This window comes from Nyctereutes procyonoides, unplaced genomic scaffold, assembly GCF_905146905.1.
Source record: "Nyctereutes procyonoides isolate TBG_1078 unplaced genomic scaffold, NYPRO_anot_genome, whole genome shotgun sequence".
Taxonomy (NCBI): Eukaryota; Metazoa; Chordata; class Mammalia; order Carnivora; family Canidae; genus Nyctereutes; species Nyctereutes procyonoides.
In genome coordinates, this window is record NW_026575051.1 from 6,575,431 (window position 1) to 6,704,066 (window position 128,636).

General features: G+C 50.8%; 1 protein-coding gene across 2 annotated transcripts; it reads right to left on the reverse strand.

Annotated features, from left to right (window-relative positions):
* Positions 1-65,366: 65,366 nt before the first annotated feature.
* Positions 65,367-121,456, reverse strand: MDGA1 (MAM domain containing glycosylphosphatidylinositol anchor 1). 2 transcript variants are annotated; one of them, XM_055330653.1, is made up of 17 exons: positions 121,237-121,455; positions 91,491-91,630; positions 86,592-86,766; positions 84,739-84,935; positions 83,620-83,752; positions 83,111-83,380; positions 80,572-80,901; positions 77,914-78,210; positions 76,799-77,083; positions 74,981-75,132; positions 73,982-74,159; positions 73,703-73,726; positions 72,525-72,677; positions 71,953-72,087; positions 67,370-67,500; positions 67,066-67,174; positions 65,368-66,330 (listed from the first exon to the last, which is right to left on the reverse strand). In XM_055330653.1, exons 1-17 carry the CDS (start codon positions 121,301-121,303, stop codon positions 66,239-66,241), a joined length of 2,868 nt encoding a protein of 955 aa, XP_055186628.1. In that variant the 5' UTR covers positions 121,304-121,455; the 3' UTR covers positions 65,368-66,238. The 2 variants fall into 2 exon arrangements, with proteins under 2 accessions (XP_055186629.1, XP_055186628.1); XM_055330654.1 differs by lacking the exon at positions 73,703-73,726 and having other exon boundaries at positions 65,367-66,330; positions 121,237-121,456.
* Between the last annotated feature and the right edge of the window lie 7,180 nt (positions 121,457-128,636).

The following is a 128,636-nucleotide window of genomic DNA, read 5'->3' on the forward strand; positions in this document are numbered from 1 at the left end:
CTTTCATGGAACAAGGTGCCATATTGGCTAATGACCCTGGGGCACAGCTGAGAATACTAGAGTCCAGTTCAGAAGAATCTGGGTTGGATGTGGGGCCATGAAGGTCAAAACTGCTCCCCCTGTACATGTGTGTGAAGGTGTATAGGAGTGTATGTGTGAGTGTGTATGAGCGGGTAGGAAATGTATGTGTATGTGGGGCAAATGTGTGAGTATGTGAGTATATGGTGACCATGTGCCTGTGCATGCATGTAACATGGTGGTACACGAATGTGCTTGTGGGTGTGTATGTGTGTCAGTGTATGAATTGTGTGGGTGGGTAAGTGGTAGAAGGGTGTGCAAGTGAGAGTACATGTGTGTGTGGGTGTGTATGTGTGTGATGTGTCCGTGTGAGAGAGTGTGTGTGTGTATATGCACGTGCGTGCCCCTGGGGCCTGTCCTTAGTTGGAGGTGGATGGGCCCTGGCTCTTGTCTGACCACAGCAGCCCTCGTTCCTGCAGCTCCTGCCCTTTATTCCCTGTGCAAGACAAGCCTGAAATTATCCTCAGGTCACACGCTTATGCACGCACACGGGCACCAGTGCCTCGTCTCTCACTCCCAGTCCACTAATTAGCTCTCCTAATTAAATTCATGCTGGGATGAAAGGAGGGGCCTTCTCTTTCCCTGATTCTTAGGGGACCAGATCATGCTGACCTAGAAGGCCCCCCCATACCTCCTTCCCCATCCCACAGCCCTTGCTCCTGCTCCAAGGGGCCTGAGTCTGAGAAGAGGGCGAGGCAGAGGGTGCCCCATGTGCAGGACCCTATTTGGGGAACCCTTACAAGCCACCTGCTCTGTGCCCAGCACCATGCCAGGTGTAGGGGGAGGAGGTAGGATGATGATGAATAAGACAAGTGGACTTCCCAATTTTTTTTTTCCTTTAGTAAGAGAGAGTGCACACACGAGCAGGGATGGGGGCAGAGGGAGAAGGAGAGAGAGAATCCTATGCAGGCTCAACGGTCAGCGCAGAGCCACCATGGAGCTCCGTCTTATGACGCCCAGATCGTGACCTGAGTCAACATCGAGAGTCGGACGCCTAACGGCCCAGGCACCCCTGGACTTCCCTATTTTGAGCCTCCTTCTCTTGATCACCTTGACTCTCAAGGCGGTCTCATGTGGCATCCTGTCCTTCCTGCTACCCCCAGGTGGCAACCTGCCTCTCCCATCTTATCTCTTTTGCTTCCTTGTAGAGAGCTCCACTTTGCCATATGGCCTGTGCATTGGGCCACCCGAGCCCTTGGGCTTCCTTTCTGCTTATGGAAGTTTTAAATTGACTAGCACCTCCTCCAGGGAGCCCCTCCTGACTGCAGCACCATCTCCCTTCTCTGCACACCTGTTGGTCTCTCCAGCATTGGGTGTTGGCATAGCTGCTTGCTATGACTGTTTCCCTTTTGACAGGTATATTCTCTCTCACTAGAATTTTAAACCCTTTGAAATCAGAGACCTTGTTTTGTGCCTCTTAACTTCTCACAGAGCCCAGCAGTGTGTATAGCACATAGTGGGGCACTCTAAGAATTTCTGTGCAGGCTCCAAAATTAAAACTCAGAAATCTGTGGTGTTTCTATACACTAATAATGTTGTAGCAGAAAGAGGAATTAAGAAAACAGTTCAATTTACAATTGCACTAAAAAGAATAAAATACCTAGGAATAAATTTAACCAAGGAGATAAAACACCTATACTCTGAAAACTTTAAAACACTGATGAAAGAAATTGAAGGCGACACAAACAAATGGAAAGACATTCCGTGCTCATGAGCTGGAAGAATTAATATTGTTAAAATGTCCATGCTTCCCAAAGCAATCTACAGGTTCAGTGCAATCGGTTTCAAAACACCAATAGTATTTGTTGCCAAACTAGAACAAATAATACTAAAATTTGTATGGACCCACAAAAGACCCCAAATAGCCAAGGCAATCTTGAGAAAGAAAAGCAAAGCTGGAGGCATCACAATTCCAGACTTCAAGATACACTACAAGCTGCAGCAATCAAAACAGTATGGTATTGGCACAAAAATAGACACATATAAATTTACATGCTTATGGTTAACGAATCTATGAAAAAGGAGGCAAGAATTCACAATGGAAAAAGATAGTGGCTTGTGTGGGAAATGTGCTGGAAAAACTGGCCAGCCACATGTAAAAGAATGAAACTGGACTACTTTCTAACACCACACACAAAAACAAACTCAAGATGGATTAAAGACCTAAACGTGAGACATGAACCATAAAAATCCTAGAAGAGAGCACAGGCACTAATTTCTCTGACATTGGCAGTAGCAACATTTCTCTAGATATGTCTCCTGAGGCAAGGGAAACAAAAGCAAAAATAAACTATTGGGACTACATCAAAATAAAAAGCTTTGGCACAGGAAAGGAAACCATCAACAAAACTGAAATCCCAGGACCCTGACCCTGATATCATGATCTGAACCGAAGGCAGATGCCCAACCAACTGAGCTACCCAGGTGCCCTGTTGTTTTGCCTTTTGAGCATGTGCATGTCTTACCTATTCAAAATAAGCAAATACAAATATTTTCACTTATTCTTCAGTAATGTATAGCTAGTATAATTTTTTTCTGAGGCAGTTCGTTTTGATAACTAGTTTAGTTCCTTATGTTAAACCAAAACCTACCTTTTTATAACTTACATGTGTCACCCTTGTTTCATCACTAAAGAAGGGCATGCTCAAGTTTACTCAACTTTCCATATGACAATTATAGGGCTCCCGCTTATATTTTATATGTTCCAGCTAAATACGCTCAGATATTTTTGTTTTTCTCATCTCATATGATTTCCAGGCTTTTCCATTTCTGAACAATTTATTCTGGACTGGTCAATGTTTGCCAGTGTACTTATTTTTTTATTTTATTTTTTTTAAATTTTTTTTTAAGATTTTATTTATTGATTCATGAGAGACACAGAGAGGAGAGAGGCAGAGACACCGGCAGAGGGAGAGGCGGGCTCCATGCAGGGAGCCCTATGCAGGACTTGATCCCAGGATCTGGGATCACGCCATGAGCCAAAGGCAGACACTCAACCACTGAGCCACCCAGGCATCCCACCAGTGTACTTCTTACATGATGCCCAAAACAGAACGGGTGAGTTGGGTTCTCACCACACTGGGATTATCATCTTCCTTTGATCCTGTGATTTTATTTATTTTGATGTCATCTAAGATGGAGCAAACTTTTATGGCTATCACATCAAATGGCTGGCAAATGTGGGACTTACTGTCAAGCTAAAACCAGGTCTTTTTCACACAAACTTCTGTTGGATTGAACACCTCCGCCCTCTTCAGAATTTATGCAGATGTTAAAGACCAGATTACCTTTTTCCCCAGTCTTTTCCATCTTTTTATATTTCAGCCTGTCAAGGCCTTTCCAAAGCTGGGTTTTGGCAGCTCTCAGGCATGGACAGTTTGGATAAGCTCCTTACCAAGATAGTGTGTATCTAACAGGTATGATGAACAAACACTTCAACTTTAAAAAAATGTGTTCCACAGTCTCTTTCAAATTTATTCAGTGGAGGTTATCTTCCCCGGACACAAATGGAAACACTGGTGGGCCTGTGATTTTTCTATTCTCTTAGGTGAGTGATGGTTCTGCAGCCACCTTTTTTTTTTTTTTAAATAACAGCTTTATTGAGATATAATTCACACATCATAAAATTCACCCTTTTAAAGTATACAACTCAATAGTTTTTAGTATATTCGAAGAGTTATGGAACCATCACCACGATCAATTTTGGAACATTTTCATCATTCCCAAAAGAAACTCTTTACCCATTAACAGTTATTCTCCTCTCCCCTCCCTCCACCCCATCCTCTCAGCCCTGGGCAGTTATTTCTCTACTTCTTGTCTTTATGGATTTGCCTCCTCTGGACCTTTTATAGAAATGGATTTATACCATATGGTGACTTTTGTGGCTGACTTCTTTCACTTAGCATAATGTTTTCAAGGTTCATCTGTGTTGTAGCATGGGTCACAGTACTTTCCTTTTGATGGCGGAATAATATTCCATTGTAGGTATGTTCTACATGTTAAAATCTATTCATTAGCGGGGCCATTTGGCTTGTTTCTATTTTTTAGCCATTTTTAATAAAGATGCTATGAACACTCACATCCAGGTTTTTGTGTGGATGTTTGTGCAGAATATATACCCAGGACTGGAATCACTAGGTCAAATGGTAACTCTAACTTTTTTTTTTAACTCTAACTTTTTTGAGGGGCTTTCAGACTGTTTTCCAAAGAAGTGCACCATTTTGCATTCACATCAGTGGTATATGAGGGTTCCAATTTCTCCACACCCTTGTCAATACTTGTTATTATGTCTTTCTGATTATGACCATCCTAGGTATGTGAGATGGGGTCTACAGCATACAAGAGCTCTCTTCGAGGTGATCTCTTCATCAAATCCTCTTTTCTACTATGTGTCCCCTTTTTCTACTTTGTGTCCTTGACTTGGCTGAGGGTGCTATGAGTTATGAAACTGGTTCTGGAACATTTCCTTGGCCAATTCTGTATATAAGATCTGACTTTGGAATTTCACCTCTATGGTGACTCCACTGAACATTCAATTTTAATATCTTTTTTTTTATTTTTTTATTTAGTTATGATAGTCACAGAGAGAGAGAGAGGCAGAGACACAGGCAGAGGGAGAAGCAGGCTCCATGCACCGGAAGCCCGACGTGGGATTCGATCCCGGGTCTCCAGGATCGCGCCCTGGGCCAAAGGCAGGCGCCAAACCGCTGTGCCACCCAGGGATCCCTCAATTTTAATATCTTGGCATGTGTGCAGTGCCCAATGCATGTATCTCTTCTCTCCCTTCTTAAGGTCTCCTCCAGCTGCTGCTAGAAACTGTAAGCAGGATGGAGGACAGCTCCATGTGGCCACTCCCTCCCATCTCAGTAGAAGGTACCCCATAAAGGGCTGTGTCAGAGGCCTTGTCACAGGCAGACCGTGTGTCCCTGTTGCCAGCTTTTAACAGATATCTCTATGCTGGCAAAATAAAATAGAATGACATTAAGGACTCCATTCTGGTTCTGTCACTAACTCACTGTGGGACCCTGAGAAAGCCACTCTTCCTCTCTCTGTGGTTCTATTGTCATATTTACAAATATGGGGGGGGTTGGATTTGATGAGTGATAACATTTTAGCTCTAAAATATAATCCATTATACTCAGACTCTAAAAGAAAAAAAAAAGATGAACTTGACCCTTGCTTTTGGGGAGCAACCAGGCATCTAAGAAAGCCCAGATGCTGATATGAGGTATGAGTGGGGTTGTGGGGACAGGGCTGCAGATATAATCCCAGACAGGGAGTGAAAGAGTGATGCATGGAGGTCAGCCTGGGAGCAGTCCAGCATGTGGAAAAGAGGTGGGCAGCAGTAGAGGGACCTCCTAGGGTCCCATAGTCACATAGCTGTCCTTGACCTTGGGTCCTCTAGGGTTTCTAAAGCTCCTGATTCTCCACTGTCCATTGTTGGTGCCACTGTCACCCCAAGGCAGGGTGCCTACCCAGCTGAGGACTGGTTTTTACAACCTGGAGCTGATTGTCAATGTTTCCTTGTCTGATGGAACTACTTGGCTGTTGGTAGAATGGGAACTCGGCGGGAGGGGAGAGTTTTGCTTCCGCCATTCATCTCAGATAGTCTTATTCACCCTGGACCTCACCTTATTACTCTTTGGGAGATGTCCCCGTGGCCTTAGGATACCTCTTCTTTATGTCCCCGGGACCCCTTGAAGAAGTGATAAGTTTCTAAGTTTCAGCACACTCAAAGCTATGCTGTGTCTGCTCAGGCACAGGAGGAGACTCTTAGGGCCCAAACTGTATCCAGACAGGCCATTCCTATCACAACAGATGCCAATGGGAGACAGGGAAGGAACTCATGTTTATTGCACAACCACTATGCGCTAGCCACCACACAAAGAGCTTCTCCTATTTGATCTCATTTAATCCCACAGCAGCTACATAGAAAGATATAATTGATGCCATTCTCCAGTAGGGAAATTGAACTCCAAGAACTCAGGATTTTCCCTGAGTTCTTGTGCTAGGTCAGGGGCTTGGCTTAGCTTTGAAACTGGGACTCTAGAGCTTGTGGTCTATCTCCTACACCTCCACCGGTACATGAGTCTACCCCAGATTAACAGAGAAGCCCTTACCTTAAATTGGGTTCTTCTAGAAGCTGACCCTGCTAGGAGGATTCATGCACAGGTGAGATATTACGAGAGTGCTCACTTGAGAATCTGGCGAGGGAGTGGTGAAGCAGGATGGAAAAAATAAAGAAGCCAAGCACTGGGAGATTTCAGGCAAGGTTCTAACCTCAGTGTGGTCCTGCAGGGAACTCTGGGGTGTAAGTCACCCCTTAGGATGGTCCTGCTTCAAGGCAAGGTTGCCGGCCTTTTTACTCTCCCACCAGTAGCTGGCATCAGGCTGCCTGCCTGTGTGTGTGTGTGTGTGTGTGTGTGTGTGTGTGTTTGGGGGGAAGGAATGCAGGCTCCAAGACACTTTCAGCTCTCCTTACAGGTGAGACGCTCTGACAGCCCAAGGGAAACCGCTAGAAAAGGTCAAAGTGCCACAAATTCTGCAAAGCATACAGAACTTGGAGATGGACACACAGACCAGTTAAAGGGATCTGAGGAGATCACCACAGAGACCCGAGTGGTGTCTGCCATACTTAGCATTACCCAGTCTGGGGCAGGAGATGGGGGCAGAAGGAGCACTGGACTGCGAGTCTGGAGGTATTTGGTCTGGTCCTGGTTCCTGCTACTGATTTTCTTTGTGACTCAGGGCCACTGTCCCTCATTCTGAGCCTTTGTTTCCTCATCTGTGAAATGAGGGGCTGGATTATATCTGTTCATTCTTTTAAGGAGTATGTCCTGTGTGCCTAGTGTGTACCAGTTATCATCCTGGAGGCTGGGGAGACATCAGTGAGCATGATAGACAAACATCCCTGCCTTGTGGAGCTCACATTTCATGGAGAAAAACAGATAGGGATAAAAGAAATAATTCATCATATATTAAAAAGTATGAGTGCTATAAAAAAGAAAACGGTAAAAGGGATAAGAAATTCTGGATTGGGATGGAATTACAATTTTAAATAGGTTCATAGGGATGACATTGGAGCAAAGACCTGGAAAAAGTGAGGGAGTGAGCTCTCCAGATATCTGACGGAAGAATTTTTCAGGCAGAGGAAACAGCCAGTGCAAAGGCCCTATGGTAGGAAGCTGCCCATATATTTGAGGAACCATCAGGGAGACCAGGGCAGCTGGAGAGGAAATGAATGGGGGAAAGATGGTAAGCTGTAAAGTCAGAGAGGTAATTAAAAGTCAGAAAGCATAGAGCTCCTAGACCACTGTGAGGGCTTGCACTGTTAATTCAGAGTGAAGTGAACAGCCCTTCTGAGCACAGAAGTGATGTGAGCTAACTTGTTGTTGGTTGCTTTTTATTTTTTATTTATTTATTTATTTATTTATTTATTTATTTATTTATTTATTTATTTTAGAGAAAGAGAAGGAGTGCAGGGCAGGAAAGGACAGAAGGAGAGGGAGAGAGAGAATCTCAAGCTGACTGCCAGCTGAGCAGGGAGACTGATGTGGGGCTCAATCTCAGGACCCTGAGATCATGACCTGAGCTGAAATCAAGAGTCAGATGCTTAACCAATTGAGCCATCTAGGCACTCTGTGAGCTAGCTTATTTTTAAAGAATGTTTCTAGCTGCTGCATTGAGAGTAGACCCATGGAGGCCAAGAGCAGAAGCAGGGAGAGCAGTGAGGAGGTTTCTGGAGTACTCCAGGGCAGATGTGGTGGGGTGACAGTAAAGGTGTGAGAAGTGGGAGGATTCCAGATGGATGTGGAAGGTAGAGCCTTTATGATTTGCTGATGGGTTAACAGGGGTATAAGAGACAGAGTGGAGTCAAGATGATTCCAGCTCTTTCCGTGAGCAATGGGAAGGATTCTGCTGCCATTTACTGTGTAGAGAAAGACTCTGGGTGTAACAGGTTTGTGGAGGAGAGGCAAAGGCTCAGTTTGGGATAGGTTGAGTCAGAAATCCCCATTAGACACCCTAAGAGACATCCAGTAGGCAGACACACAGGAGCCTGGACTTCAGGAGACAGGTATGAACAGAGCTGGTAAATTCATGAGTTGTTGACAAACAGGTGGATTTATGCAGGAGACTGCTGGGGGTAAGTGCAGATTGAGCTGGGGAAGGCACCAGCAACTGAACCCAGCACTGAGTGTTCAGAGGTCCAGAAGATGGGGAGAGGTGGCCAGGGAGGCAGGAGGAGAAGCCAGGAGAAGGGAAGGACACTCTCTGGGCCCCTGGTAACTCCGACCCTCGGTTGCTACAGGGCGTGGGCCTCTCTCTTTGGCTGGGCTTCTGACCTGGCCTCCAGAGTCTGGTCAGAACTGTCTTTCTTCAAATTCCAGCTGGTGTCTGAGACCCTTTGGTTTGGGAAGAGCTTTGTCCTCAGCTCTCTGTTCTGGCTCCCTGCTCCCTTGGAGCTGCTAACCCATCCCATCCTCCAAAAGAGTTTGCATGAAGTTTTCTGGTCACGCCGTCTCAGTCCCAGAATGAGGGGGATTGATTCCTCAAGGCCTGAAAGCAGAATAGCCAGGCTGGAAAGCTGGGCCCAGCACCTTCATGCTAAGTGAGGGTCACTTAACCCCTCACCTTAGCTGTGCAGCTGGGAGGAAGACAAGACTGCCCCACCACCACAGGGTGGTGGAATCAAACGGAATCAGTCAGCTGGGAGGGTCTTGTAAACCAGACCACAGTGGGAAGAAGTTGGCCAGGGAGCCTGGGGTCCCATGGGCACCCAGCACCACTTTTCCAAGGCTATCGCCTCAGTGATCTGGAGCATCTCAAAACACTCCCTCCAGTGAGAACACCAAGGGCTAGAGCTGAACAACAGGCCAGAGGGTTCTAGCCTTCAGGTCATGCCAGGACCCCAGTAACAGGCCTGTCTGCCACCCCTCCCTCAGGCCCCAGATTCCACCCCTAGCCCTCACCCGTGTCCAAGGGTGGCAGTGCCGGGCCTCTAGTCCTCACCTGCGCCTCCAAAATAGAATTGGGCCTGTTTCCCTCAGCCCCGGACTCAAGACAACGCTGTGACAGCACAGTGCACACCACGGGGCTGACCAGACTCGCTCCAGTCTGCCCTTCCCCCCCGAGGTCTTCCCTACCTTCCCATGCCCCCAGGAGTCAGTGCTCCCCCTTCCCCACCCCACTCCACCCTCCTAAACTGTCCCAGTGTGGATTATTGCACTTTCTAGCCAAGCGCCCAGAGAAGCTTTTGAGGGGTCTGCTTTGACTTTCTACTCTGCTTGTGGGGAAACTGAGGTCCAGGGAGAGAAGGCAGCATGTATGAAACCACTAGTCACATTAAACCTCATCCAGGGAGGCCCCTCAATCTGCCAACCAGTGGCTTCCCTGCTGTACCTCAGCCTCTGTCGAATTCCTGCTTTATAATTTACACAGGTCCTGGTTATAGGAGCACTGAGCTGGGAATCAAAACTGGGATCCAGTCCTGGCTCTGCCAAACCTGGTGCAACCCCAGCTTCAAGGCTTGTTTTCTCAGCTCTAAAAGGGACATTAAAAATTTCCCTTGCAGGGGGTCCTGGGTGGTTCTGTTGGTTAAGTGTCTGCCTTCAGCTCATGTCATGATCTCTGTCTGGGTCCTGAGATCGAGTCCCATGTCAGGCTCCCTGCTCAACAAAGGGCCTGCCTCTCCCTCTGTCTCTGTCCGCCATTCTGCCTACTTGTGGGCTCTCTCTCTCTCAAATAATTAAAGTCTTAAAAAAAATTCCCTTGTGGGGGCGCCTGAGTGGTTCAGTCAGTTAAAGCATCCAACTTTTGATTTTGGCTCAGGTCATAATCTCAGGGTCTTGAGATCAAGCCCCAAGTGGGGTTCTCCACCAGCCATGGAGCCTGCTTAAGATTCTTTCTTTCCCTCTCCCTCTGCCCCTACCCCCACAAAACTCATTTCTCTTGCAGTTGGAAAAAAAAACAGTTGCTATTTGAGAAAATATAGATTATAAAACCAAACCTCAGCTGGCTGCTAATGAATGACACGAAAATGAAAACATCCTTAAACAACACACCTATTAAATCAGTAAGAACAAATTAAAATGGTGCAAGCTGATGTTGGTTGGGCTGGGAGGAAACAGGGTTATTGGCTCATAAATCCTGCCTGGCTCTATTGTTGGGGCTGGTGTTTGGGAGCCCAGTCCAGCAAAATGTAACAGCAGTGACTGCAGGAGAGAACGAGCCACACCCTCCAGCCTGGGAGGTTATCAAACATTTGGAAAGAAATCTCAAGGAAATAACACAAATGGAGAAAAACAATTTGTGCTAATATGGCTATCTGGAATGTGAAAAAAAAATTAGAAAAAGTCCACACTGATCATTACACTTTGGAACTTCTATGTGAAAGAACCGCCCTATTATGGGCAGCAACCACTGGTTGCCTCCCTAGAGCCATCTCTTTCCACTTTAGAAAAAAAAAATTTGCAAGGTGCATGGCTGCCCAGAATGAGTATTTCATTTCTCAACCTCGCTTGCAACTAGATGTGGCTTTGTGACCAAGTTATGGACAGAACAGTCAGGACGCCTGGGTGGTTCAATCAGTCAGGCAACCAACTCTCGGCTTTGGCTCAGGTGATGATCTCAGTGTGGTAAGATTGTCCTTGTCAGGATCCATGCTAAGCAGGGAGTCTGCTTGAGAATCTTTCTCTCCCTCTCCCCTTGCCCCTCGCCCTGCTCTCTCTCTGTCAAATAAATAAATAAATAAACAAATAAATAAATCTTAAAAAAACAAACAAAACAGTCATCGGTGATCCATTGTTACAGAGTTACCCCTCCCCCACCTCTTTCATGTCCCACTTGCAGGAGCACAAATGGCATAGTTTGAGTTTCAACAGCCATCTTAAGCTATTTGGGAGAAATCATCTGTTTAGAATGGCAGGGTAACAAGAAAGAAGAAGCCCAGGTTCCTCATTATCATGGGGTCACAGTATCAGCCCCAGATTGCCTACTTCTGGAATTTGAGGAATTGAAGTAAATTTAGGCATACAAGTCATTGTCAGTTCTGTCATTATCAGCCAAACTGAATTCTCACTGATGCATACATATAGGAAGAAAATATTAGGTGGAAAAGTAGAATGTAAGAGTGGACTTTGGTCTTAGCGATGATTTTATGGATTTGACACCAACAGCAAAGGCAACAAAAGCAAAAATTTAAAAATGGGATGATAAACTAAAAAGCTTCTGCACAGCAAAGGAAACTAACAACAAAACAAAAAGGCAACCTACTGAATGGGAAAAATATATTTGCAAATCATAACTGATAAGGGGTTAATATCCAAAATCTATAAATAACTCATATGACTCAATAGAAAAACAAACAAAACAATCCAATTAAAAAATGGGCAGAGGATCTGACATTTTCCCAAAGAAGACATACACATGCCAAGAGGTACATGAAAAGGTGCTCAACATCATTTATAATCAGAGAAATGCAAATCAAAACCACAGTGAGACATCAACTCATACCTGAAAGAATGGCTATTACCAAAAAGGCAAGAAATAAGTGTTGGCAAAGATGGAGAGAAAAGCGACGCATGGGTGGCTCAGCAGTTTGACGCCTGCCTTCCGTCCGGGGTGTGATCCTGGGGTCCCGGGATGGAGTCCCACATTGGGCTCCCTGCATGGAGCCTGCTTCTCTCTCTGCCTGTATCTCTGCCTCTCTGTCTCTGTGTCTCTCATTAAAAAATAGGTAAGATCTTTAAAAAAAAAAAAAAAGGATGGAGAGAAAAGAGAACCCTTGTGCACTGTTGGTAGGAATGTAAACTGGTGCAGCCACTATGGAAAACAGTGTGGAGTGTCCTCAAAAAATTAAAAGTAGAACTGTCTATATATGATCTAGCTATTCCACTTCTGAGTGTTTATCCAAAGAAAATAAAAACACTAACTCAAAAAGGTATCTGCACTCCCATGTTCATTGCGGTATTATATACAATAGCCAAGGCATGGAAACAACCTAAGTGTCCATTGATAAATGGATGGGTGGGTGGATGGATGGACAGATGAATAAAGGAAATGCAGTATACGTATACAATGGAATATTATTCAGGCACAAAAAAGAAGGAAATCTTGCCATTTGCAACAAGATGGACTTCAAAGACATTATGCTAAGTGAAATGTCAGAGAAAGACAAATACCTTATAATCTTACTTATATGTGGGGTCTAAAAAAACAAAAACAAAAAAAAACCCCACCAAACACCCTGAATTTATACAAATGAAGAACAGATTGGTGGCTGCCAGAGGTAGGTGGTGGGGAATAGGTTAGATGGAAGAAGGGGATCAAAAGGTACAAACTTCCAGTTCTAATAAATAAGTCATGGGGGTTGTAATGTACTGCATGGTGACTGTAGCTAATAACACTGTATTGCATATTTGTAAGTTGCTAACAGAGTACGTCTTAAAAGTTTTCATCACAAGAAAATTTTTTTTCTATTTATTTCTAATTAGTTTTTCTAATTAAATTTTTTTCTAATTATTAAATTTTTTAGAAAAAAATTTCTATTTTTTTCTAAAATTTTTTTTTTACAAGTTTTCTAACTATGGTGACAGATGTTAACTAGACTTACTATAGCGGTCATTTTGCAATATATACACATATTGGGTCATTATGCTGTACACCTGAAACTCATATAATGTTATATGCCAGTTAGACCTTGATAAAACTGTTTTTTTAAAAAATAGATATTCTTCACGGCTTATAACTGTGTAAATTACGCATTGGTGCAGACAACATGAGTGAGTGGGAAACCACCAATAGCAGTGTGATGGGCTTTTCTCTGTAAACCGGTTTAGTTGTTCAATCAGTCAGGAGGAGTGGGTGGTGCTGAGGTGACCAGTAACTCCTAAATCAGAAGGGCTGAAGCAATCACTTTAACTCTGACTTGCATTGCATGTCAGCAGGAAGCTCTGCTCATTGTAGTCCTGGGGGAATCAGGCTGAAGCCAAGCTACGCCAGAGCTCTGGAGGGTGTTGCACCAGTGATTAAATGGCCAGGTCTATAGCGCACTTCCACTCCTGCTCACCCCTCATTGGCCAGGACCAGACCTGGGAACCCATGGACCCACCCACTCACCCACTCACCCACTTACCCACAATGAAATCTGCAAGTGCCAATTCAGCCATAAGCCCAAAAGGCAGAGAGCTGGAAAAACTTGGCAAATCGCATTAATGACTATCACAGATGCATAATGAAGAAACTTTAACAGAATAAACATTTGTGAAATAATTTTTAGAAGCTGTCCTTCCAGAAACAAAGATTCTGCGTTTCTACAAGCCTTTGTATTTCCAATTGGTTAAATTCCTGGAGGATGAGCTGTGTCCCTTCCTTCCTGCGGAGCTCCCACCTGCCTATCCCAGGGCTGGGCCCATCAGAAGCACAATAGCAAGAATTGTAATAATAATGCTGACAGCTGACAGGGTCACCATGTGCTAGGCACATTCTGTTCAAAGCACTTATTAATGCACCAGGAACATTCTCTGCAACCTATATGGATTAATGCGTTGCATCCTCACAAAGAGACATTTGAGGCGAGTACTATTATTATTCCCATTTTACAGATAAAGACACTGAGGCACAGAGAGGTTAAGTGACTTGCTCAGGATCACCACAAGGAAGAGGCAGAGCCAGGGGCCCTTGGGACTCTGTGCTCCTGTACCAACTCTGGAGGGCAGGAACAGCAGAAGGAAACGACAGTCTCAGAGGCCTCCATCTAGTGCCTGCAGCAGGATTCCCTCTGTGGGACCCCAGGCTGAATGATGGTGCCCAAAGATGTCCATGTCCCAATCTCTGGAACCTGGCAGTGTGATCTTATTTGGCCAAAGGGACTTTGCAGGCATGATTAAATTTAGGATCTTGAGTGGGAGATTATCCTGCATTCCTAAGGTGGGCCCAGAGCAATCACAGGGTCCTCACAAATGAAAGAGGCAGGAGGGTGAGCGATGTGATGACAGAAGCAGAGGTGGGAGCAATGTGGCCACAAGCCAAGGAGTGTTGGCAGCCTCCAGAAGCTGCAGGAGGCAAGAACAGATTCTCCCCTGGAGCCTCTAGAAGGAAGCAGCCCTGCGGTCACCTCGATTTTAGTCTCTTAAGACTCATCTTGGACTCTTGACCTCTAGAACCATATGCTGTCTCAAGCCACTACATTGTGGCCATTTGTTAAGCAGCAGCAAGAAAACCAATCACCCTGCCTAGAAACTCCTGCACTTGCTCCACCCCGAAGCCCAGCCTCCTTTGTTTCCTTGGAGTGGAGGCTGAGAAAGAGCTGGGAAAGAGCTGGGAAGCATTGTCCAATTCCAGTTACCCTGTTCCAAGGAGCCTGGGTGAACGCTGGCTGTGTCTCTAGAACAGTACTCTCCACCCACAGCCTTTCCCACCACCCTTCCCCAGGTGCTGGCATGGCCCTTCCATGCACCCAGGCTGGGCGCTCCATCACACCACAGGCTGGTGCACTGCCCACCCCCCTGGCCCAGTTGTCTCCACCGAACCATCCTGGGAAAGGGAAGGTGTGCTGAGCAGAAGGGCACAGCCATAGAGAGGCCTGTCAGACACCAGCCGAGAGGCAGGCAAAAGCAGGGAGCAAGGGACAGGAAATAGGGGAGGGCAAGGGCTCCTAGGGGGTCAGTTCAGTTAAGCAGTGTCTGCCTTGGGTCCCAGAGTCCTAGGATCAAGCCCCGCATCTGCGGGGAGCATCTGCAGGAGCATCTCCCTGCTCAGCGGGGAGTCTGCTTCTCCCTCTGCTCCATGCCCCCGACTCATGCTCTCTCTCCCTCTCAAATAAATAGCTAACATCATTGTTTTGTAAGTGTCAACAATAGGAGAGGGCAGAGTCTCCGAGCCAGAGGCTGGGGAGCTGAGACACGCGTCCAGCACGTCCAGCACGTCTGTTTCCTTCATCCACAGCAAAAACGGTGGCCGGGAGCAGGAGGAGATGAGCGGGGCGCCGGACCCAATTCCTGCTCCAATCGGCTGTGGCGATGCGAGCGCACCACGTCACAGGGTAAAACCCACGCTCCTTCCTGCGCCCGGGCAGCTCAGACCTCATCTCCCAGCTCCCAATCCGCCCCACCCCCACCCCGGGCTGCACCCCATCTCCCGGTGGCGTCTGCAGCTTCTGGTCCCTGTGTCGGGCATGCCCTTCCCCAGGCGCCCCTGGCGCCCCGCCTTCTCCCACTCGCGTCTCTGCACAGGTCGGGCCTTGGAGGGTTCTTTCCTGACCCCCTTTCCAGAACAACGGGCCCACCGCACCACTCTGTAACTCCGTTTTTCTCCAGAGCGTTGACTGCAGCCTGACACTAGACCACAGAGGTATTTGTTTCCTGTCCCCCAGCCGGAACACCTGTCACTGGGATCCCCAGGGTCCGGCTGCCGCAAGGCCTAATCCAGGAGCCGGGAGGCCCAGGTGGCTAGTTAACTTTACATCTACCTTAATTAAAATTCAATGGAACCGAAAGCCGGGCTCCTCCATCTCAGTGGCCACTGTTTCCAGGGCTCAGGGGCCCGACGTGGCCAGTGGCAACCAGACTGAACGTGCAGGTACAGAGTATTTCCATCATCCTAACTTTGCATCGAGAATCCACCAACACAAAGCGGGTGGAAGCGCTGTGTCAGGTGCTGTGTCAACACCAGGTGGTTTCATCCAGAGCAGGTCTCATTGTGACTCTCTCCCCCTCCCCTCCTCCCTGTGCTCCTCCCTCTCCCTTCCTGCCCCCCAACACCCCTGCATCTTCCCGGGGCTCCCGTCTCTGCCCCCTGGGCGCCCTCAGTGTGGCAGGTGTCCCTCCTGGATGCCCCCACCCCTACCCCCACCCCTTACCTTCCCTGACTGCATTGACCGGATTCTAATTACTTCTCTGTGAGCCTTCCCACCAGCCAGGAGCTTCTGAGGAACTGGGAGGTGCCTTTTATCTCAATTGCTAGAGATGGCACAAAAGCCTCAGTAAATGTTGGCTCCCAGTAGGGTTTTCATCTTTTTCCATTCTCCATTGCTCTGGTGTCCTCGGTTTCAGATTCCCCATCTCCACACCAGGTCAGAGGAGCCTCACCCCCTCCCTGAGCGAGTGGAGCCAGGTGGCTAAGCCCTAGGGTTATGGGAGGGGGAAGGGGGAGCAGGCCAGGAAAAGGCTGGCCCCCTTTGACAATGGGCTTTGTGTCTCTGGGTCTTATTGTCACATAGTTTTCTCATGCAGTCTTAACAACATGACAAGTCAACACGTAACCTTTAAAATTGCAGAAAAGGCTCTGCTTTTTTGGTGCATGTGTTCAGGGGAAGCCCTATGCTGCCCCATGGCACACTCCTCCACCTGTGCCATTTAGGACAGGACCCTGGGAGAGCCCTTACTGCCCCTCCCTCCCCCCTCCCTCCTTGGGATCCTGGCCCAGGTAGCAGGGTTCCAGGTTGGGCAGGGGAGCAGGGAGAGAGCAGGTCCCAGGGCCATGTGAAGGTAGGAGAGGGCACCAGGTGGGCTAGGTATCTCCTACACCCCCCACCTCTCCCACCCTACCCCCACCCTAGCCTGCTGTATGAGGATTCTAGGCCATCTGGTCCAGCCTCAGACTGTGCAGGAAGCCCCTCTGTAGCTGTTCCCCTTGCCTCTAACCTCTCTAGACACTTTCCATTCTGAGCTAGATGGGGGCTCCTACTCGCATATGATGCCAGAAGGGGAGCCAGTCCCTCAAAAAGCTCAAGGGCTGGGGGAGGGGCGAGGAACTTGGATGCACACTCATGACGTCCAAGCTTGAGAACCCCCACCCTTCCCACTGCTCCATGCTTGAGCTTAGGCAGCTGGGAATAGCCTTTGTCTGGGGAGGGAGTAGTCCATAAGCCTTCAGCAAGCTCCTGATTGGAAACCAGGTATAATTGGTGGGGGTTAGCGTGGGCCACGGGAGCACTGCTGGGGGAGTCTTTGAGGGGGGCTGCCCTCCTTGATTCCCTGAGATACTGAGAATTGGAGGGTGTGAAGCCCAGCGCTAGGCTGTCCTAAGCTTCTTAATAAAGACCCTTCATTACCCTCCACTACCCTTGAATGCTGGATCTCAAGGGACACAGGCTCCTGGGAAAGGCACTGCAATCACCGCCCCCTCCCAGTCTCCTGGAGAAGCATCAGAGCACAGGCTCATAGAACAGGTGCTGGTGGGGGGAGGGTGTCTTCCCTTTTACTGGCCTCCTTCTTTGGCAGAAAAATGTGCCAACTCAGGTGGGACCTGGGTGGGGGGCTGTTTCTCTATGACATGCATCATTCACTCCACCCCATTGTCTTCCAGGACAGTGGCAGGGGAGGGGGCCACCCAGAAACACAGGCTTCCTAGGTCCAGTTCCATTAATTCTGGGGCCTCGTCACTCAGCATTCGAGAGCTGAGGAGAAATCTGCATTCTGCAGAGGAAGTAATTTAGCCTAGAGGGGAGAATAATTTATCCAAGATCATGTAGTAAGTAAGGGCCAAAGTCTCCTGCTGACCAAACTAGTGATCTGAGGGCTTACAAACAGGTGTCGAAGCCTGAGTGTGTGTTCTTGCTCTGGCATTTGCATGCGGGGTGTGTGTGCTTGTTCCAGTGGGTGACTAGGTTCCCTCTCGTCCTTTGGGTCAGAAACTTGCTGTCTCCCCTCTTTCAGACCTGTGGCTCTGACTAAAATGGGAGGCCCTTCTTGGTGGTCACATTCCCTCGTAAGCTTCCAAATCCCAAATGGTCCTCTGGGAAATGGGACATCTGTCCAACTGCTGGCTGCCCAAGCACCCAAACTCCCTACTTCTTCCTTGAGTCTCCCAGTGTGTGACTCTGGCTGGCAGCAAAACCCCAGTTCAGCCTGTTCTGGAAGCCATAGAGCTACAGACAGACCCCCCTCTCCCGGCCCCAGCAGCTGGCCTGGGGGTGTACAAGTCACCTTTGTCAAGGAATTTTTAAATTTTAAGTTCAAATTAATTAACATATGGTATATTATGGGTTTTTTGAGTTGTTTCTTCTCTCTCTCTTTTTTAAGATTTTTTTTTTATTTATTCATGAGAGACACACACAGAGAGAGAGAGAGAGAGAGAGAGAGAGAGAGAGAGGCAGAGACACAGGCAGAGGGAGAAGCAGGCTCCATGCAGGGAGCCCGCCATGGGGCTCGATCCTGGGTCTCCAGGATCAGGCCCTGGGCTGAAGGCAGCGCTAAACCGCTGAGCCACCCGGGCTGCCCCACTCTCTCTCTCTGTTTTGTTTTTGTTTTACCTAGGATCTTGTTTGTCTATTGACAAACAGTAATACTCTTTTTTTTTTTTTTGGTATAGTTTTCTGAATTTTAGTACACACATAGAGACCACCACAATCAGGATACTGAACTGTCCAATTATCCAAACAACTCCCTCATACTATCTGTTTACCTGGGGTCTTGACCCGGAGAGAGCGGTGAGAAGTGGGGACCATTAAAATTGTTCACCGTGTGCCAGTGTCTACAGGTGGCCAGTGTCCAGAGGCAGCAGTGTCCCCTGCCCTGGCTGGGCTGTCTCTGGGTGAGACTCTGGCTGCCTTGCTTTACCAGCCTTTCCCATCCAGTGGTTTCCTGAGCCTGCCCCTCCAGGCTTCTCATCAATTCAAGGAGCTATACATTCCTTCCTTACTTGAGTTGGACAGAGTTTTGGCTTGTTGTTGTTGTTGTGGGTTTTTTAAATTTTTGTTTTGTTTTATTTACAGTTTGCAATGTGATCCCTGATGAATTCACACGGGACTGGGATCCGGGAAAGGAAATTCCTTAGAGATGTGCAGAGACAGAGAGAAATGGGATATTTTGGGATTTCTAGGGAAGGAGAGGTCCTCCTCTTGGGCCCTTCCCTGAGGACTAGTCCCCTGGCCAGTCATTTCGGGGGATGATAACAGAAGATAGAGCTTGCCCATGCCACCATGAACTCCCCACCCTCCAGCAACCCCATTTCTCTCTTGCCTGGGCCTTAGGGTCCCCCTAGCTCAGCCTGAGCCGGGAGACAAAACCAGCAGCCTTCCCTCACTGAAGAAGTGGAGCCCCTGCTGAGAAAATCTGGAGGAGGGGGATTATTTTCAACCTGGGGCCCCCCTGCAGGCTGGAGCAGGGGCGGTGTGGGGGTGATGGGGGTGGAGGCGGCTGCCCAGCTCCTCCTTCCTGAGGTTGGCGGGGAAGGTTTCCATGGAAACAGCAGCTCTGGTATCTCCAGAGATTTGGGGGAAAACTGGTTCTAAAAAATCACCATCTTCGTTTCTAGGGGGGATGTCAGCATAGCTCGGTGATGGAGAAGAGAGGAGCTTCAGGGCAAACAGGTCCTGGAAAAAGAGTTTGTGTCCTCATGGGGCCCTTGGGGCACCCTGTCTGTACCTCTCCCCTAGTCCACCCCCCCAGTCCACTCCCTCTGCATCTTCTGGCCCAGAGAGAGGTCAGCTCCTTCCCTACCTGCTGCCTCCTCACACCACCTCCCCATTACCTCTCCATGCTTTCTCCCTCCACCTCCTCACCTTCTGCTGGGGGAGCAGATCCTATTCCCCGCTCCACCCTGCTCCTCAATGCCCCTCACTTGCAGTCCTCCTCCCCTCCCCACCATTGTGGAGATGTCCCTGCCCAGCCCCCAGCACCCTGCCCCCCATCACAGCCTTGGGCAGACAACAAGACACATGTGTGGGGACTCTTGCTGGGGAGTTAATCAAGTGTCCACAGCTACTCCTGTTCCTGTCCCCTCCCTGGGAAGAGTTGGGAGGTGGGGACCAGTCTGAGTGTGACCAATGGAGGGGCAGCATCAAACATACCAGCCTCCAGACGTGTACAGACATGAAATCAACTGGAACACTTGTTTTTAAAATGACTTTTCCTGCGGTTTCCTCCCTGGGCAGGGTCCCTATCTCTGCCAAGAATCTCCCCCAATTAATATGAATAATAGTGAAGGGGAATATAAGGGAAGGGAGAAGAAATGTGTGGGAGATATCAGAAAGGGACACAGAACATAAAGACTTCTAACTCTGGGAAATGAACTAGGGGTGGTGGAAGGGGAGGAGGGCGGAGGGTGGGGGTGAATGGGTGACGGCACGGAGGGGGACACTTGACGGGATGAGCACTGGGTGTTATTCTGTATGTTGGTAAATTGAACACCAATAAAAATTAATTTATATAAAAAAAAATCTCCCCCAATTCCTGGTGCTGCAATAGCCCTTGCAAACCTGTTCCTGGAAAAGAAACTCACCCCTATCTTTTCCACATTCAGGCCGCATCCCACACAAATGGTCATTCATTCATTCATTCATTCATTGGTGAGTAACTCTGCACTTATTTTGTGCTAGGCATTGTTATAGGTACAGAAGATACAGATAGGGGGATATGGGGAAGAGGGGGCAGGGGAAGAAACAGACAAAAAAACCCTAGTCCTTAGGGAGCCTATACTTTGGGGAGGGAGGGAGGGTGAGAGAGAGAGAATAAACAAATAAGTAAGCACATTATATGTCAAGCATGATGAAATGCTCTGGAAAAAAAATAGAGCAGGAAGAGAAAGAATGTTTGTATCATGGTAATTTTGTGGGGGCAGGTGGCAATTTACAACAAGGTGCTCAGGGAGGGTCTTATTGAGAGGTCATGAGTAGATAATGACCAGCAGAGGGTGAGAGGGATGCAGATTGCTGGGGAAAGAGTACTGCAAGCAGAAGGAGCAGCTCGCACAAAGGCCCTGGGGCAGTGTGTGCTGGGCATTTGCAGGGTGACCAGTGTGGCTGCAGTGGAGTCAGCACAGTGGGATGAGGTGAAATGTTATGAGGCAGGGTGGGTGGAACAGATATTCTGAGCTTTTCAGAGTACTTGTAGGGGCTTTTAGCTAAAGAATCAAAGACCCTCTACTGTGCAACCATATTTTGTGCATCTCATGGGACTCCCAGGTTCAGATGGGAAGGACTATAAAGCCAGTCTCGGCTTTCCCATGTTCTGATCATCCTAGAGGCAGCCACAGGGGCCAGGCCCCATGGTTAATTCCCTGTATCCCCCACCCCATGTGGAATTGGACTCTGAAAGATTAACATGGGTATGTCTGTTGATGACAAGCAGAGAGGCCCAGGGGCTGCTGGTAGACCTCACAGCCAGGCCTCCTGCCCACTAGGGGCCTGTGCCCTCTGTTCTCTCCCTGCCCCCACTGGCACCTGGGGCCGCTGTGATGTCGGGTGCGGCAGCAGAGTCTGTATAATTACGGAGACAATTTCACAACACGCGGCTTTCCCTTCTCTTATCACCTCCCAGTGCGAAATAAACCGTTCAATAATTAATTGACAAAGATGAACTTGTTGTCCTCAGCCGGGCTGGGAGGGGTGGCCACAGCCTCCGCAGACAAATGATGTGAGAAGTAATTGCCCTAGGAGAGGAGGCGAGAGGTATTAAGATCAGATTTGCAAGGTCCCTTCCAAGAGCCTGTGGGCACCAGGCACCGGCAACTGCTGGGATTTACGTTGCTAATTCATCACTAATTAATGTTCCAAATTGCACCTGACAGGAGGGGGAATAAACGCCAAAGCATCTGCAGAGATAGAGAGACAGAGGCTGGGAACAGGGAGAGACAAAATGCGGTGGAGGAAAACACACAATAAAGCATTGGAGAGCTGGGGAGAGATGTCGGAGCAGGGTGGGGAGACCTGACTCCAGGTCTGAGGTCCCCATCGTGGGTGGACCGAGCTGGGCCACCTGTCCTCTCTGGGCCTCACTTTTACAGTCTATAAAAGGGGGCTGGGCAGTGATCTCTGAAATTCCTTCTAGAAGTGATAATGCTATCAGTCCCAGCTTCAGGATAGATCCAAAATGATTCAGAATGTGAGAGCGTGTGCGTGTGCATCTGTGCGTGTGTGTGTGTGTGTGTGTGTGTGTGTACACGTGCTCCACTGCCACCACTCTGGTCCAGGGCCCCAATATCTCTTGCCTGCATCCCTGCATCTTCTTCTACCCTGGTCCCCGCTATGGTCTTCTCTCCACATAGCAGCCGGACAGATCTTTTAAGACAAGCCAGTTCAAGCCTCTTGTCTGTGCCTTTTCATCTCACTTAGTGTAAAAGCTAAAGCTGTGAGGAAGGCCCAAAAGCCACGTACCTTGTGGCCAGTGTTACCTCCTCACCCGCTCCAGCCACACCAGCCTCTTGTTTCCAGAACATGTCAGCATCTGCTTCAGGTCCTTGGCACTTACCGTTCTTGTGGCCTGGAAAGTTCTTCCTCCACACGTCCTCTTTGTTTAGGTGTCTGCTCATCTCCTCAGAGAGGTCTTCCTGGGCCACCCCGTGTGAATGATCAGCCCTTCTCCTCCCAGTTCTTATAGTGCTTAGCACCCAGTGTGTCACTTCTCTGTTTCTTTTTTAAAAAGACATGATTTGGGATCCCTGGGTGGCGCAGCGGTTTGGCGCCTGCCTTTGACCCAGGGCGTGATCCTGGAGACCCGGGATCAAATCCCACGTTGGGCTCCCGGTGCATGGAGCCTGCTTCTCCCTCTGCCTGTGTCTCTGCCTCTCTCTCTCTCTCTCTCTCTCTGTGTGACTATCATAAATAAATAAAAATTTATAAAAAATAAAAAAAATAAAAAGACGTGATTTATTTATTTGAGACACAGAGAGAGGGATGAGCAGGGGGAGGTGGAGGGGCAGAGGGAGAGGGAGAAGCAGGCTCCCCACTGAGCAGGAACCCTCCCCCTCCACCCCCCCAGCACAGGGCTCGATCCCAGGACCCTGAGATTTGACCTGAGCCGAAGGCAGACCTTAACCCACTGAGCCAGCCAGGCGCCGTCACGTCTCTGCTTGCCATCTGTCTCTCTGCGCTGGAATGTCAGCTCGCGAGCTGGGATGTGGTCTCTGGTTGGCGGCTGAATGAATCCCCAGCACCTGGATCAGCTCTGGGCACCAGGTAGGTGCTCAGCAACCGTGACGGAAAGAATGGCAGGATTCTGTTTCAGAGAAGGGTAGGAAGATGTAAGACATGGAAAGGACAAGAGAGTGGGGGCTTAGAGCAGGATGGGATGGCGGTGGGGGTGGGGCAGGAGGCCGCCTGGGAGCTCTGTGCTTTGTGGCCATGAAGGGCCAGCAAAGGTGAGCAGGGATTGAGGACAGGACTCCAGGGCAACTGGGGACAGGGGGATGCCCACTGAGCCTCAGGGAGGCCCCATCCCGTCTCCAGGCCTCTCCCCAGCTTGGTGGCTGCTGCTAGCATCACAGGAATGTTCTTCCTAGGGTGGCTCCTTCAGAAGGCACCACTGCCGAAGCTCGGGCATCCCTCCTAAACTAGGGGATGAGAGACCATCCAATTGCTACACAGTAGGGGCCAGTTAAGTAAAATGGAGCCTGTCAATCGAGTGGAAAATTAGGCCAGCATTTCGCAAGCTGAGATGAGAATTCTGTCGATACTTGAGGTGTGTATGAAACGTTGTCATGAGGCCCAAGGAGGCGCCGCATCAGAGCCACACGTGGGTTCACTCTTCCCACCGCATTTTCTGGAGCACCTGCTGCACCCTCAGCATGCTGCTGGCTGGGCCCTGGCACCCTTGGAGCCCAGGTGACCAGGACTGGCCCAGGCAGGGCACACACAGCTGGGCAGGGAGGCAGATGTGCTCACTGGTGTGGAACAGGGATGTGGTGTCTATTTGTAGGAGACAGCAGGTCCTACATCAGATCCTGGGCCTGCATCTTACTGGTCAGGAGCCTGGGCAAGTGCCTGGGACTGCTGGAAGATTCCCTCCTCCCTCGTGGTACTTGGGAGCTATCAGCGCTGAGTCCACAGCCTGTGGTGCTACTGTGGGTCTTCCTTCAGTACTCTCACTGATAACCACTGCTATAAAACGGATAAACTAGTGGTTCAAAACACAGGCTCTGGAGGCAGACAGCCTGAGCCCCTCTCCTCACTCTGCCATTTAAATGAGGGTGATAGCATCCCAGGAATGCCTTAGCTCATCGTCACAAGAGCCCAGTGAGTGCCGTAGTGTCCTAGGGCTGCCATGACACCTGTACCACCATGCCACCAGCTGGGTGGCTTGAACAGCAGAAATGCACTGTCCCACAGTTCTAGGGGCTTGGAGTCAAGTGAAGGTATCACCAGGATGAATTCCTCCTGAGGGCTGTGAGGGAGATCCATTCCAGGCCTCTCTCTACTGGGGGTTTGCTGGCCATCTTTGGCTTTCCTCATAGCCAGAATTTTCTTTTCTTTCTGTTTTTGTTTAAAGACTTGGTTTTTAAGTAATCTCTACTCCCACTGTGGGCTCGAACTCATAACTCTGAGATCAAGAGTCGAATGCTCTACTGACTGAGCCGACCAGGCTCCTCTGTCGATGGTATTTTCACATCGTCCTTCCTTTGTACATGTCTCTCTTCTCATGGCATCTTTAATAAGGACACTAGATACGCTGGATTTGGGGTCCATTTGTCCAGTGTTACCATATCTTTTAACTCTATCTGCCATGACCCTATTTCCAAATAAGGTCATATTCTCAGGTACTAGGATTAGGATTTCAACATGGGAATTTGGGGGAGACATGATTCAACCCGCAGCACAGAGTGTCAGTGGTGGTTATGGAGGTCTGTGAGAGGGGGAGCACACCCCCCCTGGGAAGGTAGGGACAGGCTTCCTAAGGGAGACAGTGTCCGGGGGCTGGAGAATGAGAAGGATGAATGAAGGTGGAAGAGTAGAGGAGATGGGAAGGGCATTCGGGGCTGAAGACACAGATCAAAATCCAGCTGTCAGGGTCCAGATGTAAGCCAGAGCTGTTGTAAATGGTTGTAAAGGTGATTTGAGTGCACGAAGTTATTTTTGTGCAATCTAAAACTCAGGCAGCCATTCGAGTAGTTTGGGGAGAGGTTGCACATGGCTCTCATGTTAGTCTGAATTAGTTTCTCTCAGGCATCTGACAGCTTACAGAGCTCAAGGGGCAGGGGAAGGTCAGGCGAGAAGAGGGAGGCAGAGTCACATCAGGCCATCTGTGCCATCAGAGAAGGGCAGGGCCCTAACTGAGAGGTCTTGCAAACTCTGCCTTCCTCACAACCCCAGCTGCACCTCTGTGATCCGTATTTGTCCTCCAGTCCCTGGGTTGAGCCAGCATCTCAGCGTCCCTATGTCGGGCACAAACCAGGATGACCCTGCCTCTTGCTGTGCCAGCTATGCCATCTGGGGCAAGCAGACTCCTTACAGCCCAGCCTCCTTAGCTGCAAAGTGTCAGATTGTCCTGACTGCTGCAGAGGGATGCTGGAAAATCCTACCTGACCATCGACACATCTACTGTCTTCTCATCTGGGTCAGGTGGAAGGGACAGTTACTGCACGCCAGCTGCGTACATATTCTTTTGTTCTGTCCTTTGCAAATACATTGACATCTCCCCAAATTACAAGCACATTGGTCCTTCTATTCCCTAACTTGGAATTTCTCCTGCAAACAGACTTTCTATCTTTGATTGGGTTTCCTGGAAATAGTCTCTGAGGCAGAGATTCACACACAGGACATTAGCTGGGGAAAGTTCTTGGGCACCACACCTGCAAGTGAGTGAGGAAGTCATTCACTGCTGATGGGCAGTGGAAGGAGTTGAAAGGCCATGCAGATCCCATGGCAGCTATGGGAGCAGAGATGTCCCAAACTGAGGCAGAGAGGGTCCCTTGAGGACCAGGGAGTAGATGTTTGTGCCTCCCGGAGGGGTGTAGCCCTGGGTGAGGGCCAGCAGACGGCTGTGCCCGAAGAGGTTGGTGAGCTGAGGGCAGCCAATGCTCCAGCAGCTGGAGGAATTAGTGCCCCATCCTAAAGGAGTCTGCAATGCATCGGAATATCCACTTCACTCACCCACAGGAGAATGACATTTGCATGGGGACGTTCCTAGCAGAAGATTAGACAATGTCCATGAAGAGGGACCTAGTTGGATAAGTAATGGTGGAATTGTGGAATTTTATGGAATAATATGGAATCTTATGCGGCCATAAAGGAAGCAGAAGAAGTACTCTACTAATAGAGTACTGATGTGGAACAATCCCCAAGATGCAGTCTGAAGTGACGGAAGAGACAAAATAAGGTATAGAGCAGTAGGAGGAGTATGCTAGCGGGGCACCTGGGGGGCTCAGTCGGCTAAGCATCTGGCCTTCGGCTCAGGTCGTGATCCCAGGGTCCTCCCGCCTGAGCGGGGAGCCTGCTTCTCCCTCTCCTCCTGCTCTTGCTCTCTCTCTATCTCTGTTGCCGTCTCTATCTCTGTCTTTCTCTCTCTCTCTCTCTCAAATAAATATACTCTTTAAAAACAGAGAGAGTATGCTAGCATTTCCATAAAAATGGGAGGTGGGAAAACCATGGAAACATATTTTTGTGTAAGGATAAAATATCTCTGGGGAGAATCATAAACACTGGTAACAGGGAGGATTTCCAGGTTGGGGAACTACGTGGTGGGGTCAGCAGAGAGCGAGACCCAAATTGTGTTCCCTTTCTTGTCATCTGAATATTGAAATATGGCAATTGTATTACCTGTTTAAAGAAATGTAATTATATTACCTAATTAGATATGCTCAATTAAATACTATAAGAGAAATCCACTGAAGAGATTTAGAAGAAGGAGGGATGGGGCCTTTCAGAACCCAGGAGCTGTTTTAGAGGCCAGTGGAGGTGTTTGGGGGTATTTAGGAGGCCAGCGGAAGCTCTGTGGGGGAACTTTCCCTTGCAGGGAAGCAGGTAGGTCAGGGGGCCCAGTAAGAAGAGGATGAGCGCCTCTCTCTAAATCTGTGAAGGGAGAGATGCCTACTGTGAAGGTTCTGACCAAAGCCAGCCCCTTACTGGCTGTGTGACCTTGGGCAAGATCATCTAGGCTCTTTGAGCCTCCAGTACCTCACCTGTGAAGCGGGGACACCATGGAATGCCAAACTGTGGTGAGAAACAACAGGCAGACACCAGGATGTTAAAAGTGTTGGGGCACCTGGGTGGCTCAGTTGGTTGGGGATTTGCCTTCAGCTCAGGTCACGATCCCAGGGTCCAGGGTCCCAGGATCAAGCTCTACATTGGGCTCCCTGCTCAGTGGGGAGTCTGCTTCTCCTTCTGCTGCTTGTGCTCTCTCTCCCTCTTCCTCTCTCTCTTTCAAATAAATAAAATGTTTCTTTTTTTTTTATTTTTGAGTGTACTGTTGAGTTGGGGAAAAAACCCAGAATTCAGGTCCACAGCACAATATCATTTATGGAAATTAGAAACACGCTCTCAGGAAAACCAACACTACATATTTAACAGGAATAGACATCCATATTCAAGGACACATATTAAGTGCATCAGAATGTGTGCAGGTGTCAGAGAGAGAATGAGGGTGGGGGGGCGGGGGTGAGACAAAAAGTACACTGTGAGCTGTTGGGGGCAGGGTTGGTTTTCTCATGTCTTGGCCCCGGAGGTCCCTCCTCAGATTTTGAACGCTTCACAGGGAAGTCACAAGGGCTCCCTGAGGGAATGTATGAGGAATATCTGAGCACAGGGTCAGAACTTTAGTAAATCTTTTAAAAATCAGAATCCTCAGGCACCTGGGTGGCTCGGTGGTTGAGTGTCTGCCTTCGGTTCAGGGCATGATCCTGGGGTCCTGGGATCCCACAGGGAGCCTGCTTCTCCTCTGCCTGTGTCTCTGCCTCTCTCTCTCTCTCTCTCTCTCTCTCTCTCTCTGTGTGTGTCTCACATGAATAAATAAAATCTTTAAAAGAAAATCTGAATCCTCACCTGGGTGTTTTTGTTATCTGGCTCCTCATTTTTTTGAACTTCAAGAGCGGTGCACAAGCCAATGACTTAGGCGTGTGCATCAGCCCCAGGAAGAGAAAAGTGAGGCAGTGAGTAGCCGAGCTAGAGTTTATCACGGGTCCACGTGACTCCAAAGCCAGGACTCTTCCCCGCCATATGCAGCACATCCCTCAGCCTTTTACCAACGAAAAACCGGAGACTCAGAGGTTAATAATGTATCTGAGGGCTCGCAGATGACAGAGGCTTGGGCCTTAGGGGGTTTCTATCTGTCTGGAGTGCTTGGACATGCTCATCTGCAGGGAACTGACATTAGAAGGGGGCCTAAGAGGAGATCTGTCTTTTTTCTCTGGCTGCTTTTAGAATATTTTTCTGTCTGATGTTCTGCACAGTGAGTTTCTCTTAATAGCCAAGACCCTTCTTCACGAAGCTAGTTAGGGCCTGCTGGGCCCCGAACCCACAAAATTCAGGCAGCCTGGCCAGGTGGTCCGGATGAAGCCTTTTTTTTTATTTATCCTGCTCTATGAGTCTCTATGAGTTCACGTGTTTAATCAAAAATGAGAAATTTTCAGCCCTTATAGTTTCAAACATTTCCTTTGCTCCATTTCCTCTCTTCTTCCAAGACCCCAATTAGTCTTCTTTCCACATCTTGCAAGCACTCTCTCATCTGCCGTTTCTTTGACTTGCTGTGCTGCCATCAAAGCAAGGTTTCCAGTGCTAGTCCTCACTTCACAAATTCTTCCTTCAGCTACGTCTCATCTCCTCTTTGACCTATCCCCTGAGTTTGCTTCAGTATGAGGTCTATTCAGTCCTTTAAAAAAAATCTGCCTTGTCATGGCTCAGACTTTCATTGCACAATTGTCTTTGCCTTTCTATTTTGTTTCTATAAACATTTTTTTAAGTTTATTTACTTTTCTTTTAGTAATCTCTACACCCAATGTGGGGCTCAAACTCACGACCCTGAGATCAAGAGTCACATGCTCTCCTGGCTGAGCCAGTCCGGTGCCCCTTTGCCATTCTATTTTTATTTTTTTTTATTTTTATTTTTTTTTAATTTTTTATTTATGATAGTCACAGAGACAGAGAGAGAGGCAGAGACACAGGCAGAGGGAGAAGCAGGCTCCATGCACCAGGAGCCCGATGTGGGATTCGATCCCGGGTCTCCAGGATCGCGCCCTGGGCCAAAGGCAGGCGCCAAACCGCTGCGCCACCCAGGGATCCCCCCATTCTATTTTTAATGCAAAATATTTTATGCATAGTTATTTTGTAGCCAGTGTCTAATTATCCTAGCATCTGAATTCCTTGGCAATTTAAATCTATTGCTCATGATTTCTGCTGGTTCTCACTCATGGTGGCTCATTTTCATAAGTGGTGAACTGTGACCATGAGGGTTTTGTTTTCTTTTTTTTGTTTTTCTCTTTTGCTTACCCCTAATCTTTGGGTATCTCAGGACTAAGTTGGGATGATTTCCTCCAAAGAAGATTTGGAATAGCTTTTGCTGGAAGCCAGAGGACATTGGCCATCTGAGTCTCTGCTTAAAGCAAGAGGGTCAGGGGAGTTTCTCTGCCTTTCCTGCAGCAACTCTACCATAGAACTGCTACCAGCATGTGCCTCAGAGCAGTCTTAAAGATGCCCCTTACATATGGCTTCTTACAATTTGTCCCCTTAACATCTCCCAAACTCCATGTCATTATATATGGCTTATTACGATGTGGGTGTTTTATAGTCAGAGGGCCCTTTGGAGTGTCTAGTCTATCATGTTCCTGCATGTGATATTTCTAGACAAGAGGTCCGTGTCCAAGTACTACAGTTTCAGAACAGGACAGCTAGTTACCAAGGGCTGGGGCAGTGAAGCATGATAGAGTAGGGTTGGGGATTGTTAAATAAGCAAAGTTTCAGACATCATCTCCCATCAGGGAGCCTGGTCCACTAGATCTGGGGCAGGGCCTATGAATCAGCATTTTAACTCTCCCACCTCCATCTCCCATACATTTCATGTGATCTGATGCTAATGAGTCCCCTTCAAGAAACTCTGGATACAGCAATCAAAGAAGTCTTTATGGGGGAAGCTGAATTTGACTAGTCTTAAATGAGGCTCAGTTGAAGGAGGCAGAGACAAGGACAGGGAATAGCCTGGTTTGTCCAAAGTTTAGAGTCTTGTCAGTGAGGCAGGGATGCAGAAAGGGCTCAGATAGTGGAGGTCCCAAAATCACAGACCTAGGATTTGGGGCTTTATCTTATATAATCTTGGGAGGAGAGGCAAGTCCTTGGGGGAGGAGATGCAGTGACAAGAGCAAAGGGGGATTTCGGGAAACCCAGTCAGGCAGCAGGGAGCTGGATGAACTGTATTCCTACAGTTACCCACTCACTATGGAGAATAATTAACTAAATCATGCTGTTATTTTAATAGAGTTGTGTTTTTTTAGAAAGAAAAACTGTGACTAGCTAATGCTCAGTGTTCTGGGCTGTTAGCTCCTGGGGCATGGGGGAGGGGGCACGACAGGCAGATTGACATGGCTTCCACAGGCCCTGCATTTACCTGGCAGGGCTGCCTGAATTTTATGGGTATGGGGCCCAGCAGGTCCTAACTGGCTTCCTGAAGATGGGCTTTGGCTATTAAGAGGAATCCATACATTAAGGTCCGTGTTCTGCCTTAGATTCCGCAAACCCAGAGGGTAGTAGGCTGTCCCATGCCACCGTGGGACCCAGGATGCTATCTCCACAGTAAGGTGCAAGATAACAGTTAACTGGGGTAACAGTCCATTGTGCTTATGGGATGATTCACCATCTGCCAACTGCTTTCACCAACGGCATCACTACCACAATCCCAGGTGGTGGGCTCTCTTCTCTCTGTGATGGATGAGACTCAGAGAGGTTCGCTGACTTGCCAGAGGCCATGCAGCAAACCAGAACAGAGCTGGGACTGGAACCCAGGCCTCCTTGTGACAGCCAGAGTTCTGGACATTGTGCTAGTGGTGGTGGAGGAAAATGAGGAGGGGGCTTCTCAGTTAGGGTGCTGTTGCAGTCTCTGGAGCTGCTGGAGCAGTGTTCCTGCTGAGGGAGCTCCTCCCAGGGTGTGGGAGGAGGTCTGTAGGTCTGTTCCTCTTGATCACCTGGGCAGGGTTTTTTGCAAGGCCGTGTTTACTTTCAAGGACAGGTCTATCCCAGAGTAAAGAAGCTTGGAAGATGGCCATGGCCATGCCCATGTGTCCATGCTGGATGGTGCCTGAGCCTCAGAGGATAAGTGTCCAACCAGGAGAGAGACCTGCCGCATGGGTGACAGAGAGGATGCAGATCCCTCCCTGAACCAAAGCCCACCTGTGCTAGTGACTTCCTTTCCCGTGGGTGGGAAGGTCCTCCCTGCTGTCTGCCTGCCTCCAATTCTCCTGCTGTTTCAGTCTGTTGCCAGCAAAAGCAGAAATCAATGACTTCTCACTTGCTACAATAATCTCCATAGACTCTAGGTCTAGAATCAGAAATCTTTCATATCCTAGCATCTTCTGTCCTTACCTTGTGCAGAACTGACAGGCAACCAAACAGGGAACTCTCGGGCTAATAGCAAGAGCTGTGCCTCCTTGCCTGGACCAGGAACTCCCCAATAGTAGGGACTCTGCTTCCCCACCTTAAACCAGTGACTCCTTGAGAGCAGGGGTAGTGCCTCCTCCCTCAGACTGAGGGCTCCTCAGCATTCTCTCTTCAGTCCAGTCCACAAGAGCTGGGCAGACCCCAAATGCACTTGAGGCAGAAAACCCTCTTGGTACTGTTCTCAGCCCTGGGGGCCTGGGCTCTGTGAGTTTTTCCTATCTAAGCATTTGGGTTGTGACAGGGAAGCTGGGACAAGAGTGAGTAGTGGGAGGTTGCTCTTGTCCACAGGAGGCTGCTGGATGGTACCTATGGAGGTGTGTGTGTGCCTGCAACAGGCGGGCTGGGACTGGGATGGGACAGGCCTGTGGGGGCCAAGAGGCCACTTCTAGGACATTTCATCCCCCACTCCCTGCCTCAGATGGGGGCTCCAGACACAGTGTCCTCTGTGCAGACAGATCTCCCTCTCCCTGGAGGCCAGGAAGTGTTCCCCAGCCCCAGTAATCACCCACCATTGGTCTGCACAACCAGCAAGTGGTCGCCTGCATTCTCAGCTCTACTGTCCACGGGCACTCTCAGCCTGTCTTCCTTGGTGAGGGCTGCTGGAAGGGAGTGTGGTGCCTGGCCTGGACTGTGTAGAGTGGGGGGTCACAACAAAGGCCTATGTTGTGATTCCTTGTGATGGGCTTTGAGCTATCGATTTGCCTCCCTGGCAATGACTAAGGGAGGGAGGCTTTTCTCCCTTCTCCCCTCCTGCTCCCTAATATCTTCTCTTGAGTTCTTGATAAAGTGGCAGGATCTGGACTGGGAAAGTGAATGGGAAAGGAGCTATGGGGGCAAGGCAAGAGTTTTGAGAGAGACGGAGATTCCCAGGAAGTATGACAAATATATCTAAAAGCTCCTTCCTATGGAGACAGATGGGAAGTACAAATGCTTATTTCAGTTACACAGACAAGGCTTTGTGACTCATGATCATTGTTGTTTGTTGTTAGGTTATGATTCTTCCTCCCCAACCCTAAGAAACACAGACACACACAGACACACACACAGACACACAGACACACACACACACACACACACACACTATACTCAGCTTGAATTGTGAGCGACTACTTCATTATGGACTCTGGGAAAAAAGAATCCAGAACCAGGATTAAACCAAACTTCTCCCTCAAGAAATTCCGAGCCATTTACACACAGAAACGTGTATAGGAAGGTTCCCAGTGACACTCGGAAAGCACAAAAACAAAACAAACAAAACAAAAACAATAGATGTCACAAATGTAAGAATGGATAAATCAATTGTGGCAGGATCCTACAGTAGAATACATGACAGTAAGGATGAATGAACAAGATCTATACTATAACATGGATGAGTTGCAGTACAATATTAAGAGAAGAGTTAGTATGGGGATCCCTGGGTGGCGCAGCGGTTTGGCGCCTGCCTTTGGCCCAGGGCGCGATCCTGGAGACCCGGGATCGAGTCCCACGTCGGGCTCCTGGTGCATGGAGCCTGCTTCTCCCTCTGCCTCTCTCTCTCTCTCTCTCTCTCTCTGAGTATCATAAATAAATAAAAAAAAAAATTAAAAAAAAAAAAGAGAAGAGTTAGTAGCAGAATATAATGTAGCATCACTTATATAAAATTTTAAGACATTTATATAATGGTTTGGTATGCATGTATCTGTATTTCACTTATTAAGTGAAAGCATAAAGAAAAAAGAGGGGCACCTGGGTGGCTCAGTCAGTTGGGCATCTGACTTTGACTCAGGTCATGATCTCAAGGTGCTGGAGTCAGGCCTCATGTCTGGTTCCCTGCTCACCGGGGAGTCTGCTTCTTCCTTTCCCTCTGCCCCTCCCTCCCATTCATGTTCTCTCTCTCCCTCTCTCACCCTATTAAAAAAAATCATCTTTAAAAGTGTGAAAGTATAAAGAAAAGCATAGGACAGATAAATTAGACATTCAAGTTAGTGGTTACCTAGTGGTTACCAAAGTATTTTCCCTGTGGGGGCGGGCTGTGTGAGATGAGTGGGAGAAGAGATACAGGAGGAACAGAGAACTTGCTAAGATTAATTATCTATTGCTGAGTTTCAAATTATCACAAACCTCAGCAGCTTAAAACAGCATACATTGATTATCTCAGTTTGATATAATCATGTGGATTTTCTTCTTTGGTCTGTTAATATGATGGATTACATTGATTGATTTTTGAGTATTGAACCAGTCTGGAATTCTTGGGATAAATTCCACTTGGTTATGATGTGTTATTCTTTTCATATCCATTGTTGTATTCAATTTTCTAGTATCTTCTTTAAGATTTTTGTTTATATGTTCACGAGAACTATAGGTCAGTAGTTTTCTTTTATTCTGTCTTCATCTGGTTTGGACATTAGGGTAATGCTAGCCTCCTAAAATGAGTTGTCAAGTCTTCTCTTCTGTCCTCTGGAAGAGATTGTGTAGAATTGGTGTTATTTCTTCTCTCAGTGTTTATTAGCATTCACTAGAGAAATCATCCAGACCAGAAGACTTTGTTTTTTCTTTCTCTTTTCTTTCTTTCTTTATCTTTAAAGATTTATTTATTTATTTGAGGGGGAGGAGAGCATGCATATGCTCGAGCAGGAGGAGGGGGAGAGGGAGAGGGAGAGAGAATCCTCAGGTGGACTCCTCACTGAGCCCAGAGCCAGAAGTGGGGCTTGATAGGGGACTCAATGCAGGGCTCTGTCCCAGGACTTTGAGATCATGACCTGAGCTGAAATCAAGAGTCTGTCACTTAACAAACTGAGCCACCCAGGTGCCCCCTCTTTTTTCTTTTCAACAGAAGAAAACCAAACAAAAGTTTAATAATATATATGTAATGTGTATATGGCTCTGTGTGTGTGTGTGTGTGTGTGTGAGAGAGAGAGAGAGAGAGAGAGAGAGAGATCCAGGAAAACTCAATAACTTCCAGCCAATTTTTTGTTTTGCAAGGTTTTAAATTACAAATTCAAGCTGTTTAATAGATATAGGATAAATCTGGTTATCTTCATTGGGTACATGTTGGTAGTTTGTGACTTTTTTTTTTTTAAAGATTTTATTTAGGGATCCCTGGGTGGCGCAGCAGTTTGGCGCCTGCCTTTGGCCCAGGGCGCGGTCCTGGAGACCTGGGATCGAATCCCACGTCAGGCTCCCGGTGCATGGAGCTTGCTTCTCCCTCTGCCTATGTCTCTTCCTCTCTCTCTCTCTCTGTGTGTGACTATCATAAATCAATAAAAATTTAAAAAAAGATTTTATTTATTTATTCATGAGAGACACACACACACACACACACACACAGAGGCAGAGACACAGGCAGAAGGAGAAGCAGGCTCCATGCGGGGAGCCCACATGGGACTCGATTCCGGGTCTCCAGGATCAGGTCCTAGGCTGAAGGCGGCGCTAAACTGCTGAGCCACCAGGGCTGCCCTAGTTTGTGACTTTTAAGGGCTTCATCTATTTCATCTATGTCCAGGGTCATTAAACTTTTTTTTTTTTTTTTTGTAAAGGAACAGATAGAAAACAATGTAGACTTTTAGGGCCACACAGTCTTTGTTACAACTATTCAACTTTGCCATTTTAGTGTAAAAGCAGCCATAGACAGTAAATGAACAAGTAGGCATGTCTGTTGTGTTAGTTTTCTGGGGCTGCCACAACAAAATAGACAAATTGGGTGATTTAAAACAACAGAAATGTATTCTCTCAGTTCAGGAGGCTAGAAGCGCAAGAGCAAAATGTTAGCAGGGCGTTGCTCCTTGTGAAGGCTCGAGGGCAGAACGCTCTCATGCTTCCTCTGGCTCCAAGCATTCCTTGGCTTGTGGCACCATAACTCCAATCTGTAGCTCAGTTTTCACATGGCCTCTCCTGTCTCCATCTCTCTGTATACTAATCTTCCACTCCTTTCCTTATAAAGACAACAGTCACTTTTGATTTAGGGCCCATCCTAATCCAATATAACTCATCTTAACTAGTTACACCTGCAAAAAACCTAAACGAATTCTGAGGTTCTAGGTAGACATGAATTTGGCAGGGGGATTATGCAAACCAGTACAGCCATGATCCCCAAAAACATCAGGGACAAAAATGGGTGGTGGGCCAGATTTGGTTCATGGGTCATAATTTGCCAACCTTTGAATCTAAATTGTTAAAAGTATGGACATAGAGGTATTTGCAGTATTCCCTTATTATCTTAATATCTGCATGTTGGTAGTGACATTACCTCATTCATTCCTGATACTAGTAATGTGTGCCTTTTCTCTTTTTTTCTTTGTCAGTCTGCCTATAGGTTTGTCAATTTTATGGATTTTTTTGCAATGAACCAGATTTTAATTCAATTGATTCTTTTTTTAAAAGATATTATGTATTTATTCATGAGAGACAGAGAGAGAGAGGCAGAGACACAGACAGAGGGAGAAGCAGGCTCCATGTAGGGAGCCCAATGCAGGACTCGATCCCTGGATCCAGGATCACACCCTGAGCCAAAGGCAGACACTCAACCACTGAGCCACCCAGGAGTCCCTCACTTACTTCTCCTTTATGGTTTTCTTGGTTTCAATTGCATTGACTTCTGCTCTGATCTTTATTATTTACTTCTTCTGCCTACTTTGAGTTTATTTTGCACTGTTTTTCTTGTTCCTTAAAGAAGAAGCTTAGATTGTTAATTTGAGAACTTTCTTCTTTTTTAATATAAGCAATTAATATTATAAATTTTCCTCTAAGCACTGCTTTAACTGCACACCATACATTTTGCTATATTTTGTTTTCATTTTCATTTAGTTCCAAGCATTTTCTCTTTGAGACTCCTCTTTGTCCATGATTTATTTAGAAGTGTGCTGTTCAATTTCCAAATGTTTGGAAGCTTTCCAATTATCTTCCCATTATGGACTTTTAGTGTAATTCACTGTGGTCAGAAAATATCCTTTGAATTCCATTTTTAAAAATTTGTTAGTGCAAATGTTCAACTTTTGGTATTGCCCCACAGATCCCTGAATTTCTGTTCAACTTTTCTAAGAAATCTTTTTTTCTGTCTGTTGTTCAAACTGAGTAACTATTAAGCATCCAAGTTCACTCACTTTTCACTTTTCCTCTGTTATCTTCACTCTGCTATTGAGCCCATACAGTTTCTTTCTTTCTTTCTTTCTTTCTTTCTTTCTTTCTTTCTTTCTTTCTTTCTTTAGATTTTATTTATCTGAGGGAGAGAGCACAAGCAGGGGCAAAGGGAGAGGGAGAAGCAAGCTCCCTGCTGAGCAGGGAGCCCAACTCCAGGCTCAATCCTAGCACTCCGAAATCATGATCTGAGCTGATGGCAGAGGCTTAACTGACTAAGCCACCCAGACACCCCCATCCAGTGAATTTCTAACTCAGTCATTGTATTTCTCTAAATTTTTGTTTGCTTCTTCTTTATATATTTTATTTCTTTGCTGAGACTAACTTTCCATTCATTTTAAGAGTGCTCACCCTAACTTCTTGAGGCATGGTTATAATAGCTGCTTTAAAGTCTCTGTCTGATAATCCAACACCTGTGTTATCTTGGGGTTGGTATCTGTTGCCTTTCTTTTTCTCTTGTGAGTTTAGAGTTTCTTCATTCTTCACATACCAAGAAATTTTGGATTTAATCCCAGATATTTTGGGTCATGTTTAAATCTTAAGAAGTATATTTGAGTCTTTTTGTTAGCCGGTAACCAATCAAGTTAGGTTTAGGTTGCAAGTTCTGATCTGCCTTCTATGGGTTGTAGGCCCAATGTCAGTTTAGTTTTCAAAGCATTTGTAGTTCTTTGAGGGACAGTCCCATGTGTGTAACACTCAGTGGTCAGTCTGGGGCCTGGTGGCAATCTGTGCTATAGTTCAGTCCTTAAAGCCTGGGATAAGGGGGAATCCCTGGGTGGTGCAGTGGTTTGGCGCCTGCCTTTGGCCCAGGGTGCGATCCTGGAGACCCGGGATCGAATCCCATGTCGGGCTCCTGGTGCATGGAGCCTGCTTCTCCCTCTGCCTATGTCTCTGCCTCTCTTTCTCTCTCTGTGTGTGACTATCATAAATAACTAAAAAAAATTAAAAAAAATAAAGCCTGGGATAAGCTGTTTGGGATCAGATCCAGACATATGTAGCTCAGAGGTAAGGCCTGGAATCTACACATAACTTTATGGGATTACTCTCTTGACCTCCTTCTTCTCCATGATCCACCTGACAATTTCCAGATCCCTGGAGCCTCCCTTCTCAGACCTCCAGAGAAAAACTTGGGGTTTTAGCTTTCCCTTCGGCTGCATTCTTTCCTCTACTGCCTCTGTCCTGGACCAAATAGTGGGAAGACAAAGAGAAAGAAAATAATAATGGGGATTCACCTTGTGCTCTTGAGGTCACAGCTACTTTGGTAAAAGATGAGAATTTTGCTCTCTCAGAGATTTAGGCACCTGCACTGCTAACTAAATCTGCCATCACTGTGCAGCCATCATCCCTGCTACCACAGTAGTACCTGGGAGCTGGGGCCAGGAGAAAGGATGAAAATTTTTTTAAAAACCCAGGGAATTTCTGGATTTCTCCTACTTTTGATAACCCATAGGGGTCCCATTTTCCACTCCTTTGTCCAGAAATAGAAAGCTTCTCATGGAGCTCTTTCTGTCCACACCCAACATGCATTTCTGAGTTTTCAGCTGCCTTTAAGTCCAGGGCAGGCAATTAGAGATAAAATTTCCAATTCTTCTTTAATCCACTGGCTACCATTTATTTTTCAGAATCCTCTGGTACCTGCTTCCTGAATTCAGAATTGATCGTTTCATGCCATGGAAGAGACAAGGTAAGATATGCTTACTCCATCTCCTCAGGACCAGAACCCAGATTTCTATAAAGGAAGAAAAATACAACTCCTTTTGCTGGTGTCTGAAATTGCACCCCTAGGGAACTGATCACAATGGCAACCATCTTGTCAGTCTACATCTAAGGACCACGTTGCCTATAAACTCACCCGACAACCACTCAAGGGACAAGCTGCCACAAACACATGCTGATACAAACACTCATGCCTCTCCCCTTCCCCACTCAGCCCCTTACTCATCTTCTCATGTATTCAGAGGGAAAGTTTCCTTTTCCTTGAGACAGAAAGGGAGAACTCTCCCCTGCTACTGATTCTCTATCAACCTGGATGATGGCTGGCAGGGCCCTAATGGCAGGAGTGGCGGATCCAAGTCAGCACCGTGGAGAGCTCCCAACACTCTCCTGGGGAGGAGGAAGCAGAGGGCGCTTGTACACCTGGCTGACCCACCAGGGCAGGGCTTTCCACCCTGTCATGATTTTATCGCCTGTTTACCTGATTGTCTCTATGGCTGTGGAACTTCTTCAAAGGGGCCAGAGCCTTGTTCCCTGCTTATCTCAAGAGTCCAGCAATATGTCTGGCATGTCAATAAAGGGATGATGAGTGGGTACAAGAGCAAATTAATGAGTGAATGAAATTAATATCTAATTCTTTCCCCTTGGCCCTTCTTCCCCACTCCTTTCTTGTCTCTCAGGGGCTAAATTAATTTATCATTCATTGAGCATCCTCTATATGTCAGACATTTAGCATTCAGTATCTCATTTAATCTCCCTATGGGGGAGGTAGTATCATTCCTCTTTAATTAAAAAACTGAGGTTAACAAACTTGACTAAATCAACATAGCTAGTAAAATGGGGAACCTAGGATTTGAACCCAGGACTATTCCATTTGTTCATCATTCTTGTGCATTTCCTTGTTTCTCAAATCTCAGCAACACCCCTGAGGCCTAGGCGCCACCAACATCATGGCAAAGACTGTTAATTATATCCTCCAAATTCATTCTCTCCTTATATTCCCAATTTCAGCTGGCACCTGGGGCTATTAGAATAAAGATCAAATTTTCCAGTCTCCTTTACAGCTACATGTGATGAATATGTAAGTAGAATTGGTACATGCAACTTCTATGGAGTGTACTTAGAGGAAGGGGGCACTCCCTTCCTTGCCCCTTCCTGCTTTCTATTGAGTAGTAGGTGGATATGATTCACTGCTGTCATTCAAGCAGCCATCTGGGACCATGACAGAGAAGCCACCTACTGAAGATGGCAGAGCGGCAAGGTGGAAGGGGCCTGGGCATCAGTCCTAGACTGATACACTCAGACTCCATTTATGTGAGAGAAGTAAATATTCACCACTGATTGAGCCACTGTTATTTGGGGTTTTCTGTCAAACTGAACTTAATCCTATTTGATAGCATCCCTTACTTGGATGAGCACAATAGCCTCTAAATGGCCTCTCTGCTTCTTTCACTGCAACATAAGCTATCCTAGAAACCACTTCCTCCATTTTGAAAAAAGATTTATTTATTTGTATGAGAGAAAGAGAGAGAGAGTAGGGGGAAAGGTAGCAGACTCCATTGAGCATAGAGCCAGATGTGGGGCTTGATCCTAGGACTCTAAGATCTTGACCTCAGCTAAAATCAAGAGTTGGCTGCTTAACAGAGTTTGCCATTCAGGCATCCCAAAACCACTTACCATTTATTTATTTATTTATTTAATATATTTTTAAGATTTTATTTATTTATTCATGAGACACACACACACACACACACAGAGGCAGAGACACAGGCAGAAGGAGAAGCAGGCTCAGGGATCCCTGGGTGGCTCAGCGGTTTAACGCCTGCCTTTGGCCCAGGGTGCGATCCTGGAGTCCCGGGGTCGAGTCCCGCTTCAGGCTCCCCGCATGGAGCCTGCTTCTCCCTCTGCCTGTGTCTCTGCCTTTCTCTCTATGTCTATCATAAATAAATAAATAAATCTTAAAAAAAAAAAAAAGGAGAAGCAGGCTCCATGCAGGTAGACTGATATGGGACCCGATCCTGGGTCTCCAGGATCACACCCTGGGCTGAAGGCGGCGCTAAACCGCTGAGCCACCCGGGCTGCCCTTATTTATTTTTTTTATGAGAGACACACAGAGAGAGGCAGAGACATAGAGACATAGGCAGAGGGAGAAGCAGGCTCCCTATAGGGAGCCCGATGTGGGACTCCATCCCAGGACTCCAGGATCACAACCTGAGCACAAGGCAGATGCTCAACCACTGGCCACCCAGGTGTTCCACCACTTCCCCTTTGAGCATTACTTTTTTCATGTCTTTCCTCAACTCATAATCCTTGAGTGGCTCCCTACTTCCTGCTAGAAATAATTCCAGTTTCTTTAGCTTGACCCTTAAGGCCCCACATAAACTGGATTTATCTTGTCTCATGTGTCTCTACATAACTCTGTGCTAATCAGACTGGTTTTCTTGACATCTCCATCACATAATATCTTAGTCATGGTATGGCAGCTGCTATAATAACCCCCAAATCTCAGTGGCTTATCACAACCAAGGTTAATTGCCCACTCATGTCACAATCTGATGTGATTGGCAGTGGGTGGGGGAGGGGGTCCTGCCCCACACAGTCTTTCAGGGACACAGGTTCTCCAACACCTTCAAATTGCAGTCTCCAATTGGAAGGAAAGAAGGCGGACTACCGTGCAGAAGGATTTATGGGAAGCCTAGAAGCAGGGTTCCTTATTCTCATCCATATTCTGTTGGTCAGGGCTCAATCACAGGGCCCAATTGATCTGCAAGGGAGTCTGGGAAATGTAGTTTTTCTGTGACCCAAGAGAAATGACACAGCTTTGTGGAATACAGAGCATTGCCTCTGTCACACATTCTTTATTTTTTAGGCTGTGAGCCTTTTCATATATTCTCCATCCTACCTTGATGCTTCCCTTCAGTCTCTGCCAAATCCTCCCCATTCCAGGAAGCCATTCTTGATCTCTTTCTTGAAGTCCTGTTTGATTGCTCTCTGCTCTAAATGAATAGACCATGGAATTGCCCCAAACATGCAATTTATGCAGGGTTGCCTTGGCCTCTGTTTTATGTGTGCAGGGCTGGGCAGCATTTGTGGGACACTCTGGAGTCAAAGGCCATGACTTATTAACATATGTTCAAAAATGTTGGAAATGAACATCATTAGAAATGGTACATACTGACTGAAACCTGATCGGTTTGATATTTTTTCTTGTCAAAGATGCATAACTTGAGTCTGATCATGCAGAAACAGAAAAATTGACACTGACCTGTAATCTTTAATGTGTTGAAGTTATAAAAGTCGAGGAAAGAGCAGAGAACAGTTTTGGAGCAAAGGAAGCTTCACATGTCCTTAGAGATGTGACAACTAAAGGCAATGCATGACTCTGGACTGCATCTTTTTTTTTTACTCTAAAAGACATTACAGGGACAGTTGTGAAAACTTGAATGGGGTCTGAGGATCAGATGGTAGTAAAGTATCAATTTTAACTTCGTGATTTTGGAATGCAGGAGAATGCCCTTGTGTACATCAAATACTCACTAAACTATTTAGAAGATAGGACATTAGGTCTGCAACTCATTCTCAAATAATTCAGAAAATAAATAGTTCTTTGCAGAATACTTCTGTGAGTTTGTTGTTTGAAAATGAAAAATAATGTGCTTGTTGGAGGAAAATGTTGATACATCTCCAAGTATGGGCAAAAAGGCACGTTTCATAGGCAAGCCTCCTGTAGTTCCCTGTGCCTGTCCTATGGTCTCAGCAATAATTATCACTACTGCGGCTCTGGCTGTTGGTGGCCCACCCTACAACCATTTCCCCTCTCCTTCTGCTCAGAGAATCCCAATTTTATTGGGGCTCAGTAGCATACCCAGCCTCAAGGGATGAGTCGCTGATCCAGGTCACATATAACAAAACACCCTCCTCCTCTTTGTCAGGCACTTCTGTTCCCATTCCAGGTAATGATATGCTAGGTCTTTCAGATTAACCCTCCTTCTAAAAACAACCACAAATACTGGGCAAATATATTTTAAGAGGGCAGCCCGGGTGGCTCAGCGATTTAGTGCCACCTTCATCCCAGGGTGTGATCCTAGAGATCTGGGATCGAGTCCCATGTCAGGCTCCTTGCATGGAGCCTGCTTCTCCCTCTGCCTGTGTCTCTGCCTCTCTCTTTCTCTCTCTCTGTGTGTGTGTGTCTCAAATAAATAAATAAATAAATAAATAAATAAATAAATAAAATCTTAAAATATATATATATATTTTTTAAGAAATTCACAAAAAAAAAAGAAATTCACTTAAAAGCTTCAAAAAAGACCAAAAGGTAGCAGGAAATCCAAAGCTAATTTTGAGATGAAAGCTTATAACCAGAGAGGTAAGCACCAAATCTGCTTATCCTGAGGTTATTTGCAGATACTGCTCACTTGAGCTTCAGTTCAGGGGATGCTTGAGATGAGGAGCACACAAGTCAAGATCAAGATCTTCTGGGGAACTCTCCCCACATCAAGCTGGTGCCCCAAAGGGTAGACCCTTGGGGTAACAGTGCCGGGAATTGGCTTTGCCAATGCAGCTGGGGGGACGCTACCATTCAGTTCTTGCCAATGAGACATAGGGAAAATCTGTTGGGCAGTTTCTGGGAAAGCTTTTTCTCCTCAAAGAAAGGAAAGAGAGTGTGAGGGGGAGTCCCTTCTCTTCCCTTTCATGAAGCTCCAGATGCTGTCTTGGGATGCTGTGATGTAGTGCCCTGGCAGTCATCTTGTGCCCATGAGATTATGAACACGTTGAAGATGACAGAACAGGGGGATCTGTAAAGAGCCCAGTCATTGGCCAACTCAGGAAGTACCCACTTCAGACTTTTAGCTGGAAAACTATTTAAAGTCACTTTGAGTTTCATATTCTATTCCTTCTAGTGGCATTCTCTTAACCGAGAAAAACACATGGAAACCACAACTGTATGGTAGGGGATTTGCCTACTTTCACCTCTATCACTCACCCACCCTCAGAGTCACAGGGGCAGCTGTGAATTCACTGGGTTCATAGGCAGAACAAGGAAGTCAGGGAAGAGTAAGACCCAAGCCCCTCACCCCTATGAGCTCAGAAAGTTCACAGCTGTTTATACCCCTCCCTCCCTTGTCTCCTCTGTCACAGGTTGATGACTTTCAGGGTTAAGAAGGGGATCCCAGTCCCAGTTTCTGTTCCACCTCCCTGCAGGATTTGAACACATCCCTGGGCTTGTTTGCTCTTCTCTAGTGGGGAGACTGATTCCTGTTATACCTGTGCCGACATTACGATTCACTGAGAAAACCCCTTATCTTGCTTAAGCCTCTTACCCCTTGTTGGTGTCTTACATACCTCATCACCTTACTTGAATCCTCAGAACACCCATCTCCCAGGAGATTAAGAATACCCATTTTACAGACAATTTACAGGTGGCAACTCAGATCTGTCCAACTCCAAATGATTGCCCTTTCCAAAGCCCCCACCCTCACTGTGATGGGCAACTTCAGGCCTGTAGAAGTACATTTGGGCAGGGGCAATCCAGGAAGACTTCCTGGAAGAGGTAGCAAAGGCCAGCCCTTTGAAGGCTGGGGAGGAATTAGAGACAGATGGAGTTTCAAACACCCTAGAGGGAACGGAGCTTGGAAGAGAGGGATTGTCAGGGAGATTGGGGCTGAGGGTATAGATCAGAGGCCAGTGGGCATAGTTGTGAAGGAGAGAGAATATAGCCTGGGGTTAAGTGCCTAAATTCAAGAGCCAGAGGGCTGGATTGTCTCCCAGCCCTGCTACTTATCAGATGTAGGACTCAGGGCAAGTTTTTTTTTTTTTTTTTTTACTTCTCTGTGTCTTAGTTTTCCCATCTGTAAAGTGGGTATGATAACAGCACATATCCTATTGGTCTTAGCTATGACAAGGTCCAGTACTCAATGAGTATTATGATCATAGCCTTCCTTCTTTGTAGCTCTCCTCCCACCCACACCCTGCCACCTGCAGATTTGTTTGGCCATGCTGGGGTGCCCCCGGAGAGCTCCTGGGCATGCCCTATCCCTCAAAGCCTTGATCTTTCTGCTCAAGGTGCCCACCGCCCCTAGAACTCCACCAACGTGGGCTCCCTCTAACACAACCCTCCTCTTCCCTCCCCTCTTCTGTGTGGGGGAATGAGAGAGATAAGAACCAGCGGCTTCAATTAAAACCGAGTCGCTTGAACAATAATGGAAAAGTAATTGAGCTAAATTGAAATGTAATTGGAAAAAAAAATCATGACTTAACATGGAGTTATAAACCAGGCTGGGGGGCAGGGGCCTCTCTATTCTCGAGCCTCCAGACCTCCTTATCTTTTCTCCATCCTTCAGGGGGCTGATCACCTCTCAGTCAGGGTCCCTGAAAGCTCCTCCCTGCATTCCTCTGGCTCCTCCCCCACCCAAGGATTTCCTAGACAGAGCTTCTCAATGGGGGGCAATTTTGCACACACACACACACAAACACCAAGGGACAGTTGATAATGTCTGGAAACATTTTTTGTTATCACAACTAGCAGGGTGGGGGCTACTGGCATCTGGTGGGTTAGAGACCCCAGGGACACAATGCCCAGGATAGCCCCCCACAGCAAAGGTTGTCTAGCCCAAAAATGTTAATAGTACTAAGGCTGAAAAAGTCTGCCCTGCCCTATCAGCCCTCCGCTAAGGGATCTCTAGTTCCCTCTCCCCTCCTCATCATCAGGGAGATATCCCCTTTTATGTGTGTCCCCTGTAAACTCCAAAATCTCAACGCTCAGCAGAGAGAAGGGCAGATGTCCTTGCTTCCTGGAGGCCAGCTACCTGACCTCTACTGGGGGAATTCACCCTCACTTCGTTCCTCTCCTCCTCCTTTCCCCTCTCTTCCTCCTCTCTGCTCCCTCGCTCTCTCTCCCTTGCACAGGCCCATTTGGAGGCCAAGGAGTGGATAGGATGGCCTTTCAAAGCTTCTTGCCATCCCCATCACCCCAAAAGTCCTCCCGAGCCAGTCCTTGGAGTGACCCAACACATGTGAGGATGTAGAAGTGTCCTTAAAGATCATCTTGACAAGTAGAAACAGGCCAGGAAGGGGAGGGTGGGTTCCTGGCTGGTGGGCACAGGCCCAGGGCCACCCCAACCCCCAGGCTTCCAGCTCATGCCCCAGTCACTGTGCTACTTGAGAACTGGGAGGGAGGAGCTCCATCTGCACCTGAGAGTGGACCTGCCGCCCACAGAAGCCAGGCCTGGCCCCCCTCCGCCTCTCTCTTCACTCCCATCTCCCCCCAGCCCTTCAGCCTGCCTTCCTGCTCGGTATGTGACTCCAGTGCAGGGGGGTGCGGCTGGGGGCGCCGGGAGGTGAGCGGGAGGTGTCTGTTTGGGCTCCCGATAAACTCAGGAGTCAGCCGGCGTGAAATGAAGAAATATGGCTCCCGGTAAATATTTATTTTCTATCAGAAATTAGCAAACCAAATGTAATTAAAAACAACTCTGTGTGTGCCTTCTCCACTCCCACCCCCAACCCCAAGTCTGGAAAATGACATCTCGGAATAGTGAATCATGAACACTGTGCCCTAATTAGCAGGCCGCCCCTGCTGCTGAGGCCGCCTCCTCAGACTCCCCAGGACGAGGCTGGTTCCCCACAGGGGCCCAAGCCATTGAGGCCTCTGCGGATCCCCTGGCTGCTCTGGCCCCCACCGAGGTCTGGAGAACACCAGTCCTGAGCAAGAGGGAATGAGGGTAGAGGGGGAGTGAAACAATCCCCTCTGCAGAGAGTCTGATGAGGGAGACAGAAGCCTGCTCCCCCCGCCCCCCTTGTGCCTGGCCACCGTCCATGTGTGTGCAGAGGCAGCTGGGATTGCCAGTGGAGAAAATGGCTTTGGGCAATCAGCAGAACTTGGTTGCCTCACTTTCTAGCCTCGGACAAGTCGCTTTAATTCTTGGAGCCTCAGTTTCCCCAATTGTAAAATGGTGATTGCGAGGCTTACCTTGTAGATTCTCCAGATTTGTGGTGAGCCCCCAGTATGTGCAGGGCACTGATACAGGCTGTGGGGACGGTGTGGTAGCCCAAAAAGTCTGCTCTCAGGACTCACCTTCTGCAGGAGTCGTAGAGGCACTGGCACACAGCAGGTGATCTGTCCAGAGTGTTCTCTCCCACAGACTCCATCGGACATCCCCTGGTAGAGGAGCCTGGCAGTGTTGTCACTGCCTAGGCTAAATGACTAAGCACTTACCATGTGTCTGGCACTAAGTTAGACGCTACTCCTCCGGGGTGGCTCAGCCAGAGAGAAGCCTCACTCCAAGTGTAGGCCCCGTGCTGCCTGGGGATCAGGTGCAGGGAGGGCAGAGACCCCAACTCCCACTGCTTTGTCCCTCCTTTTAGCCCAGGCTGTGGGTTGCTGTGCTCCATAAACATTTGAGACCCACCTTCCAGAAAGATTCACAATGTGACACATGAAAAGATGCTCGACATCACTAATCATCAGGGAAATGCAAAGCAAGACCACTGTTAGAATGGCTGGTATCAAAAAAAGACAAGAAACAGCAAGTGTTGGTGAGGTTGTGGAGAAAAAGGAACCCTCGTGCACTATTGGTGGGAACGTAAGTTGGTGCAGCCACTGTGGAAAACAGAAATAGAGGAAAATAGAGGTCCCTCAGAAAATTGAAAATAGAATTACCATATGATCCAGTAACTCCACTACTGGGTATTTACCCAAAGAAAATCAAACACTAATTCAAAAAGATACCTGCACTCCTATGTTCATTGCAGCATAATCTACAACAGCCAAAGTATGGGAGCAGCCCAAGTGTCCATCAGTAGATGAATGGATAAAGAAGATGTGGTGTACACCACACACACACACACACACACACACACACACACACACACACTGGAATATTACTCAGCCATAAAAAGGATGAGATCTTGCCATTTGTGACAACATGGCTGGACCTAGAGGGTACTATGCTGAGTGAAATAAGTCAGATAGAGAAAGACAAATACCATATGATTTTGTTCATATGTGGAATCTAAGAAACAAGGCAAGCAAGCAAACAAACAACAAAAAAAGCAGAAACAGACTCACACATACAGAGAACAGATTGTTGCCAGAGCAGGGGATGGGGCTGAGCAAATGGGGGAAAGGGAGTGGGAGGAAAAAGGCTTCCACTTATGAACTGAATGTCATGGGAATAAAAGGCACAGCACAGGGAATAGAGTCAAGGGTCTTGCAGCGGGGCTGTATGGTGACGGCTGGTAGCCACGCTTGTGATCAGCCCAGTGTGACAGACTTGTGGCATTGCTGTGTTGTACACTTGAAACTAATGTAACATTGTGTGTCAACCATGCTTCAGTTAAAAATTTTTAAATGAAGAACATTTTAACCTGAAAAAAAATTCACAATATTCTCCTGCCAGTCCTGCTCAGGGGGTTTCTGCATCCCACCTTTTGACCTGGGCCCCACGACTTGGCCAGTGAAAGAGATGCTGTTGAGTCCACCCATGTCGCCTCACTCTTACCCACTTCCAACGGCCAGCACCTGTGCCTCTGCCGGCACTCTTTCTTTGGAGCAGTCCAAACCATCCTATTTTGCCAGCAAATGCCACCTCCTCTAAGAAGTCTACCTTCATTGCAAGTGCCCTACCCTTCATTGCTCAGCGCTGCCCCCGAATCTCTGCCCTTCTTCAGCCCTGTGTAAACTCTGTTTTGGACACTTGGCACAGCACGGCTGGTATTACATATGGTCTCTGCTTCACATGTCCAAGCTTTAGCTTATATGGATTGGATCTCCCTCCCTCCCCTACTTGTGCCACCAAAAGTTTTGAGTTCAAGTTCTGCCTCTTTCACTTCACAGCTATGTGACTCGAGGCAAATTACCTAACTTCTCCGAGCTTCGGTTTCCTCATCTGTATGTCATGGATGATAGTACTAGAGCCTTACCTTGTGCTTGTTTCAAGAAATAAAGGAGACAAGATAAACTATCTGATGAGATGCTGGGTGGGAGACAGCTGTGTCCCCATAACTGATAACCATTATATGGCCTTCTCAGCCCTCGGTCTCCTTCTGGGATTGGCAACCCCCTTCTGGGGAACTGCCCACACCTGCCTGGCTCTGTGATCCTAGTAGTGTTTATCATGCCCCCAGCCTCCTTGGCCATTGATGATCAGTTGAGGAATGAGTCTGTGCTGAAAGCTGGGCCAGAATTCTTCCCTGGGACTCTTCAAACCGGAGCTGGGAGAGAGGTTCCACTCCTCCTGGGGGAAATGCTATGGGACATGAGGGAGAGCCATGGTGCCTGTCATGTGGCGGAGACTCAAGGAGACTCTGGTCAATAGGCAGAGGAGTCGAGACCAGAGGAAACGAGAGAATTTGTGGCAGTGAGTTTGAATCCTAGGTTTCATTTGTCCCCAAGACTTTCATCTGCCTGTCCTTTATTACAAGAGATATTCCACATCTCCATATCCTTCCCCAAATCCCCTCACTCTCTCTCTCTCTCTTTTTTTTTTTTTTTTTTTTTTGCCTTAGTTCAATCATTGAAGCTAGGTTTCTGTCATGTGCTCCCCATCAAGTCCTGGCCAATGCAGAAGTCCCAGGAAACCATCTATCCTCCATCTGCAGATGACAGAAGGCACTGGACCTCCTGGCTGGTGAAGGGGAGGTGGGGGGCTTTTGAGCCTCTCCTAAGGGTGCTTCCTGTTTTCTTCCCCACAAAGAATATAATGAAAAGAAACTGCAGCCCCAATTAGTGATTAAGAACTCTCCAGTGCCAGGAGCGTGAAGCCCTTAGAAGCTGGGAGTGTTTATACCCACGATGTGTTAAGTTAGTTGAGCACTGCATGGGGGAGGGGTTGGTCATGATGCCCTCTGGAGCCCTGAGGCCTCAGGTGGGGCTCAATTGCCCCTTTTTACCCACTAGCTACACCCAGGTGGCTGAGGGGACTCCTAGGAGATCAGAGGGCAGGCAGAGCCAGCAGAGGTATGGGGGCCCCTGGCTTCCTGTCTGGTTGGGTATCGTTTTACTCCATCCTTCAGACTGCTCCAGGAAAATTGCTTTCCTAATTGGCTCTTCTTCCAAATAAGCTGTAATGAGGCTAAGCTTCATTCCAAGGGTGCTTAGCCACCCTCTGGCATGACTGGATGCCATCTGTGGCTCCTGCCATAGTCACTGCCACGTCACTGGGGGCTGGGAGGCAAGGGAGGGACAGCCAGGAGTCTTGCCCTCCCCTCGTCTCAGCTGCCCAGACAACTGCTCTGAGTCTGAGAAAGTGCAGGGAACCGGAAGCCTTGCCCTCAGGAGGTCCCAGTCTGAGGCCCATGGCCTAAGCCCTTTAGAAGCCTCCAGAATTATAAAGGAAATACAACTCCTTCCTAGGTTCATTCATCTAATCAACAAATACTTAGTGAGCATCTATTATCTGTCAGGCTCTGTTTCCAGCCCTGGACTGGAGGCATTAGTTGTGACAGAAAGAATGGATAAAAATCCTTGCTCTCAGGGAGCTCACAGTCTAGGAGGAAGAAACCACTACCCATCTCCCCCCAGCTGCAGCTCCCAGCCCTAAGCTTCCAGTCTGGAGATGACTCATGGGCTGCCATGCAGGAGAGGCTGGCTATAGTGAATAGGGTAAAACTAAACTCCTATAACGGAGAATCCAAAGGGTAAGCAAGAGGATTATAATTCTTAATGAATTCTAGGGTGGCAAGCTGCTCTTGTCACCAAAAGATGATGCAGAGACTGGTTCCTTTCATTCCCCTAGGGAGAAAGACAACCCCACTGCCCTCCAGGCTCTGGCCTGGAGTGGCCTCCATCACATCTTCCTGCCTCCCATTGAAGAAGCTTAGTCATGTGGCATAACTCGAAGCAGGAGGCAGAGCAACAAGGGGCTGAGAGGCAGCCATGTGCTGCTGAGCCGCAATCCCATCCCGGTGATGAAGGGAGAATGGATTTGAGTCATCAACCAGCAGTCAACTGCGGTGTGAGACTTCATTTCTCCCGCAATTCAATGAGGCAATCAGCTCTTAGAGCCAAGAATTCTGTTCTCGCATCCATCCCCACACCTGGCATGGAGGCAGGCACCCCAAATACCTCTCATTTCCGTATGTTAATTCAGAAATGAAAAGTTGGCATTATCAGTTATCTATTGATAAAACAAGAACCATTTTATTCACCCCCAATCCTGGGGGGTCAGTGTATTAGGCTGGGTTCTTGCCTGGGGCCCCTCGTGTGGCTGTGGTCAGGATGGGTTAAGATGAATTCACACACATGTCTGGAGGCCAGTGCCAGCTAATGGCTGGAGCTCACATCTCCAGTGTCTAGGAGGAGAGCTCATTCTTCCACATGGCAGTCTTGGGGCAGCAAGAATATGCCAAAGGAAGTTGCAACACCCTTGAGGCGTAGGCATGGCAACTGTACAATGTTACTTCCACTCTATTCTGCTGGTCAAAGCCAGCCCAGAATTGAGGGCTGGAGAAGTAGGCTCCATCTCTTGGTGGGAAGAGTTGCAAAGAATGTGTGACCATTTAAAATCTACCATATGGGCAGCCTGGGTGGCTCAGCGGTTTAGCGCCGCCTTCAGCCCAGGGCGTGATCCTGGAGACCCTGGATCGAGTCCCGTGTCAGGCTCCCTGCATGGAGCCTGCTTCTCCTTCTGCCTGTGTCTCTGCCTCTCTCTCTGCGTCTCTCGTGAATAAATAAATAAAATCTTAAAAAATAAAATAAAATCTACCATATTGGTAAGGTGATCCATCACTACATAACAAACTACCCCAAAACTTAGTGGCTTAAAACAACGACAACCTGTCTTTTGCTCATGAATGGGCAGGATTTGGTGGGAACAGGTCATCTCTACTAGCCTCCCAGCCACTACTGGCGTGGCTTGAAGGATGGGGGCTGAAATTACCGGAAGTTCACTCACTCATATGTCTGAGAGCTGATGTTGGCTATTGGCTGAGGCCTCATGTAGGGCCACCATCCAGAACACCTACATGTAGTCCATCCACATGGCCCATGCTTTCCCCAAGCATAGAGATGGGTTCCTTGGAACCCATCCAAAAGAGACAGGCAGACCCAGGCAGAGCTATATCATGTTATATTGAAAGAGGCGGGGGGATCCCTGGGTGGCGCAGCAGTTTGGTGCCTGCCTTTGGCCCAGGGTGCGATCCTGGAGACCCGGGATCGAATCCCACGTCGGGCTCCCGGTGCATGGAGCCTGCTTCTCCCTCTGCCTATGTCTCTGCCTCTCTCTCTCTCTCTGACTATCATAAATAAAAAATAAAAAAAAAAGAAAAAAAAGAAAGAGGCGGTCACAAAGCTACCTGATTTTCATAAGAGAGAAGGTAGACCTACCTTTTTTTTAATAAATTAATTTTTTATTGGTGTTCAATTTACCAACATACAGAATAACACCCAGTGCTCATCCCGTCAAGTGTCCCCCTCAGTGCCCGTCACCCATTCACCCCCACCCCCCACCCTCCTCCCCTTCCACCACCCCTAGTTCATTTCCCAGAGTTAGGAGTCTTTATGTTCTGTCTCCCTTTCTGATATTTCCCACACATTTCTTCTCCCTTCCATTCTATTCCCTTTCACTATTATTTATATTCCCCAAATGAATGAGAACATACACTGTTTGTCCTTCTCCAATTGACTTATTTTACTCAGCATAATACCCTCCAGTTCCATCCACGTTGAAGCAAATGGCGGGTATTTGTCATTTCTAAGGGCTGAGGAATATTCCATTGTATACATAAACCACATCTTTATCAATTCATCTTCCGATGGACACCGAGGCTCCTTCCACAGTTTGGCTATTGTGGACATTGCTGCTAGAAACATCGGGGTGCAGGTGTCCCGGCATTTCATTGCATCTGAATCTTTGGGGTAAATCCCCAACAGTGCAATTGCTGGGTCGTAGGGCAGGTCTATTTTTAACTCTTTGAGGAACCTCCACACAGTTTTCCAGAGTGGCTGCACCAGTTCACATTCCCACCAACAGTGCAAGAGGGTTCCCCTTTCTCCGCATCCTCTCCAACATTGTTGTTTCCTGCCTTGTTAATTCTCCCCATTCTCACTGGTGTGAGGTGGTATCTCATTGTGGTTTTGATTTGTATTTCCCTGATGGCAAGTGATGCAGAGCATTTTCTCATGTGCATGTTGGCCATTAGACCGACCTTTTAATGAGGAATGGCCAGGTTCTGGAAGGGTTAATATAGGACCAGAAATAGTATTGAGGCCAATTTTAGAAAACACAATCTACCACACACTCCTTGATTCTTCATCCATTTATCAAACTCTTGTGGCATACGCACTGTGTTCCAGGTATAGAGTGGGAACCATTCACACAGATCCTCTGCTTCCCAAAGGAAATAAGCCACCTCACTTCCCTGAGGGTGGGAGACTGACAGCCTTTCTTCAGAGACATCAACAGGGGGCCCCAGGGGAGATGCCGGTACTGATGCCCATCACACCCAAGAACAACAAGAGTGTACATTTCAGCAGGCAGGTTTCTCATTAGAACTGAAAAAGGATTTTTCTAAGCAAAGATTTGTTTTGAGGGACATGTCCTCACTTGCCACTGTCACTGTTCTCCCTTCTTCCTATATGCCTGGACTCAGAAGAAGTTGAGGGAAGAGGTGGCAGGTGGGCCAACTTGCGGTGCACCAAATGTAATGTCATTGGTGCTCTTTGTTTTTCAGTTTGGATGTATGTCTGGGCAGAGCAGGTGCTCCCAAAAGTTCATTGGATATGAATATGTGGACTTACATGATTCTCCCCCTAGACTGTGAGTAGCCTGAAATGTGGGGCCTTGGCCTCTGGCACAGTCCTTTCCACTTAGTATGCATTTATACATGTTTAATGAATGAATGAGTGAGTAACAAAATCAATAAGACTGCCAATTGCACCCCACATCTGTTCTCACTTTCTTGTATTATATATAATTATGTATATAAGTTTATATATATATATATATATATATATATATATATATATATATAAATTTATAGCTGGGCACATTGCAATCTAGAATAGACTATGCATTTTCCAGCCTCTTCTGTGGCTGGGAGTGGCTCTATAACTAAAGTTCTGGCCAATAAGATATGAATAGAAGTATGGAACATATAATCTTCAGATAACATCTTTAAAAGTGAGAACTGGGTCCTCTTTTGCCTATTCCCCTTTCCTTCTGCTGAAATGTGATGTGATGAGGACATCTTGGAACATGTGGAAAAGAGAACACCCCAGGGGTGATGAAGCAAAAAGCTAGAAGGATCCTGGACCCCTGACACTTTGGCACTGCCATCCTAGCCCTTGACCACTTACTTATAGTCAGACCGTTATATTGAAAAGAAATATATTTCTATTTAATTTATCTGCTCTTGGGGTGCCTGGAGCAGTCGGTTAAGCATCTGATTTTGGCTCAGGTCATGATCCCAAGGTCCTGGGATTGAGCCCTGCATCTGGTTCCCACGGGGGAGTCTGCTTCTCTCTCTCCCTCTGTCCCTCCCTCCTTGCTAGTGTGTGTTCTCTCTTTCTCTCTCAACTGCTCTCATAAATAAATAAATAAATAAATAAATAAATGAATAAATGAATAAATAAATAAAATCTTTAATAAAAAAATTAGCAACTGCTATGTGGGGTTTCTGTTAGAACATCTGAGCTTAAAAAAAAAAGAACATCTGAGCTTCTATCAATACAGCAAGAAGTTGAATATATACATGCGTGAGTAACTTCATGAGTAAGTGAATGATCAGTTGAGTGAATGTCTAAATTGTTGCTGTTATGGTGACAGCAAAAATACCCCCATAATACCTCACCAATAAAGCTTGAACTGTTTGTATGAAATGTATTAACTTGATGAGAAGTGTGGAGAGATGGTCTCAGGCTCGGTTCAACAGCCATCTAGGACCCCGGATTCACTCTACCATTTTTGTTCCACCATCTTTCAGAGTGCTGGTTTTTATCCTTGGGCTTGGTGCCTCATGGTCACAAGATGGCCACCACCATTCCAGGCATCACAACCTCATGTAATCATGTCCATGGGCAGGAAGCAGGGCAAAGGGCAGAGTGGTGAGGAAGGATTATCCTCCTGAGTTTCCTTTCAACCGGGAGGAAAAGCTTTCCCGAAAGCCCCCAGCTGACTTCCTCTTATATCTTATTGGTCAAAACTGGGTCACCTGTGGCCAATTCTAGCTGCAAGAGAGGCTAAGAAATGAGTGCCTCAGTTTTCCAAGCTCTATAGTGGGAGAGGAGCAAAGAAGAAGGGAATGACTGTGGCTACAGTAACCAGTAGTGTCTGCCACAGTGACTAAGTAGGTGAACCAATCAATGGAGGAACACCCTATAGTAAAAATACAACTTACCCTCTGCAGCTCTGGAAGTTGGGAGAACTCCTGGGGTCAGGATCCAGGAAGGGAGAGGCAGACAATGAAGGGAGAGGGATGGTGATTTTCCTGGGGTTTAGAGGCAAGGAGATCAGAGTTGCTGGGGCCAAGGTGGGTGGTGAGAGAGGATGGGCCCAGGATGGAGAGGGTACCCAGAAACTGGACAGGAGTGACTGACAGGGCAATAGCAAAGAAAGAGAAATCCACCTTGGCCTACAGAGGATGTGATTTTTGGAAAAGGGAATAGGGCTCAGTCAAACCTAAGAACCTAGACAGAGCCTGGGGGACAGGCAAGTGTGCTGGTCCCTCGTGTAGGCCGTGGCCCTTGGACTAAGTGTGTGTTACAGGACTCCATCTTCGGCTAACCCAGAGATAAAAATAACAACAACAACAACAACAACAAACCACCCCACTTTTAAAAACAGATTTTATTTATTTATTCATGAGAGATACAGAGAGAGTCAGAGGGAGAAGCCAGCTCCCCACAGGGAGCCTGATGTGGGACTAAATCCCAGGACCCCAGGATCATGACCTGAGCCAAAGGCAGATGCTCAACCACTGAGCCAGCCACTCAGGTGCCCCATCAAAAAACCACTTTTGACTATTAGTGATGGTGCTTTCTGACTAATCCTTTACCCTAATAGCATGTAAAACACACAACACTGAAAGTTGGAGGTTAAGGGCCCTAAGGAAATCATTCAACCCAATGTCCTTCCATTTTGCAGATGAGAAGATCCAAGCCCATACATAGAACAAAAGAAAGTCTGTGGCAGAGGCTGGACCAGAGCCCAGACTCAGAGACCTCAGTGTCTGCCCTTCCCACGGGACATTTACACTATTTCTCACAGTATAGCCAGGCCTCCATGGAGTGTCTCAAGGGAGACAGCCTAGAGTTCCCAGCCCATTCTGAAATGTTGAGGGTGCAGAACAGAGCCCCTCACCCCTTCTGCCACAGCCTGCCCCACCACAATCACGCGGAGGGTTGGGTGAGAGTAACAGCTGGCCAAGGAGGAATGACCTGCCTGCAAAGGGCAGAGTTCCTGGTCACTGGCACCACCCAGGGAGGCTGGGGGATGTTGTAGGAAGGATTCAGGCCGTTGGAGAGGGCCACTCGGAGTTGAAACCCTTGACAACACCTCCAGGCTGATCTAGGCTGAAGGGCCCGGGCCCTGCTCAGGTCTGGAGGCGACAGACACTTCTGCCAGTCCTGGAGGCTGTTCCCAGGATGACAGGTAGGTGAGAGAAAAGCAGGAGACAGATGTATGGAGGCCTCTAAAGGTGTGGCCCTGTGCCAAGCAGGCCCCAGGGGAAGGGGGCAGTTGAAGCCGGCAGACGAGCAGCCAATTCCTCAGAGCCTGGCCTGCTCGCCGGAGGTTGGGGAATCTGAACTGAGAGAGGAGACTGGGGACCCCCAGCCCCCACCCCACTGTCACCATTCCACAGGCCAGAAGTCACTAGAAGGCGGCACACACCTCCCACCAGAGTCCCCAGGGGAATAGCATGCAGAAACCACCTGCTCTTCGAATGTTACACAAAGAAAAAGGCCTCAAATTCCCATCACGGAGGGAGAGGATGTGGGCACTTGCCATCCCCACTGCACCTCATCTTGTCCCCATCTCTGGACACAGGGTAAGGGAGCAGAGGGACATGTCTGAGACCACTCCTCCCACTGCCTCTACCCTTCACTCTTGGAGAGGATGTCGGGGGCTGGCCAGTGCACCTCTGGGACCCTTCTGGATTTACTGGGCTGCCCCCCACCCCCAACCTGGGCCAGACTGAACAGGAACTTTTGTGATGCCTCTGGGAGCCGTGGAGAGCAGGACTCTCCTGCCATCCTAGTAGCTGCCATTGCCACCATCCAGATGCTCTTGAGCCCTCCCAGGACCATGCAGCCTCCGCCCTGCAGACTCTCCTCCCCGTCTTTGACTCACTTCCAAGAATCTTGGCATCCAGCTGACCCTGCCAAGACCCCTCTGCTCTCACAGGCCCGCCCATCTCCTGGGGCTGGTCAGTGCTGCTGGCACTCTGCAGGCAGCCACCTCTCCCACTCCCCCCCACCCCCCGCCCCGGAGTCCGGTGCTCCCTCCCTGCCAGGCGGTCCCTCAGCCCCCAGGCTCCGGCCAAGACTCCCCGGACACCACCAGGGCTCCTTCCTGCCACCTGCCCGCCTCTGGGCGGGGATGGGACCCAGTTCAGGGACTGGGGTGTGGAGGGGCCACAGACTGACTGGCTTTGGCCTGGGCCTGAGTGAAGGGGCTGGGGAGGCAGTGCTGGGGGAGAGGACGGAGACAGGTGCTCAGTCCCACAGACACAAATAGGGCTCTGTCTCTGAGGTTTCCGTTTCTTATGTGAGGACCCCCTTTCTCTGCATTGCTGAGGAGCACTTCACCCCCTCCTTTCATTGAATCCCAGAGCTGGAAGAACCTTTGAGTTCAAACCTCCCACTCCTCCCCCATTTTCCAGGGAAACTGAGGTCCAGATGCGGCTGCTTATTCGAGGCCACAAGCCAGATTTGGGGTCCAGGCGCCCTTGTCTCTCCTTAGAGGGCTCTTTTCACTGTGCTCCATCTCTGTGTCTTCCTACCTCTCTTCAGCCCCCCTCTCTCTGCCTCTTGCCAGTGGAAGCAGGACCCCTTTTCTGACCCTAGTCTTGAGGCAGGGAACAGCAGAGGCCTGGATACTTCTAGTCAAGAGTCTGAGTTCCCAAAGGCGTTGTCTGCTTGCTGGGGGTTAGGGAGTGGTGGGCGCAGAGGAGCCTGGGAAGGGCCCAACCAGAGACCTTGCCCCATCCCCTCCAGGCCCTCACTTGGCTGCGGAAGACAGCCCTCCCTCCTGCTTCCCACTGTGTGTGTTTGCCCACACACTCCTCTTAGCTGGAGTGAGGTCTCCTCAAAATCGTGAGAGGGAGGGAGACACCAGCACTGCATAGGGGCTGCCAATGACATAGGTGTCCCAAAGAGGAATGCGCACACACACACACACACACACACACACACACACACACACACACCCAAGCCTCCACGAAGGCTTGCATGCCCTTGCACATGCATGAGTGTCAGGTGTCAGGCATATTTCAAATGCTAGTCTTTGTTGCTGGGTAGTGTTATTCTCTCTGGGATTTCTCTTGCTCACAGTTTGGCTTGACATCCCCACCTCCTCATCCTCAGTCAACACAAACCAACACTTCTCCTTCTCCCAATTGTCCAAGTATTTTTATTTGAATAAATCAGCAGGACAAGATTTCAAGGCCTAAGTTCAAAGCCCTTTCCCCAGCTCTGTAATGTATGGTTATAAAAAATAAGGCTAAGAACAGAAAATTATCTTTTTTTAAAAAAAGATTTTATTTATTTGAGAGAAAGAGAGCAGGGGGTGAGGGAGAAGCAGACTCCCCACTGAGCAGGGAGCTGGATGGGGGGCTCATACCCAGGACCCCAGGACTATGACCGCAACCCAAGGCAGCTGCTTAACAGACTGAGCCACCCAGATGCCCCCAGAAAATGATCTTTATTTCTAATCTGTTGTCCTTAATGACTTCAGGCTTTTCCCAAGAAAATATATTTTTCCTGGTTATTAAAAATAATACATGTTCATGTAAAAATATTCAGACAGTACAGAAAAAGTCTAAAATGTGAATCAGGAGCTTCTGAAATTTCATCACTGAGGTAACTACAGATAATCCAGTGAATATTCTTCTAGACTTAAAAAAATGCACCCACTTATACACACAGATATTTTTATAAAAGAAATGAGATTGTACTAGGCATATTTGTTTCTTATCTGCCCTTCTGTCTCTCAGCAATACATTATGGACATCTTTAAATGGCAACAGAGACACCCACTGTGTGGACATTTGGGACTCTCGGCCTCTCTGACTCATGTTTTACTCTACTTCTCACTGCCTCGTGGAGGAGAGTCGATTGGTAGGTGGTTCCTGGAAGAGATGGGGGTACCAAGAGCAGGATTCTACTTAGGGCAGCATGTGGAGATGGAATGAGGTCTTGCAAAGTGCTGAGTCCACTCAGCAGAGCTTTGGCTGGTCTCATGGGGCCTGAGGGAAATGGAAGCCTGAAAACATTTTTAAAGACCAAAACTGCTAAAGAGACAGAGTGATGAGTTCAATGGTAGGATTTGCATTTGGGGGGCTTGCCAAGTTGACCTCAGAGCAGGGACACATGCTGGGTGCTGACAGGGCCGCATGCTTGGGCAAGATGAATTCAGGAGCAGGGGGTTTGGGAAGCAGGATGGAGAGATGCTTCCACTCGGGGTTGGGGTGACTTCAAGGAGAAGAGTTTCGACTTTTTTCTTGGATTTATTTATACCCAACCTCTTTCTGAAAAGGTGTTATAGTAGCTTTCCACAAAGGACATATGCAAAAAGGTCAGGCAGCTAGAAATAGAAAATCAGGACCAGGAACAATTTTCATCTGAAGTGGAGGGCTTCACAGAAAAGAGCCCAGCTTCTCCCAGCCCCTGGGGATGAGCTGGTGAGAAAAGCAGAATGACCCCCAAAGGGGAGGAAGAAGAGGAGAGGACCTGGCTGACATCACTGGACCCAGCACCCGAAATCAAACATCAAGATTTGTCTCCAGGTTCTTCCTCTTCCTAATTTTATGAGCTCGAGTAACCACAGCACCTCTCTGAGTCTTAGCTTCCTTAACATGAAAATAAAAACATCTGCATGATCATAGAGTTGAATACGAGACACTGTTCTTCTAAGTTACCTGACCTATCTGTACAGTTTCCACTGGGATTTACCCTTGGATGGAGTCACTTTCACGGTTGTACACACAGCACAACTGTGCCCCTGAGAACAGATGATCACTAGAGGAGTGATGAAAGAGGGGAAGAACCAGGGAAGTAAATTTATGGTGCCTTCCAGCCACTGCCTCTCCAAAGTAGGCCTACTCACAGCCTTTCTAGAAACAGCAGGTCACAGGCAGCCATGTTTTATATGTGTCACCCCTTCCTCCCACCCAGTTGTGATACCTGAGGACCCAAGGTTGGCCAGTCAACAGGTTACCCAATGATGCATCTATGATTAGGGACAAAGTGGTGGGCCAGTCCAATCAGCCCCTTCTCTAGAGAGGCTAAGTCAGTGAATGGGAGTGAATGGGAGCTGCCATCAGAAAGTCACGAGGGAGAGTGGGAGCCAGGAAGGGGGCAGACACCGTAAGTCAGGAGAGGAACTGTATGGGCAAAGAGAGAAGTGAAACAGGGAAAGTGGCTGAATCGCTCCAAGGTTTTACCCATTGCTGTTGTAGCAAACTATCCCCAACCTCAGGGGCTTTAAATAATAATAACTTTATTACATCCCTTGATTTTGTGAGGAATTTGGGCAATGCTTGGCTGGGCAAGTCTTCTGTTGCATATGGCATTTGGCCAAGGTATCCAGCCAGTGGGTGGGCTGATCTGGACAGTCCAAGGCAGCTCTACTTCCATATCTGGTGCTTTGCGGGGAGGGAGAGATGCTTGGAAGTCTGAGCTCAGCTGAGGCAGTCCACTAGAGCCCTTCACGTGGCCTCTCCAGTGTGTTGGTCTCGGAGCAGGTGGACATCCTACGCGGTAGTTCAGGGCTCCCAGAGAGAATGTCCCATGGAGCCTTAGCTGAAGCTTCAGGGCATCTTCATCTCAGAATGTCATATTCCACTGGCCACTAAGTCACTAAGACTCATCCAGATTCAAGGAGAAGAAGGAATTAGACTTCCTTTCGATAGGTAGGATAACAAAGGATTTTTGGCCATTGTTTCAGGTGATGGACCATGAGCTCCTAGAGCTACCTTAAATCCAGAATGCTATCTGGTTCAAGAATCCCATCCCTGTTACACCTGTTTGCATTTCTGAGCGTGGCTGTCCCCCTCACTACCTATATCCTTAGGATAATATTTCTGTATTTGAGTGAGTGAGTGGGTGAGCTTGGGTGGGTCTCTCTTCCTTGTACAAAATGAACGGACCTAAAGAAGTGATGGTCCTAAGCTCTTAGAAGAAAAACCCCAAGCATGGCAGCAAAAAGTTACCCAAGATGTGAACTGATAAAACTGGGGTAGGAAATCCCTAGTCTTGTCACCTTCCTGAGCCTCAGCTTCACCATCTGGAGCACGGAAATGAAACTATCTGCTCTACCTACCTAAGTCATTGTAACCAAGTAATGTGACACTCTTCCTGTCATTTGCTTGATCTCCCCCTAGTTTGCATCATGACACCCATGCCCTTGATTTGGGGTCACTGCACAAATGTGCACAGGAGGGTGAACTTTCCTCATTACTGCCCACCCCCATGATCTTGGCAAGCTGTTTCTTCTAAGGAAAACAGTAGTAGGTGGTTGAAATAAGCGATCTTTACCTTGCAGCTCTGAAGCTCTAGGATTCTGGGAGGGTCTGGGAAAAAGTAAAACATTGGTACAAAATGATTTGAGGGTAAGTGGGCAGCTCATTGACGGTAAATGATGGAGGCAGCCCCAGTTGGAGTGCATAGTGAGGTTTATGGGGCCAGGAAGGAACCCAGAGCTCATAAGAGGAGTAGGGGAGTGGAGGAAGGATGGGAATCTGGGGGGCTGTGAAGGGAAAGGTCAAGTTGGTACGGTGGTTAACCAACTTTATTCCTCTGTCTTTGCCTTTCCCCCTTTCCTTGAGCCTTCTATGGTTTTTTGTCCCTTTAGGCCTTTGTATGTTCTGTTCCCTCCACTTGGAAGAGTCCCTCTGCCCTGGTAGGCTAACTCCTATTATCCTTTAGGTCTCTCCTAAATGCCTCTCCTTTAGACAAGTCATCCCTGAATCTCCAACTTAAATAGGAACCAGCTCTTACCTTCCTTCACAGCCCTAATAGTATTCATAATGATGTGCTTCCTGTGTAATTATTAGCTTAGTGTCCACCTCTCCCACTAAAGCAGGAGCTTCCATAAAGGCAGTATTTGGCTAATATTTATTGAAGGAACAAATGAATGAGGACACCAGATTCATTGGGTTGGAGACCAGAACGCAGGTCCCCACTGCCTGGGAGGCAGAGCAGGACCTGTGATAGCAGGTGCCAAAAGAGAAGGGCTCTCCCCGGGGGCCTGAAAAGACCCCCACCCCAACCACAGCCACTCACCCAGGCCCCCTTCTGGCCCACCTGGTGCCCACACACACAGCCGGACCCAGAGCACTAGAACACTGCAGCTTTATTGATTGAAACAACCGCGTCCGCAACTAGAGGTTACATTTGGGGGGGTCTTGGGGGTGAAAGAGGGACAAAGAGGGGACAGAGGCTGGGGTGGAGACAGAGAGCAAGGCAAAGGGGTGAGGATGGGGTCGTGTGACTAAAACAACCCCAATACCTTTCACCCATTAATGAGGGTCTCCTGTTGTGCTTTTACCTTGGTGGTGGGGTGGGCCTGGGCATGGAGGGGTTGGCTTTTCTCTCAAGTCTGTGAGGCCTCAGGGCTGGAGCTGTCCCCTCCTTCCCCTGCCCCTTCTCCTGGATTGGGGATAAAGGCCTTGGTGAGCTGGCCACCTGGGGCAGGAAGGATGCTTGGAGACCACAGAGACAGAGTTGAGCTGAGATGATTATTATGGGGGTAGCTGGGAGGAGGTGAGGAGGTAACGGGAGGGAGGGCACTTCTAGTGGGGCCTCTGGGAAATGAATGCAGGTGACATGAGGGACGGGTGATGGTGGGCAAATGCCATCTCTCTGACTTCAGCTTTCTCACCTGTACAGTGGGGACACTGGATTAGATGGTCTCGAAAGTCCCTTCCAGCTCTAAGGGTCAAGGGATCCCTAGGAAGGGGTGGTCCAGCACACACCCTCACACATGTACACACACCTCATACACACACACACACACACACATACACAGAGATACACACCCCCACCCTTACCATCACAGACACACTCTCACACACAGCACTGATTCGACAGAGAGGGGCATGCTATCTTGCCTTTGGAAGTGGGCAGGGCTCCCCAGAACCCAGAACCTCAACCGGTGGTCCTACAGGGACCCTCCAGAGCAGATTCATCTATCCCATTCCTTGGGACAGACCTTGAAAATACCCCCAAGCCCTCTGAGTCCAGGGAGAGGAAAACATAAGACTTTGTACCCTCTCACCCCAGCCCTCTTGGTCCTTAGGGGGAAGCCCATCATGACACACTGACTTTCATTTCAAGCCCAGGCTCATATGAAGACAGACGGCCGAGGAGGCCAAACGGTCCCTTGTATCTGGGAGCCTGCACAGCAGCTAAAAACAGTGTGGGCAGGGGAGGCAGCATCCACATGGCCCGCAGGCCTGATCTGGGGTGGGAGGAGTAGTGGCCTGGGATGAGAGGCCAGAATTTGGGGCAGGGAGACAGTACCTCTCCTAGAGCAGGTGCCCAGTAACATCTGTAACATCTGTGCCAGTGCCCAGAGACAGGGCAGTTTGACCAAGTTCCTCGTTGCTGCCAGGCAGGCGGCAGTGGCCAGCAATGTGACACCCTTGGGTGCTGTAGTATGGGGCTTCCAGGGCTGGTTCCATTCCAACTGGCTGTGTGACGTTGGGCCAATCCATCCCCCCACCCCTGTGCCTTTCTCATTTACGAAAGGACCTCTGAGGCCCATCCTGGCAGTGAGAGCCTGAGCCAGGGGCTTCCACCAAGGGAGAAGGGAGAATGAATGGGAAAGAGGAGGCAGGGTATCCCAGAGAAGGCAAGCTGGGCGGAGCATCCCAGGGCTGAGGGGTGGCCTGCAGGCTTAGCTCGGCGCCCTAGGTGGCTGTCTCTGGTCCCAAGGGCAAGACAGCCAAGCTGAGACTCCCCCGCTTCTACCTGTACAGCACCTGGCCCCAGAGGTCTCCCCAAGACATCAAACTGGGGGCGGCAGGGGTGAACCAACCCCAACACCTTGAGAGCTGACCCCGGACTCCCTGTTTTAAGGCCACAAAATGCCTCAGCCACCCTGACCCAGAGGGCGAGACTGCCACGGGGGAGATGTACTGGATCCTGCCAGCCTGGTCTCCCCTGGGCTGGGGGGGGGGGGTCTTTCACGAACCACCTACTAGCACACAGACACTGACACCCACGGGCACTGAAAGACACACACGGCACAGGTGACACTGAGACAGAGGTGCCAACTCACAGGCAGACATACAAATGCTGACCCACAGTCACCACCCAGGGACACAAGAAGACGCTCTGTCTTGCAGACCGCATCCTCCCACACGCAGACAGGCACACACTAGACACTCACATCACACACTGTTATGCTAATACCCACCGACACCCACACTCCCTGCACACCTGCCTGCACACACAGACACACGTGCACCACCCTTGCCCATCCACACGTGAGGACTGAGGACCTCAGTGCCACGGGGAGGAAGGGCTCGGTGCTATTCCTCTCTGGAATCTCTGGATCCACCCCTGCAAGGGCACAGAGGAAGCACCTGGCTGGTGATAGGCCAGTGGTTCTCGTTCCTGGGTTCTTCTGAGGAGCCGTTACACATTTCTGATGCCAGGCTGCACACCAGTCCAATTAAATCAGAACCGCTGGGCATAGGACCCAAGCATCAGTGCTTTCTAAGACCCTCCAGTGGTTCTCTTCTGCAGCCAGGGCCGGGAAGCACTGATTTATATAATCCATTCCACTGGGCAAAGCCTGCTGTGATTTCCATAACAGGCCCACTTGTGCTGGGCAGGAGGTTGGGGCGGGGCGGGGGAGAAGGTTGGAAGGCTCAGAGGAGGAGCTCACAGTCTAGTTGGGGCAACAGACCCTGCACAGATGGGACAATTAAGGAACAATACTCAGCAGACGTGATGGAAGTGTGTCCTGGGAACCTGGAGCCACTCAATTGGAGAGGCCTTGGCTGGGCCAAGGAGGCAGCCAGGCTGGTCGGGGATCGGAGGCCCCACTCCAAGCCTGGCCCAGCCACCCACCAGCTGTTGGTGATGATGACAGCGTGGGCCTGGCAAAGCCACGAGGTGGGCAGCCTCCGCTCTGGTTCCCTGCCGGCCTCTTGGCATTGCCGGTGGTCCCTCTTCCCAGCAGCTGTCCCCACCGAATGCTCCAGGCCAAGCCCTGTAACACGCCCCACCAAAGCTTTTTGCATTTCAATAGGGTCATCTGTAAGCTCTTTGTCATCCAGAGGGGATAAAACATAGAGATTCGGGCAGCTTGAGGCTACAGAACAGGGCTGCGAGTGGTATATTTGGCCGGCACCCCACAAACATTCATGTCACTCGCGAAGGTGGACATGCATGCCGAAGCCGCAGACCCGGCATCATAGATATGTGTAATTGCACGTACAGACTCATAATCTGCACACACTCCTGCCCAGAAATGTGCCCACAGTGCTATACTAGCACAGACGGGCGTGCACACATGCACCTATGTGCACACACACACTCACACACACCCACACACACACGGCCACACATACGACACATACACGAAGACTCACTCTGGAAGGAGCTGGGCCTCTCTCTGCCATGGATAGTGTGTGGGGGGGATTTCAGGGGTGACATTGAAAAGGAAAGGCCTAGATCCCAATGTGCCCATCTAGGCGCCCAACCCAGAACCCAAGACCAGGGAGCCTCTTCACAGTTCTGGACGGGAGCTTGGCTCCCAGGCAACACAGGAGGCCAGCAATGGCCCTCTGCCCAACTCCACAAACCCCTGGGCAGGGAGGGGAAGAGCCAACTAGACGGTGCTTTGCAGTGGAGGGGGAACAGGGGCACCCCCTTTACACACGCTCCCATCCAGGGCACCCCTTTATGCCAAGTATATAGAAAACGAAGGCTCTGCACTACTCAAGAAAACAGGCCTTCCCTTCTGCTCCTCTCAAAGGGAAGCCTCATCCCAGAAAATGGCTGGCCACCACCCCCCTCCTCCCACCCCCCACCTCCTACCCCTTTGAGACACAGGTGGGCGCTGAGGTTAGGCCAGCAGACTAGGTTGGAGATTGTGCTCTCAGGAATCCAGCTCCTTGTGGGGTGGGAGTGGGGTCAGATGGGGCAGGAAGGAAGGCGGCAATCTTCAGACTGCCCAGGCCCAAGACTCTGTGCTGGGTCCCTTCAAACGGGCATAGTGCGGGGAGGATATGATATCTGAGGAACAGGTCAAGGGATCAAGGTGACCTGGGGTCTCCCCACCTTCCAGCCCTTGCCCTGAAAACTGAGGGCATGCAGCAGGTGCCCCACCCCTGTCGCCACTGCCTGCAGAGGGACATTCACAAAGTACCCCCCGGCCTCCTTTGACTCAGGCCTCCCCTATCCTGGGGAATCACAGAGTCCAGCCAAGGGTAGGGCTCCCGAGTCTGCTCCCCTTCTGGCTCCCCTCTGGTAAAGCCACTGGGCTGAGTTAGGAACGAGAGAAAGTCAGAAACACACCACAGGTGCAGCCAGGACAAGGCCCACGTGGTGCCGAGGTCCCTGGGGTGGCGGACACCATTCAGATGAGTCCCTTGTCTCCGCAGAAAAGAAGGTGCTGGCAGGTCGGATAGAAACTTGTGCTTTAATATATCTCTGTGTGTGTGAGTGTGAGTGTGTGCGTGTGTCAAACGACCGTCTCCGGGGCCTCAGCGCCAGGCCTCTGTCCTCGTTCTCTGCTCATCCTCGCAGCCAACGTAGGCCCCCTCCCTGGCGGGCCGGCCCTGCCCCTGGGCACCCCAGCTGGCGGGGGTCAGTCTTTGGTACGATGCGGACACTTTGGTGTGCCGGGGGCGGGGTGGGGGGCCATGCAGTTCTCATCATCTCTGCAATGCCAAGAGGAAGATGGCCATGGGCCCCCAGAGCTGTGGGTGGGGCTGGCGGGGGGCTCCACTGCCCGGCATCACCACCACTGCGACAGGAGAGAGAAGGGACACAGGCCAGGGCTCTGGTCAGCTGGGCAGGGCCAGGGAATAGCAAGCTGCCCCCTCTCTCCGGGGGATCTAAAGGCAGACACTGCCCTCACTGCGCAGACACACTCGTAAGCACAGATGTAAAGTCGGGTGGTGTGCAGGTTGACTTAAGCCTGCCAGGTCCAAATGCTGGCTCTGCAGCTTGTTAAGACACAGAGCAATCACCTGACCTCCATGTGCCTCAGTTTCCTCATCTGTAAAATAAGTCTAGTGGTAAGTGCTACCCTGGGGGGCTATGAGATCATGCATATACAGGGTTTTGTACCCTGGCTGGTTCGTGGCAATCTACTCAGTAAATTCCAGCTGTTATGACTGCAAACACCTGGCCCTGAGGGGTGGGGCACATGTTCACTTCTGGACACACACACACACACACACACACACACACCCAGAGGCAGGCACAGGAGACACTCAAGTACTGTGATGACTCAGTAAGTTCACGGGAGCGCACAGGTTAGTCTCGTTGCCCTACAAATGCCCCATCACCTGAGGCAGGGTGGGGCCCGAGGTGCATACCAGACACACCATGTCCCCATAGTCACGGACACATGCATCCCTCCACCCAGTCGCTCTGAACCCCCATTCAGACACAAACTCCTTCTCCTGACACAGACAGGTACCTACCTACGCAGCCCCCCACAGATTCGGCTCCTCCCTCCCTCCCCATCCTGCACCTTTATTGGGATCCATCTGCTTCCGGGGACATTCTCCCTTCTTCAGTGTGACGTCATCTATGGCGATATCCCCCAGGTAGCCGGAGCCTCGAACCCCCTCAAAAATAATCTGGGGCAGGGTCAGAGAGCAGAGAGCAGGGATGAGGGGTTCTGTTAGAGAGAGCCCCCCAACCCCTTCCCCTCAGTCCACTTGGAAGGCCCCAGACCCTGCCTGAGTTTCTCCCCAGCTCCCGGGAGAAAGCCCTGCCCGAGGGCTGGGGGAGCCTGGGAGGGACCTCTGGACTCACCTGGAAGGTGCACTCACCTGGAAGGGCCCGCTAGGGTTGATGGGCACATGCGCCTGCTGCCACACGTTGCCTTTATTGCCACTGAGGGACCACGCGTGCGTGTCCAGGGCCCCTTTGTTCCGGGACCGCACCAGGAGGTTGAGGGAGCCTGTGGCGTGTATGGGGAGAGAGGGGGGCAGTGAGATCCAGGCAAGGGTGCCCTTACCCCTCCACATTCTCCAGGCCCCCCTCTTCTGTCGCTGCCCACAGCACGAGCCCAGACTGGCTCACAATCCCCTCATCCTGGGAAGGTGGGCAGTGGGGGTGGCCCTCAACATGGGACAACAACAATACAGCAGCCAGGCTTCAACCCATCAGGACAACTTGCAACTTTTCTTTCATTCCTTGCCTTCCTTTTTAATCAGCTTATCTATCCCTCCACCTAACCACCCCCCAACACACACACACACACACACACACACACACACACACACACACACACACCATCCTTTTGCCTCTAAACAGTGGAGTGGTCCCTGGCAGTGGGGCCAGTGACTGAGCACAGAGCAGGATTCCCAAAGCACACAGAGCATAGCCCTGGCATGGGATGATTTCTGGAGGCACAGCAATGGACTTTAAAATTTTTAATGCTTAGGGCGCCTGGGCGGCTTTGTCAGTTAAGCGTCTGCCTTCAGCTCAGGTCGTAATCCCAGGGTCCTGGGGTCGAGTCCGCACTGGGCTCCCTGCTTAGCGGGGAGTCTGCTTCTCCCTCTCCTTCTGCCCTTCCCCCTTGCTCATGATCTCTCTCTTTCTCAAATGAATAAATAAAATCTTTTTTAAAAAGCTTAATACTTAGATGTATGTTTTAAGAAATGAATAAAGCTAGTCCTTCAAACTCATGATTTCTCTAATTGATGCTTAGGACAAAGCTAAGAGAAAAAGGGTGAGTTGCTTTAAAGACAGATGTTGGTATTTGTGCTGCATAGCCATGGTAAAGAAACAGAGAAAGTGAAATGTTGAGGGCATCTGCCTGTGGGTGCTGAGCTCATTTGCCCACAGCCATGGGGCCTGGAAATCTGGAGGTGCTGGGGGCTCTGGAAAAGAGATAAGGGACCATGGCTTGGCTAAGGGCACCCAGTCAATGTCATGCCCTTTCCTGGCTCTTCCAGCCCACCTCAAGCCCCCAGTGATGTGAAAGACCTGGCTCAGAGGGAAGGGGAATCAATCTTAGCACCCAGCGACTGGCATTTCCATGGCACTGCCCATAGACAAAGCCACACCATCTGTGACACCAGATAGACAGACCCCGATGGGGAAGAGCCACCAAATGTTACCTGCCTGAGATGAAAGGAGTTGGCCGGAAAGACACAAGGTCTGGGGACAGCTGGTGCCCAGAGCTGCCAGGCGGGCAAGGAGGGGAGGGGAAAGGAGGGAATAGGGCAGCAGGAAACACCCCCTTCCCCAGCAGCAGAGCTAGGCTGGGGTGGGGACCCTCCCAGCAGGTGGGCCCATCGGAGGGCTGCAGCCAGCTCCCCGTGGGCCGGGAGGTGCACAGGCTACAGCAGACCCAAGCCACGATACCTTTCAGACTGGCCGCAAAGGGATCCTCTCTTTTCCCCCTCCTGGAGCTCTTGTCCTACTTCCTATCTCCCTCAATTCCCATCTTTTCTTCCTCTTCAACCACCCTCCCCCAAGAATACCAATGGGGGAACCCCTCCTTTTCACTGCTTAAGCAAAAATTGAATTTCTGTTCACTTCCCTGAGTAACCCCTCAGCTCCAGGATCTCCCCTGCTCAGCGGCTTCCTGACAGCCTTTCACAGGGGTCGGCCAGGGCCCAACCTCCCTTAAGGGTGGGCCTGTTCTCCCCCACCTTCCTTGCCACCCTGCAAAGTCAAAGGGAACTGCATGCTGGAGCCTGGACACACACACACCAGCTTTCCAGCCTCTGGGCTTTCCCCACTGCTTGAGACTCCCTCCCCACCCCAATCACATTCCCCTGGCCAAAACCTTCTTGTGATTCGAGGCCTCTTGGAAACGTCATCTCCCCCAAGAAGTCTTCCTATGGCTTAAGTTGGGAGTCCTCCATATGCTTCCTGTGAACCCCGAGTCCTGACACGGCACCCTCCAGGCTCAGACCATTCTCTGCTCTGTGGCGGGACAGTTCATGGTATTCACATCTTCTCCCCCCCCATTTGACATTTTGAGGGAAGGTCTGTAGCAAATTGCTATTGGTTCTCAATTATTAAATGCTGAATGAAGAACTGTTTGCGACGGTCCTCACAACGGAAAAAGGACTTTCAGAGAACCTCATGGTTAGAAGTTACTTTGGGGTTCATGAGCCTTAGATCTCCCTACCAATCATCCGTTCAACTAATTGAGCACTGCTATGTGCCAGGCACTGCTCTGGACACTAGAGTTATGTCAGGAAATACGACAAAGCCCCCTGCCCTCCTGGAGCTTACCTTCTATTGGTGACAAGCATTATAAAGATAATAATGCAGGGAAAAGAATGAAGAGGTATTTTAGATGGGGCTGTCAGGGACCTCTCTGAGGAGACCTGAATGAGGGGAGGGGAAGAATGTTCCAGGCCAAGAAACATCATGAGCAAAGTCCTCTAAGGCAGGAACCCACTTCAAGTATTTCAAGAAAAGCAAGGAGACCGGTGTGCTCTCGAGCTGAGCAGGAGCCAAGGGGCAGGCAGCAGAAAATGTGGTCCGAGAAGGAGGCAGGGACCAGACACTGGAGGCCTAGAGAAGACGGTGATGAAGGGGGCAGAGCAGGGGAGTAACATGACATGGGACGCGGGGCCCCTCCACAGCATCCCTGCTGGAAAGCCGTCCTGTCCAGAGCTGATGCTCACAGGGTCTTCCTCGGGCCCAATTCAAATCTGCTTCTGGGAAGCTTTCAGTGCCTGCTGTTTGTCCTACTTGCTAGGGAAGGCTGCGCAAGCTCTGGAGCACGACTGCTTCCTCAGGGCTCTCTTTGCTCTCAAGTCCCCAGATATCCCAGCTCCCAAGGCCTTTCTGGGGCCCTCCTCTTGGCAGTTGGGTCCCCAGGGCCCCTCCGGAGCTGAGGATAAAGTGACCAACTGTTCTGGTTTGCCTGGGATGTGGGACTTTTAGTGCTACAACTGGGAAAGGTAAAGGCAAACCGGAACCGGTTTGAATTGGTTGCCCTAGGTGGGGAAGCCAAATGGAAATGACTGGCCTGGGCTAGGGCAGGGCCGTCCTGGTCACCCAACCCACCAACTCCACAGGAACCTTTTCACCAGGGCCAGAGACCCAGCTGCAGGTGCGATGGTCTGGGTGGATGGTCTGAAAGGCCGAGTAGATGCGGAACCTTCCATCCCATCCCCATCCTGGTTAATGAGTTCAGCCTGACCCACGACTTGAGCAGTGGAGACTTGTTCCCAAAGAGCCATTAGGTCTACTCTTGCCTAATGTCACTTCCTCTATCGTACAGCTGAGGAAAACAATGCAGCTTCCTGTGGCCTGATAAGTCAGGATCGCCAAGATGTACAGTTTAGAGGGAGAAGCAAGACGAACAGCGTGTGTAAAATGGGACGGGACCAAATAGAATATACATGTACTGGCTTCCATATGCATAGTATTTCTGGAAACTTGCTCCCAAATCTAGTGCCGTGGTTGCCTTTGGGGAAGGGCTCTAGCTAGCAGGAGGTGTGGGATGGGAGGGGGACTCTCATCAGGCGCCTTTTGTGCTTTTCGACCCATGGCCTGTCCCATAAAGAAATAAACAAAGAAATAAATAAAAAATGTAAAACCTTGTTACTTCCTCAGCAGAGTCTCCCATAACTAAGCCCCCAGCGTTCGTCCCTGTTACTAGCTGTCTTGGCTTCCGTCCTGCTGTAGACACGTGTCACAAAGGTCACTCAATCTTATCTGGTGCAATTAGCTGTTTAAAATCTGTCTCTCTCACTTGACTGTAGGTGAGAGGAAGACAGAGAACTGCTCTGCCCTGTTTATTGCAGCACCTGGTGCCTGGCACAGAGCAGAAGCTCTGGAAGGCATGGCTGAATGACGAGTTCATTGATTAATGCAACTCTCCTGCCATCTGTTCCCAAAGGGCAAAGGGATGCCCACACTTAGGAAGCAGGCCTTCCCCTCACTGCTCACAAAGCAGCACCCTCCCAACTCTGTGTTTAGGGCTTGGGAGAGTCAGACAACTTGGGCTGCTGTGTGATCTTGGGGAAAATGCTTGACCTCTCTGATTTACATGGTGACACTTCCCTCACCTGGTGCATGTGAGAGATAATGAGATTACAGGTGCAGAGCACTCAGGATGTCACCTGGCACCTGGCAGGTGCTCAACATGGGCACCCTCTTGGCTGTTTTCGCCCTCTCCTCCAAGGCTTCCATCTTGTCCTGCTAGAGCCATTTTCTCTGCAGACCCAGGAAGGCTTCATCATTTCAAAACCTCAGAGAAGCTGGCTCTGGCTTCCTCCCTCGCCCAGATACTGCCCACACCCCCTCCAAGGATGTGTGATCCAGCCTAGTCGGGAAGCCCAGGCCTCTCACCGGCCAGTGCCCAGCCTCCCGTGGCCTCCCTCTCTCCTCCCAGCCCTGACAATACTTGGGCAGACTGTCTGGTCCCCCAACTCACCGATGTGCTTCCCGTACATGTGGTAGAAAAAGGAGACGCAGTAGAACTTAGCGCTGGCATTGTACAAGGGACTCACCAAACGGGCTCGGTCCCCCAGCTCCCGGGGCCTTGATGTCTCAATGAACATGTAGTAGCCTGTTGGGGAGGGAGAGATGTACCAAGAGCCCCCTTCTCACCCCGCACAGGCCTATTGCCATCTGATTCCTCCACTGCCTTAACTTCATCTGACCCCAGGTGCCTCCATCTCCCTGCCTCACCGCACAGCACAGGAGCCTAGGTCAGGAGTTCCCAGCTCTACCACAGCTTCTCTTCTTCGGGATCCCCATGACAACAGAATTATGTCTCCCCCTCAGACTGGGGCTCCCTGGGGACAGGGCTGTGTCTCCCCTCAGACTGGGGCTCCCCGAGAGCAGGGCTGTCTCCCCCCTCAGACTGGGGCTCCCTGGGGACAGGGCTGTGTCTCCCCTCAGACTGGGGCTCCCTGGGGACAGGGCTGTGTCTCCCCTCAGACTGGGGCTCCCTGATGCTAGGCCCCTCCCTGAAGCTATCCTTGCAGCAGGCCATGTCCTCACCCTCAGGGGTGCCGCTGATGTCAGTGGGGGGACCAGTGTTGGGGGAGCGCTTGGGATTCTGCGTGAGGGCATTCTGACGTGTCCAGTCAAAGTTGTCGGTCAGGTCCTGGGTGTAGCCACAGATTTTCTCATCTTCAAAATGGCAGGTGTTGTCTGTATTGGGGCAGGGGTGGGGAGGAGACAAAGAGGGTCAGGCTCCTCAGGCCCCTGGTCCAGCTCCGCCCTCCCTGGCCACCGCAGGGCAAGTACTGTGCATCTGAGCAGTGGGCCTTGGATCTCAGGGCTTGAGAGACCAGGCAACGGGGCCCCTGACAAGTTTGTTCCTAGAACAGGACTTCCTAACCTTTGTGCACCACAGACACCTGATGTCTAGTGAAGTCTAAGGACACCATCTCAGAATAATAATTTTAGATGCATAAAATGAAATACATAGGGTCACAAAGGAAATCAATTATATTGAGATACAGCTGTCAAAATATTTAAAAAACACATTTGTGATATAATAATATGAGGGCTTCCTTATTATTTAATTAAATAACAGGATCTAGTGTTAGCTCTAATAATCACGGTGACTTCGAAGTCCTGATGAACGTAGGTGATATTTAGGAATGGCTGCAACAACTTTCAGGTGATGTGCAAACCTCAGGTTGGTCCTGATGACAAAGTCACAGGTAGTGACACTACTGTGGTCTGCTGCCTACATTCGTCGCTGAAGGAGATGTTTAACTACTAGAAGTTAGGGGAAGATGAAGATGTGCGTCCTTCCATGTTCCACGTTCATGGACTCCCTGAATTCTATACACAGAGACCCTGGGGCAGAGGGGGCCTCATGGATCTCAGATTAAGGGCCCCTGCCGCAGAGAGCAGGGGATGTGGACTAGTCTGGTCTCTCTATTTTTCTTTTAGGGATGCTGATTTTAGGGACAGGATCAGGGTGCCAACTGAAGAGGAAAGGCCCTGAGTTACAGATGCCCCCCACCTCTGCCCCCTTTTAAGCCCCAGAATAAATCTTGGATGCACACATCTCCAAGCCTAATTCTGCTGCCTTTGGATTTTCTTTCCAGCTGCGAGCTTCCATGCCATTTTCTCTCTGGGTATCTCTGGGGGGGGTCCTCCCCACCCCCCAGGGAGTCTTTGTGTCCCCAGAGGGAAGGGGAAGTGGGAGGGAGGTGTCTCACCTGACAGGTTGGGAGAGTTGATGGCTGAGAAAGGAAGCAGGAAAAGTAAGTCAGAACAGACAAAGTGTGGGACCATACATAGGGTGCCGAGGCTTGGGTTGGGACCAGGGGACAGGGCTCCGGAAACCAGGCTTGGGGACCAGAGGGGCCTAGCCGGCTGTGATAAAGTAGGACACTGCACATTGGGGAGCCCCGAGTTCTGGAACCCTGTGGGGAGGTTGGAGGGGTCTCCTGGGTAGGAGGTGAGCCCTCCTCCCCCCACCTGCCCCCACCACCTACGCTCTGTGTAGTGGATGATGCGGGAGGCCATGTCACCAGCCCCGAAGGTGGTGTAGGGCGTGAGGCGGACCTCGTAGCTGTGGGGCACACGGAGGTCGGTCAGGACGTACTCCAGCAGCTGCCCCTTCTCCACGCGCCGCACCGGGATGGCCTTCACCATGGCACTGTGCTGATTCAGCTGCGGATACAGGGCGGTCCCAGATGCCCAGCAGGCCACACCCTCCACCGGCGCACCAGCCCGGGGCCCTGGCACAACTCGGAGGGTGCGGTGCGGGGCAGTATCAGGGAGCAGAAAGAATAAAGGACTAGGAAATCTGCCGCTCAGTTTCCCCATCTGTGAGCTAGGGCAATCACCCCTACCATGCCTGCCTCCTAGGGCTGTCTTAATAAGTGACAGCAATGCGTATCGAACACCGAATATGTGCTGGATGCTGCTCAAAGTGATCTGCCATTATTAACTCATTTGATCCTCAAATAACAACCCTATGAGGTGGAACATTATAAAGTGATTCCCATTTTACAGATCAGAGAAACTGAGGCCAAGCAGATGTAGTTTGCCCTAGCTCACACAGACCTGGATTCTAGCCTAGGCAGTCTGCTCCAGAGCCACACTTTTACCCTCCACACCTACTGCCCCTTGGACGGAACCACACGGAGTTAGATTGGACAAGACCAGCATAGCCCTGGCCTCACATTCCAGAGACCCTGTGGATGAGACTGCCCCCCCACCCCCACCTTAAGCTCCTGACACACAAGTAGATTCTATGTTTTGTGAGCAGAGTGGACTCCGCCCCCTTCCCCAGAGCATGGGGCCAGAAGGGACAGGTCCCTAGAACCTCCCGGCTTCTGCTGCTATGTCCAGAACACTTTCTCTCCGGCTCTGGAGAGTGGTCTCTAAGGGGGTCAGTGTGCTCAAGCCCTGCCTCCAACCCCTTCCCATGGCTTGACAGACATTCCCAGGGTCAGCCTGCACCTGGGCCCCTGTCCCCCTTGGCCCACCTGGCGGACACTGAGTCTGTAGTTGAGCAGGGGGTCGACAGCATCGGGCTCCCTCTGTGTCCACTGCAGCACATAGGAGTAGTTCTTGGACAGCTTGTGGCTGCGGGTGGGGTTGGGGGTGTCGAAGTAAAACTCCGGGCTGTAGGCTTTGGCTGAGAGGACGGGGAGGGGGGCGTGGGGCCATGAAGGGTGGGGGACGGGGACAGACACAGAGAGAGGAGACATGGGAGAGGGCGACAGAAGAGGATGTCGAGGAACAGAGACACAGTATGGGGAGACAAAGAGAAAGGGCATATGGTGAAGAGAGGAGATGGTGGGAGAGGAGGAGAATGGGGGAATGAGGGTGGAGCAGGAGGGGAGGCGGACGTGGAGAAAAGGAAGATTGGGAATTCCAAGACGTGGTATTTGTGAGGATAGAGAGGAAAGGCCGAGGAAAAGCCAGAGAGAAGAAAAATTTGGGAAGACAGAGGAGGAGGAATATTAGAAAGGACACAGGAAAGAGGATGGGGAAAAAGATGCAAAGAAGGGTCAAGGACATGGAGGAAGAAGGAAGAGAAAGGAGAGAGATAGGGAGGCAAAAAGGTGGGGAGACAGGGAAAGTGTGGGAGAACAGGGGAGGGGGGAAGGAGGTGGGAAATGTCACAGGGGCCTCTGGCTGCAGGGCTGGGTGGGGTGGGGAAGGGCTGGGGAGTGACCTGTGGTCCTGACCCCCTGCTTCTGAGTGAGGAGATCCAAACAAGAGCTAAAAGGGCACCCTGTCAGTCGGGGGTTGTTGGGAGAGCTGCAGGTGCAGTAGATGGGGACAGGCACACCTGGGGCTCTCCTCCAGGGGCGCTGCCACCAGCTCCGATAGGGAACCAGCTCTCCCCTCAATGAAGGGGGAAGAGAAGAGATCAGCAACCCCCTTGGCCCCTATGCGTTCCCCTCAGCCCTCACCATGACCTCCACCCCTTCCTGACTCACCCATGCCCACCTGCAGCCCCTAATAGCCCCCCCCCCCCCCCGGGAATGACTTGATGATGAGATGGGCTGAGAGGGATTTCTGGGCACCAAGGGGCCTGGAGTGACAGGTCAGGAAATGTATGCTGGCTGGCCCAGAGCCAGCCACGGCGTTCCAGAGAAGCTGTTGAGCCCAGGGTCCTCTTCGCTGCTCTTAGCTACAGCTCAGGCCCCTCACATTGGGCCTGCAAGTCAGGAAAAGAGGGGGTCCTCCATCCGTAGCCTCTGGGGCCAAGGACGAAAGAGGAGGGGCTTGAAATAAGCCGGCTGAGATGGAGGGGGTGAGGCAGGGCTTGAGTGGGCGGTTTTGAACCTGGTGTGGGCGGGGCCGGAGTGCACCTGCTACGGAGGAAGACGGAAACCGAGAGCTGGGATTGACTGAAGCTGCAAGGGGTAGAGCCTAGGCCTTGTAGTTGGGGCCTAGGTGAGGTGTGAATGGGAAGGGCCCACACCTGGCGCTCGCGGGGCTACAGGGGCGAAGCCTAAGCCCGGGGAAGCAGGGGTTTGAAAGAGGCAGGGCCGTCCGAGGCCAAGGGGAAGGAGGCTGAGCTAAAATGGGCAGGACTTCGGGCACGTATAAGCGGGCCTTGAGAAGACAAGGTCTACACGCAGTGGGCGTGAGCGAAGGGGTGTAGCCTGCCTAGAGGGGACCAGGCTGTAAAAGACGTCTAGATTAGGTCTGAGCGGCGGAGGCGGGGCTTGGACCTGGCGGGGCGGGTCTCGGAGAGGCAGGGCCCTAAACCTGGGGCAGGCGGGCTGGAAGGGGGCGGGGCCTGGCCCCAGGTGGGCGCGGTCGGGCGGGACCCACTGGACGCTCACCCGAGACCTGAAAGAGGCAGGTAGCCGAGCCCACGTCGTTGGAGATGCTGCACTCGTAGCTGCCGCTGCTGTCGCGGGTGACGGCGTCCAGGCGCAGTTCCGAGTGGTCGGGGGCCTCGGCGGCGACGGGGACAGCGGGCGGCGGGGGCAGCAGCTGCCCTTTGAAGCGCCACACGGCCGAGGCGATACGCTGGGGGCTGCCCCGCAGCAGCGAGCAGCGCAGCAGCACGGGCCGGCCCAGCGCCTGGCGCACGTCCTGGGAGCTGGGCTCCACCTCGGGCGGGACTGGGGGCGGGGGCGGGGGCGGGGGCGGCGGTCAGCGGGGCCGGGTGGGCTTTGAGGATCGGCCGTCCGAGGCGACGCGCGCGACCCGGCTCCCGCGCCCCCCAGCCTGCAGAGATCTCCGAGGATTCAATAGCCACGCTCATACCTCCGTGCCCGGCAGATACCCACCCTCCCGGCCAATTCCTCCAGCCATGCTTCCCACGCTGGGCCTCCGGTCTCGCCGCAGACCCCTCCGTCCCCCACACCCTCCCGTCCCCCGCCGCCCCGTAGTGAAAAGCAGTGTAACGTCAGGGTTCAGAGCACGATCCCCGGAGCTAGACGCCTTGGGTTCAAATCCCAGCCCTACCTCAAACTAGCTGGTGAGGCCTTAGGCAAGTTACTTATCCTGTGACTCGGTTTCTCTATTTGTAAAAACAAGGGAATAACAGAGTCTACTTATAGGGCTGCGAAGGGTTAAAGGAGGTCATGCATTAAGATGCCTTCTGAACAGTGCTTGGCACGAGGTCAGTTTCTACCATCAGACACGACGTGTTCCCTTGAAGGTCTTTCACACTAACCATTTCTACCTGTCAATATCAATTATTTCTTTGCTCACTGGGTCCGCGGGAATGAGGATGGTGGGGGCGGGGCAGGGCGGCGCTTGATGGTGGAAATGTGGCAGGGGTCACAGACCTCACACCCTAGAACTGGGGCGGGCGGGGGGGATGACAAGGTTTTAGGGCTATCAGCAGCAGTGCGGGGAGGGAGCGAAGGGGCGAAGAGGGGGCAGGTGAGGCTGTCCCCGGGAGGGACAGCTCAGAAGACAGTCCAGGTGGGGCGATGAGACTCACACTGCACGTTCAGCTGCACCTGGGCCTCGCGAGGGCGCACGTTGAAGCCATTATACCGAGCCGTCTGGCAGCGGTAGGTCCCGCTCATGTCGCGGCTCACGTGCTCCAGCCGCAGCTTCCCGTCGGGGGTCTCCTCCAGGGGCAGCCCCGAAGGCAGCATCGCAGCCTCCTTGTCCACGCGGGACCAGAGCACCGGCGGCCGCGGCTTGCCTCGGACCTCACACTGCAGCTCGGCGGGCGAGCCCTCCCGCACGGTCACCACGGCCCTGCCCTTGGGCACGCTGATGGTGGGAGGCACTGCGGTGGGGAGGCGCAGGGGCAGGGTTAGAGCTCCCCGCCGGCCCCAGCTTTGGGGCTTCTGCTTCCCTCCCCCTAGGCTTCCCATCCCAGGTGTCCCAAAGGATCCCTCAGGGTCTCCAAAACACAACTCACCTCCCCCAGTTCTCTCCACCTCCTGGGGTCTCTATCTCAGGGTCTCCCAACTCAGAAAGAGATCTGAGGTCGTCCTGGCCTATGCCTTCCTTCCCTTTAGCCCAACAAAGGGAGTTCCACCTTTTAAACAGTTCTACGAAATGACCTCCTCCCTCAACTCCCTCTCTCCGGCCCACTGGATCCCATAGAGTTAAAGCTTCCATCTTGTGTTCTGGAGTGTGATCACAGATCAATAGTCTGTCCACCAACATCTTTAGCCTTTCTTCCAAAGTAATAGAATATCTGGAGTTCAGCACAGTCCACAGTGGGAATAACCACCCTGCCTATGGCTAAATTCTGGCCAATGGGATGTGACAGGAAATAAAGGTCTTTAAAAGGAGAGGCTATGGCCCTCCTCTCCTCCTCCTTCCTGCAGGCTGGAATGCAGATTGATGGCTGCCCCTGGAACTGCCATTGTGGACAAGGTGGCACACACTACGGTTAAGGTTAACGGAAGAGCGAGACAAGATGGAGCCTGGGACCCTGAGGACTTGGTGGAACGGAGCCATTATTCCAGCCTGGACTGCTCACTTTTATGAGAAAAAGAAACATACATCTAGCTCATTTAAGTCACTAGTAGTATTTTGGGATTTTCTGTTATACACAGACAAACCTAATTCAACCCAACACATCGCCCAACTGGAGGGTCTTTTAAAGACTTCCATGGGTCCCATTCCACATCCCATCAAACAAATTAAAATGTCCTTCATTAAATATAAACTGTAAATAACTCTGCAAGGCAAGCTGAGGTCCAGTTATCCAGTTAGAATAATTCATACTCTATAAACATTTATACATGCATTGGTTTTAATTTTACAGTTTTCTCTTTGTATTTTTGGAGCCAATTAATTTATTTTTCCAGGGCTAAATTATTTCTATAGGCCCTTAAAAAGCTTCCATGCCCTAGGCATCAGGCTAATGAGCCAAATAGAGGAAATGGCCCTGTGCCCTGTTGATTTCTCTGGTTCTAAAACATCCCAGCTCCCAACTCTCCTGTGCCCCCACAGGCTAAAGGGCTGTCCTTCCTTTGAAGCTGCCCTGCCTTCAGGTTAAAGCTCCAGATCCTTGGCTCCACAAACAAGACCCTCGTGCTCCAGACTCTGCCACTCCCCAGACTCATCTTCCCTCTCCTATCCTGTGTCCCAGCTATGGGATCAACTTGTGAGGGACACACTCCCTAGATGCAAAGTCTTCTCCCCGTGTAGAAGTTAGGATGGAAGAGGCCTCCGAAGCCATCTGGTTCAGTGTCTCACAGAGGAGAAACTGAGGCCCAGAGAGTTAAAGAGGCTTAGTCAAAGTCAGCCAGCTACTTAGTGCAAGGGGCTAGGGGCTGGAGATGAGATTCTACAGACTCTATCCAAAATCCTCCTCTCCAAACTCCTGTCATTCTTAAAATATAAACCCTTCAGGGGTGGCTCTAAAGTCAGACTGCCTGTGTTTGAATACCAGGCTACACCACTTGTTTGTTAACTTAGGTGAGTTTCTTAAACTCTCTGAGCCTGTTTCTTCATCTCGAAAAACTGGTGATAAACTATCTCATAAAGTAAACCATGAAGGTGAATGAGAGAAATATGAAATCATCAGAACACAGAGTAAGCACTCAATAAATGTTAGTCATTATTTCATTGTTATTTATTATTATTGGAATAAAGACCCAAGTCCCTGCATAATCTGGCCCCCGCTGACCCCTCTGCTCTCTTCCATTTCACTCCATTTTTCCAGCTGCACTTTCCTTCCTTCAGGGCTCTAGATGGCCCACATGCTTACCTACCTCGGCCTTTGCATGTGCTGATTCTTTGGCCTCCCTTGCTCTCTTCCACCTTGCAAAATCCCGCCCCTCCTTCAGATTCAGATCTCAGATCAAACATTCTATCTTAGGAGACTCTTTCCTGACTCTCGTGTATCAAAGTTTGCAGTGATATATTTATTTGTGAGACTGTGAAAAATGTTTGCCTTCCTGCTTCGTTCCATGCCAGCAGAGCTTATTTTGCCCACCCCTCTGCCCCAGAGCCTACCACAATGCCTGACATTTAACAGGTGCTTAATAAATGTGTGCAGAACACCAAGTAAACACAAACGGTGTTCCCCTCACTCTGGCCTTTCCCCAAGCTTCTGTGCCCACCTCCTCTCTGTGGGCCTCTCCAGCTCCCTCACACACACACCCACGCCACTTATTTGGCTGCCCACCTGTCTCAGAGGAGATGTTGACTTCGACGCTCAGGTCAGGCACTGGTGCCCCTGGGAAGGAAGCCACGCACAGGTAGGTGCCATAGTCGCTGAAGTGCAGGTCAATGAGCTCTAGGCTGCTCGTGACGGCAGGCAATTCAGGGTCATTTCGGGTCACCAGCAGCCTCTTAGACATGCGTGCTGGCTTGCCATTCTTGAACCACTGGTAGGTCACCTTCTCTTGGGGCACTGCATCCACGTGGCATGACAGCTTCAGGTCCTGGCCCAACTGTATGTTCTCACTCTCTTTGATCACATCTGGGGTGATCTGGAATGTAGCATTCTTCATGGCTATAGGTGGATGGGGAGGGAAGGGTGGCTAGGACTGGCCCAAAGCCAAGGGTCTGTGTCCTACCTCCATCCCAACCCAGCTTCTCTTCTTGAACTGACCTTCCTGGAGATTGGGGGCTACCACCCTACCCCACCCCCAAGAGAAACCATTGCTTTGCTTGGAAATTGCTCTGCTTACTTAGATGGATTTTTAAAAGTTCAAAAAAGCTGGCTGTAGAAAAGTGGGTTTAGTCATTGTTACAGCCACTGTTGACTGAACACCCACTACATGAGAGGCACTGTTCCAAGCACTTTACATGGGTTTACTCATCTCACCCATCCCACAATCTTCGAGTGAGGCACTTTGCTGTCCCCGTTTTACAAAGGAGAGAACTGAGGCTCAGACAGTTTAAGTAACTTGCCCAAAGTAGCCAACCTTGAATTCAGACTCAGCCTGCGCTCTTAACAGCTGCACTGCTTTATTTTTATTCTTGTTTTAAACCTTGAATATGCAAAGTACACATTTTGGAAAGATGCACCAGAATGTGATAGTGCTTCTATCTAGAGAGTGGGGCTGAGGGGAAATTTTAATTTGCACATTTCATCTTTTTGTACTGTTTGCTTCTTCTCAACAAGTTTGTGTGATTTTTATAAAAAAGCCTAATACAATTATTTTATGTGAAATTACATAAAACACAGAGCTTAGAAAAAAAGGGTCTAGCCCTCTTTGAAAAATCTGAATATTGTCTGACATAACTGAGAGTTAGAATTCTTCTTCTGCTGCTGCTGCTTCTTCTTCCTTTTTTAAGTAGGCTCCACACCCACAGTGGAGCCTAATGCAGGGCTTGAACTCATGACCCTGAGATGAAGACCTGAGCTGAGATCAAGAGTCGGATGCTTAACAGACTGAGCCGCCCAGGCCCGTCTAGACAGAATGCTCAGTAGTGGGTTGTTAATTCGACTGGACCCTGGTGCAACAGCCATGAACCAGGACTGGGCTGGGCAAAGCAGGCTGTACATGACCCTAAGAGATGACTGTAAGTATTTGATGCAAACTGCAATCTCATGAACCCAGGTGTTTTGTGGGGTTTTTTTGTTGTTTTTTTCTTTTTTTTTTTTGAACCCAGGTTTTAAAGGCCAAGCGGAATTAGGTGAAGAAGAATAATTTGACAGGAGAAGTACCATCAAAGGAAAAAGCCAGCAGTGACAATCTGGTGAATGTTTTTCTTGCTCCGATTAAGTAAAAAAATCCCAGAGAGCTAGCTTCTTTTTTGTGAGAAGAGTCAGAGAGAGACTGGTTGGTGAGGGAAGAACAAAATGGAGAATCCATTTCATCAGAAGATCCTCCATTTAATCAGAAGATTTGACAGGAGCTATACCTGACTTTCAAGGGCGAAAGAGCTGCAAACAAGCCTAGATCTTTAAAATTTTCAAATAAGTAAACAATAAACAAACAACAACCTAAAGTGACTTCCAGGTCAAAAGAATTTAAAGTTTTCTCCTTAGGGGCACAGGACCACCTCAGTCAGTTGCATCAAGAGCATGCAACTCTTGATCTCAGGGTCATGAGTTTGAGCCCTATGGTGGGTGTAGAGATTACTTTAATAAATAAAACTTTTAAAAAAAGTTTTCTTCTTAAAGCACAGTAGCAAAATCAAGATCATACTGAGCAGCTAATGAGGCAGAGGTTAGTAAGGAGAGTGTCAATACTTTTTGTGTCCCAAGTTTTGTTATCATTTTTACATTTAGTAATTACCTTCAGACTCACTGACATTCTTTGCTAATAAAGATTTGCATTTGAGGTATGTGCAAATGTATGTTATTTTCATTTTAATTCTGTGAAAAATGTAGAAATTATTATATAGGAAGAGAGGAAATTTCTCTTGCAGACTGGAGTGTCCACATTTAACTTTCAGCAGCCTCAGTTTCCAGATCTAAGAAATATGCAGGTAATCAACACCCACCCTTCGCACTTGGTCCCTTGTCAGGATGACCTTTGGAAATGTGGATTCTAAATAAAACTCTATACAAATTGTAGTCCTGCCACCTGCAGGCAGACATCAGAATTGCAGGGAAATCGAAGTGCCTGGAACATGCCTTCTCAGCAAATCCCATCGACCAAGAGGAAGCAGACAGGCCTCTCTCTTGGTTCACGGGTGGTTTCTGGAGGGCAGGAGCCACCAGGCCACCTCCCGGGTCCCCCCACCCTCACCCCTCCCGACCCACGTACATCGCACCAGCAGGTTGACGGTCTTCTTGGCAGGGTTGCCCACATTGTTGGTGGCGGTGCAGTTGTAATAGCCAGAGTCCCGTGCCTGCACTGAAGGGATGCTGAGGGTGCCACTCTGGGCCAGAGCACCCAGGGGCAGCGGGCCCGGCCCGTGGGACCACTGAAGCTGGGGTAAGGGATCACCGCCTGTCAGCAGACACTGTACGGTCACATTCTCCCCAGGATTTACCACCAGAGTTTCATTCACAGACAGCTTCAGGGCTGGTGGTGCTACGAGGACAAGGAGGTGGGGTCTTAGGGACCATGAGGCAGGGCTGGGGGAGTCGAGGGGGCAAGGGAAGCCAGGGGGTTGAGGGAGGCCTGGAAGGGAAAGGAAGGGGAGAGGCAGGGAGCAGGCAGGGAGCAGGCAGAGAGGAGGAGGGGAGATGCCTAGAGTCCTGTGTGGGCTGGGCCCTGTGTCCTAGCTGGGGAGCTGGCCCAGGAGGGCGATGGGCAGGGGAGTCCTGTACCCGTGGTGTTCGTGAGCCGGAAGGTGATGGCCTTGTCTGGGATGCCGCACACATTGCGGACAGACACCTGGCAGGTGTAGCTGGCATAGTCCTGCGGCCGCAGGTTCTTCAGCTTCAGGACCTTGGTCTCCCCCTAGGCAGCAGCAGATCACTGGGGTGAGGGGCCTGCTTGGGTCTCTAGGGATCCCACACACATTCACCCAGCGCCAGAGGCTGAAGCCAATGGCTACTTTAATTCCTATCTTTCTGGAATGCCTGGGTGGCTCAGTGGTTGAGCATCTGTCTTTGGCTCAGGTCATGATCCTGGGGTCCCGGGATCGAGTCCCACATCAGGCTCCCCACAGGGAGCCTGCTTCTCCCTCTGCCCGCATCTCTGCCTCTCTCATGAATAAATAAATAAAATCTTTTTAAAAATTCCTATCTTTCCAACCTCCACAGTTTATCCTCAGGGAGCCTGCACCTGGGGCGGAGACTGCAGTCTCCATACCTTGAGCTTCTCCAGATCTGATGTTGTCCTGGCACACACCAGCCAGGACCGGGCCTCGGTTTTCACACTCTGGGAAATGGAGGATTAGGAAGGAATCCTGCTCTGTCTTACACCCTATACAAACATGGGGCTGGCCCGCAAGCCATGTCCACACATGGAGCTTTGGCCACCACCTGGGATAGCCACCTCTGAAAGACTTCCCTGGCAGGCAGCTTCATCACCACCTCCTGGGACTGTGGGGGACCTCAATCAATACCCCCGACTGCTGCTGTGCCTACCCAAGAGTCCCCAATACTCTGCTAGCCAGCAGCACACAGGGGTGACAGGCCTGCCCCTGGGGGGATCCTTTCCTAACTAGCAATGTTCCTGGAGGACATGTTGCCTTGGGGACTCTCCCGTCCTCACCACTGCTCCCTGACCTTTCTGTCCTGATTTCATTTGGCCCAGGTTGTCTGAAGCCCAATCAGATTGCATGCTTCCAACATCAGAGCAGAATTATTGGCATCAGGGCAGCCCCTGGACCCCCTTAGATCATGGGGCCTCGTCTCCACGTCTCCCTCCCTTGTTGGGTGCAGAAGGAAGAGTGCAGGGCGAGCCATGAGGAGACCAGGCCGGCTGCTTTCTGTCCTGACCTGGGTATAGAGAGGCTCATAGATGTCAACCCCATTGTCCTGGCTGTGAGATAGGGTGTCGGAACCCCGCTTCCAGATGAAGCGGGCCGGCGGGTTGGAGTTGACAGTACAGCGCAGGAACACCGTCTTCTCCTGGTAGAAGTTGCCTCGAACATCGCTCACCGTCTGGTGGACCGTCAGCACGGGCTCGTCCAGGTCTGCAAGGACACAGCCCCAGGGGAGTCACGGCCAGGTGACCGCCAGGTGGGGGGCTTGGTCTTCTGGCAGCCCCCAAGGAAAGCTAAGCCACCCTCAAGGGATGCTTCCAGAAAGCCAGATGCTCTCCCAGCCCACAAACTCGACCAACCTGTTGGAGGCGGGAGAATGGACCTAATGGCTTCCCAGCTGTTCCTCCCCCAGCCCTGCATGGGGGTGTCTGTCTTTATCCTCCCATCATGGGATGGAGGAAGCAGCTGCAGATTGGAAATCAGGACACTGGTTCAAATCCCAGGTTAGCTGTTAATTTGCAGTGTGACCTGCCTAAGTCACTTCTCTTTCTGGGCGTTTCATCATGGGTCATGCAAATACCACTTTCTTTTTAATACCAATGCCCAGCAGAGCTCACTGATGGTGTCAGAAGTCAGAATGATTGCCTCTAAGGAGATTATTGACTGGGAGGGAGCATGAAGGAACTTTCTGGGGTCCGGGAAATGCTCTTGAACTGGATGGTGTTTACACATGCATAGACATAAGAATTCACGGAACTGTACATTTAAGATTGGTGCACTCTACTGGATGTAGGTTAATCCTCAACAACAAAAAAGAATTTAAGAAAAAATCCTGATGCTGGGTTCCATGCCCAATTACATCAGAATCTCTGGAAGTGGGACCCAGGCATCAATAGTTTCTTCTAAAGATCCCCTAGACCTTCTAATGAAGAGTCGGCATTGTGAAACAAAGGCACCAACATTCCACAGCCTAACATTCTATGGCAGGTGTTCCAGCATCCCATCATTCTGTCCTCACACAGCCCACTTGGACAGAAGTCGTATCAAAGACCATGATGGGTAGAGATGGGGCACTGGTGACATCCAGGCCATGCCTGCCAGCCCCTTCCAGCGCCAATAACGCAAGAAATGATCCTCAGCCCCAGGGTTTGGCAGGCCCTTAGGTGACTGATGGGGGACAGAAGGGTCTGAGGTTCCATTGCTCACCACTTGGGGGTCTCACTTGGTGGGGTGTGGGACATATTTAATGAATAGGTTCATTGTGGACATTAAGATGGTGCCAGACAGGCTGCTTGGCTTGGCCCTATGGCTTCTGGGTAACTAGTGTCAGCCTGAGTGGGCACAGAGGCAGGTGGCAAGCAGTAAAATAGCCTCTTGGGGTTAAGGAGGTACCTCCATGGCAGGCAGGTAGGGACTAGGGGCTTCCCATTCAACCAGCAGCCAGGGCTAAGGGGTGCTTGGTCCTGTAGGTTCCCCCTTGGTGGGGACAGGGAAGTTGCAGAGCTCCCCCTTGGACAGAAGCAAGAGACATGAGAGACTGTGGGAAGGGCATGCGCCAGAGTCAAGAGAACGTTTGTGGGCAAACAAGTCACAAACCTCCCCCCACTTCCATTTCATCTGTGAAAGGAGTAGAGTATAATCCAAACGATCCCGCCCTCTCTGATCACTTGGGAGAGCTGTGCAAGGTTCCTACGGGTTAGGGAGGGACACGTGTGAATGGTATAGGGGGACACACATCGGAGGAACAGTGGTCCGGGAGAGATGGGGTCTCTACTGCCTTCTTCCACCGAAGTGTCTCTTCTCCAGCCTCCTTCCCGACCCCCCGCCTTCCCAGCCCGCCCCCGGGGCACCCCGGCCCGCACTCACACTGCACGTCCACGCGGATGGACTTGATGGCGGGCACGCCCACGCCGTTCTCTGCCTTGCAGTAGTAGCGGCCGCCCTGCGTGCGCGCGATGCGCTCGATGCGCAGCGTCTCGTTGAACACTGACGTCTCCTGGAACTTGTCCGAGGCGCTGCCCGCCGTCTTGGTCCAGCGCACCTGGGCCCGCAGGGCGGGGCAGGGTGAGCGGGGCAGGCAGGGGAGCGTGCTCCGGGCTGAAGGTCATGCAACGGGGCCTCTTCCCCCCGCACCCCACTCTTCTCCCTGCGTGCCCGTGGGGCCACCCCAGCCTGGGAAACTAATTCCCCCCAGGGAAATGCACGGATAGGGTAGGAGGATGCTTCAGCAAAGAGCCTGGGAAATCTGGGGTCAGAGGAAGGAGGCTTTAAATCAGGCAGTATAGTGCAGTGGTTAAGAGCATGGATTGGGGCGAGTTGCCCCACCTTTCCTGCCTCCCTTTCCGCATTGGGAAAACAGACAATACTACTGGCCTAGGGCTTCTGGGAGGATTAAATGTGCCTTAGTGCCTGTATGACTAAGAATTTGATAAAAAAATTTTAGTGGCCTTGGGTAGGCCACTCTCTCCCAGCTTTAGACTTGTCATCTGCGAAAGAGGTCTCCGTGGTAGCCAGCCTCCAAGATGGTCCCAAGCTTCTGATCCTTTTCTGTGGTGCCCTCCCACTTTGTACCGCAGATGGGCTGTGTGCCCAATATAACACAGCGGGCATGACGGTATGTCACTGCCAAGATCAGGTTTTGAAGGACTGTGATTTCCACCTTGGGGAAAGCCATCCGGCTGTCATGAGCAGCCCTCCGGAGGGAGGGGTCCACGGGGAAGAATGGAAACCTCCAGGTCTACAGCCACAGGAGGTAGCCTGCAAGTGGTCCTCCCACCCCAGTCGGTTCTCAAATGGCTTCAGCCTCCTAAGAGACCATGCACGAGCCAGAACCAGTCAACAAAGCTGCTCCTGGATTCTGGTTCCATAGGAACTGTGAGACAGTAAGTGTGTGTTGTTCTGAGTCTCTTGAGTTTTAGAGTATTTGTTATGCAGCACTAGATAACTATAACTATTACATAGCACAATACTCGCTTTGCAAAGAGGTTTAGAAACAAAGTGTGTAAAGCACCTAAGTGTAGCCCCTGGTATGTATTAGTCACTCAACAAATTTCCATTATTATCAACACTGCCCTAGACTGTGGGAAATGATCAAGGATCACACAAGAAACTGGAGCTACTACTCAGGGTAGGAGAGGTTCAAGAAAAATTGATCATTTCCAGGTGATTAAGTCTTAAGGATTGGAGGACAGGGTAGGGAAGCTTTCATCTTAAAGTTGGGGGGTGGGGATTGCTTATCACTGAGATGGGGCAAGGCCCCGATCCCAGTGAAGAGGTCAGGCCATAGTCCATAAAAACAACAAGGCTGGGGAGAAGGATGGCGAGAGGATGATGGTAGCAACATTGTGGCCTGCAGTGGCCACTCTCTGCATGAGAAACTTGCCCTTCACCCACTTCAGAGAGAAACCAAGGCCATGAAAATATTTTTTCTTTTGTATTTGACATTTTGCAGGTTTCCTGTGATTTATCTAGATGGGGTGTGTTTATAAACTGCTTTGGATTTGTTTTACTTTATCCATCTGAGGGTTTGTACCTTTCTTCAATTCCACAAAATTCTCAGCTTTTATCTCTTTAGATGTTGCCTTCTCTCAGTTTTCTCTAGTCCATCCTAAGTTAATGTTGTAGCTTGTCATTCTATCCTCCATGTCTCCTAACTTTCTTTTCACATTTTCCAGTCTCTTTGTCTTCCCTGGACTGCATTGTAGCTGGTTTTCTCAGATCTGTCATCCAATTCGTTAATTTTCTCTTTAGCTATCTCTATGGTATGGAGGCCAAATTTTTCAAAAGACTGCTGGATTTTTATTTCTAGGATTGCTATTTGGTTTTCCCCCCATATCTGAAGGATCAGGTTGTATAATCTCCTGACTTGTGGACTGTATGCCTTTCATTATCTCTTTAAACACTTTAAATATACTTATTTTCAAGATACTTTCAAATTGCTCTGTTATCAGGACACCTGGGTGGCTCACTGGTTGAGAGTCTGCCTTTGGCTCGGGTCATGATCCTGGGGTCCTGGGATCAAGTCCCACATCAGGCTCCTGCAGGGAGCCTACTTCTCCCTCTGTCTATGTCTCTGCCTCTCTCTGTGTGTCTATCATGAATGAATGAATGAATGAATGAATGAATGAATGAACGAACGAACAAAAGAACAAATTGCTCTGTTATCTCTGTTTCCTTTTATGTGAGAGATTATTCAATTCAATTATTTGAGTGTCTGGGCTGGCCCTCCTGGCATTGTATTTTTAAATGTGTTTTAAAATTTTACTCCACAAGCTTGTATTCTGTGGGACTTTTCTTCCACAGAAATTTCTGGGGGGAAGAAAAAAAAAAAGAAAGAAATTTCTGTGGGCCCTCATAGGCCTGTCTGTGGTGTAGCTTTATGGTTGCCTATGCCCAAGACACAAGGGTTCACAGGTTCCAACTAGTTTTCTATTAGTTTCTCAGCTTCAGGTTTCCTCACCACTGCGACAGTAAGACACAGCGTAAAGGTTGTGCTCCTTCATAGGTGACTGTTCATATGCTCATCCTGAAGTGGAGTCGGCCCCCTGCTAGGACTCTGGGATGTGGAATGGAGAACTTCTGGTCCCCATCCACAGGGGGCACTCTTGTGTTTCCTGCTTTAGGTAGAATGTCTATGTCTAGCCTCCAACCACAGATGGACCTGTGGCCTCAACTCATACCCCCCACCCCGTGTGTGTATTAATACTACTATCCCTGAGGTGAGTATGTAGTTCAAGCCCCTCCAAGGACCAGGTCCTTCACCTTCTGCTCACTGCCATGGCTACAGATTCTTTCTTCATTCTGGCCCTCAAGAGTTCTTCGGTCTTGCTATTTGTTTAGAGTGGGGAATTCCATGCCTACTCAGTCCCTTATCCTGACCTCAAAGTGGACCATGAGATGCTAATTTCTTGTGACTCTGCTAGATTGGATGCTCTGTGACAACAGGAACTGTATCTTCAGGGCCCATCATGGGGCTGGGCTCACAACAGGTGCTCAAGAAATATTTGTTTAATGACATAAGCAAGGGGATAGACGGCATTCCAGGAGAGGTGAGCAGCAGTGGCTAATGCAGGAATGAACAGGGCGTACTCGGGCAAGTGTGACTGGAGCACAGGGTATGAGGAGGGTGGCAGTGGAGGTGAGACAAGGAAGGCAGGTGGGGCCAGACTGGGTGGGGCTCTTCACTTCTACCCCTAGCAGCCCGAACTGGGTCTGGTAGGTAATAGGTAAACCATCAAAGGATTTTGAGCAGGGGAATGATCTGAGAGAGGAGGTTTGAAGATGATGATTTTGGGAGCAGGGTACAGAAGTGAATCAAGGGGGAGATATCAAACATAGGGGGCCAGTTAGTCTACTGCAGTGGTCCACGGGATAGGACTGAAGGTCTGACCCACAGTGGTAATGAGGAAGAGAAACAGAAGACCCATGCAAGAGACATAAAGACAGAAGCCTCAGAGGCTGGCTAGAGGTGGGGAATGAGATGGCACAGAGCCAAATTTTAGCCCAAGGGTTTGAGCCTAGGTAGCAGGAAGGATAATGAAACGTGGATGCAAGTAGAAAAAAGAGTGTGTGTGTGCACACGCTGAGCCACAGTCACAAACAACTTATAAATGCGATGCACAAGGGGACACACACAGATGGCCAGTACAGCCTTAGGGAGAGATGGCCCAGCTGCCTCCCTGGTGTTAGGGAGGACCATCCTGATGTCACACCTGATGCATATAACAATGTGAAGATTGGCAGCATTGTCATCACTTCGAAACAAAACTCTGAGAAGAAGCAAGCAGTGATAATGGTTTTAGGTTGAGTCCTTAGTGACTTCCTTATCATTTGCTTATCTCCAGGCCAAACCTACCAAAGCCATCCTTGTGCCCAAAATTATCCCAAAAAACTATTTTGCATTTATTATCCTCCTTAGATCCAGTGAAAAATTTTCTGCTGCTCTTAAATGCCACAGCAGCTCACCAGCAAATTCCACCCATCCTTCCAGCCCACCTCCTGTCTCTTCTCCTCAGCTTCGGTGATAACTGGCCAACCCTTCTGACTGAACATATCCTTGATCTGTGACTAAATTTACCTGGCATTTCCAGATACTCATCTTCTGTGGCTTTCTAACTGCTCTCAGTCTTTAAACCTTGAGAATGTGGGGCTTGCCTACCTGAAGCCTCCTGAAGAGGAGATCGCATCATCCTACGTTGTGGGTAACTCCTGGAGCCCTCAACCCAAAGACAGGCACACTGGGAGGAAGTGTGCAAAGCTACAGAGAACACTGGTTCTGGATTCAAAATCTGCCTCCACCCTCACAGGAGCTGTGTGATCGTGGGAGTTTACTCAGCCTCCCTGAGCCTTGATTTTTCTCAGCTGTGACATGGAAGACCTAATGTCTTCCCCACAGCATGGTCCTGAGTCTCCCAAGAGAAGACACTGGAGGGAGCACCTCGCACAGTGTCAGCTGCCCTCAAACGGAGGTTGAAGGTGCATCTGAGGAAGTGTCTGCCCAGCAGATACAACAGGAATAAAGTGGAATTGAACAGCTGACATTTCATTTTCCCCCTCAGCCATCAATGTTTTCAGCTGAATAAGCTCACGGCCTCCAGCCCTTCCCCACAGAGTTCATTTTCCAGCTATTTCCCAGACACGGGCTTCAGTCTCGTGTTTACTTGCCCACTTCCTCTGCCTCTGGTCCCCGGCTCCTGCTGCCTCATCTGCAGCTCTGATCCCAGGGCGGGGCGGCGAGTGAGGAGGTGAAGCCACGGAGGGGCTTACCTGGGGCCGTGGGTGCCCGGTGACAAGGCACTGCAGCATGAGGGTGTCCCCCTCCCGGATGGTGTAGACACGCTCACTGATGTTATCCTCCTTCACGACACATGCCTGGCCTGCGTGGACAATCTGAGCCTGGGCGGGAGCTGGCCAGAGAGGGGGCAGGTTTAGGCAAGAGGCACCAAGGCCTGAGGGAGGTCTAGGGCACCCTCTTCTGAGTATGTTAGCATGAGGCTTCAGCCCAGACCTCCCCAGGCCATTCCTTAGAGGCCTCATCTGTTGAGCTCCAGAAAGGAGACTCCCAGGGCCCCAGGCCAGAGTCGAGGACTCAGGAAGGGGGCAATTCCAACTCATCCCACTCTTGTTGCAAGAGATCTGTGCTTTCAATGAGCTGATGAGTCTGAGGGGCTTGGGATCCATACAGACTGGTTATCATCACTGAGTGAGCATCGCTGCCTTCGCAGCCCCCAGAGTGGAAGCTGCTGGTGCTCCTCCCAGGTCCCCAGACACTCCAGGTGCATCCGTTCCCCAGCTGCTATGAGGGCTAGCTGCTAGGTGCACAGAGCTCACCTTGCCTGGGATTGCCTTTCGCCAATGGCACCTGCCTGGGCCAGATATGCCCACAAGATCACCCCTCTGCCCAATACACACACACACACACACACACACACACACACACATACACAGTCGGTGACTAACAACCCCTTTCCTGCCCCACCCCATCTCCTGGTGGGATGGCAAGGCTAAAGCCACTGAGCCACATTTTTGCCTGGCTTCCTCCTCTTCCAGTTTCTCCCGAGAGCACTTTCTCAGCAAATCACTTGCCTAAATTGCACCCCCTCAACCATCCCAGGCTTTCCTTTTAGAGAGCTTGACAGAGATTTCTCCCAGCCCCACAGACTGTTCATCCCCCTCACCCAAAGGCCTGCTACTCTTCCCTCATCGCTCCCTGAGCCTAGCCCAACATCTTCAAGGGAAAGAGGCTCTTTTCCAGGGGCCTGGAAGCTCCTCCTGACCTTTCTCACAGTAACCGGGGCTGGGGGGCCAGAGTTAGTATGTGGCTGGGACACCCAATGGGAAAAGCATACAGCCCCTCCCTGAGTGCTTAGCCCCCAGCCCAGCAATGGTAGGGCTCTGGAGAGGATGGCAAGGCCCCTGTCTGCTCCCAGCTGAGGGTGGAGAAAGTGGAGGTGGGAGGGCTAATCCAGGGCACCAGGGGCTCAAGAGAGTGAAGAGTCCTGCCCTAAAGAGATGCACAAAGGTGAGATAAAACCCGTACATAAAATGTGTAGCTTCCTCCAGGAAGCATCCCATGACTGGCCTGCGCCCTCCCTCCTTCTGTACCCGGTCACTCTCCCAGTGCGACAACAGAACATCAATCTGTGTGTCTGCCAGATTCAGGGTTCTTGTCTTTCTGCCTACCAAACCATAGGTTTCACCTTTTATCTCCAGCACAAGGCCTTTGAATATAGTGGGCACTCAGTGAACCCTAAATGAATGAATTTACAAGAAAATCCCACAGTGATGTTGCTGAGTGTTGTAAAGAGGTATAGAAGGCCTTAGGAGGTCAGAGAGAGGGAGAGAGAGCTCTGTCTGCCAGAGGAAGAATCACAGAAGGCTCCATGGAAGAGGTGGCTTTCTCACCAGGCCTCAGAGAATCGGGGAGCTTTGTGCTGGTTGACAGAGTGGAGTCCTACATAATATATATTACCTGGAATAAGCCATGAGTCGTCTTTGGACCTTTGTTTTCTCATCTCTAAAACAGAGAGCATGCTGCCAGCCCTGAGAATTCACGAGGGTGGGTGTGACAGTAACACAGGCTAACTGAGAAATGCTGATTAGACTCTAATGTGTTCTACAGTTGCCACAAGTAGCGCCTTAACAGAGTTTCTCCAACCCGCATTGATGGGACAGTCATGAACCAGTTATAGAGGTGAGTCCACAGAGGTAGCCAGGCTATAAGTCAAAAAGCTGTGGGGCAGCAATTGAGGCCACACGGGCCCTGTTTAACCACGAGAGTCTTTACAAACAGCAGCAGGTTCTGCAAACAGTGGCAGCTTCCACCAGCCTGGAGTCTTGAGTATCCAGACAATCGTCCTGCCTGCCTGGCTGCCATAGAGGAGTAAACCTAGGCTAGCTGTCAGGAGACAAGCTATGCAACCTTGGGCAAGTCAGACCTCATGGGCCTTAGTTTCCCCTCCTAAAGCAGAGGAGTAGATTAGATGACCTCTGAGATCCTTCTCAGCTCACACTTTCTATAAATTTTATAATCAGTGCATAGTGCACGTATAAGATGCAACCTCGAATCTGGGAAATGGGTCTGAAACTGTCACCCCCTGCAATGAAAATGCATGAACATCACCACACCATGGAAGAGAGAGCCATCTGTGGCCAAGGGCCCCAGGAAATCTCATCAGGAAACAGCCCATCAATGCATGACATGCATGCCAGTTGCTGATAAGACCAGAAGGTCGCATGAATGTCTACAAGAGGCCTGGGGTGCCTCTCCACAAGGAAGACATTGATTTAACAGGCTCCAGTGGAAGATAAGCTGTAATCTTGGACACTGTGGCTTGTCTGTAGCCAGGCAGTGTTGTAACAGAAGGTTTGGTGACTGATAGGGAATACTGAAAAGGAGCTGGAGAGCTGGACTTTCTCAGGGTCTGGATAGCACAGGCCAGAAAACACAGAGCCTGGCCAGCAGACACAGGGCCTCTGGCCACCTGCCACGTTTCCTCACTGGAGACGAGGCATCATGGATGATGATATCATTAAGATGACCTAACTCCCTTTGATGACATTAACTATTAAGAATATCAAACTCTAAAATGATAGAACCACTTCGGAAGAGATTTTGGCAATACTTGCTCCAGCTAGACGAGGGTAAACCCCATGACATAGCAATTCCCCTCCTGGGTAGTACCCAACAGAAATGAGTGGTTAAAACAACCAAACAATAGGTCCAACAATATTCATAGCAGCTTTACTCATTATAGCTAAAAATGAGAAACCACCCCTATATCCATCAAGACTAGCATGGGTAAATAAATTCTGGTATAATTATACAATGGGATATTACACACAAGTAAAAAAAAAAAATCCTGATAGACACAGTGACACTGTTGAATGTCACATGGACAATCTGAGTGGAAGAACCCAGACACGAAAGTGCAAATAGCATATGATTTCATGTATCTGAAATTCAAAACTGGAAAAATCCAATTTAAAGTAACAGTGGTTGCCCTTGGGTGGAGACAGGGATTAATTACTGGGAAGGGCACACAAGAAGTTTCTGGAAAGAAGGCGGGATCCCATCTGGTGGGATGGAAATGCTTACATCTTAATCTGAGCAGTGCTTATATGAGCGGACATATATGTAAAAATGCATCGAGTTGTTTGCTTAAGCTTTTACTGTACCTAAGTTACATTTCAATTTTTTAAAAAATTCCCCTTAAGTTTTTCCAGTTTCTTTGGTTGACACTAACCTTTCCAACTACTCATTCCCTTTACTCTGATTCCTATTTGATGAGCTGCTTCCCATGGCTGACTTTTTTCGAGGTATAGATTTTCCCTCTGGAGCAAGTGGTACCCAGGCCCTCTTGGCCTTGGCATTTCCATTTGCTCATGGTCTCCCCCTGAGCTTTGTTAACATGAGTCACCCCCCGCCGCAATCTGCTCACTCCTGGAATGGCCATAACCGTGTTTTGGACCTTGACCCACGTCACAGGTCCCCAAAGGCTCTGTCCCACTTAGCCTCGGCCTCTGGCTCACACACCCTCGGAAGGCACTGCCAGCAGCAGCATCTTCTGTTCCAGAGGCAATCAGGCCAGAGGCACCATGACATCATCATCCCTTCATTCAGTCTGTCAAACAACAAATGCTTTGAGCTGGCTGCTGTATGGGTGCTGGAGAGACTACCAGGAAAAGCAAACAATGAAGGAGAACTGTCATAGTGAACAAGGGAACAGAAATGAGCAGGATGGTTTCAGAGTGTTGTAAATGCTAAGACTACTCTAAAACAGGGGATGCGTCAAGGAACAGTGAGCAGAGGAGAGATATGCTCTAGAGAAATGGGAAAAGCGGACAATCTGGGACTAATGCCTGGCTCTGCTAGCTGGGTGGCATTAGGCAAATTACTTAACCTCCCTCTCTGAGCCTCAGGCTTTCCATTTGTAAAATGGGAACAATAATGCCTTCTCCCAGGGCTGGCATGAGGGTTTAATACATCTGTAAAACATCTGGCCAAACAAAATGTGCTCTCTCAATAAATGACAATTCCTGGGCAGCCCAGGTGGCTCAGCAGTTTAGTGCTGCCTTCAACTTGGGGTGTGATCCTGGAGACCTGGGATCGAGTCCCATGTTGGGGTCCCTGCATGGAGCCTGCTTCTCCCTCTGCCTGTGTCTCTGCCCCTCTCTCTCTCTCTGTCATGAATAAATAAATAAATAATATTTTAAAAAATGACAATTCCTGAAATGATTAAGTAGGAACACGAGAAGGAGACAGGAGAGCACGCTTTGGGGCCACCTCAAAATCCCAGGGTGGAGACCCTCAAAGCAGACATTAAGCCTGTAGGGATATTTCCCAAATATGTTAAAATCCATGTTGAAGGCAGTGCAGGGTTTCAGAGGAGATGAAAACAGAAGGGAGGGGATGGGCCCCTTCTGAGCATCCCCTTAGCATCCCATCACACTCAGTTCTCTGCAAGTTACTTTGTGATTTTAGCAAGTTACTTAATTTTCTCACTTGTAAAATGGGCTTGTTGTGAGGAATACATAAGTAAACTCACGTCAAGTGCTGAAAACAGCATCTGGTACACCGTAAGCCATCTAAACATGTAGCTAGCTTTATTATTCTACAAATGATCCCGCGCTCCTCTCAAGAACCCGGTGAGGAGTGACACCATCCTGGGGTCCACTGTATATTTTTCCAAGCTCCTCACCTCGTTCTGAGGGGCAGAAAGAGCAAGTCCTATTTAGCCTATTGTGGCAGAGAAGACAGTGGAGGCCCAGAGAAGGAAATGCCCTACCTCACTCACTGACACAAGACAGAGGCAGAGCAGGGACTTGAATGCAGGCCTTTCACCTGCTAGCTTGGAACTCTGTTCACCATCCCAGCCCTTCACAGACTCCCCTACCCCTGCCTCTGTCACCAGGGAGCTGTTGCGATGCAGACTCCAGGCTGTCAGGGTTTGTATTTGTAACAAGCTCCTTGAGATTCTGGTAGGATGGCTTTGATCATCTCCGCTTGACACCACATTAGTGGATGGAAGATAGGACAGGAGTTTGGAACCAAGTATGTCTCCCTGACTCTGGTCTATGAGACTTTTCCTATTTCATTCTCCTGCGATCTATCAATGAACTCCCGTGGAAAGGAAAAACAGTAACGCCCAACCCATGTGCCATAAAGCGTTCATTGAGAGTCCTCTGCCAAGTCAGGATGCTGATGCTGCCTCTTGTCTCTCCTTCCCAGAATGTCTGGGAATCCAAGTGCGTGTTATTAAAGGCTCTGAAAAGTCCTGCAGTAAACACACCTATGTATCTTGGTTTAAGCCAGTGCTTTCCAAATATATTTGACCATAAAGCCCTTTCTTCACAGAGGATCTCTTAGCATCTTGAGAGATAGAAGCGTTATGTAAAGCAAGTGGAGATATGCTGATCCAAGCGCAATATAAAACTAATGGCTGTCGAGTCAAGCATCACAGCCCTCCCCGGCCCTCTGGCTGAGCAGAGCTAAGCACTTACATGAGAGATGTCACCCACAGGGCAGCATCAGAAGGAGGACAACTGACAGAAATAGTGGGTCCCTGGAAGAATGCTTCTGGCCTATCAGCTCACTCCTTTTCCTCCCCCCAAAAGCATATACCCAAAATTATAGGTAGGGCATAGGGACAGCCAGCACCCCACAAGCCCAGTGAAGAAGCCACAAACTCTCAAGGAAGCCACAAACTCTCATGTTAAGGCAAAATCCAACTCAGCCACTGTGTTTCAGTAGAGAATTCTCACTGGAATCCAGAGGGGAAATTTCATCAAAGACCCCCGTCCCTCATAAGAGAATTTCCTCCCTGGCACTAGCTAAGGTGTAGGAGGTGCCATTAAATGCACAAGGATGTGACAGCAGTATGTAGAGCCAACTAAGGCAGGCAGACAGCAAAATGAATGGAAACCCTTAATTTAAAGCTCCATCAGCTTTCCTTCGGGTTTCTTCCTCACCCCACATTTAAAAAGGCTAATCATCAAGTGGGGGCTGTTGCCCTGCTTCCTGCTCCTGACTCTTTCAGGGAAAATGTGTGGATCTGCAGGCCTGGGGAACTTCCAGAGGAGGGGGTGAGGAGAGAAGAGAAGGGGGCTACAGACTTCCCCACCTGGAGTTCTATCCACCCCGTTAGCAGATGGCAGGGCGAGTGCCACCAACCTAACAGCCTCTCACAAGCATCACTCAGTGTTTCAGGGCTGGGTAATATGGAATCAGGATCTATGTTCTGGTCCTGACTTCCATCAGTCAACACATCCTCGTGAGCATGAAGTGCTGGGCTTGGTGCTGGGGGATGCCAGGAAAGGGCACAGTTGGGAAGAGCTGGGATCAGGACAATGCCCATAAAGGCCTTTCTGAGTGACAGAAAGGAAGCAGGGAAGGATCGGCTGTGAGCTGGAGTTAAAGCTTAGGGGTTCCCCCACCGACCCCCCAAACATACAATTAACAGTTCACTCTGTGCCAGCACCATGCCAAATGATTTATATCTATTAGCTATGTATTGCTCATAACAAGCCCATCACTCCCATTTGTCAGATCAGGAAGCCGAGGTCAGCGAGGATGAGTAAGTTGCCCAGGGACGCCCTGCTGACTTAGAATCACACTTTCTGATTTTTGCCAAGCCCCATGCATTTCCACTTCCCGAGTGCCTGGCACAGTGTTGAGGACTCAGAGCTCAGGATGCAGGATATAGTCTCGGAGTCACTATTGGGCCAGTCCCATACAGCATCCTTAGAAACCACCTTACCCTTGCCTGCCTAGCTCCTGGTACACACATGTTTATCGATCTTTTATGCACGTAATGCAAATGGACGCTTAATAATTTAGCAGAGTTAACAGTGCTGAAATATTAACAGGCTTTTCTCTTTTAATTAGCTGCGCAGAGAATGGCAGCCAGGGTCTGCTCTTATGGGCAGGCACCTGGCCAGTTCCACCTGGGCATCCTTCTGCCAGGGATGATGCTACGCACCTCTCCAACAAACCATGGGCCATCAGACGTGGACCTCTTGGGAAGATTAACCCTTCTGTGCTCTCTGCAGTAAGGCTTTTCCCTGCCTCCCCATTATCCCTGGCTCTCTGTGGAACTAGCTAACACCTGTCCTCTGTTTACTACCCAGGATGGACCAGGTGACTTCTCTAAGTCTAAGAGAGGCTCCAATTCAGGGCTGGGAAAACAAGTCTGAAATAGTCTCTCCCATCCCATCCCATCTCCTCCAGTCTCACCTTAATCCTGGTTATCTTGAGAGGTACCTGGTGGCTTAGTTGGTTGAGCATCTGACCCTTGGTTTGGGCTCAGGTCATGATCTCAGGGTCACGGGATTAAACCCCAGTGCCAGGCTCCTCACTCAGCAGGGAGTCTGCTTGGGATTCCCTCTCTCCCTCTGCCCCTCTCTGCACTCACATGCACACTCCCTCTCTCTCAAATAAATAATTTTTTTTAATGCTGTTCATCTTGAGGGGAAGCACCATCACACTCTGCCCTGTACACCTCTTGTCATTCTCTTGGGTCATTAGACTTCCATGCAAGCTGAGTCCCTCTCCATCCTCTCTCTCACTCCCAGCCTCCCAGCCCTTCAGAGGACACACACAATTGCCTGTTTATTTGCCACTGATTCATCAATTTGGTCTGCACAGTTCCTAAGCACCTACTGTGTGCAACGTCCTGCCATCAGTGCCAAATGCAGAGCCTAGCAAGGCATAGTCATCCTCAGTGAAGAACCTCTGTCCTCACTTTGCTGCAGATCCCACTAGAGATTGCTCTCCACCCCAGGGTCTTTTTTTTTTTTTTTTCTCTCATCAATACCAAACTCCTATTCGGCCAACCTCGTCTTTAGCCACAAAAATCTCTTCCCAACCTAAGTGTATAGGGTCTGTGACCTCAAAGTACAAGGGCTATCACTGAATGTGAGACCAGCCATAGCAGAAAGGCCCAGCGCACACAGGCTGTAACCCCATCACCACAACTAAGGACAAAAAGCTCTGCTTCTGTGGTCAGAGGCAGGGCCTGCTACTGCTCATAGAGCCCGATACCACTTGCAGGAGCTGATACTGTTTGCAGGGCCTAGCTCTGTTTGCAGAGCCTGATGCTTTTGGCAGAGCCTGGCCCTCTTGACAAATTTCCTCTGCCCAAAGTGGTGGCCAGTCTATCTGTGCCCTGATCCCAGGGAATGTCTGGCACCCTTGCACCCACATCCCGGCCTCATCAGAAGGCACACAGGTATTGAGTGCCACATGATATTCCTAGGTGCTTTGTTGTCTGTGGATCAACAGAAGTCTAATGGGCACCCTACTTGTGGAACTCTGGGATGTCTAGACAGGCCACCGGGAGGGACTCCTACATGGGGACTCTGAGGTGCCCTGGGGAAAGCTGTAAGAAACTTTCTTCCTGAGTCTCAGAAGACCAGGATCAAAGCTCTCAACAGTGAGGGGCCCTTGGGCAGCTCTAACCAGTGTAGGTGGGACACTCAGGGAAGACAGGGGGAAGGCACATGCCCTAAATTGGGCACTGCTTGATCTGAGGCTATAAACATAAGCCTGAGGGGCGGCCCAGATGGTGTGGTATGAGGGGCAGGAGGCAGGAATCTACCTCTCATCTCCTTACTATCAGACATGTTATTCAGTCTCCTGAGGTCTCAGTTTCCTCAATCTGCAAATGGAGAAAATACATCTCAGACAGTCGTGGAAGTAACTTCTGGGTTGTGAGAATTAAAGGAGATAGCATGCACTGGGTACCTAACACAAGGACTAGTATCTCAGTAGATACTTAATAAATTCTAATCCATTTTCCATTTGATAATGTAGCCCAGGACCCTGTGGGAACCCATTCAAAGAACCTACAAGAAGAAAATGTAACACCAGATGAGGAAGCCTACTTTGCGGGGAGCACCATGAGCCCAAATCTTGAAAGACCAGAACAGCAAGGTGGGCTACAGGAGGTAATTGCAGGAAGGAAAGATCTCCCCAAGAATACATACAGGATGATGGCAGGATAAAGAGGCTGCCACCCATCAGGGCAGAGAATGGCTTCTAGAACACGGCACCTGAGCCTGCCTGGCCCAGGGATGTGAGGTCTGCAGACATGGGGTCACTCATGTAAGTTTTCCTGCTTGGATCCCAGCTACCCAGCCCTTCCAAGCCCTGCCAGTCCTGGGGACCCCATCACTGCACTTCCCTTGGCCCTGCAAGCTGGCGGCAGCCCAGACACTAGATATGACCAAGCCCCCTCAACACTGAAGACTGAAGCGTCACTATTGACCCAAACCCATGAGAGGAGCAGATGTAGCGTAGACATGGCTTGGACATGGGCACAGCTTATCCAGGCAGTTGCAGCAATGCTCTGTGGCCTGGGGAAAATATTTTTTTTGAAAATATTTTTTTTAAGATTTTTATTTATTTATTCGCGAGACACACAGAGAGAGAGAGAGAGAGAGAGAGAGAGAGAGAGAGGCAGAGACACAGGCAGAGGGAGAAGCAGGCTCCATGCAGGGAGCCTGACGTAGGACTCGATCCCGGGTCTCCAAGATCCGGCCCTGGGCTGAAGGTGATGCTAAACTGCTGAGCCACCCGGGCTGCCCTGGGGCAAATCTTTTAAATCTCTAGTCTATAACCTCAGTTTCCTGTCAAATGGGCATAACTGTAATCTCTATTGTGAGGGTTGAATACAATAGGAACCGAATCTGCTGAGCACAGCCTGTGCTTCCTAGTTAACCCTCAAGAAGTAGAGTTAGAAGAGCGCAGAATAAAACCTGCTAGGTCTAGGCCCCCCGACCCAGTAGAGCTTGGGCCAGGCCCAGGCCAGGGAATGGAAGGTGTCATAGCTTTGCTGAAGCAAAGAACCCCCAAGGCTCCACCAAACCCCCAAACCCAGTGGCTTCCTCCAAGCCCCTCAGAGCTGAGACCCAACCTAGAAGCACAGGGCATCGGCTGGGGCCTGGCACAAGCTGGCCATGGGAGCTCAGGGGAGGTGACAAGACCAGGGCACTGAATTTGGGCTTAAATGGGCATCTGGGGACCCTGGGCCCACAGAAAGAATGGCAGGTGGGTTGGAATCCTTTCTAATCAAATCTGCAAAAATTGGTTGGAGGCCTCACCCCACCACTTACCGTGACTAAACTCCCATTTTGCCATATAAAACAAAGGCCAAAATACTGTACCCCCAGGGCCTAAGCGAGATGACTATCAGAAGGCTCCATGTAAACTGCCAAGTTCTGCCCAGGTCAGGTACCTGTTAGGCACTGAAAGGCCCAAACGTGGCTTCGTGAAGTGAAAATTGGAAGTTATGAAATAAGCCATTATGCACCTATTAAACCAGGGAAAATAAATTAGGATGATAAAATCCATTGTGGCTGGGCTGTGTGCAAAGCTGGCTCAAACTTTTTGTAGCACAACGCAGCAGCACAAAATGAGAACCATAAAACTGTTCCTATCCTATGACCTATTAGGCAATCTTTGGGGAATAGGCCCCAAGGAAATAATGTAAAAGGAAAAAGTAATTCACATAAGGATATTCACGGCAGAGCTATTTAGGAGAAGGGGGAGCTGGCACCTGCCCAAATGCTCCACGATGGAGAAACCGAGAAACAGTGACCAAACTCCCACACATCGATGCAGGGGGTGCCCTGCAGCCATTAAAGTGACAGGGCTGAGGGCTCAGTCGATACCAAGAGACGTGTGTGGGAGATAAAGTCAGCCGACAGAGCAGAACAGACGACTGTTTACCGCTATGTAAAAATGTATTGACAGGTATGGGCAGGGAATTCAGAATGAACGGTTAATGTTTGATGGTCATCGGGTTCCTTCTTTTTTTCCTACGAGGTTGTTTAAGGGGGTAATAATAACAATACCACCCTGAAAGCAAAATCAATCCTGCGGCTTGAGAGCAGGTGCAGCCTTGGACCCCAGGCCGGAAGAGCAGGGGAGGGAAGGACAGTGTTCCTGCTGAGCCCACCACTGGGCAACCCTCCGATGCCCCCACCCCCAGGCCACAGTGGGTTTCGGGGCCTTATCCACCCAACTGTGGGGTGAAATTATGGGTGCCATGACCTAAATGCTTGAAACATCTCAAAGCTACCTTTCCACAGCTCTCCCAGACCGGCCTTCACCCCACCCAGCTCAAGAGGCGGTAGGAGGATTAGCTCTGATGTTTATAAATCAGGGAGCAGAGCTATAAGGGCCTGATTCACTTTATGCCTCTCTCCACATCCAGTGACCTCAGGAGGACAGCACTTACTGCCTCCCAGCACCCCAAGGCCTTAGAGCCATTCCTTGCCCCCACCCTCATTAGAGAAAACACACTATCCCCTGCTGTCACCTGGAAACAGTTCTCCATGACTTCTCTCCTTCTCCTACACCCCACACCCAATCCACCAGCAAGCCCTCCCAGTTTCCCTCAAAAGTGCTCCCCAATCCAGCCCCTGTGATACCACCCTTGTTTTAGCCACCACCATCTTCTGCCTAGATTTCTACAACAGCCTCCTGATAGGTCTACTCTGCTTCTTCCCTGGCCCAGCACACTCTGTTCTCCACAAGAAGCCAGAAGGATCCCTTTACAATGCTATGTCATTTAAAAAAAAAATTATTTATTCATGAGAGATACACAGAGAGAGGCAGAAGGCAGAGACACAGGCAGAGGGAGAAGCAGGCTCTTTGCAGGGAGCCTGATGGGACTTGATCCTGGGACTTGATCCCAGGACTTCAGGATCACGCCCTGAGCCAAAGGCAGACTCTCAACTGCAGAGCCACCCAGGCGTCCCATTCAGGTCCTGCCCTTCCTCTGCTCAAAACCCTCCCATCTCACGCGGAGTCAAAGCCAACTCTTTTTAAATAGGCTGCCACACCAGCTGTCATCTGCTCCCATCCCCACCTATGTTCTACTGCCCCCTGCACTGTGGTCACACTGCTCTCTCTGTCGTTCTTCAAGCAGGCCAAGCCCACTGCCTATCTCAGGGCCTTTGCACTTGCAGCTCCTACTGCCTGATTGCTCTTCCCCAGATTTCTAGAGCTTGCTCCCTTACTTCCTTCAATTGTGTTTTGAGAGAGGCCCTCCCTGACCATCCTATTTAAGACAGCATGCCTGCCCCACTTCCACCACTTTCAATCCCTTCCCCTGCTTTGTGTGTTCTTCATAACACTCATCAACACCCTGCATATTAAACAGTCACTTGTTCGTTCTTTTTCTGTGTCCTTGTCAAAAGACAAACACTCCTGGGAGGAAAAGCATGTTAGATCCCTGAAAAGGATGAACAATTTTTTTTCTTTTTCCAAGAGTCAATTCAGGAAGCATCAAGTTGGGGAACAGGTTTTCTTTAGCATTAGGTACATTTATAAATCAAGAAATGCAATACCTGCCCTCCTGTTAAGTATTCTCATTATTTTTTTTTTCCTCCATCACTGAAGGGTTTCACTCCTTTTTTGGCTAAAACTTTAGAAACCACATAAGTGGCATGCACCGTAGGATCTGATTATAATGCTGAGCTGCCGAACAACTTGTAAATGATTTGGAACCCAGTAGGTCGGGGGAGAAAAGTGAAGGACTTGGGGAGTGGGGAGGCCAATTGGACCAGAGTTCAATCACAGCCAGAGACAGAAAAGTCATTGCCATTAGGAAGCTTCTAGGGGCTGAGAAGGTGGTGTGGGGAGGGCTGCCTCTTACAAGGAAAATGAGGTCTGGGATAGGCAGCGGTGCAGTAAAGGGCTAGGTGCAAAACACATCTGTCTCCCAACCTACAGAGTGGCTCAGAGGGAACGTTCTGGCTATAAATTTCCCCAAGAGAGAAATGAGAGGAGGGCTGAAATTTTGCCCTCCCTGGGCCACAGTCCCACTCTTGCTCCCTCTTTCCCTTAATGGTCTGTTGCATGTCTGTACACAGAACCTCACTGCCACTTCCCTGTGGCAGCCTCTGCGACTCACTCAGGAGCTTCCCGAGCCAGGCCCAGGCACTGGTGTCAGTCCCGTAGCAGGATGGCCTCTGAACAGCCCCAGTCACTTACTCCCCCTGTGCCAGGCACTAGGCTAAGAATGGCTTTTCATGCGCTCCCACCTCCTCTTCACCACAGTCCCCTCAGGAAGGTGCTGTGAGTGCCCCTCTTGTGCACAGGGCGGCTTGGCAGGAGGCACAGAGCTTAACCTGCCGAGATCACACAGCCAAGGGCGCCTGGGTGGCTCAGTGGTTGAGCGTCTGCCTTTGGCTCAGGGCGTGATCCCAGGGTCCTGGATGGAGTCCTGCATTAGGCTTCCCATGGGGAGTCTGCTTCTCCCTCTGCCTGTGTCTCTGCCTCTGTGTCTCTCATGAATAAATAAATTAAATCTTAACAACAACAAAAAAATCCACAGCCAGTGAGTGGCCGGGGCAGAACCTGAACCCAGATCCATTTCAGAAGCCTCTGCGCCCTCACACCACATACTCCCACCTGAGACAGATGATTATTCATCAACTTTGATATATTTAGTTGCTGGCTTCTGAAATTAGACCTTGGTGTCATGGAGCCTGGCAAATCATGTGCAACCGCTGACCTCAGAGCTGCTAGTCACTGACACCTGGGTGTGCAGAATGTCTCTAGTTACTCCCCTCCCTGCGGGCACCGCCACAAGAAAGGAGCAAACAGTGGAGGGGGTGGGTAGCCAGAGGACCACTTGGCTGACCCTTCCCAGAATCCTCTTCTCCCGTTGCCATGGCGTCACCTCTGCAGAGGCCTGCGCCCTGGCGGTGAGGGTGAGGTGGGGCCAAAGGAAGCTACCTGCGAAAAAAGAAAAAAGCAGAGCTAGCCTTTGGAGTCCCTCTGGAAAACGGGGCCGCAGAGGCGTCAGCCCTGAGAACTTCAGTCACCAGGGCCACCCTCGGGTGGAAGGGGAAGAGATTCTCAGGAGGAAGGGAGAAGGACCAAGCAGAGGTGGGAGAAGGAGGTGACAGAGGGTTCTGGAAGGGTGGGGAAACCGAGGCACCCCAAGGAAGCCTAGATCCTGCAAGGCCTGGATACTTGAGGGCACGAGCCCCACGCCCAGCAAACAGTAGGTCCGTAGTGAATGTCAGCCAGAGCTGTCATTATTCTAAGTGCTCAAAAGAGACTTCCCGGGTAGGAGAGCAGCGAGCCTGAGCACTGAGCAGGGCGCCAGGAAGATGCGTTCGGGGGCTCCTGTGCTGAGGGGCTCTCCCCACGCACCGCAGCTTTTCCCAAGTGTCAGTGCCCCTCCGAGTCTGAGCAGCTCCGTGCCCGCCAGGCTGGCCGGGGAGGGCTTCAGGGGAAGAATAGGCCCTCCTGCCCCTCAGCCCAGCTGGGGCCACCGTGCATGGGCCCAGCCCAGCCCCCATCCTGGCGCGGGCGCAGCGGGTGAGCGCACGCCTGGCACAGGCCCCAGTGCCCGAGAGAGGCTCCGAGCCGGCAGCTTTGTATTTTGTGAAAACCAAATCCACAACTGAGCTCTCCAGCCAAGCCGGGCCTGCTGGGAAGGCTGGCGGGCCTCTCTTCCCGTCCCCCTGCTGGGGCCCACCCTCCCCTCCTCAGCCCCCACCCAGCAACCCCGGGGAGCGCCAGCTGCCACCCCGGCTGGCATGGGGGGCTGAGGGGGACGGGCCTGGGCCCAGCTCTGGCGAGCCAGGGTTCACCTCCCCCCCCACCCCTACCCCCTTCCTGCCTAGAATAAATTGGAATACAAATCAGAGGGAAACGCTTTCCTCTGTTTGAACAAATTGCTATGGATTCCTCCTGTCTCAGGTCAGGGCTCGCAATGGGGGATATTTTCACTCGCCGACTGCTAATAGACTCAGGAGAAGCTGCTGGATCGATGGAGGCCGGGGAAAATTAGCCAGGAGCTCCAGGCCAGCCTCGGCCTGCCCCTGGCCCCCACTGCAGGTCTCCTAGAAGTGGGGGGGAGGGGCAGCCGTAACCCAGGCTGGACGAAGCCCCGGGCCGCCCACGGTGTGTCCCTGCCCCGTGCCTGGGAAGCAAGGGCTGCCTGGAGGGGCAGTGGGATAGAGGTGGACCCAGAGAAGGTCCCCCAAATGCACACACTTGGCTCCCTGCACGTACGTGCACATTCTCAGATGCATCACCATGCATTCCCACACCTTCAGGACATGTACGCCCTCGAATATTTACTGGCACATAAACACAAATGAAGTACATATGCCCAGGATAGAGAGCGGGGGCAGGGGGATGTATTTCAGCTCCTATCGAGGTACCCAGTGGGAGCAGTTTACCTCATGCCAATGGTCCTCCGCATACACACTGAGCACCAGCAGCCAGAGCTCCCCACCCAATCACCTCCTTTGGCCTCTCAGTCTAGCTCTCTAGAGCCACTCCTTACACCTGTCCCAACTCCAAAAGAATGAGGGAGAAGAGACTGGGAGGGATGCAGCCCAGCCCTGCCCCCGATAGCCTCGCAGCCCCCAAATCCTTCAGCTCCCGAGAAAGTGAAGGAGTGAGCCAGGCGGGGGTGTTGATGCTTCAGGCATGTCAGGGCATCCCTCAGTACTGAACCCCCCTGGCATTGCCTGAGGCCGCAGTGGCAGTGCCAGGGGCCATGGCTGTATGGGGGAGCCAGCGGAGGCCAGAGGGGAGGAGAGAGCTCACTGCAGCCTCTGAATGCCCTGGAAGGAGGTGGGAAGGCTGGATCACCAGAAAGCCACTCATGTCTCCTGCAGGCTGCCGTAGTCTACACGAAGCCACACACAGATGCAGGCAGGCACACACACACACACACACACACACACACACACACACACACACTCCCCTCAGTAAATCAGAGGCCAGATCCGGTTTGGGAGAGATGTAGGAGAGAAGGGTGTGACTCTTGCCTCTGGCCACTGGTTTCTGCCTCTAAAACTGAGCAGGTAGGGACAGGTGACCTCTTAGCCCATTATCTTTCAGATTCCATGATTCCAAGCTGGGCTCCTGATTTGCCCCGTGGCTAAGGACTTCTGTCTCCCCCCTCCTCAGCCTCAGGTTTCTCTTCTGAGGAATGATTAGATTTGCCCTAAGATCCCTCCCTGGTTCTGATTCCACAAGCCTGTAATTCTAGATTGTCTCTTTGTCTCGCTCTCTGCTGTATCCTCAGCTCCTAGAGCAGTGTCTGGCACATAGGAGGGGTACTCAATAAATATTTGATTAATTAATTAATCTCAGTCATAACGATCTGGCACAAAAATTCACAATAGGATGGAGGTGCTCCGATCTGGATCCATAAGGCCCAGGGATATTCAGGGGTGTGGGCGAGCCTCCCATCACCCGTGGGAGGAGGTGGGTTCCTGGAGCAGAAAGTGACGGAATGCAATCAACTTTATTACCCATATGGAAACCTGCCTGCGGAGAGGTAGTCTGAGATGGTCCCCACCTCTTTGTTAGTTTTGAATTCACCAGGTGGGGAGCTAAAGATCGTGCCTCTCCTGGCAACGCCTCAAAGACCTGTAAGCTCTGAGTTTGCCCTCAGTGATCCCCTAACCCTGCGTTCGTTCCCCAAGTGTGAGGCCCCCTCCATCCCTCTGGGAGAGCCTGGATTCTGTTGGGAAGATCTTGGGGAAATTGACTTGCTGGGGTTCTGGTCACAGAATCCAAGGAAGTAAATGAGCAGCTCACAGGTCTGATGGCCGCGGGGGAGAGTTTTCAGCCTGGAGTCAGAGCTTATACGTGCATCCAGAAGACAAGACCTAAGAACAAAGAGCTCAGCCAAACAGGCTGGATCTGAAAAAGCAAGACGGATGGCTTAGGCAGGATGTAGTACAAGCTGTCAGCGACTGCCCCCTCCCCTGCCCCGCCCCGCCCCACACTCTCCTCTAACCATTTGATTGCACACCGGCCAGAACCTGCTTTTCTCTGCCTGAGGCTGTCTCTGGCCACTAGGGCTTACACTTCAGGTGTACCGGGCTAGCTATACGTACCAGAAAATTAATAGCCTTCGGAGCAGCCCCCAACTAAGGACAGATAGGAGCTGGTGTACACATGCCCCAGCTCCCTCACCATGGCAGGAGTGACCCAGAGGTCCCCAGTGGGACATGGTGGTGACTGGCTTGACAATACACCTTTCCTCAGTTCTCTTTGCTTCCCTGTCTTATGTCCCCATTTCCCTACCAGAGTTCCCCAGGCTCATCTGCCAAATAAACTATCTCACTCAGCTTCTTATCTCAGGCTCTGCTCCTGGGGAACCCAAAGACCATGAGTCCAAGCCAATTCTGGTCCTCATGATGTCCACTATTAAATCTCTCACATGGGGGGATCCCTGGGTGGCTTGGCGGTTTGGCGCCTGCCTTTGGCCCAGGGCACGATCCTGGAGTCCCGGGATCGAGCCCCACATCGGGCTCCTGGCATGGAGCCTGCTTCTCCCTCCTCCTGTGTCTCTGCCTCTCTATCATAAATAAATAAATAAATCTTTAAAAAAAAAATCTCTCACATGGCCACGACCCAGAGCCCACATAATGCTTAACAATCACACCTACAAACATCACAGAACCAACCATGCTCCCCAACCTGGACCCATGACTTCCTTGGAAACTTCTTTGCCCGAGCATCAACATTTCAACATCCAACTCATCTGATCAAATAACCTGGGCACTGGCAAAAGGCCTAAGGGTTTCCAAGTATTTCCAGAGCAACCTTCTGGTAACAGTGTCTGTGTTTCTGCTGGCTACCTTTTTAATAACTCTAAGGAGGGACTCAGGCAGTAGGATGGAGATGTTGGATGTGGTGCGGATTGGCAGCAACCTCCAGTTGCCAAGCCAGCTAGCTGCCTCCTCCACCCACACCAGGGGCCTCCTTGAGATTTCCACTAAGGGCTTCTTTTTTGTTGTTGTTTTAAAGACTTTTATTTATTCATGAGACACAGAGACAGGCAGAGACATAAAAGTAGGCTCCCTGTGGAGAGCCTAATGCGGGACTCAATCCCCAGACCTGGGATCATGCCCTGAGCCAAAGGCAGATGCTCAACCGCTGAGCCACCCAGGCGTCCCTCCGCTAAGGGTTTCTAATATCTAAGCTGGAGTTCTGAACCCAGAGTGAGCCCCAGATCCTATAGTTCAGATGCAATGAGGCCTGGGAATAAGAAATGGGGTTCAGAGGGGTGAGGGGAGAATTATAAGGGTGTGGGCATAAAGAGCTTATAAATGCCATGCAGACATGTCCTGGCTTCTCCTGAACCTATAAGGAGATACTGGAGAATGAGCAAGATCTAGCTATAGAGTCCCTGGGCGTGGCTTTTAACTTTAGCCTTGGCACCTAACTTCTGTGTGATCTTGACAAGCCACTTACCTTCACTGGTCTCAGTTTCTTCCTACAATGAATCTCACGGCTCTGCTTCTGGATCACTCAAGGCCACTGGCTGGCAGCCGAGCTCACTCCTTGCCACACCCTCTGGCCCCATCTCATGGCCTTCCCTCTGTCTACCCTATGGCCTTATTCCAGAATGGAGAGTAGAGCCCAGGCCTTGCCGCTTCCAGCTTGCCTTGTGGGCTTTATGTATTTTACTGGGAGTTAAACTGACCTCCCCAAGGTCTCCCTGCATTTCACTGAAACCCCAGAACCAAACACAGATGAGGTCACCGGAACTCAGCTCCCTACCTCTATCTTCCTGATGTCCTTCTCAGAGTTTCTTAAGAATTACAAAGGGAGTCTCAGGGCCAAAGAGATGTTCAAGTGTAGCTCAGGGGCCTCAGCTCCTCAGTCTTTCTGATAAATTATGTTATGGCAAGTTGAAATAAGATCAGACAAGGAGAAGTTCCCAGAAACAAAGACCAGAGACACTGAGCAAACACCAGTGCAGTAGCCTGGTCTCCAGTGGGCGTGGGCCTGACAGGGAGAAAGGGAAGCTAGATCATCATCACTTCTGCAGTACTCACTCTCTGGTCCCTGGCTTCCAGTGTGAACCTTCCGTTTCTGGTCTAAAAATCAAGAGGGTTGGGACACCTGGGTGGCTCAGTGGGTGAGCGTCTGCATCTGCCTTTGGCTCAGGGCGTGATCCCGGGGTCCTGGGATCGAGTCCCACATTGGACTCCGCGTGGGGAGCCTGCTTCTCCCTCTGCCTGTGTCTCTGCCTCTCTCTGTGTCTCTCATGAATAAATAAATAAAATCTTTTTAAAAAATATATCAGGAGGGTCCACAGAGCTCTCCTGTGCCTATGACTCAAGGAGCCACCAGCTAGTGGAAAGAGGTACCAACCAGCAGAAATGAACAACGTTGGGCAAATGAGAGTGGGGTGGGAGGAGGGAATGAGAGTGCTGGCCGATGGGAAGCAGAACCCCTCATGAACATCTGCAGGACCCCAAACCAGTCTCTTCCTGTGCTTCTCTGTCTTTCCTGAGGTTCCTTCTGGGCATCCACAACGCAGCCAGACCCTCCCACCCCACCTGAGCTAGACTGGCAGGGAGGGCTGAGAGCAGCCTTCACGTCCATCTAAATCCTTTCTCATTTCAAGAAATGCCAACTGGCCCTGAGGTGGGGATTTGTGGTAAAGACTACTCATTACCTACCCAATATGCATTCTCCCCTTCTAACCGAACCTGATGTTTTCTTAGGTTGAGAATGTGCCCATCTCAAAGATTACACTTCTCAGCCTCCCTTACAGCTAAGAACAGCCAATGAGATGTAAGCAGAAGTCATTGGGAGGGGACTTCTGGAAAAGTTCTTTAACAGAAGCTGACTCTGCTGGTAGGTCCATCCTTTTAAATGTTCTTCCCTTTCTCCTGCCTGGAATGTGTCATGATGGCTGGGCCCCAGGAGCCCTTTGGCAACTTTGAGGCAAAAAGGCTCCATGGCTGGAGCTCTTTAAAAAATAAATTTATATGCTGATGCCTGCTTCTCACTCCCAGACATTCTGATTTAATTAGCATGAGGTATGACGTAGGCATTGGGATTTTTAAACACTTGCGAGGTAATTCTAACAGGCTGCAGAGTTTGAGAAGCACCATTGTAAGAAAGAGAACAGAGCAATAAGACAAAGGAGCCTGGATTTCTAGTGACATAGCAGTCATGGAGAGCCTACCTCTTGACTTAAGGTCAACTTTAATTTGTTGGAGGCTCTGTAGTTGGATCTTTGTTTCTGGCAACAAAATGAGATGTGTATCCGTTATAGGATAGAGGGTCCTCAGGTTGCTCCTATCAGCCAACCCATCCCGCACAACACAGGCTGGGGAACAAAAAATGATCAGATACCACCCTCGGGAACCTCACATGTGGGGCAGGAGGCAGACTCCAGACTTGGCTTTAGGCGGGCTTGAGATCAAATCATTACTCCACCACCTGCTAATGGCACAGTCTTGGGCAAATCACTCAAGCTTCTCTATCTGGAAAATGAAGGCTTTGGAAGAGACTTCATTCTCCCATTTCACGGTGAGCTCCTTGGTGGCAGGTGCCCTTCACCTCTGCAGCCACAGCACCCAACACCCTTCCAGACACTTAGCAGATGCTCATTAAATATTTGCTTGGTTTACCCTGAATTGCTGTGACGCGGTCCAGCTCTGAAAATTTCATTTTCTCTAAACCAAAAAGAGAAAAGAATAAACAAAAGGGCAACATTTCAAAATGGTAACAGAATTTACCTACTGAAAATCAATGAAAACAGTTTCTGGGCAGTGTCTTTCAGGCTCTCTAGGTTCAGGACTGGAAAGCCCCTGGTTGGAAGCAGGAGGGGTCGGTCTCCTGCACCGTGACCTGGACTTGCCAGTTAGAACTGTTAAACTAGAACGCTTCCCTGCTCATCATTTACAAAATAATAAGCGTGGGGTGTTCCATTGTTTTGTTTTGTTTTTTGTTTTTTAAAGACCCCAGGGTCCAGATGAGCTTGGCTGAAACAAAGCTTGTGCTGTGACCTGGAAAGCCCAGAAATGCCCTCAGAAAGCCCCAGGGAAGAAGACATCTGTTTGGGCCTGACTCACTCGGATGCACAGTCTACACCAGCTGTGCCCAAGAATCAAATGGAGAGCTCTTTACAGCCACAGCTGCCTTGATGCCACCTGCAGAGTTTCTGATTTGGGAGGTCTGGGGGTGGAGCCAGGCATCTGCCATTGAAAAAGCTCTCCAGGTGGTTCTGACTTGCCCTGGGGTTGAGAACCACTTCTCTACACAGCTTCCAACCCTCCAGATAATCAAAGTCTATTTCAGCGGAGTTTCTGGGACTGGAAAGGAACCAACAAGAGCCTGGGGTAGAACCTCCAAGGCAGGCCAAGCAGCGCCCTCCCGCCTGCTCAAGTCATTCCCCACGACCCACCCCTGCAGCCCCACTCGCCACAGGCAGAAGGCTGGGGAGCAGGAGCTGCTGTTCGGGCCCTCCCTGGCCTGCCATGTTTCTCAAAAGCGCAGCCTGCACCTCCTGCTTCCACACGCCACCCACTCCCGGGGCTCCCTACCATCTGCCTGCCACCCCCTCTGCTCTCATGAACAGAGTCCCCAGAGTTCGCCTGAGAGTTTACAAAGCATTATCACTGTCGGGCTTCTCTGTAATCCTAAGAGCTGGACATGCCTAAGCCAGCCTTTCAGATAGGAAACTGAGTTCCAGACGTGAAGCTCCTGGGCCAGAGCCCCTCACAGGCAGCAAGCCACCCACTTGGCCCTCCAAGCCAAGTCTGCCATTTGAGTCCAACGTCTTTCCTGTGTGTCCTTGGTATTCAAAGAGTGACGCAGACCAGCAACACGGCAGCACCCAGGAGTTTGTTAGAAATGCCAACCCCCCAGCCCGGACGGCACTTGCTCTGTCTCCTTCACCTCAGATGGCCTTTCCTCCCACACACTCTGTCCCTTCTCCTCGCTTTCCAGGCCTTGTCCCCCCTTGGGCCTCCTCCTACCTCCCTGATGCCAGCTACTCTCTTCTCACCGTCCCCCACCCAGGGTGCTGGTCTCAGTCCAGTGCCCCTCTCTCGACTCTCTCTTCCCTGGCAGTTTAACTCAATGCATGATTCAACCCCCATCGTTCTATGCATATAAATCCAGATGTGCAAATCTGCCCTTCAGAATCCTCCCTCTTCTGAGCATGAACGCTTATGTCCAGTTACCCCCACCTACTCCTCTCCCGGACCTCCCACACCGGAATCCCACGAAGTTCAAAACTGCATTGGCACTGTCATTAAAGTAAAATGATTTATTGAGGTTTTGAGGAGGGCTGAGCACAGTGCTCAGGGCTTCCCAGGCACTGTCTCACTGCACGCTTATCACAAACTCGAGCAGTGGCTTCGACTATCTCTGTCCGAGAAGCAGAAAAGCCATGTCTTAGAAAACTGAAGGAATTTCTCAGACTCTCATGGCTGGTGCAGGGCAGAGCTGGGGTTCAGATCTGGCTTCCTACCCAGAAATCTCAGCTCTTAACTACATCACTCCATTGCCCAGAACCCATCTGACTTCCACGGGCTTTGCTCACTGCTGTTGTGTGCCAAACCTCAGAGCCATTCTCAGCCTTAACTCTTGCCTGCACTCTTCCTGGAGCCCTTTTGGAACCTAATGATTGTACAGTCTCATTTCTTGCTTTTTCCAACCATCTTTAAGTGGACCCCTTTCCCCATGCCCAACGCCCTGCAGTCTGTTCTCTACAAAGCAGCCAGAGGGATTCCATTAAAAAGGTATCAGTTCATATCCCTCTCCTGCTCAAAATCCTCCCATGGCTCCCCACATCTCTCAGAATACAAGCCAACGTCGCTACATAGCCCTCAAGACTGTGAACAACCTGGCCCCACTAACTCTTTAACCCCACATCCTACCCCCCCCACCCCCCCCATTGCTCACTCTGCTCCAGCCAAGCTGGGCACCTCCTTGTTGCTAAACGTGCCAGGCATGCTTCTACTGAAGAGCCTTTGCACTGGCTAATCTCTTGCCTGGACTATACTTCCCGCAGATACCCACCGGGCCTCCTCACACCTCCCTGAGCATCTTCGGATCTCTCTTCAGGTGGCCTCTACACAAGGAGGCCTCCTAGCCACTGTATTTGAACTTGAACCACAATCTACCACTCCTTGTTCCCTTGGCTCCTTTACCCCTTTTCATCCATCCCATCACCATATGATGCATTACATACTTATTCATTGTTTATTGTTTGTTTACAGTTTGAATGCAAACTCTCAGAGAGTAAGAGCTTGTTTCTCTCACCAGATACCTCAAGCATTCCACACAGAGCCTTCCCTCACGTGTTTCTGGGATGACCGCAGTTCTTGAACCCACTCCCTCCAGTCCATCCTCACAGCCGCCACCCTGGATCAAGTTCTCCGCATGACTTCCCTGGACAACTGCAGGACCTCCTGCCCAGCCTCCCTCCCCCTGACTATAGCCTCTTTACAACACATAGCTGCACAGCAGCCTGAATATGGCTCACATCAGCCCCCTTCTCCACCCCAGACCTTCCTGAAAGCTTCTCCCATACCCAGGACTCCGGTCTCCTCCACCCAAGCACAGGCTCTGTAATTAGATCCGGGTTCGAGCCTGGCTCCGTCAATTGGACAAGCAGACTTCATTTTTCTGAACCCCCCATTTACTTTTTGGTAAAATGGGCTGACAATGACTCACTGGGGTGGCGGGGGGGGGGTGGCGTTGGTGAAGTAGTGAGGATTAAAGACAATATGCATTTGTGATCTCGGCCTAGGAAGGAAACATGAGCAACTGGTCTTATCATTCCTTTGCTGTTCCAACACAGAGCGCCCATTCCATTTCAGCCTCTGCTCCCACCCCGACTGAGTGACTCATTACTCTCCCCACGCACCAGGGTCTCTATCACCCACATGCCTTTGCTGCTAGGAGCTCTCTGCCTGTGATGGCCTTCTCATCCTTACTTCTGTTTGTCAAAAGCCAGTTCAAATGCCCCTTCACAAGGCCTTGCAAGCAACTTCTCACCCCTTTGAGTCCCCAGTCCTTTATCTGCCCTTGCCAAGGTCTTCAGGACCCACTTTGTACGTGACTCCCTTCCCCTTCTCTTTGAGGACAGAACTGCCACCTTTCCCACCCCCAAATCAGAAGGTCCCCTGGGATGGAGTCTCTTGGAGCCACCTCTTACCAGCTGGGTAACCTTGAACAGGTCACTTAAAATCTTGGAGCCTCCATTTCCTCTTCTCTTAAATGGGGACAAGAGGACCTGCTGTGCTGACCTCTCTGAACTTTACGGGAAACAAAGGAAGCTGAGGCATAGAAACAGTGAGGAAGGCGCAGGACACTTACATGCCTATAAGGGATTGTTGTTATAACCAATGATTTTCCTTGAAAGATTCATTCCTCTCTGCACAGAAGGATGCCTGAAAGAATGAACCATCACCAAATGCATGGCGGGGTGTCAAGTGAGTGTTACTTTCTTCCTTATAATTTTACATATTCTCTGATTGTTATGTGTTACTCACTGGGGGAAAGAGAGATTCGTTGTTTAAAAAATATTCCTCTGTGTTAAGCATTGCTCTTGCCTCCTGCATCAGCATTTACATTCAATAGGGCCCTTTAATACCTCATTCCTGCCATGGGCAGACATGTGCCTGCAAAGTGGTCTTCTGAGCAGGGGAGAAAGATGAAGAACAGGAACCACACCCCAGATTCCCAAAGGCAGCTCTAAAGGGCAACTGTCCCTCCTCTGCACACAGCCTCACCTGGGCAGGAGCCCACAGAGCTGAGCCCCACCAAAAAGCTCTCCAGTGGCCTAGGGTGCAGGAAGTGTGGCTTTGGCCACATGCAAGTGCCACGGGACACTGGGGCGAGCATGTGGGAGGTGGAGTGGGGGCCCAGAGCTTCAGAAGGCCCTAGGGAGCCCCCATGGGCCCCAGGCTGAGGAATTGGACTAACTCTCATCCCACCCAGAGGCTTGAGGCCCAGGGAGCCCTGGAAAGGCAATGTGGTGGCCAAGCCCTCCCCCTGCTGGCCACATCTGGAGTGGCAGTGCCAGCAGCAGAGGGCAGCGTCCCCAGGCAGCTGCACACATTCCCTGCACCTGGGGCGGAGTCAGGCTCAAGGGTCCAGAGGCGGGTAGGGGGCGGGGCATGGCTCTGCCAGGACTGAGAGACCCAAGGTCCCATCTCCCAGGCCCCCTATCTCTGTGGAGGCATCTCCCCACCCAATATGGAGATGGGAGACAGGTGGGGGTGGGGGGAGGCAGAGTAGTCCATGGGGGAAGGATGGGGGAGAGGAGGAGGTGATAGAGAGGGATTCTCCACAATGCAGCCTGTCCCCCTCCTCCCAAGCCCACCCATGTCTCCTGGGCAGCCGGGGCTGCTCCCGCTGCTGGGATTTCCACTCCCACCCCCAGATAATGATTTCCTGCATCATTCATTTGCAGGGCCCTGGCGGCTGTGATTAGCTCCCTCCATTCTCCCTCCGGAGCACCCCCCACAACACACCCTCGCCTGTTCCTCCCTGTTCTAGCAAAGCAGAGTTAATACCAGGCTCTAAAGGAGACTTTGCCACTCAGCCCCGGGAACTCACAGCCAAACCTGGCCAATTACAAGTGGGCCCTTGGCGTGTCCCCAGCACACTCCCTCAAGGGTGCATTCCCAGCTAATAACATTCTCTCTAACCACTCCATTGCCAGGGCCGCCACCCAGCCAGGAAACACAGATTCCCCGCCTGCAGTGTAGGACGGGACATCATGCAGATCTTGACCCGAAGTGGGGCTCTCCAGCCTGCCGCTGGGCCTAGGGAGCTTTCAGGCTGTCTTAAGGGACGACCTCAACTTCCATTGGGAAAGGTAGAAGGGGGTTGGGGAGATAGTGCCAGCCAGCGAGGCATACAAACCGGCCTGCTTTGTGGGCACAAGGCCCCGTCTTCCCCTCACGCAGTTTCTAAAACTGGGAAGAAAGAAGGAACCGAATTTTGAACCTTCTTGAGGACATTTAGAAAACCCTGAGCCTTCTGTGAGCCCTAGGGGACCAGAGTTATCTGATGCCATGCCTTCTCCAGGGGAATCTTTCATCGTTTAAAAAAGATTCCTCCGTGTTAAGCATTGCTCTTAAGGCACGTGGTAGAAACTCTAGTAAAAAATCCCAAGAGTGCCCACACCCAGATGATGGTACTGGGAGACACACTTCCTGAAATTCCTTCTCTGCACCCCTCAGAGGAGGCAAAAAACCTGACTTGGTGATAATTCTGTAAGCTATGTTGCTCTTGTCAAATTATTCAACATCTGTCTTCATGTTCCCACAAAAATTAGCATAGGATAGTAGTTTCTGATGACACCTTTGGTGAAATATTTTGACTTCCACCAGTAAGTTGCAAACAACCTGTCTTAAGGATAATGTCAATTCCTACTCCTGCATATTAAATAACCCAGGGGTTTGTTGTGTTTTTGTAAGGGAGAGGAATCCCACCGACCTGCCCTGGCTGGAAGTCCTGCAGCTACAGGAGGAGAGGAAGCCAGGGTGGAGGAGAGGGTGTTTTCTGATGAATCCACACGCAGGATACTCTTCCTCCATCACTTGGCTACTGCCTTTACCCCAGAAGTAGGCCTCTGGGGCCAGCACCCCACCACCACCAGAAAACAATTACGGATCCACTACGGAGCACAATAAACTGGGCCAGGAGAATGGGAGGCAGGGAGGGAAGAGGGGATCGGCTCCAAAGGGACCATCTGGTCCAGTACTCGGCTGCTATAGCATCTGTGCCCCAAAGAAGAAGGGAAGCCACCTGGCCAGACTGAGAGCACCTCCCCAGCCCCAGCCCTACTGCAGACAGCAGTCCTCAGGGCCAGCAAGAGGATCCTCAGAGGGAAGCAGAGGATAGAGCTCTGGTCACTTGCCTCCTACCAGCCTCAACAGAGGCCCAGGGCCCAGGCCAGATCCTGCCGGCTTTGCCTCCACGTCCTGCTCTTCCTCCCCCTCCTGCTCTTCCTCCCCCTCCTCAATTGAGCTTCCACATTAATCTGCCCCTCCTTCACCACACAGGCCTGGGGCAGAGGGGAATGGGCTGGGGTTCCCGCCCCAGGACACACTGTTTTCTTTTGTGCCTGGGCTTTCAGTCTCTTCTCCCTTCTCCTCCCCAAAGTCCCCTCTGGCCGCCAACCTAGGACTCTGTGACTCACCCTAAGTAGAGACCCTCAGAGGGTGCCTCACCACCCTGCTGGAATACAACCTAGACAGACTCCTGGGGGGGGGGGAAGAATCACAAAAAGCATTTCCTCAACCTCCCCCTGACCATGGCCCTTCATTCCTGCAGCAAATATTTGTCGAGCTTCTGTGTGCCCAGCACCATGTTGGATGCCAGGATATAAGGATGGACACAAGTGACCATCCCTCACTCCTACTCTTTCTCAAGCTGCTTTCCCTGCTTTGGGAGGAGAGGGAAACTGGGGGGTGGGGTGTGGGGGAGGCCTATAGTCCTACAATAGTCCCCCCTTCTGCTGTCTCTGGCCAAAGCTAGCATCACAGAGAACTCAGCAGCCTTTTGCCGTCCTCATACTAGATCTTCACACCTCTCTCGATCCGCCTCAACGAAGATGAAGCCGCCCCACTCTGCAATTCCCCTGAGGCCCCAGCCTTCTCCGGAGCTGACGCCCCAAAGGCACTGTCACTCCAGAGCCAGGGGGTTGGTCACCCAGCTCACCTTGATTTGTTCAAGTGTAGAGCAACAAAAAGGGAAACCCAAGCATGAGAGAGGAGAAACTATAGAAAACAGGGGGCAGAGAAGTCAATGGCCAAGTCCTGTCCCCGAGTCCTCTGAGATCAGGGTCTGTAGGTACCATGGTTCCTATCCACACCCCCACACCTCACCCTGCCCTCATTGCTGGGGTTTTCAGGCTAGGCTCGGGGGAGTGCCCTGACCATGGGCCCTGCGCAGCCCTGGAGAAGGCTGGAAATGCTGGGAGGCGATGGAGAAGAGGGATGGCCAGGAAACAGGTTTACCAGATCTCCCAAGGGCACTTGGTGGGAGGGGCAGGTAGAGGACAGCAGGGAATAGGGAGAGGTCTGGTCACTCTCAGAGCCCCTGGGGTGTGATGAGCAGGAGGCGAAGACCTCGGGGGACATCCCTCCTTAGGCTACCTCTTAAGGAGGCAGTGAAGCTGGGAGGAAACTTGGGAATAAAGAAGAGGATCCGAATCCCCCAGACCACCCAGTGTCTTCCTCTGTCCTGGGGAGGCATCTGGGGCGGGCTCAGTGGCCTCCCCCCACAACCCGCCCTCTCGCAGTCCCCGCTGCCCTCCTCCTTCCCCTTCCCTCTTCTGGCCTCTGTAAAGGGCCAGGCAGTAAGAGACACACAAACTAATTAAGAAGCAGAGTTTGGCCAGATGCCTGGGCCAGCCTCCCCCGGGGAATTAAGCCCAAGCCAGCTAACTGTGTAGGGCGGGGAGCATGTCACCTCCCAGACGCCGCTCAGGACACCGGGCCTCTCCAAAGGCACAGCAAGACCAGCAGCCCCCAGAAGGGAGCATTTAGCATCCGCACCTGAGGCTGGCGGCTGTGTGCCCTGTAGCATGTTGGGGGGCAGCTGGGTGTGTGTGTGTGGGGGGGGGCACAATGCCTCTGTCTCCACGCCAACAGAACAGGTCAAACTCTCCTCTGACCTAAACATGAATAATCGGGCCCTGGGTCCAGCCAAAAAGGGACAGGGACCTCTCCCCACCCCAACTAGACGATTACAGAGTGACCGGCCCAGACCACCCTGCAGTCAGGAGAAGGCAAAGTAAGAGCCGCTGGGCCGCAAGACTTTTTGTGCTGTAAGGTCAGGGTGCTGAAGCCTCCCAGGACTCGGAGGGAGGGCCCCCGAGAGGAGGGAACTCGGGGTGGTCCTGAACAGACGATGCCTGCTGTCGGGACCCTTCCGCGGGGAACACCCTCTGGAGAGACAGGAGAAGGGACAGCCAGCCAGTGTCCCCTCAGCGCCGGAGAACGAGGCGTGGGGACGCAGGAGCAGAGCTGCGTGGCAGGAGGCAGAGTTTGAACGCGTAGCCCGATGGGTGCGCGCCGCGTTTGCGTTTCCTGGGGACGGTGGCTGAACGCGTCCGCGTGTGCGCTCAGGGAGAGGGAAGGTGGGGCTGGGGCTTCGTAGCCGGGAACCGCGGCCGCGAACAACCGGCGCAGGCCAGATCGAAAACGGATGCCGGGGTTTGGGCGCCCGGTCAGGGGCTGCTGGATCCGCTGTGGCGCCGAGGAGCGAGCCGAGGCAGCAGCGAAGCCGCGGCGCGAGCGGGGAAGGCGAGCCCGCCGCCGGGCCGCGGAGCCGCGCGCAACTCCGGATCGTGCCGCGCCGCGCCCGCCTCTACTCCGGAGGCCGAGCCGGGGCAGCGCTCGGTTTCCGCGCCCGGCGCTGCCCCGGGCCGGGGTCTGGGCTCCGTCGGGGTCTGCCGAGCCGCCGGGGGCTCTCAGGGGTTCCGAGGCACTCCTGCCCCCCGGCAGGGTTTGAGGAAGTGGGTACCTCCCCCTGGCCTCCCCGGCTTCACGCCAGACCCTGCGACCCGTCTCGGTGCTCCGAAACAGCTGGCTCGAGCTCCTGGCGCCCTGACAAGGGCGGGGACCCAGGCATCCGCGCCGGAGTCCGAGCCGGGTCCCCACCGAACCCCGGCGGCGCGCACTTTGCGCCTCTTGCAAAGTTTCCGCGCGGTGCTACGCCGGCGCGGAGCGGGACGCGGGCTCTTACCGTAGACTCCTTGTCCCCGGCAGTGGAAGGGGATCAGCGCCAGAAGTAGAAGGCAGGTCACCTCCATCTTCACGGCCGGTGCTTCATCCCCGCGAGGCGGCGCAGCCCGAGAGGGGGCGGGGGGCGCCTCCGCCGGGGCCCCGCGATGCCCCCTGCGTCCCCCCTGCCCCCGAGAGGCGTCGGAGGGGGCGGCGGCCGAGACCGGGAGACTGAGGCGGCGGCGGCGGCGGCGGCGGCGGCGGCGACCCGGGTTTCTCCTCCGGCGGGGCCGCTGCCCGCGTGGGGACGCAGGGGGCGCTGGCCCGGCCCCGGGTGCCTTGGCGCGCCCGGCGCAGCAGCCAGCGCCCCGGCGCGAGGAGCCCGGCCGCCGATCCGCCCCGGGTCCCCAGGGCTGTGCGCTCCGTGCGCGGGGCGCCAGGGACCCCTCTGCGGCGGAGGGCGCGCCGCGATCCAACAGGCCGCCGACCACCGGCAAACTTGCCGTCTCCCCGCCGGGGGCGCCCCTCGGTGCAGCGGGGGCGGGAGGGCCGGGCTGCGCTCAGCTTAATCCGCTGTCTCCGGTCCTGCGGCAGGTGCCGGGGGCCCCGAAGCCCGACCCGAGGGGGCCGGTTGGGCGCGCTCCCCGAGGCGGAGGAGCCCCGGCCCCGGCCCTCCTGAGCGGGGAGCAGCGCCGGCTGGGCTGGGCTCGCTCGAGGGGCGAGAGCCACGGGCCCCCAGGTCCGCGAAGTTACCCGAGCCACCGAGGAGCCCCGGGGAGCAATCGCGCCCCGGCAGCCCCGCGGGAATCAGGAGAGCAATTCCAGCCAACGGAGACCCCAGGAAGCCGGGAAACGAGGAAAGTTTGAGTCGTTTGAAAAATATTCGCGCTCTCGGCAAGGCCGGGGCTGCGGCGCGGGCGCCGCTCGCCGCCTCCGCCCGCCGTGCTGGGCTCCCGCCGTCTGGCCGCGGCCGCCGCGCTCCCGGGCTCGCTGCTCTCCGGAGAGCGGGGCTGCGCCGCGCCCCGAGTCGGTCGTCCCCGCCCCCGCCCGGCGGCCTCGGCCGGCGGGGGCCCCCAGCGGGCGGGGCCGGGCCGGGCTCCCGGGCGCGGCGGCCGCTGGGCTCGGGGCCGCGGGAGCGCTCGGCTCGCTCGGCAACTTGGGCTTCGCTGTGCTGCTTCCCCCCTCGGAGCTTTTCATTCCGCGCTCCCCCCGCCTCCCCTCCCTCCCGCCTCCCGCCTCCCGCCTCCCTCCTCCCTCCTCCCCCCTCCTCGCGTCTCCTCGTTCGGTCTCTCGCTCTCCCACCCTTTGTCGCTCGCTCTCCCGTTTGATTCCCCTCCAGTTAAAAAAAGGAGCCAATTAAAGGCAGCCCGGCTCGCCCGGCCCAGCCTCTGTCCAATTTCCTCGCCTCCCCCAGGACCAATTAGAGAAAACACAACAGGGCTGGGGGAAGCGGACCGCCCGCTTTCTTCTCCGGCTCCCTGTCTCTCCCTCTTTCCTTCGGCCCCTCCCCCTCCTCTCCCTCTCTCCGCCCCCCCCCCCAACCCCCGGCAGGAAAATGTCAGAAAGCAGAAATGGATCCATCTATCCCGAGGACAGTGGCGGAGGGACGTGGGCTTCGGCGCGGGCTCTGCAGCCGCGCTCGCCGCTCGCTCTCCGCCCGCGCTTGCACGCCCAGACCGCCGCCGAGCCGGCGCACCGACTCCGGTACCCGCGGGGCAGGCACGGCCGCTCGCCCCGGGGACCGCAGCCTGCGGGGCACCGCACACTTTGTGAATGTTTTGCACTTTCGGTGGTCGGAACTAGAGCGGGGGTCGGAGGGAAAGGCCACCGGGCCCGCGTCTCTTGGGGCCCTGCGGGCGCGGGAGCTGCGGGTCTGCAGGGCTGTCTGCGCGGCCCCGGAGTCCCCCCGCCCCCGGCCCAGCCCCCGCCCCTTTCCAGGCGGCCTCGGCCTCTCCCGGCGTAGGGCGTGGGGGCCACGGCCACCGCCGCTGCTGGGGCCCGGGCGGGGAGCGCGCGCTCCGAGCCTGCCCTAGCCTCGGCCCACAGGTTGCCAACCGGTTCGCCCGCAGGACCCCGCTGCCGGAGCTCCCCTGGGCCACCGCACGCTCCCCGGCTCGCCCCGGTCTCGCCCCCATCCAGCCTCTCCTTAGGACCTCAGGCGCCCCCAAGCGCCCCAGGGGCGCACTCTCTTCCGGCAGCCCAGCCCGCGGCCGGCTCCAGCTGCGGGGGGCAGGCACTCCGGAACTCCGCGACCTCGCCCCGGCCCCCGGCCCCCGGCCCCCGGCCCCGGCCCCCGGCCCCGGCCCCCGGCCCTCGGAGCGGGGCTGGGAAGAGTCCGCCTCCCAGACGCCGGCGGGGAGGGGGCGCGGGCCTCCGCTGCGCCTCCGTTGGCGTGTCCCCACGCCGGTCCTGCTAATCTCACCTGCTCCACCTGTCGCCGTTATCCATCTCGGCTTGTGGGGACGGTATTAGGGCGGCCCGCGGGAGCGCGGACTACCGCAGCAGCTCACAAGCGAGATTATTAACGCTTCTTCCCTGAACTGTTCGGTTCATCTTGGCTGTGGTGGTGGTTCCACGACTCTATGCGTTTGCCAAAACTCAGAGAACTTACACCAAAAAACATTTCATTTTTCAATATGTAAATTAAAACACAAATTTCAAAAACAATAACAATAAAATCCACCTCATCTCAGACCCTCTTTCTGCTAGGTTCCCCACCACCACCACCCCAGTCCTCAAGGGACTGACTTCTCACGGGAGAACGTGCTGGGCAGCAGTGGGAGATGCTGGGAGAAATGCCAGGCCGCCGTGGGGGGTATGCCACCTTTCTGTCCATCCTGGGAAGTCTGAAAACATCTGAAGAATCTTATTCTCCAGCCCACTTCCAACTGATTAGCACCTTCTTTATCCCCTCCCCCTTGGTCTCTCCACTTCCTTTCCTGTGGATCCAAGGCTGAATAAGGGGACCCGTCTTAGTGCTGGGCACCCAGCAGAATCCAGCAGGACACTTGTTAAATGAATGGATGAATGATGCCCATCATAGGCCAGATACCACAGACCTAGGATACCCTCAATGCAGCCACCCTTTCTACTCCCCACCCCGCAACCCTTACCTGGAGGAGAAAAACCCATTTTCTGCTCCATTGGGCTACAGAGCTATCAGGCCTCTTCCCACCTACCTCCCCTACCCAGTCTAAACAGGAAGTGGCACCAATTGAGGGTGTGCTGATGACTATTTTCTTTTATTGTCATCTTTCCCTTGTTCAAAAATTCCTAGAAAACTTCACCACCTCCAGGAAGCTCTCAGGGAGTGATCATGGTGATTCCTGCTCTCCTTAGCTTTGCCCATTCTGAGTTGGATGAGCATGTATCCACGCCAGAGGAGATTGCCTTCCTATTTTCCAACCATCTGGTCCAAACCCCAAGACAGCAGTTAATTGCTCCTCTTTGGCCTTGGGATGTTTTACCGGGGGACGGGGAATCCCCACTGACCCAGCTGACAAACTCAGCTCTTGAGTTTGCCCTCTCTGAACACATATAGTGGCCTGAAGGACAGAGAAGACTCATGGTCAAGGAGAGACCAGGAGGAGGGGGGAGCAGGGCTGGGATTGAACATTTGCAGTAGCGAATTCACTTGTGAATATTCTGCAGCTAATTGTATGCAGTGTAAGCATCCTGACAGCCAGTCTGTGTGTGCCTGTGAGTTCAGCCATCTCCTCCCCCAAGTGGGCCTGGCTTGCTGCCTCTGACCAAGCCCTGTATCTGACCATAGAAGGCAACCAGAGGGCACCTGGGTGGCTCAGTGGTTGAACGTCTGCCTTTGATTCACGTCATGATCCCAGGGTCCTGGGATCAAGCCCCGCATTGGGCTCCCTGCGTGGAGCCTGCTTCTCCCTCTGCCTGTATCTCTGCTTCTTTATGTGTGTCTCTCATGAATGAATGAATGAATGAATGAATGAATAAATAAATAAAATCTTTTTTAAAAAGGTGGGGCCACCTGCGTGGCTCAGTGGTTGAGCATCTATCTGCCTTTGGCTCAGGTCGTGATCCTGGGGTCCTCAGATCGAGTCCCACATCGGGCTCCCCACAGGGAGCCTGCTTCTCCCTCTGCCTATGTCTCTGTCTCTCTCTGTGTGTCTCTCGTGAATAAATAAATAAAATCTTTAAAAAGGGGGGGAGGGGAGGCAACCAGGAGAAGGAAAAAGCACTAGACTTGGGAGCCATCAATCCAACGTTCCAGTTGTAACCTCCGTAAGCCTCGGATTCCCCAGCTATAAAGTGGGCAGATCCCTATCTCACAGAGTGGTTGTGAGATGTGAGTAATAACAGCTGATACCACAGGCCTTCATGTGGATAGCTATTTAATCCTCATAACAACTATGGGAGATAGGGCCATTATTCTCCTAGAATAACATAGAACGGTTTAGTGACTTCACATAGCGGTTACGTGGCTTTGACCTAAGTAGCTTGGCCCTTCCACCTTGTTCTTTCCCACTGCTCTATACTGAAGGAATGAAAGGGCCTAGGTGCCTAGTAAATGTTTTCACAAGAAGTGTTCCCTATTCTTGTCACACACAGAGAACAATTCACCGGGTCCCAAAACGGGCTTTTGAGGGGTGGCACATGAGCTCTCAACCACTGGACCTGAGGCCAACTGAGGCTGGGCTTCCTGGAGACTCAGTGGTCAGCACTGACTGCCAACTCCTGGGTTCCACCCTAGACACTCTAAGAAAAACACTATTCTTTTGCCCCAGAGAAAGCCCAGCCCTTGGGCTCCAGGAAGTTTCTGGAACTAGCTGCTGATTGACAGGGTGTATGATGTGTGACACACCAGGGAACCAGGAAACCCAGACCTTGGCCAAGCAGGGCAGCTTTTGTTGTGAGAGCTCCTTTCTAGAAATCTTCCCCATCTCCTCCTGCCTGAGGGAACTCAGAGCCTGGGAGAAGAGAGGAGAGGGAGTAAGAGGGAGAGAGAGACACACACACAGAGAGAGGAAGTCTGCGGGAATGGTGCTGCCACTTGCAAGGGAAACTGTCTCTGAAAATCATACAGTGGCAGATATCGATTCAATCTCAAGGCAAAACACTTTCTGGTCAGGTGGGGTGAAGGCTGGCTGGGGTGTGTGTGGGGAGGTGAAGACCGAGGAGAGTTATGACCCCACTGAAAGACCAGTTTATTAATTCAGTCTCTAACAAATAGCCAATTAATGGTTCTAGCTGCTAATTAGTAAGCAGTTAACTCCTGTTATAAAATGTGCTGCTCCAGACCAGTGACAATGCAATCCCACAGTGACAGCCTTGGTGAGGAGGGGTCCCGAAGACTTCTGATGCCCAGGTTCTGTAGCAATCCCCCCTCACCGCCGCGCCCCCCCCCCCCCCCCCGCCTTATTCCAAACTGCCAGCAGATCCTCAGTTCTGGAATGCAGGCTTCCTGAGAGCAGGGACCCTGGCTGGTCAGCATGTATTCACTTAACAAATTATATCCTACTATGTGTCAGGCTCTACTTGAGCTACTGCCAAGTCATTGTAAGTAAAACAGCTAAGAACCTCTGCCCTCAGGGAGCTTATATTCTAGGGAAGAGACAGACTATGCAAATAAGGAAAATAGATCATTTTTTTAGACAGCAAGGAAAATGCTAGATGAGTAGGCAATGACAGAGCATCCAGACCAGATTCCATTCACCTTGGTGTCATGACCTTAAGGAAGAGAGAGGTCAACTCATGCCAGTCTCTGTGGGGTGAGCACTGAAGGGAGAGGGGGCGGCAAGTGTAAAGGCTCTAGGATGATGAGGAGGACTTGATGCAACTGAAGTGGTGATGGGAGCATAGTAGATGCTGAGATCCTTTGGGCCTTGAGGTCATTGCAGGAGGTTAGGTTTTACTCCGAGTAAATGGGAGCTATGGTAGGGTTTTGATCAGAAGAGGGAGAGAGGAGCACCTGGGTGCTTCAGTGGTTGAGCATTCACCTTTGGCTCAGGTCATGATGCCAGGGTTCTGGTATTAGGTCCCGCATGGGCTTCCTGTGAGGAGCCTGGTTCTCCCTCTGCCTGTGTCTCTGCCTCTCTCTGTCTCTCATGAGTAAATAAATAAAATCTTAAAAAAAAAAAAAAAAGAAGAAGAAGAAGAGGGAGAGGATCTGACTTTAATTTAGCAGGATCTGTTAAGGAACTGATTGAAGGGAGTGCCACAGTATCCCTAGCACCTCCTAGGCCCTTAGTGGGTGATCAGTAAATGCCTAGCATATGAATTGGCACCTAAAAATGGATGGGGCTAGATTTGTGAGACAGGGAAACATACTCATTTTTGAAAGTCCTATTTAAATGGATCCTCTTGTAAATTATTTTACAACCACCAAGGGTCCTCTCAACATTTCACCTTTCCAAAGAATTCCACACCCACTACCCTGCTTGGTCCTTCAAATGTTCCTTTCAGTTATGACACCTCCTCCATTTTACAGATGTGAACACTGAGCCAAAGAGACATTTGCCAACTGGCTTAACAATTACTTATTGAAAATACCAGTCCTAGAATGATGATGGTGGAGATACAAGAGACAGGAGTCCCTCCCCCTGTCTGGCCACCTTTCCACAACGGTGTCATGACTCCCTTTGTGATCTTCCCTCTCCAGGCTCCAGATTCTCATTTTCACAATAAGCAGATGTGCCTCGCCGGGCTCTGAGATGGCTCCCAGCCCAGACTCCAAAGGCTTGTGAGCCCTGTCCATGGCCTGTTATCTAGATGCCACCATTTCTCAAGTGAGGGTCACCTCAGCTGTCCCAAGCTCCCTTTGTCCACACTAATGTTGGACAGGGGAGGTTTCATTTAACTTTTTTGAGCTGATGGTTCATTGGATCAAAAGTAGTTTGGTTTTAACACCAGCTTGGAAAACACATGGTCTTCCCACTCTGAGTGGGTGTAAAGAGCACTGATTTACCCAGCTCTTCCCCACTGAGTGGGTCTGGGAAGGGGGTGAATGGGCTGGAAAAGTCAGATTCTCCTGGCTATTTATTAATTCAACAAATATTCATTGTGCCTTCACCATACTGGGTATTCTGCTGGAGACATCCAGCAAGTAAAGACAAGTCTTGTCCTCAGGGAGCCCCAGTCTGAGGGAGGAGATGCTACTATAGTTATGGATCCTGGTACAAAAATAGAGTCAGGCTATACATCTAGGAGCAGATACACTGTCACGGTAATAATGGCTATGTGGGTAAGGGCCAAGGAGATGGGGAACAAGGAAGACATCCTGCTGGTTACTCTGACTCCTTGGCTCTGACTCCAAGATTGTTTCCTCCTTTAAGCCTGGTTGCCTGCAGCCTTCCAAGTTTCAACCAAGCCCAAGGGAAGGAGCCTGGTGTTTTATTTGGGTATTTTCTCCTAATGCAAATGTCTCTCTGGGCTCCTGGGAACCAGGCCGGTTTG

Excerpts from the sequence above, each read along its gene's own strand:
- MDGA1 (XM_055330653.1), bottom strand. The coding sequence starts at position 121,303 with ATGGAGGTGACCTGCCTTCTACTTCTGGCGCTGATCCCCTTCCACTGC. Across the intron at positions 83,753-84,738 it reads ATGAGCCTCTCTATACCCAG|GGGGAGACCAAGGTCCTGAA; the intron begins GTCAGGACAGAA and ends GCTGCTGCCTAG. Across the intron at positions 75,133-76,798 it reads CTGCCTCTTTCAGGTCTCGG|CCAAAGCCTACAGCCCGGAG; the intron begins GTGAGCGTCCAG and ends CCGTCCTCTCAG.